General features: G+C 40.0%; 4 protein-coding genes across 5 annotated transcripts; 1 reads left to right on the plus strand and 3 right to left on the minus strand.

The window, feature by feature from the left end:
• Positions 1 to 8,063: 8,063 nt before the first annotated feature.
• On the minus strand, positions 8,064 to 31,457 carry DYNC1LI2 (dynein cytoplasmic 1 light intermediate chain 2). Its single transcript, XM_081274809.1, has 13 exons — positions 31,138 to 31,457; positions 30,928 to 31,001; positions 28,832 to 28,948; positions 23,832 to 24,062; positions 19,207 to 19,376; positions 18,316 to 18,409; positions 17,261 to 17,396; positions 15,516 to 15,627; positions 14,875 to 14,934; positions 14,206 to 14,247; positions 13,784 to 13,901; positions 12,869 to 12,985; positions 8,064 to 11,018 (listed from the first exon to the last, which is right to left on the minus strand). The coding sequence occupies exons 1-13, from the start codon at positions 31,242 to 31,244 to the stop codon at positions 10,918 to 10,920; spliced, it is 1,479 nt and encodes a 492-aa protein (XP_081130935.1). The 5' UTR covers positions 31,245 to 31,457; the 3' UTR covers positions 8,064 to 10,917.
• A 2,624-nt stretch (positions 31,458 to 34,081) lies between these two features.
• On the minus strand, positions 34,082 to 78,285 carry TERB1 (telomere repeat binding bouquet formation protein 1; the record flags this gene model as incomplete). The annotated part of the gene is made up of 17 exons (XM_081274643.1): positions 34,082 to 34,269; positions 38,557 to 38,622; positions 38,918 to 39,067; positions 44,698 to 44,793; positions 45,080 to 45,144; positions 47,534 to 47,880; positions 52,911 to 53,071; positions 54,281 to 54,406; positions 56,090 to 56,221; positions 58,104 to 58,256; positions 68,873 to 68,995; positions 69,084 to 69,199; positions 69,287 to 69,347; positions 70,720 to 70,851; positions 71,931 to 72,059; positions 72,246 to 72,356; positions 78,255 to 78,285. 17 exons carry the CDS (start codon positions 78,283 to 78,285, stop codon positions 34,082 to 34,084), a joined length of 2,187 nt encoding a protein of 728 aa, XP_081130769.1.
• A 5,073-nt stretch (positions 78,286 to 83,358) lies between these two features.
• Positions 83,359 to 105,706, minus strand: NAE1 (NEDD8 activating enzyme E1 subunit 1). 2 transcript variants are annotated; one of them, XR_014019597.1, is made up of 21 exons: positions 105,484 to 105,706; positions 102,761 to 102,864; positions 102,598 to 102,658; positions 100,588 to 100,618; positions 99,744 to 99,815; positions 99,471 to 99,550; positions 98,618 to 98,727; positions 96,484 to 96,593; positions 95,328 to 95,390; positions 94,870 to 94,933; positions 94,455 to 94,546; positions 91,893 to 91,952; positions 91,673 to 91,806; positions 89,924 to 89,999; positions 89,614 to 89,653; positions 88,653 to 88,739; positions 88,107 to 88,199; positions 84,917 to 85,031; positions 84,782 to 84,831; positions 84,048 to 84,188; positions 83,476 to 83,607 (listed from the first exon to the last, which is right to left on the minus strand). XR_014019597.1 is itself a non-coding variant. In XM_081273785.1 (20 exons), exons 1-20 carry the CDS (start codon positions 105,534 to 105,536, stop codon positions 83,498 to 83,500), a joined length of 1,605 nt encoding a protein of 534 aa, XP_081129911.1. In that variant the 5' UTR covers positions 105,537 to 105,705; the 3' UTR covers positions 83,359 to 83,497. The 2 variants fall into 2 exon arrangements, 1 of the variants encoding a protein (XP_081129911.1); XM_081273785.1 differs by lacking the exon at positions 84,048 to 84,188 and having other exon boundaries at positions 83,359 to 83,607; positions 105,484 to 105,705.
• Positions 105,707 to 112,989: 7,283 nt separating this feature from the next.
• Positions 112,990 to 120,964, plus strand: CA7 (carbonic anhydrase 7). The gene is made up of 7 exons (XM_081275655.1): positions 112,990 to 113,181; positions 115,700 to 115,897; positions 118,098 to 118,216; positions 118,990 to 119,085; positions 119,189 to 119,251; positions 119,785 to 119,940; positions 120,321 to 120,964. The coding sequence occupies exons 1-7, from the start codon at positions 113,142 to 113,144 to the stop codon at positions 120,441 to 120,443; spliced, it is 795 nt and encodes a 264-aa protein (XP_081131781.1). The 5' UTR covers positions 112,990 to 113,141; the 3' UTR covers positions 120,444 to 120,964.
• The last annotated feature ends 15,194 nt before the right edge of the window (positions 120,965 to 136,158 follow it).

Raw genomic sequence — 136,158 nt, forward strand, 5'->3', positions numbered from 1 at the left:
CTATCCCTCCTCCTTTCCCCTTATTCTCCTCTGCCCAATCCAAAATTGCCCCATTCTTCCCTAGCTGCCCCCCCAAAAAAATTATGGATCAGCATCCACATATCAGAGAAAACATTTGGCCTTTGTTTTCAGGAGGTTGGCTAATTTCACTTAGCATGATATTCTCTAGTTCCATCCATTTACCAGCAAATGTCATAATTTCATTCTTTATAACTGAGTAATATTTCATTGTATGTATGTGTGTATGTGTGTATGTATGTATGTGTGTATGTATGTATGTGTGTGTGTATATATATATATATATATATATCACATTTTCTTCATCCATTAATCTGTTGAAAGGCACCTAAGTTGGTTCCATAGTTTGCTATTGTGAATTGAGCTCTATAAACATTGATGTGGCTGCGTCACTATAGTATGCTGATTTTAAGTCCTTTGGGTATATGTAGAGGAGTGGGATAACTGGGTCAAATGATAGTTCCATTACAAGTTTTCTGAGGCTGAACTAAACCTTGAGAGAAGGATGGGCCTTGGGCAAGTAGTCAAAACAGGCAAAGAACACATGGTGGTAGGACATAGCAAGTCTCTACTAAGAGACTGGGGAGGAGTTGAAGAATATATGTATTAAAGAAGCAGTGGGGCTGGGGGAGATTTCAGGGGCCATTGTGAAAGGCCTGTCATGCCAGTTTTGTTCTTAGCCCACATACATGGGCAGACCTGAGTGTTGGTTATTTTAACTTATTTGTTTGGAAACAATCTCAAAATTACAAAAGAAAAAAGTAAGTAAAATACAAAGACCACCATTTTTGCCCTGAATTATGTTAGAGTAAGTTAAAAACTAATACCCCATCAAATACTTTAGTGTAGTGTTTATTTTTACAACCAAGAATACACAAAAAAGGAGGAAATTATTACTGATACATTATTATCATTATTATCTAAACCCTCAGATCCAATTTGAGTTTTGCCAAATGTCTTTTATGTTTTTTGTAGCAAAATTATGCCATCAGGAATCATAGGTTGCCCCTCACTGTATCTATAGTCTCTTTTAGACTAGAACAGTTCCTCAGATCCTCCTTGACTTTTATGGTCTTAGCATTTTAGAAAATGACAATTATTTTCTTTTTTTTAATAACTTATTTTATTTATTTGTATGTGGTGCTGAACCCAGGACCTCTCACGTGCTAGGCAAGCGCTTTACTGCTGAGCCTCAACCCCAGCCCAACAATTATTTTCTATAAACATTTTTTGGCAGAAATAACTTCAAAGTGATATATTCTTTTAAGTGCATCCTATTCAAGAGGCTTATGATTGTCATTTGTCCCATAACTAATGATGTTTGCTTTGATCAGTTGATTAGACTTGTGTCTACCAGACTTTTCCACCATAATATACTTTGTAATAAATACACTCGGGATAATTTGAACATCAAAATAAATATGTATTGTAATGAATTTCAATGAATCTTATAACTTTGATGTTTTCTTTATTTTTATTTTTGAAGACAGGGTCTCATTAAGGTGCCCAGGCTGGCCTTGAACTCTTGATCCTCCTGCATCAGCCTCCCAAGTAGCTCAGATTATGGATTACCACCAATGTGCCCAGCTCAACTTTGAAGTTTTGTTAAGGGCTAGAATGCTGTTTCACATGGAACTTGTTCTTTTACAGTGCTGGGGATCTAACCCAGAGCCTCACACATACTAGGCAAACACTACCATTGAGCTACATCCCCAGCCCCTGGAACTTTCAATTTTCTTATTTATATCAATATAGACACATTACTTTCTACTTCATTTGCTGGTTGATAATCCATTACCTACTTTCTTTTTCCTTTTGGTACTGAGGATCAAATCCAGGGGTGCTTTACCACTGAGCTCCATGCCCAGGCCTTTTTATTTTGAGACAAGATCTTGCTAAGTTGCCAAGCTGGGCCTTGAACTTGTGATCCTCCTGCCTCAGCCTCCCAAGTTGATGGAATTACTGGTGTGCATCACTGTGCATGGCTTGCTTGCTTATTTGTTTATTTATTTATTTAAGTGCTCAGATTGTCCCTGGTTTGGCCAGTAGTTTGTTTTTGATATGTCTTGGTCTCCATATTTCTTTATGCCCTTATTTTTCTGGCATAAATGTTCCAAACTCATCTTGTGCTTTTCCTATTCTAGCTCTGGCATCTGTCATTTCTCCAATGAGCCCCAAATTCTTTTTGAGGTACTGAAGATTGAACCCAGAGCCCTCATGCATACTAAGCACATGCTCAATCACTGAGTTACACCCCAGCCCCTCAGTTTATTCTACTGGAGAATGATATTTAGAAACCAAGATCTTGGCACAAGATGTGCTCATTGCTATTGGGCTGCTGCTGTTCCCAGGTTCTCTCAGTGAAAAAAGCTAAGGGATACATGTATGCACATGAACACATGCATATGTGTGCACATATTTACATCTAATTGTTTTTATGTCCTGTGTGTATAAAACCATGATGTTACACTTACACCTCCAATTCCAATCCAAATCATAGGGTTCATTCTAGTTTTCCCTCCCTTGTCTGCCAGTGAGAAACCCCCTATTATCCTTTATTCATTAACTTACTGGACCAATGTCCATGTATTTAACTGATCTCACCCCACTGCCATACCCATCCCTGCACAGATGTCCTGCCCACACATGATGGGGCCACCCAACTAGGGTTCTCACACCCATGCTTGGCTGCTCTACTCCATATGGATATTCTCACCCAACCTGGGCTTTAACAGTCTGCACCTGTCCCACTCTGCAGGAAGTATCTTCACCCTGCTTTGACTAACACTACATGACAGGCCATTCTCCCAAACCCACTCATAGGGACACGCTTCATCCTGCTTAGGTTCCAGAAATCTGCTCTGGGTCTTCACAGATCCCCACTCCCCTCTGAAGCACATACACCATGCTATGCCCACCTAAAGGCTTTAGGGCCAATTTGTTCAGGGAGAAGAACCCTACAAAGATTTTGGCTTTTTAGTAGGGAAAAGCTGACTGTGGTGTCAGAGATCACTTGGGTAGTCACTTGTTCCCAGGAGACTACCAGCTCTTATAAGGGAAGGGCCTCCCCATTTCCTGCACATAGTGTGTCACCAACCCATCCCCACAACTCCTTTCAAGTAGAGGTAAGGAAGAAGCCCCAGGAGGCCACATACTTCAACCACATACCCGGATGCTCATGCATTCAGATGGCAGAGAGCTGCCTTGCTCAAGAAAGCAGGCAGTTGCCCAGGTGATGGAATTTATGGTTTTGAGAGCTTGTCTGCCTTAAAATAGCTCTCTTGCTCAATCTAAAGTACCAATTTATTCCTTCAGCTTTAAGACTGGGGTTTGCACTGCCTGGCCTGGGGAAGTGGGCAGAGTGGGAGAGGAAGGCAACATGGTAACACCAGCATTCTCTAAACCTGCTTTCTGTGGATCTTGGCAATAATCGTCCCCGCCTCCCCCCCCCCCCCCCCCCCCCCCCGCTTGGACCTATTTTCCCATCTCTAAGATCACAATTTTTAAGACCTTTCTAAGAACTTTTAAGGTCTCTCCATCCACAATTAGTTCAGGGCTGGTTCTGCTTCAGGACCCTTTCTGCAGAGGTACTGCACTAAGCACTCATCTCAACTAGTTTATCCTGTCTCCCTGGGAAGTAGGTGAGAGTCTCCTTGCCACTCAGAGGACAATGAGATCTGAAGAGGCAAAGGGACTTCTCCCCAGTCACACAACTGTTAAAAATCCTAGGGCCAGAATTCAAACCAGTCTGACTTTGGGTTCCCAGCTGAAACTGCCCAGGTGTCAGAGCTGTGACTGTGGGCTAATTTTCCTTTTGTCAGAACAGTTCTGGTCCACTTGAGTGCCAAAAATACTGATGTTCCCAAGTATGGGGAGAACCACCTGGCAGGCAGAGTGGCTAGACTGAGGCTGTGTTTGGTGATGCTTCCCACATGGACCCAGCACCAGCTGCAGGGAGATGCTGGCTTAACCTCCCTTTGTGCCTAGGACAGTAGTGCCCATGGGTACGACATGAGAAACCAGCTCTTGGGGGCAAAAACTGCCAGGGATGTCCTAGTCATAGCAAACCCACCAATTCTACAAATGCTGGTTTCCTTTAAGGTAACAGAAGGAGGGGCAGGAGAGAGGGTACTGAGAAGCTGCACGATACCATCCATTTGGCTGTAGAGTTCAAATTTCAAAGATCATAGAAACACGGACCTTTGCAGAGTCTCAGAACCTTCCATGTGAATGTTCTCAAGAACATTCTGTGGGGCTGGGGAGATAGCTCAGTTGGTACAGTGCTTGCCTTGCAGGCACAAGGCCCTGGGTTCAATCCTCAGCACCACAAAATAAAGGAAAAAAAAAAAAAGAACATTCTGTGGAACCTGAAGGTTCTCCACAGTCAAAGCTAGGTGGAAAACCCCAAACACATGCCTTTCTGAAGAGTCACACCAGTCACCAATAAAATAAATTAAAAAATCTGTTTAGTTTTGAGTATTCCAAAGCTGCTCAACCACGTTAGAAGACGTCCTCAGAATACCTTTTGGAACACCTAGACTTCAGCTTTTACAAATGGGAATAGGACTGTCAAGAAGGAGGCAGCCAGTGAGGGGCAGAGCCTGTGCCAGAACTGTGTGCGCTCCAGTACTGTGGTCTGTTCGCCTCCTCTGCGCCTGTCGTGAGAGAGAATTCATCCTCTCAAGGTGCAAAACCATCTGACGTGAACTAGAACCTCTGAAATGCCATCTCAACATGCTACATTTTCTGTATGCAAAAGTTAAATGATTTTTTTAGTTTCCTATATACACCCAAGCTTAATTCCAGGCCAACGTTTGTTAGATGAGTCTGTATAGGTCAGAAATGGATTCATAGTTAAATGATGCCAAATATTTTAAATATCAAGGACAGATGTAACATGACACAGGCTGCTGACAGATGTACCAAGGCACCCTTACTCTTTCAAATAAACGACTGCCTTAAAAAGGAACATAGTTTTAAAATTGTTGAGTTCTTCCCAAAACAAAAATGCTTCACATTGTGTTTCTAGTAAGACTTTAGTTCTTTGCAGATGCTGATGGGATGAGCAAGTTGTAGGGAGGGGGAAGGTCAGTGGGGAGGATGGAGGAGGCTGATGATCACTTTGGAATGCTGATTCAGTTTTCTATGCAAAAAAAAAAAAAAAATAGGTTCCATTAAATAAATGTCAACAGAAAAATATTGCACATGAAAATACCTCACTGTTTTCATTTATTTTTACTTACTTGATAAAAACAAGATGGGACACAAAATATTATTAACAGTACTGGAAAAATCTGTAATTCTACCCCACAAAGGGATTTCTTAACAGGGTTAGAAATACTTGGAAGGGCTGGGTATGGTGGTACATGCCTGTAATCCCAGTGACTCAGGAGGCTGAGGCAGGAGGATAGCAAGTTCAAGGCCAGACTCAGCATTTGGCTGCAACTTAGCAAGACACTGTCTCAAAATAAAAATTAAAAATGGACAGGGCTGTAGCTCAATGGTAGATGTAGCTCAATCCCCAATACCAAAAAACACTGCCCAAGAGTGGAGAAGAGACTTCCTGACCCACACACAGACATGATCCCTGCTGTTCCAGAACCCTATCAACAACGCTTGGCTGTAAACACAAGCTTCTGTCCTTTCAGGCCATGAGATGCTATGGCCTGGCTTATTGTTTGGCAGCAGGACACACTGCCTTATCTTTAGTGGGAGTTTTCACTTCTTCCTTCCTCTTGCTCTCTGGACCACTGCTGCTGGCCTGTCATCTTGGTCTCCCATTAGAAAACACCATCTGTGCCTCACAGCAGTCAGAGAGCATCAAGACAGCAGTTGGCATCCTGTTGGCTATCTGCAGGCCTTGCAGGGTAAAGAAAGCAATACCAAATACCACTGTCCTTACTTCCAGAATTCAGTGCTCAGGTGTGGCATCTTGTAGGAACTGCACCAGGAATTTTGAACAAGGTATCAATTCCTCTACCTCCATTTTCCTAAGAGATGAGATTAAACTACAGACTGATTCCACAAACAAAATGGGTGGGTCAAAGGATGGAGTTGCTAGAACAATGTTAATTAGGGATTACTTTCAATCAGCAACCACACTGAAAACCTACCATATACCAAGCATATGTGCATCTTCTGTGTTCATGACTGGAAAGAAATTTCATGCCCATTTTACAAAGTCAGGGAAAGAAGGCTCAGTGGGGAGAAATTTCCAATTTTGTTTGTGTTACTTTGTTTTTTTTTTTTTTTTATCAATTTACTACTCTTGTCTAAACTGTATTTGTTTGGTTCAATGAGAGAATGCACAGGATTGGAATCCACTTGAGCTCAACCCTTCCAACTTCATATGCCTCCTTTCATGTGCTGCTCCTAATCTAGAGAAGGCAGGCTAGGGAATCCAGAGTGGGTTACCAGTGTGTGTGTGAGGCCCCCTAAGACACGTAAGTAGGAAGACCAGCTCCCTGGCCTAGCATGCACCCCCAGGGACATTCACACAGGTAAAACTCAGGGCCTTTTGAGGGCATTTACCAATGGTAAGCCCTGAAGTTCTTGCCTTAAGAGGGAAGTCCTTTCTAGATAAGAGGGTGGCAGGCAACTCACTCTGACTTTCCCAGTAAGATAATGTGACTGCACCCCGTTTTCCCTTTGCACAAATGCACTGGATACTTGCTCTTTGGATACATTCTGTCATTTTTGTCCACCTAATAAGAGTAACTCTTGCATCCATGACAGCAAGGGAAACAAGTGGAATAGCAGCACACAGCTGCAGAGGACCTCAGATGAGAACACTTTCTTTTTCTTTGGCAGTATTGGGGATCAAACCTAGAACCTCACACATGCTAAGTAAGCAAGCACGCTCCCACAGAGCTCCATCTACCATCCTTTCATTTCATTTTAAGTCAGGTCTCACTATGTTGTGAAGGCTGGCCTCACATATGATCTTCCAGCGTCAATCTCCGAAGTAGCTAGGATTACAGGTGTGCACTACCACACCCAGAGAACACTTTCAATTGCTGTATTTCACCATCTGCTTTGAGGGAGCAACACAAGTGCCAGCAGAGCATACTGTCAGGGTTGAATTCTGGCCCTAACTTCAGCAGCTGCTTAGCCCATCCCTGGCCTTAGGGTCCTCATCTGGAAACTAAGATGGTAAGAGTTATATTTGCCTCACAAGAGATGTGAAGATTAAATCAACTTGTACAAAACATCTAAAGTGTGACTGGTATATAGCAACCTCCAATATAAGTATTTGCTATTACAGTGTTACTGGTAGTATCATAAAATGAAATAATCCCTCATACCACCCTACAGATTGCTTGAGACCCCTGAGGTACATCACCTTAACCAAGAATCAAACCAGCATCACCAATACAGGGACAACTCAATGTGAAAGTAGAACATGTACAACCTCATCTATTCAGTAGCATTCTTACAAAAATGTCAAGCCAGAATCAAATCATGAGGGAAACACTAAGATGGAACTTTCTATAAGACCACTGGCCTGACCTCATCTGATATATTTAGGGGTAAAATATCCCGATGTTAAAAACTGATGAATCTATAAAAAATAATAGGGGTGTTCAATACATTCTTTTTCAACTTTACTGTAGGTTTGCAATTTTTAAGTTGAGGAGATAATTTGTATGAGTGCAACAGTAAGATACGCAATTCATGTATTTGAACATAAAAGCTACAAATTTTCTTGAGCAAATTTTACAGTGCAAGTGGAAAGCATTACAATGTAGTTACTCTGAAATTCCTCTATGAATCCTCAATGCTTTTAAATTGGCTAAGTGCAAATCACTCAAAATGAAATATTTATATAAGAGGCCAGAAAAACAAGACAGTCTCTCACAAATCCTCCTGCATTCTACACACAGCTTTGAACTCCACAACTTTCAAACTATGACTTTAAATGTTTTTATCAGAATTCCTGAATTTTTAAGTGAGTGGTATTTTTAGCTACATGATCAGATACGCAAACAATGGTTCTCCAGTGGGATGATTTATTTATCAAAAAAAAAAAAAAAAAGTCACCAAAATCGTAAGCAGTCTGGATTCGTGTTTATTGAAGCCAGTAATTAGAGACATCTTTTTTTTTTCCAGCACTAGAGAGTAAGGTTCCACAAGACTGCATACTGCACCCGGATAGAGCCACACCCCTGGACTAAGGCTGGTGGGGGATAATCTGCAGTCCTATTTTAAGTTAAAAACACCAATGAACTTAGCATATAGACGACAGTGAACTTTCACTTACAGCATCAACATTGTTAAGGTCATGATGTACAGAGCAGTCACTTTCAAATTCATTAAATTAATAAAACATGACAATGTTTTCAGTTTAAATACTGATTTTAAAATGCCAATTTTAAAAAAGTGCAAACAAAAATAAAGTAATCTAGCAGCATACCTGTTGCATTTTTAGGAAAGACCAATACATGGCCTTTATTTGGGCCACATCTTCTAGGTTGGGCTTATTTTTCTTTGATTTTTCCATTTTAAAAACAAACAGCAGATGTAACCACTATAATAATGTGTATAAATAAGTCATAAAATTGTCTTTAACTGTCTACCTACATGTGTAGTCTGCAAATAAAATGAATTTTATTTTAAAAAGTAAAGGCTGCTTATTATTTGGCCTTTGGTTCCAATGCTTGAAAACCCCCAAATAACAGAAATCTTCTCCCCTCCCACCCTCTAAAAAGAACCCTGAAGCTCCCCCAAAGTTGGTAGACTTTGGCAACCACTGAGCACATGACACTACGCATCAGTTTCTTCTGATACTAGGAACATCCATTTGTCATGAGAATAAAAGTGGTCTCCAAGAAACCTTCCTTCACAAGACCGGCACCTTAGTATTTTCATAGGCTTTACTACATCTTACACTGACACAAAAAGTGCTTATCAGTTCAAATGATAAAAAAAAAATTAAATTTTGCATTACTATTTATAATCACACTGTATCCCTCTTAGGCATGTGCCTTTCCAAGAATTTTTTTCTTGTTTCTGAGGTTATTCATTTTGCCCCCAGCTACTACAGAGGGATTAAGTGACCCCCACCTTTAGTGTGGCCATGAACTGTTTGGCATCTACTGGTTGCTACACCACAACTACCACTCCACAGTCAGTTTACTGCCATCACCTAGACAACCTGGTAATTGGAAGCCACGATACATGTTTAAAAAAAAAAAAACTGAATTAAAAAAAGGAAAAAATAATATATTTCAACAACAAAACTGGCACAAGAAACATTTTTTCATTTGTCAGAAAGGCAAGTGAATACGCAGCTTTCTTCTTAACAGTGTTCAGACCTTTACAAAAGCAATTCAAGACAATTTTAAGAGTTTTGTTATATAACATAAGGATATTAAGTTATGCCCAGTATTATGTTAGTGGTCAATCAAATCTGGTATGTAAAAGTAATGACATTAGGGAAGTTATGCTGAGACACAGTACAACAAACATTTATATAAAAAAGTAAACGCCATGTAAGTGAACTGTGGTATTTCCCTTGGTTCGACAACAAATGTTTTATACATTAAATTCATGGTAGTGTTTGCATTTAAATGCTGTGTCATTTATAAAATTAAAAGTGCCATCTCAAATCCACAGAATTCATTCCCAGAATGGTGATGTGACATGACAATGTGCATGAATCTGCCCTAAATGGGAAGACACCTAAAACACTCACTTCCGTAAGAAAAAAAAAAAAGCTACATTTTATGAAAAACACAAAAGAAATTATATCATTTTTGTTTTCACTATAAAACATTCACACTTATTTGTCCATCTGATAGCAATGATCAGACCAGGGAGCTAGGACAAGACCTTTTGCATTAGTAGAACTCCATGAAAGTTTCCACAGACTGTAAGGCAGGGATTGGTGCAAGACAATTAACCAGAGTACAATTACATTAAAAACCTCCCCCAAACTTTCTGTAGCACATTGCATTATGGTAGAATGAGAGGTTGATTACCCATTTTCTACTAGTAGGCCAGCCTGTGGTCGTTTAAAAAAATAAAATAAAATAAAATAAACAATAACAAAGCAGGAGCTATTTAGAAAACACAACTCAAAGTAAACTAATTTTGAGCACAGCCCACAGTGACTGCCTGCCCCACGATGCACATGCATGGAGCCCAACATCTCCCCAAGGACAAGGCTTGAGCCAGGCATGTGGGTCCTGGGCAACTGACATCTTCCCAATCCTGTGTCAGCTCCACCTGACTCAGGCCCCCCACACTTAATGTATCCTCCATAAGCTAAATGCATTCAGAACAAGTCTAAATCCCATTTTTCTTAGTGTTTAGTTTGGAAATGCTTCTAATTTTAATTCTTAAACAATGATTATTTGACTTCTACTGAACACACAGTATTTACTAACACTGCTCATCTCTCTTTCTTCCTCCACCTCCCTCAACGTCCGGCTTCCCCTCCATCACGTCTCTCGTTTCTCATTTCTCCTTTCAATCTTTCTCTTTTCTGGACTTTCTGCTACTTAATCTGCTTCCCAAGAACAAGTGAATTTGCTAACACGCAACTGGTCAGACTAACCACCAACTGATAATGATTTCCTGGTCTCATTTGCTCCACCCCAACAGAAAAGTGGGCCCCCTTTCTCCGCACTACAAGAAACCCAGTTACGCTCGCTTCCCACGAGAGCCACATGCCCGAGAGTCCAAGGGTTATCCTTAACAAGGGGTCTGCCACGTAATCTTCCTAAATGTGCATTTCACACTCGGACAAGCCAATAAAGTTTTTTTTTTTTTTTTAAAGAGTTCATCTCCCCTTCCCCAAAAAACTGATAGCATGTGCCATATCAGAAAAATCCTGGTCTTAGCAGATCAATATACATAGTTATTTGGTCATTTGACATGTGGACTTTTTCAGGAGGATCAGGCTTCATTTTCTGTTGAAGAGTTTGTTACCATGGAGTCTGGTTTTCGAGTCATTCTATCCAGTTCTTCCTGAACATTTGACAACACAGTCTTTTGTCCTTAAAAAAGGCAAAAGAAAAAAAAAGCAGCAATGTGAGAACAGGAAAAGATTTTTAAAAAGAAACATTTAAAATTATACAGACTTCTATAATCACTTGTGGTGAACAAAAATGGGAAAGCCATTTATTCAAGAATCATGAAACAGACCCTAATTCAGTCTTTTTAATTCTAAATGTTACAAGTCTGTGCTCCCCCAACTATGTGGCTGCCTCTAGCAGGGGTATCTCTGTGCCAAATGCAAGGGCCTTTCTGAAAACCATCTCACTCTCCAAACCCAACCCCTGAGCACTCTCACTAACACCTTCCTAGAAATGGTCATCTGAGTTTCAGGTATATGGCAAACTGCTTTCTTTGCCCCGGGCAGATAAGTATTCAGGTTTTTTCTAATCACAGCACTATGGACTGACTCACATGCACAGCCTGAAAACACCATGTGTCAATATGAGATAAGACCAAGACCAGGCAGTTCAATCCTGCACAAAGTTGGTGCTCACATTTTTCTGTTTCAAACACTAACAGGGCCTAGAAAATGACCCCAAATTCTGATAAGTGAAAAATGGTCATGGCCATGGCCAAGGCCACCAGACTCTAAAAACTTTGGAGCTGCCAAAGGTCCAGGCTGTCCAGGAAATGGAGTGATAAGGGTTTCATGGGCTCTGGAAACATTAATTAGGGAAAACACTGTATTAATATACCTTATAGTCAGTGGAAAATTAAATGCAGTGGAAAATTAAATGCAAAGAACCCCCCCCCTTTTTTCCTTTTACTTTTGGGTACTGGGGATTGAACCTAGGGATACTATCACTGAGCTACATCTCCAGTCCATTTTATTTTTTGAAACAGGGTCTTACTAAGTTGCCCAGGCTGGCACTGAACTTGTGATCCTCTAGCCTCAGCCTCCTGAGTCTCTGAGATTACAGGCATGTGCTACAGCACCTGTTGTAAAGCAAAGACCCTTTTAAAATATTATTTTAGCATGTGCAAGACCCTAAGTTTAATCTCTAGTACCACAAATAAAATGAAATGTCCTTCAGCTTTCTGAGAAAATGTGTGATTCTCAAGGAACCTGGTTCTTTTGTTTCAGAGATCTCCAAGAAAAACTTGGCCCACTAGCCCATATGGAAGGATAGGTGGGTGGGCCACCATAGAGTTCAGAGAGGAAGAGATGACTCTCTAGGTAGACCGAGGGTTCACAGGCTCTAGCCCATGGCAAGACTAAGAGCAGTGGAGTGCATAAAATCCTTCAAAGTATCACAGAAAAATAAACAGAATAAATAAAATGTCAATAGTTTACACGAGGCCACAATTTCCAGTGATGAGAGCTTCTATAATAGGGTCACATGTACAATTCAGGCTGTGCCTTGACTCACCTAAGAGCCTAAATACATATACATCTCACTTTATTTATTTATTTATTTAGTTCATTTAGTTTTTGGTACCAGGAATTGAACCCAGGGGTGCTTAATCACTGAGCCACATCCCCAGCCTTTTTTGTGTTTTAGAGATAGGGCTCACTAAGTTGCTCAAGGCCTTGCTAAATTGCTGAGGCTGGCTTTGAACTCGTGATCCTCCTGCCTCAGCTTCCCAAGCTGCTGGGATTAGAGGTGTGTGCCACGGCGCCTGGCTACATCCCACTTTAAATGTGCCCGGGAAACCTATTGGTAATAAGGCAACACCACAGAAAGCACCCTGCTCACTATGAAACGTAGATCTACTTCCACGTGTGGTTGTTCAGAACACCATGAGTCTGCAGGCCAGGTGAAGGTACACAATCCTGTATGTATTCCCATCCTTCTAGTACAGCTTGGCCATAAGGGCCATGAGTCAGTCTCCAAGGACCCCTTTATACCTGACTTCTTGGTTGTGCTCTGCACTCCACCAGCACCAGGACTTCCAGGAGAGCCTGTTTTTTTACTCAGAAGACTATTGAAGAAGCTGGCCAACACCCCTTCACTGGCTGCATTATCTGAGGAAACAGTAAGCAAAGAAAGCATCACACGAACTGGATGACTTAAAACAAAAAAAGTAGTTCTCAACTTGCAATTAGCCATTCGTGGCCATCACCATCCTACAATCAAATTCATTTACTCCGAGTCCTTACAACACTAACGCTGAGGCTAATTATGTGTTGGCATGGTTACTAGGTGGAAACACATTATAATTCCTACCTAAGCATAAGGATAACACATGCTCCACACCATCTCTCTGTCCTCAAAGCAGTGTTTTTCAAAGTTTTATAAGCCCTTAACACTCCCAGCCTGCCATAAAAAGCTCATATCCTAAGTAGAAAATACCCATCAAACATTTGAGAATTAAAAAGGTTTTTGTTTTGATGGTTTTACTCAATAACTTTGGGTATCAATAAGCTGCTGGAAATAACAGCTACTTAAACTAATAAGTAATTTAGCTTGACAAGAGCAGTGAAGGAGAAAAAAAATCTCAATTTATAAATAGTAATAATATAAACATGAGACATAAAAAACTCAAAATACACATTTTAAAGAAACTTTCTATTTTGCATTCCTTTCTGAAAGCATCTGCAGGACCTGAAGTCTTACAAAACAAAGAAAAAAAAATAGAAAAAAAGGTTCATGGGTCACCAATTCCAACAAAGGAACAGATCTTGGATGCTGCCATCCAAAAATCCCTCCCTCTAGGAAGTGGAAAGAAGCTCTTCTTCCGGGAGAGCATAGCCCCAAGCTTTCCTAGATCTTCACTCCTACAGACCTAGAACTAAACAATTCTCCATAAACAGAATACTTACTTTTGATGTTTGGGTCGGGCTTCTTTACTGACGTTCCTGGGGAGGCACTTGGTACACTGGCTGGCCCTCCCCGGCCCTGGGTCCTTGGAGAGCCAGAAGGTCCTCTCGCAGGGGATTCCTAAGTCCAAAACCAGTCCAGGTGACACACATAAATAACACAAAAATAACAGAAAAATACAAATCTCAAAAATGAAGATTTGATTCTGCCAGAAATTTTCCAGAGTCTAGGTGAAGAACTGGGAGTTTGCTCCTAGTTCAGCCCCTTCCTAGGCCTCAGTTTCTCCTAAGAGGTCCTTTAGAAAGACCAAATTCCCACTGAACATAAAAGCCCACCTAAATATAAGCTCTCATAAATAATGGTATAAATTCTGAAGATACCCGTGACACAGGCCATGACCCTTTGTGTTGTATAAAGTACTCACGGAGGCTCTCGTGGGCGTGGCTGGCTGCTTGGCAAGGAGTGACTGCAAAGAGAGGGACAAACTGGCCATTAACCAAGGCCTGCAGAGTGCACTTGGGCTGGGAGAAAAACTTACTCTTACTATTCCACTAGAGGGCGCCATTAACAACCACCAAATTGTATTTTACTCTACTGGCAAAAAAACCTATTTGGTATATAGTGAAAAAGATCCAAGTAACCAGGCTTTAAATTTTTATTTATTTATTTTTGGTGGTCCTGAAGATTGAACTTTAAGACAGGGGTGCTCTAGCCACACCCTAGCCCTTTTTTAATTTTTGAGACAGGGTGTCACCAAGTTGCCAAGGTTGGCAATGACATTGTGATCCTCCAGCCTCAGCCTCCTGAGTGGCTGGGATTACAGGCACACACCACCACGCATGCTTCCAACCAACCAGTTTTGAAGCTAAGGAAGCAAGCAGGGCATAGAAAAGAGGAAGAGTTGGAAAAATAATTATCAAAACCCTGGACCTGCCCATACCCTCAGAAAAGGGGGTGAAAAGGAGACCTGGTCCACAGTTCTATAATGCTGCAAGTTCTCTGGGATTCTCTCGTACGCAGCCCCAGCCTCATCCTAAGGAATTGGCATTCCAAGCATGAGAGGGCCTCTGTTTTAATCTCCCAGTCTTCTTACCTGTTGCTTCATTAGGAACACCTGCTCATCCTCTGCTGCCAACTCTTTGTCATGGACCAGCTGTGAAGAGACATACACATTTGTGGCCATGGGTCGAGAACACTCTCAAACAACTGAAAATTCATGCTATAAGGGGAGTCTTGGGCTCAGGCCTCCACATGGATCTGGAAGATCATTCCTGAGATGGTACATTTTTCTTGCCTGGTACAGACAGTGTCCCAAAATTAGCCATAGCATTGGGCCAACTGACATTTTTAAAGTCTGGCAGATCAGGGTCTTCAGATCCCAACAGAGAGGAGATCTAGCAACAATAATCCAGAGGTGGCAGCAGCACTATCAGGACTCACTGGGACATGCCAGCTAGCTCTATGTAGGTGCACCATTACTCATGCTCCACCATAATGAGCCACCCACATAACCACTAGACCTCACCTGAAGACTAACAAAAAGGTCCCTGGATTACTTATTTCTTCAGAGCAGTACAATTAAGATCCTTTTCTTCTTCTTCCCTTGTAGGGCTAGGGATGGAACCAAGGATCCTACGCATGCTAGGCAAGCATTCTACCACTGAACTACACCTCAATCCAAAACCTGAATCTTTTTAGGTTTCTTTCCCCATTAAAAGTGTTTGCTGTGGGTACCTTTCTCACAGGAGGTTTCACAATGAAGTCCTCATATGCATCTTCTGGCTTCACGGTTGTAAAATTTTCATGTAAAATAGCTATTTTCTTTTCATTGTCCCAACCTGCAGGTCTAAAGGCAAAGAGGGATTGGATTGCTTTTCCTGGGACTGCCTTACAAAATACAGAGCACATAGGTTAGAAAGCATTCCTGGATGAGATCCTATCCCAAAAGATCTGGTCTGCAGCTGCTGGGATGGTTTGCAGCTTCCGCAGCATGTATACCTCATCAGATCAGCGTGGCAGGTCCTGCTCCACACAGAGCTCACCAGCCCCAGGCCTAAGAGGTCAGTCTGAGATCTGACTGACCACATATGGCCCCCACTGGAAGCATTCAGAACTCTCCCCCAACTGCCCTTATAGGAGCAAGGACACAATGGGACCCTGTCTTGACAAAGAAGAATGTAGAGAGTAAAAGAGAGGACAAACCTTGGGTGGGGACTATTTCTCTTAAGCTTTGGCATGGAGTCTTCCCTCCTATGGGTTCTCTGAGGACTGTCTTTTCTTTATTTCTTTTTTTTGGTGCTGAGGATATCGAACCCAGGCACTTTACCACTGGGTTACATCCCCACCCCTTTTATTTTGAGACAGTTCCTTGCTAAGTTGATAAGATTGGCTTTGAACTTGAGATCTTCTTGCCTCAGCTTCCTAAGCTGCTGGGATTTTTTAAGACCTTGTCTCAAAATAAAGAATAAAAAATAGTTCAGTGATAAACCTTCCCTGGGTTAATTCCCCAGTACCAAAAAAAAAAAAAAGAAAAAAAAAAAGCCAAAAGATGTTTTTCTATTCCAGACCAGTCCCAAGTCCAACCAGGCTCCCACTTTCTCTAGCCTCTCATGGCTGCCCCTGGCCCTCATGTCTACTGAGGAAACACTGTTCATCTTCCAGCATCACTCCCTCTGCCCTTCTCTGTTGCTCTTCCTCTCTTTGGCTGTTCCTATATCTTTTTCAGTCCCACAGAAGGGAGCACATTTCATACATTTCTGTGACCCCAACAGAGAACCTGGGCATCAAGGAGATGCTGAGTAAGAACCGCTGAATGAAAAAATACAACTGCTAAGTCAAAAGGCCACCTGAGCCTGAACATCTACCTGCTAGCCCAAGTCCTCTCAGAGAGAACACAGCTTCATCATTATTTATGTGTTCAGAAACACAGTTCTCCAGTGAAAGACACAAACTCAGGAAAACAGGTATACAAGTTGCTGGCATGACAATTAATCCCAGTAGCTCCCAAAATGTGAAATGCTGGAAATTAAATAAGTACTGAGTGTGGCCAAAATCCACACTGGCAGGGATGTGGGAGGATCACCCTTATCAGATAGCAGAGGAACCAGATGCCATAACAGAAGACATTCAGGATCCTTAAATGAAATCACCTATACTTCAACTACCTCCCCCAGTCAGTACTTCACCAGTTGATAAGTGCCATATATGGCTCGATTATGTTTGGGCAACTTGGTCTCATTGAAGAAAGGCAGCACCCCTGGCCTCACCACTCACTTCCCTCAGGCAGACTGTCTCATAGTCCAGAAAGAGAAGAGGGAAAGATGGGTGTATCTACCACCTCTGAGGTCCAGCCCCATGGCAGCCCGAGAGCTGCCTGCACAAGACACGGACAAAAGGCACTTTATATGAAAGGGTAAAATGCATAGCAAATGTACTATGAAAAGAGAAGGGGTTAAAAGCATCACCTTTAAAGAACTCACATAAATACTGCATCCTTTTCCACTACTAAGGCAGGCGTGGTAAAGTGGAAACCGTATGTTTTATGAACAATGTACTTATACAACAAATCGAGATTTTTCTCCTCCTTCACTGATGTATAAATCAAGGCAGCTCCATCTAATCAATTTGCTTAAGGAAAACCAATTCACTGCAAGCAGAGACAAAATCACATACAAGCACAATCCTTACAGTACTACTCACAAGTCTTATCAGTTTTGATTAATATATGAACATCAAAAATATATTACAATTTTAAAAACTAAAAAGGGAATTGTAACAGATGAACCAAGTCAAAAGCATGAAATATGCTGACGCTAGCAGGCTATACAGTTGCTTTTTTAACACCTTACTGTTGTCCTGCTCTCTCAGGTTGTTTCCCAGAAAGCAAAGTATTAATGGCACTGGGGCTGGCTTAAGAGAACACCCTCAACCAGTTAAGGTGTGTGGATTCTGTCCTAGCCAGAAGCTCTCAAGTGAGCAAGTCTGTCATTAAGCATACCTTTCCAGGAAAGGGTATTAACAAGCTAATGGGCTCAAAGGAGATGGTTAGAACCCATCTGTCCTCATATTCCAGGATGTGACAGTAGGGCACCAACAACTATTGGCTCTTCACAAAAACAAGACTTCAGAGACTGGTGACACAGCATCTCTCTCATAGGTAGCACAAAAAAACACAAACACATGAGAAATACTTGTAGCACCTAAAACACCAGATTATTAACTGTCCCTTCCTGAACAAAAGCAAAGTCTAAGAAAATTTCTAAGCATGGTACAATTATTTTAATAACAAAATCATCACTCCTTAATATGAATATCATCTCCTTAATATGAAAGCCTATGAAATGTACAGCCTTAAAAACAAAGAGTAACCAAAGATAGGCACAAGTTAATAAGCCTCAAATCCCAATACAGTAAAATATAAAACTAGTAAAAAGATATACATAAGTTCTCCCAGGAGAAGACTACTCTGAGTTCAGGAGGGATTTCTAAGATGCCCCATTTAGTGGGAATCCATGTCCCTGGGCCCCAAGGATACACTGGAGGCAGAACCTCCGCAGGTGCGACTGGATGAAGTCCAAGTGCTCGTCCCTGTAATCATGTTCCTTCTCCAGGATGCTCACTGCATCACACTGCAGGGGAGAAAAAAGAAAAAGAGTCATCTCTCTGCTTCTCTGTCCCCATTGGAGAATAGGAAAAGCACCTTTTGCAGAAATAAAGTATCATAGCTCCAAAGAAGAAAGCCATTATAAAGGGTCCCAGTATTAATCAGAGTATAGTAAAAAGGAACAGGAGATTTCTCTCTTTCATCCTCTCAGCTTCTTCATCTATAAAGTGCATATACAATATGCCTGATCACCTCACAGTTGTTCTAAACATTAAACAAGGTCACATGAGGTCCATTGTACATCACTGGGTACCACCTCCACAGGGCTCCACTCTCAACAGGATAAGACTGGCACACCCTGCTGATCGCAACCAGGGTGGCTCTGATGGGAATATCGTACTTTTGATACCTCAAACATTTTTAAAACTACTTTTTTATTCTTGTGTAAACGACACTTTATTTCTCTATAATTGAACTCAATTTCCATCCTAACCTCATCATTCTATTTTTTCACCATCAATTTGGACCAGATGAACTGGTTAACACAGCCTTAAGAAAACTGCTTTTAGTTGAGTTTCCCATACAGTCTACAGTGTTTCGTGGAAATTAACTGAATAAAAGTGAACCAAGTGATGTCACATTTCCAGCTACAACGTTAAATGACAATTTGTTCTATCCTGAAACATTCAATAAACCTTAATGGTTCCCAAATAAGCTCAACTCTCCCTAGGAAAGAAACTTCTTCAAAGCCTCTCAATCTTTCTTTGAGACAGTGACTGTTCACTGGCCAAACCCAGCCAAGCTTACAATTCCTGGACGCACCTTTGTGCACACCACCAACACTGGGATCCCCAAGTTATGAGTCAGCACGTTGTCACCTAGAGGCAGGGCAACATTTTCTTCATCTGAGCCTGAGATCAGAGGCCCTCTTCTCTGTGGGGAACCCTGACAACCTTCTTCAGGCTCAATATAGTCTTGAAAATCTTTCACAACTATAGAGGAAAAAGGGGAAAAAAATATATATATATTAACTGTAGAAAACTGAAAAATGTAGTAATAGACAGAAAACAAGCAGCTGTGTGCACCAACCTTCCCAGTTACATCTGACTGCAGAAATCAGAGATTTGGGAATGGTGATGCAAAATGACAATTCTGACATTCAGTCTGAGCTTCATAACTTCTGAGCAGCAAAGACATTTCTCTGGTGTCTTCAATTGCACCAACTCCTAAACAGTTCTTTTCTTTTTCTGTTTTTTTTTTCTTTTTTATTTTAGGCTTTTCTAGTTCCAACTATGAAAAGAATCACTTTTCTTAATCCTACTTTTCAAAATACCAAATTAGTTGAACTGCTACTTCAACATAGGTGACCACTGGGAATCATTATAACCAATAAAACCCAGAATCCTTATTAGAAATGCTTACTAAATTACTGAATTCCATAAGAGCATGCTGTTTCCACATGGCTGAAGGGTGTCAGCACTAAGTAACAAGACTGAGTCTGCTTACCACCAGCCCAATTTCCTCCTTGCTCTCACTCATGTGAACTCGGTCTCATTTTAGAGATCTTGAGTCACACATGTCATGTGTATGGCCTCTCCCTGACTACCACAACAAAGGGTCAAAGGCACATCTGCTTCTTGGCGTACACACTGACTACCCTAGCTAAGGAGGGCCTTTAAGCCAAGTGCTTGATGGCTAGTCAAACCAAGCGACCACAGACCTACAGACCTGCACGTAGATGTGGGGCACTTCAAAGCTCACATGTCAGGCAGATAACAAAGACATGATGGTTAAAGCTATTTTGAGCCAGAGGAGACAACAGGCAGCTCTACCCTTTTAACAAGCCCAACAGGACTTAGGAACCACAAGGTATTTTACTATTATTAACAACATATTTGCCAAGTAAATGCAAATAACAGCATTACACAGGGCCCTAGAGAAAGGTGCAGTCTTCTCTTTCCCCACAGAAATGTTTAAAACAGTAAGTTTTTATTTACAGAGATTTTTGGTTATCCTTGCATGAGCTTCTGAAATTATCTGCAAGCTCATCATATTTCAAATAATACTAGGCAAACTGAAAGCTAATTGCTTAAGCTCTCAAGTGTAGATGTGATAATATTTCATATCCACAACTTTCACTTTAATTAAGTTCATGCATATAATTCATTTTCAACATAAATAACCTAGTTGAGTGATCTTCACTCCATTTTATACAACAAAGAAAAATCTGAGGTGATTATTGAAGGACATCAGAAGAAATCACAGATTCTCATATTTTCTCTTTAAAGAAATTTAAACAAACCTTTAAATAAACGAAAAATACAGGGACTTAACAATCTAGGTATCACTGAAGGCCCTTGGCCAGTGAGCAGAGCAGAGCCTGGAGTCGGGGAACAGGTGAACTAGGCTACAGCGGGAACTGAGGCGAGGCAGAGCTCAGGTGCCTCCATTACCCAGAGTGCTGCCCAAATTCTGCTGTATTATACGATATGCCACGAGGTGAGAACAGCCTGGAATCTCTTGGTAAGACCTAGACATACTATAAAGGAAAGACTTAAATTGTGGTTTTTCAACAAGAGTAGGAAATTGACATCTTTTAAAATAACTCAGCATTTTAGAAAGCATACTGGAAGGCAGAACAAATGTGTACAACATATAGGTAGACGAAAAGGGAAGATTAAAATAGTGAGGACTGTGTAACTCCAAACATAATATGTGCATATTCCTTAGGGGATATACATAGTGCAGCGTTAACAATTCTCTCTGCCTGGTGGGATGGCCAGTAATTTTATAGCGGGGGCCATCCAACTAGAATGCATTAGCATGAAGACAGAGTAGGTTCAAGAAGACAGTCACAAAGTACTCTACCTTCCCTACTCCTATATTTCCCCTAATACCCCCACTGATCACCCCACTAGATCCACAGACCTGAGAGTCCACAGGCCTACGTAAGCAACAGAGTAAACTGCGAATGAGCACCACCTTCTGGCAGCTCTGAGAGTTGCTTCCCATCTAGTTCTGGTTCTTGCAGCCAGTTATCACAGACTCTGAATCACTGGAGACCCTAACCCTGAAAGAGAGTGGCTGGCCACAGAGGAACTCTCCAAAATCAGAAGACTGAACGTCGGTTGGATTAGAAACTGAGTTCAACACAATCTTTCACTAGTTCAATACAATTCAGAGTCCAAATAATCTGGAAATCAAGAGTCCTCTGCACAAGAGTATGTCCAGCTACTTTATTAAAATGATTATCTAAACTCAGCACTTACAAAGGCACCCCTTCAGCATGCAGCACAAAGGCATGGCTACCATTCCCAACATCTCAGGCATGGGTGGTAAAAGCAGAAGCCTTCAGAAGGTGAACCAGAGTCAAGAGACACGGACTTGGTTCCAGCAATTGCTAGTTGCTCTCAAGTGTCTTTCTCCTCTTCCTCCTTATGACCAAACAAAACCCTGATTTTCAGAACACAGAGCCATACAGAATAAAGACATTTCCCTTTCCTTAAAAGACAGCAGAGCTGGGCACCACGGTGCATGCCTGTAATCCCAGCAACTCAGAAGGCTGAGACAGGAAGGTAGCCAGTTGAAGGCCAGCAAGGCCCTAAGCACTATTGAGGCCCTGTCTCAAAAACAAACACACAAACAAACAAACAGCTGGGGATGTAGCTCAGTGATAAACACCCCTGGGTTCAATCCCCAGTACCAAAAGGAAAAAAAAAAAAAAAAAGAGAGAGAGAGAGAGAAAAAGAGAAAGAGAATAGGCATATGCCCATCAGCCCTTCCTCTTTCTCTATCCTGATGTCTGGAATACAGATGTGGAGGCTAGAGCTCTAGTTGTCAGAAGGAAATGAACCACACCCTAGAAATGACAAAGCAAAAAGCACAATGGAGCCAGGATCCTTGAGCCATCTTCCGAGTTCAGTGCTGTTCCCTAGTCCTAAACTGCCTACTTCTAGACTTCATTTCCAGGAGAGAAAAATAAACCTCAGTCTTGCTTACGCCATCACCATTCCAGGTTGTGTGTCACAAGCAGCTGAATCTAACACTGACAAAAACATCAATGACTAAGCCTACAAAACAAATTCAGTGTTTCATGCAATAAGCTTCCCAAGAATAGGTATCTTGACTGCTATGTCCCCAGCACCTAGAATTGTACCGAATATTGAATAGGTACTTTCCCTATCCGGGAAAGAGCAGTGTCCTTGGCCAGTCTCTCTTTTCCTCTGTTTTAAAAAATCTTTACAAGGTTATCACTAATAACACAGGTTCAGAGAACTGGTACAAAGCTACTGGACAGCGGACTGAAAACAGTTCTTCAGCCTCAGAACTATTCTAAGAAGCTGTCTTCAGGGTTTCTATTTCAGAGGAAAAAGAGACATTATCTACAAAGGTCAGTGGCTGATGACAGACAAGCTGAGCTGCATAATAATCACTACAGCACACATGTGGATGACCCAGGAAATACAGGCATCAAATAAAAAAAGCTAAACTCTTTGTTTTAGCTAATGTGGAACAGGGCAAGATGAAGTGTGGGACAGGAAGACACACACCAGGAATTTAATTTGAATAGCACATCAAAATTTCTGAACCCTTCTGCCAGTAAGTGTGATGATCCCACGTGCCATGCTCCAGAGCTCTCATCTATTCACTAAAGGAGTGATGTCATCCTGTGGAATCAAGCCAGACTAGGCCAAGCCTGTCCTGACCAAGACAGTTGCTACTGCCACAATTCCAGTCCCTGCCCCTCCCATTTCCCTGGCAAGAGGACAGAAGCTGATGTAACTGCACAGAGGCAAAGGAAAGGAAAAACAAGCTTCTGAACCACATTAAGGAAAAAAAAAAAAAACTTCCTTTAATTTGAAAGTTCTTTTTTCTCAAAAGAACTCTGACATCCTAAGCCTTAAAATAGACTTTCATTTAGTTGCCCCCCCCAGATAACCTTTTTATTCCTAACTAAAGCCACATTTGCTGGGCTCCAAAACGAAGTAAGGTAGGAGCTGAAAGATCTGTCTTTTTCAGGACTCCCACTAAAGTTGCCAACAAGAGGGTACACAGGGCCTTCATGGAATTCCAGGGCTGTTGACTCAAGCTGCAGAGACCACAGCGAACCCCACATCCTGATGCTAATGCAACAGACAAAAGTGACATAAAAGCCTGGAGGCCTACAACACTGATGAAGTTTTAGGAGATAAGAGAAGAAGTCTTACACTAAAACAGAATCAACGAAGATAATAATACTCATTCCTCCTATTCAACAACTGACACTTAAAGACTGCTTTGAATGCTTTTTTCAAAGTATTCTTGATATTGATATTTACAAAAGCAACTCTGGAATCAATGGTGCAAAATAAAACATAAATATGCAAGGGAAACCTCTCAACTGTAAAGGTGGTTCCAACCATCCCAAAAGACTAGTGAATTTTCCAAGAAAATTTTAATTTACTTACACTTCCGCTCCAGCTCCCTCATTTCTTCTGGTGGAATTTTCATTTTATCAATGTGTTCACGCAAAACACTAGCCCACTTCTGTAAAGATTCCATCACAGTCCAAGGTCTAGACATGTCTGCAACAAAAATGACCAGGGTCTCCGGCAAAGATTCAGCAGAAACTGCAAACTTCAACAGGCCTTTGTGGTACAGATCTCCATCCAGAATCCATACATTGCAACGCGTGTGATCTAAGAAAAGAAATGAAGCCAACAACAGTCAGGAGCAAGTTATCTGAAGAGCAGATATAGGAAGATCACAAATTCCACACAGAATGCAAACCTAACTGAAAAGGTGCAAATGTTCAGTGGACAGCAATCCTAGGTCCTTGTGGTTAATGAACTTTAAAAAAATTTAAGACTATCATATATCAAAGTATCCACAACTAAAAAGCCTTCAGCAATATCTAAGGTGCAGAGTAAAGGTAAATAGTTTTCAGTAAGAACCAAAAAATCTAATGTTCACTGGTCAACTATGACATGGTCTAAATAATCTTTTGTCCTAAGATATCAGCAATCTTGTGAGGTGGCGAGTAATGCTGAGAGCTTGTGGTTAAACAAGGCCTTGTTGTGTCAGTCACATTAAGTGGTGCATTCACATACCATGAAGGGTACCAAGAGACAGGTCCTTTGTATTTAAATGTCAAGATAAAATCACTTCTGATATAAATTGAGACATGAATTGCTGGATGCTTGATGAGATTAAGGAATTACAGATATTCCTGTGGTAATAACATGGTTACATTTTCTAAAAATCCTTATCTTTTAGATACACTCTTAGAAGTATTCATAGATGAAATGATACAATGTCTAAAATCTGCTTCAAAATAATCCATTATGAAGTGAAGGGAGAAAAGGGTTATACTTGAAATAAAACTGACCAAGAATGGTAATTATTGAAGACAAGTGATATTTACATTGTGGTTCATGATACTGGTCTCTCTACTTCATATATATTTTTCGTTTTCTATAGTAAATTTTAAAACCTATATGCATAATTGCATGAGTACAGACATTTAAAAGAATATAGTTCCAAAAATCATATTTAGATGATCAAACTGTATACAACAATTCTCCAAACTGATAATATATTTTTAAAAAATTGTATACATTTTTCTTGGTAACTTTTTTTTTTTTTTTTTTTTACTGAGGACTGAACCCAGGGGTGCTTAACCACTGAGCTACACCCTTAGCCACGCCCCCCCCCCCCTTTTTGAGACAGGGCCCTAGTAAGTTGCTTAGGACTTCACTAAACTGTGGAGGCTGGCCTTGAATTCATGATCTTCCTAACTCAGCCTCCTGAGCTGCTGGAATTATAGGCATGTGCTACCACGTTCATGGTAACTTTTTTTTTTTTATAAAAGTAACTTGAAAGACACTTCTACTATCAAAAATAACTTAATTTTGCATCAATTCCAACATAAACTTACAATCTATCTTCCACTAATTATCTTTTTGGTATAATTAATACATTCATATGCTATAAAAATATACATTTATGACTTTATTTCAACAGTATAAGGTATCTAAATCTAGCTCTACTTTTAAACTCTAATACACATATTATATAGATTATATATTAGATGTTATTATACAAATAATGTATAATATACATAATATGTAATACATATAATATCATATAAGTAATATAACACACACACACACACACACACACACACACACACACACATATAGTAGGAAGAGGGTACCAGGTATTGGACTTGGGGGTACTCAACCACTGACCCACATCCCCAGACCTATTTTGTATTTTATTTAGAGACAGGATCTCACTGAGTTGCCTAGCACCTCGATTTTTGCTGAGGCTGGCCTTTGAACTCACAATCTTCCCGCTTCAGCTTCATGAGCCATGGGGATTACAGGCGTGCACCACCACACCCAGCTTCTAATATATATTTATTTATGCTGGGGATTGAACCCATGATCTTGAGCTTGCTATGCAAGTGTTCTACCACTTTAGCTAGTGGTTTTAGTTTAGATTCTGTGAATGCCTTAAAAAAATAGGTTTGAATGCCTACCTACCAGCTAGTACAATTCTTTTTTTCAGCCTCTCTTGGTACTGTTCACTATACATAACTCACCCATGTGCATGAAGATCACACCCCACATAGCATTAGATGGATCTCCCAATCCGGATGCAGAGACCCTTTGACATGTCATGTCTCACCACAAACCAGGTACAAGTCAGAGACTATTTTCGTTATCTGGGTGACTGCCTGCAAAATGTATATTTATAACCCAGTCACACCGCATAATAAAAAAGACCAGGGCTGAAAGATATATAATTAACCACGGGTAAGGGCAACTGTTTCATCAAATAGGAACTCACAGATAGTCAACAAAAAAGGTTTTAAAGTAATCAAAATCCATTAGTCCCCAGTTTTTAATTCTACAAATATTTCAGTGAAATTAATACATAGGAACATTAAAACAGGTTTTATTTTCAAAAGCTCTAATCATTTACCTATTACTTTTCTCAGAAAATAAAACAAAAACAGACCTCTTAAAACATATTACTTCAAAGTTACCCTAAGTAGTATATTTGTTGCTCAATTTACATTTTAATAAGTGTTCTTTATCTGGGATAATGGGACAAAATGGGTAAAAGGGATCTGAAACAGAAGTTACCATGTACTTAATGTCAAGTAAATATGGTTATGTGATGCTTTGACCTGAAATGTGCTTGTGCCATCTTGAAAAAGAGGCTATGAAGATGCACAGAATATCTACACCATATTTTGTCCTTTCATTCTGTCAACCTGTAAAATAGGCACTATAACCCTATTCTATACATGAGGAAATTGAAATGTAGTGTGGTTAAGTCAGTTGCCCAAGGTTACTCTACTGCTGGTTATAGGAGAGGCCTTAGGAACCAGTTCTGACTCCAAAACACAAGATCTCTCTACAATAACCATGGTGCCTACAAAAACAGGAAGCAAAACAGGTAACACAGACGTGAGAGGTCCTCTAAGCCTGGCTCAGTGGGCCCCAAAGTCCCAGCACTACAGCTACCAACTCCACTGGGCCTAGATGGATACCTGATGCCTGTTCATCTGACAACAAAGACCTTGGCACCAGATCAATCGCCTGCTTTCAAGACGTTCAGGGAATATTCAGCAAGAAAAAGGAAGTCAGGAAACGGGAGCAGGAATAAAAATCCCTGGGGTTCTAAAGTTAGTTTATACAACGTAAGGTTTTGTTACCGTTTGGATCTGAAATGCCCCCCAAAAGGCCAGATACTAAAGGCTTGGTTGCCAGCCTGTGGCACTATTAGTAGTTGGTGTAACCTTTAAGAGGTGGGGCTTTAGTTCAAGGAAGTAGGTCACTGAGGGAATGTCCTTGAAAGGTATATTTTGTCACCCACCACTGCTTATTCTGTGTGCTTCCTAGCCTCTTTGAGCTCTACAGCTTGGCTCTGCCACACACTCCCTGCCATGACGTGCTGTCTCACCACAGGCTTCAGGAGCAACCTAAAAGCAATTGCGTCAAGTGACCATGGACTGAAAACTCTAGACACTATGAACCCAAATAAATCTTTCTTCCTTTATGTTGATTTTCTTATGTATTTTGTCACAGTAACAGAAAGCTGACTAACACAATTTCCAAGTTGAGATGGCAGAATTATAGTGCAGGCAAGAACCTTGGTTCAGACTTCAATTTAGCAATAAGGAAGTGGGGGACCAGAGGTGGTAGGATTAGTTCTCCCTTATAAAATTAATCACCTTTACATCATGACCCTTCCTGCTTAAATGGTAAAGTCTATAAAGAACTTATTTGGTACTGGGGACTGAACCTAAGGGCACTCTACCACTAGCTATTTTCCCAGCCTTCATTTTATTGAGACAAGATCTCACTAAGTGGCCAATACTGGCCTCAAACTTTCAATCTTCCTCCCTCAGACTCCTGAATATATGGGATTACAGATGAGTGCCATAGAACCTAGGAAAGAATGTATCATCTTTAGGCTACAAAGGTAACTTTCCGACATACACAAAAAAAGACCCAGGGATCCATATTACTTATTTTACGGTTATTAAAAAAAAAAACAATCAAAAAACAAACTAACACTGCCAAGTACAATGGTGCAGCACACCAGTTATCTCAGCAGCTCAGGAGGCTGAGGCAGGTGGATCAAAAGTTTGAGGCCAGTATCAACAATTTAGTGAGACACTGTCTTAAAATAAAAAATAAAAAGGGCTGGGGATATAGCTCAGTGATAAAGCATCTCTGGGTTTAATCCCTGGAACAATCCCCACCCCCCAAACCCTAAAATAAAATCTAAATGATTATAAAGGAAGCATTACTAACTAGTTGTAACCAAAATCATTAGTCCACCCATCTCACAATTAAAAGAATTTTAAAATGATATCTAATCCTTGTAAGAGTGTTTACCACATGCTTTTAAATACCCTGTGTAGGTAAAAACCATTATGCTCTGCATTTTAGAGATTGTGAATTAAAGAACATTATCACCCCTGCGCCTTTATTCCCTCCCACCAAAGAAATACAAATTAGCATTTCTTAATAGTCACATAGAGATTCAGGAAATCCTCCTTGAGTGAATATACATTAAATTATACACTCTGAACAACACCAATTACAGACTCTCTGTTAGAACCAGGCAGAGAAACAATACTGCCAGATTAGTATGCCAAGCATACTCCAAAGCTTTAAAAAAATCTTTCTTACTACTTTTATATGCATGTGAAACTTTATCTTCAGTATCTCCTGTTAAATAGAGGCTAAATAGAAGAGCAATGAATGGCCCCATTCTTCATTTTGCTAACATGCTCTATACAAAATCCTGTGAATGACACATATTTCACTTATTCCCTTATTATTAATTCTCTTAAGAACCAAAAAGAAAAGTTGATAACCCCTGACATGTCATAGGAGTCAGAGTCCTGCATGTATCCCTTACCATGGATCAACGCTTCACTCACCATCTCGGTCCTCATCATGGACACTGAGGTAGAGATACTCTAGGCCTCTTCCTTTTTTGCCATGCTCTGCTCCTTGTAGTTTAGTCATAAGAGTTGTTTTACCAGAACCATCTTCACCTACAAATGATGTTTGCAAGAAAGACAAAAATGTACTGTTTATTTTGGACAAGGATGGCATGTTATATCAAAGTCATGACATTCACACAACAGGGAACAACTAAGAATGGCACCGACCACTGCTGAGGTCTCATTTGCTTTCATAAACAAAGGAGATTTTGCTCTAAGAATGACTGGTGGTGGGGGCAGGTAAAAGCAGAAAATTCCAAGATCACATTGACCTTCTATTGCAGTTTTCCTTACTCCACAAGGGAAGGCATAAGGCAAGTCCATCAGCCTTAGCTAGATTTTCTAAGACATGCATTTGGAGAAATTAAAGGAAAAGGTGGGACTAGTTTCTCACAAAATAAATTTCTACCACAAGAATGCAAGAAATCTTCAAAACACAACTAACCTCAAAGTCTAGGAACTCTGAATGTTTTTTTTTTTTTTTTAGTCTGATCCTGCCTCACCATCATGAAGAATGGATGTTATTTTTCTCACTTGATTTTAGTACATATCCTTCAAAAGCATTCTGAAGGCTGAGAAACTAAAGAAAATAACTACAGACCTAAGCAATGGGTACAGTCTGAGTAATTAACATTTTTTCATCTCCAACAATCTGATATCTCCTCCCCACACCAAAAAGAAAAAGAAAAAACAAAATAAAACAAAAAAACAACCACCTCTCTAAACAGCAGGTAGAACCACTAGTAATAATCATCACTAGGCATTCCTGGGACTTAATAATATAGAATTATAGAGGGAGCGAAAGGCATTCCACAGATGAGACTCCCTGTCGATTTACAATGCTATTATTACCTTTTTGTCCTCTACATCCCAGCTGGACCATTGTAAAAGTTAGCTTAACTTCAGTACCCACTCATCCTTAGTTACTTTCCACTCTACAGCCAAAGTTCTCTTTCTAAAACACAGATCTAGTGCTCTTAACCCTTGGTTTTTGAAGATCTCTAAGAGTCTGCTAACCTACCACAATGAACATCATCTGAAACCCATTTAGTCCCCTCAGAAACTATGGGGAAACCATGAAGACAATGATGCCCAAAAGTATAGATGGAGGTAAGATAAAAGAATTATAAAAATCAGAAGCCTTCAAGAAGCATTAACTCTTCCAGCTTTTCACAATCTGCCCCCAACTTCCTCTAGTGGCATTTACCACAAGATTTTAAACAGTTTCCAAACCCCAAACCCTTCTGTCATTTTTGTGTCCTGCATCCTGACACTTCAGAACAGGCCCAAATTTCTTTCAACAGAACAAGCAGCCTGATGCTCCCACAAGAATCTGCCCATGACAGGCATGGTGTAGTGCAATCACCAACATATCTGTTTCTGCTAGACTGAGGTTCTTGTGTGGAGCATCAGAGCTGTCTCTGCTGTCCCAGCCTGCAGGTCCCACTACACAAATGTGTGTGTTGTCCGAAGGACAACCACCTTTACTTGTATGCGGAAACTGAGTTCACATAAGTTAAGGGGCCTAACTCAAGTAACCCAGCATTGAGGGCAATAATGGCAGAAAAGTCCAGGGTACTGACTGCAAAGCCTGCTGTCCTTGCAGACTCTCTAAATCATCCGACTGTGCACTGCTCATAATAACCGAGGAAGGCTCCTGCGGCAGCTCCTAGCCCAGGTCATCTTGTTCTCCCGCCTACTCCATCTAGTCTTCTCAACTACTCTCTCCCTTCTCTCCACCCTCAACTTGAACAGAGAAGACTAGGGGCGCAGGAAGTCAAGCTGACTTAGCGGCCAAGTGACTAAAGGAAATGTGCGGACCACCCCACACAGCCCCTCTGGACTCCCAAAGGGCCAGCATCCCACCGTCAGGCGTGGTGGGCTTGGCGATTCTCCAGCTGCCATGCCAGCGCCGAGAGAGCCCTCCCGGACTGCAGACTGGCAGCAGGGAAGGAGGGGAACGCTGGGACCTGTGGGAGAGGCGCCGCCTCGCCCACCCGGGCGGCCGCGGGCAGCGCCCCGCCGCTCACCGAAAACCAGGATGTTCTTGCCCGACGGTAGCTTGGACCTGGCGCGGGTGGACACTTCACTCAGGATGGAAGACCTGCAGCGACAAGGGGAAGAGCGGTCAGCTCCGGGGCCGCCCAAGACCGGCCGTGACGGCCGTCTGTGTCTGCCCAGGGTCCGGCCGGCACCTCTCCATCCTGCCGCGCCCTCCCCGACCCAGCCTGCTGCCTCACCACAGGCTCTGGCCCTCCTCCTCCTCACTGGTGAGGTCGCCGGCAGCAGCCACCGCGGGCCCGTTGGGGCCCAGCAGCAGCTTTTTCTCCACCCCCACCGGCGCCATCTTGCCAACTGCAGCCACAAAGAGGGCCCTCCCCCGGGTCCGCCGAGGACCCGCAAGGACCCGTGAGGACCCTGGCGGGGCCGCCCGTCGTCCCCGCGCCGCCCACCACCAGGGCCGTACAGCTCAACGCGCCCCGCCTGGCAGGCGATGTCTGCGGGCTCCTACGGGTCGCGCGGCCGCTGCGGTAGCGGTAGTCAGGCAATTGCTAGGGCAGCCTTGCAGGAGGAGGTAGGAGGGAGGCGGGCGCCGCCCGGACTCAGAACGCGGTGGCGGCCTCTGCTGGCTGAGGGGTGCGACGCTGCGCCCGACCCAGGACCCAGCCCGGCTCGCAGTTACCTGGGTCTATCTAGTGCTAGGGAGCCCCGGGGACTGACGCAGCAACCCACTCTTTGGAGTAAGACTGATGCTCGATCGCACCACGTAGCTAGCCCTCACAGTGTGCCAATCTTACTACAGGCACGGCGGCCCACCCCTGTAGTCCTCGGGACTCGGGGGGTCTGAGGCAGGATTGCAAATTTCAGGCCCCAAAGACAGCGAGAACCTGTCTCAAAAAATAAAAGGGGCTGGGGATTTTGCTCAGCGGCAAAGCACTCTCTGGAGTCAGTCCTCAGTACTACCCGCGCAACCCCCCCCAAATAAAAACTTACCTAACCCTTGACCGATGAGGAACCTGAAGTTCAGAATTTGGATGCTAGAAGGTGGCGTCTTGGTACTTATTGTACTCACTAATCTGAAACTACTATATCGTGAATTTAACCTAATCTTCATCAATCCCTGCAGTGAAAGATCGATCGGCCTTAATCAAGATCCTCAAATCCTCATAAATATCCTGCTTTTCACCTCCACCTTCGTAAATCTTATTAAGACTGTTCACCCCAGTGAACCATATGTTTGGGTTTGCTTTACTAAGAGTTAAAAAAAAATATTTTCAGCGGGCTGGACATGGGCTCAGTATTAAAGCGCTTGGTACTTGGCTAACATGTCCAAGGTCCTCCTGGGTTCAGTCATCAGCACCTGAGAGGAAAAAATTTTTTTTCAGGCATCCAGCTTTTGACACCAAAATTAAACTTTCATTTCCTGTGTGTGGGGGGGCGCATAAGAAAAGGGGTAGGGGATGTGAAAGAGGAAGGTGCAGGGAGAAGGAAGAGGAGGAAAGAAAACTGCACAAGAGTAAAGTTAGGTGTGGCCTGAGTGTTCTCAATGTTTTGATGGAAGCAGACTACCGTTTACAAGGCACTACTAAATATCACAAGTAAATGGGATGACAGAAGAGCAACCATTTAACTGGGTTTCACATGATAGTGATCCTGGCTCTGCCAAAAAACTGGGCATAGTAAATTATAGCACCCAACAAATGAGCATATCATCTGCAAACCTGAATATATTTTAAGCAAAAGATCAGGAATAAAAAAAACATTAAATATATTACATCTCTGGAAGCCTGGGAAGATCAAGCAAAGTGTTAGAAATTATAGAAGGGTAAGCAGTGTCTATATTTTCACAGGCAGAGGATGGGAGTTGAAAACTGTTAAGCCAGTTGAGCTTAAATAGCACTAGGTGATACTCTAATAATATTAGAGTAGTTGGAAAACAGCATTAAATTTACACAATATCTTTTCTTTTCTTGGAGGAATACCACCTGGTAGGAGGATTCTGCAAACATAACAAATGCAGATTTCAAAGGAGCATTTGACCATTCTCAACATAAACAAAGTAGATGATATCATTAAGGACTGTCAAAGAACAGGCCAGAAAGGACTGATGATGATGATGCCTGCCCCAGCCAATTCATGGTGCTATCATCACTATAAGCTTATGCCTTAGCAAATAAAGATAATCATTATTTGAAAATAAAATTATAATATTAAGAATTGAAACTGCATTAACTATAATCTGAGAGTTGATCATGTAGAACGCCAAGAAGTGTCCAGTTCATAAACCTCACAGGGTCATAGTCAAGCCACATTTCTTAGGGTTTGCACTTCTCTTTGGACACATTTTACAAACAGATGGCCTGTGGTCAGTAACTAAGGTACATAGCACTGTTATGATGCAGCATGTTATCCCATTAGCACAAAGCCTAAAAGATGTACAGGGTCAGAAGGGGAAAGTAATAGATACTTTAAAAAAGCTAAAGCAAAAATACATACACCAAAAGTAAATCCAACTACTCAAAGCAATATATGATTAGTTTTTAGAAGAAACATTTTGGCTACTTGCATGCCTATAATCCCCTCCTGAGGCAGGAGGATTGAAAGTTCAAGGCCTGCTTCAGCAACTTAACAAAGCTCTGTCTCAAAAAAATAAAAAGGGCTAGGGATATGGTTCAGTGATAGAAACCCCTGGGTTCAATCCCTAGTGTCCCCCCTCCCAATTTTTTAAATTAACAAAATGTAAAACATTGATTTAGTGGGTGGGAACCTCAGTTGAACAGCTTGAGAAAACATTCTGAGTTCTAGGGAGGGACACTTTGGCACTGAGCAAAAATACTAAAATCCACATAATGTTCATTGCAGTATAATGTGAAATAATGTTTAAAAGCCAATAACTTCTTTCCTCTGAGCCACGTTCTCTGAGCTTAAGAATTAAGTCATATTCCTACACATATGTTTGACCTTATGGAAGAATTTTATATGACTATGCACAGTGAAAATGTATTTGCTTTAAAAATTATTGTAATAATTTGAAGAGTTCCAGCATCACAAAAACTGTTTAATTAAACTTATACTTGTTTCTACATTCCCTGCCTCATGGGGATTTAGAATAATATTTAACATTTTATCTTTCAAGGCACCATACCTATAGTCTAAACTAAAAATTGACAAAGTCTCTTCCAATCAAGGAGTTGTACACATGGGGCGTTTGATCAGGTTGTGGTATTTTTGAGCAAGGTCTACAGCTGTCCGTCCTTGCTGAAAGGGGAAAGACCACAAAATTGAATTCCAATGATTTCCCATTTTCTTAACTCCATAGAAAAGGTAATTTACTTCTTCTTTAGTAAAGTTTTTACGAATTCTTCTTTTTTCTGTAATTAATGAGAATTGTAGAACATATTAGTACTTGGTGAAAAAAAGGAGTCTTCTTGAAACCCAAATGAATGTGTAATTTACTTATGGATATAAACTAGACTTGAGTATTTCATGCCTGGGATATTCATCATATGAAAATCCACTTCAATTTTCAAAAATCTGAGGGCCTACTATTTTAAGTGCTACTATTGGTACTTCTTCAATTACTATAACAATTTTTTATAATGACACATGTAACATCTTTCCATCAAGAAACAAAAGGTTATAAAACATTTGGTTAATTCAACATTCCTGTAAGGATAGTTAACAGTTTACCTATCTTATAGATGCAGTTTTCCCAAAGGACTCCATAAGTTTATAGAATAGAATATCAATACTTGTTAAATACTAGGTTTGATTGATATTTTTTGAAGAAAAAAATTAAATCCGTTTATTCACAGATGACTTGATTTTTTATAAAACTTATTTCTTTGTTCTAATCAGTTATATACGACAGCAGAACACTCTTCAATTCATTATATACAAATGGAGCAAATTTTTTTTTACTTCTCTGATTGTACCCAAAGTAGGATCACACCATTTGTGCAATCATACACGTACCTAGGGTAATGATGTCCGTCTCATTCCACCATCTTTCCTACTATCTCCATGACCCCTCCTCGCCTCCCCTTTGCCCCATTCAAAATTCCTCCACTCATCCCATGCCCCACTATTATGGATTAGCATCCATTTATCAGAGAAGGTTTGATTAACATTTTTAATTAACATTTTTGGCTCCTCTGCGGTGATGCTCATTGGGCTGTTTCCCTGCCCTTTCAGACAAGGGAGCTGCTCATTGGGGGACTTCTTTGGCTCCACCCACACGACCCAGCCAATCTGCCTCAAGAGCAGGAGGATTGTGGGAGTGGGAGAGGCTTGTGTTTTTGTGAGAGAGGCTTGTGGGAAGCTGGTGGTGGCATTTGGGCTCTGAGGGTTTTTCCTGAGGAGCTGTTTTGTTTGGTGTGTGTGGTTCTAAAAATAAAGTTCTTCTGAAATTTATTTTACAAAACATGTTCACTACCAATATGGGTGCTCAGCTTGATCAAAACTCAAAAAGATAGAAACTTCCTTCACCATTATGTGGCCTGACTATCTGGATTAGGGATACTTTCTAAAACAAAGAATCCATAGTTGGTAAACAAATATCTTCTGGTGATGATTACTAGGAAGCAGTATTCTTCAAACCTAATTCATTAGTAACTCATATAATCATAAGTCATGGAATTATTGTAGGTAGATGCTGGAAAGTAGTTTTTTGTTTTATTTTGCAGTACTGGGGATCAAATCCATAGCCGTGCACACGCTAGGCAATGCTCTATTACTGAGCTACACCCCCAATCCAAGGAGGAGGTTTTATATTTCACCTTGAGGCTGCTATCTGGGAGGCACTGGTATCAAAGTGCTGGGTCATCCTTAGAAATTCTTACCCTTGCAGGACAAGACTGTTGGCCATATATCCACCTTTCTAAGAGCCACTGTTTATACTTTTTAAGACAGAAAAAAGCTGGGTGTGGTGGCACATGCCTGTAATCCCAGCTACTCAGGAAACAGGTAGGATATCACAAGTTCAAGGCCCATCTGGACAATTTAGTGAGACCCTTCTTAAAATAAAAATGGCTAGAGAGGGCTTGGGTTGTAGCTCAGTGGTACAGCACTTGCCTAGCATGTGTGAGGCACTGGATTTAATCCTCAGCACCACATAAAAATAAAAAGTAAAATAAAGGGAATCTAGCTCAGTAGTAGAGCACCCCTGGGTTCAACCCCCATTACTACAAAAAGAAAAAAAAAGAAAATAAAATTTTACCACAGGCTGAGAAATCAATGTAAGTAACAATACTTAATATTATAAATTAAAATGCAAGCTCTATGAAGGCAGAGATTTTTGTTTAGTTTATTCACCACTGCATCCCCAGTGTCTAGAACAGTATCTCAAACATAGTCAGTGATCACTAAATATTTGTTGAGAGTAAAGCTATTTATTTATTTATTTATTTAGAGGCACTAGGGACTGAACTCAGGGGCATTCAACCACTGAGCCACATTCCCAGCACTCTTTTATATTTCTTTTAGAGACAGGGTCTCACTGAGTTGCTTAGCATCTTGCTTTTGCTGAGGCTTGCTTTGAATTTGCAACCCGCCTGCCTCAGGCTCCTGAGCTGCTGGGATTACAGGCGTATACCACAGCACCCAGCTCCCTGTCATTTTTGAAACAGGGTCTCACTAAGTTGCTCAGGCTACTCCTGAACTTGCAATCCTCATGCCTCAGCCCCCCAAGTGCCTGAGATTACAGGCATGTGCCACTACCCACAGTTTAGTGCTCTTATTAGAAATCTAAAACAGCAGACCAACTTATCAACTGGTTTCAGCTAAAGTAAGTCTGACCTACAACACAGATACACAGTATTTATAGTGGAATGTTACAGTATTTAGGATAACTCTGATTAATCAATGTATAATTATATCTCTGCCCATTTCATGAGGGTTTACAGATGATTCTTATTTTGTAAAATTTTTAGTTGTTACATATTTGAAGACATGATTGTTGAAAAACTTACTATTAATTCGCTGATAAGAGATGGGGTTGTGACTCAGTTGTAGAATGCTTGCCTAGCACATGTGAGGCACTGTGGTTGATCCTCAGTACCATGTAAATAAAGTTATTATGTCCATCTACAATTTAAATGTTTATAAATAAGAATAATAATAATAATTTGCTGTTGAGACCTTATCAAGAATAAGATTTTAAAGTGTAAAAAATGTCTTGGGGCTGGGGTTGCTCAGTGGTAGAGTACTATCTAGCACATGTGAGGCACTAAGTTCAATCCTCAGCACCACATAAAAATGAAATAAAGATATTATGTGTCCACCTACAACTAAAAAAATAATTATTAAAAAATGTCTTTATGAATAAAAATACACATATTCTAAGTGTCTACAGAAAATGATTTTAAAAAATGGGCTCTTCTATAGTGCTACTATACTTTGGGGGAGGGGCTCTTAACAACTGAGCCACATCTCTAGCCCTTTTTCTTATTTGAGACAGGGTCTCACTAAGTTGCTAAGGCTGGCCTTGAGTTGTAATTCTCCTACCTTAGCCTCCTAAATTGCTGGGATTACAGTTACGTGCTACCAGGCCCACCTTACTATACTAAATTTTATTTAAATGTATAACTTTTAACTTAATAAAAGGCCCAGATCTATAAGGTAAATTTGAAATTTCTTTTGAGGTTTTGGCATTGAAAATAGCCAAATAAGTGTTATGTGAGGCAAAATGTTACCTAGATGTAAAGTCCAAATGTCTCTGTAATAAATAAGAGTGGTTCTATTGATATTATTAATCTCCACATTACTTTGACTAGTAATGTACTCAACTACTTATTCTTACTCTGCAGGTACTAGCTTCATATGAAAAGAAGAAAATGGCAATGTTTTTAAATCTCTTTGATATATGTTGAATGGTGATAAACCTGAAACATTAACACTAGTTAAAATTTCCATCAATTAACTGTTTAAAGAAGCATTTTGATTTTTAAGTAGGGTAGTAAAGGCTTATGCTATTTGTCTCTCCAGTTTTTTTGGTGGGGAGAGTTCCGAGGATTGAACTCAGGGTCACTCAATCACTGAGCCACATTCCTAGCCCTATTTTGTATTTTGTTTGTAGACAGGGTCTCGCTGAGTTGCTGAGCACCTCACCATTGCTGAGGGTGGCTTTGAACTTGCGATCTTCCTGCCTCAGCCTTCTGAGCTGCTGGATTACAAGCGTGCACCACAGCGCTGGGCTGTCTCTTCAATTCTGATCATTTGAAGTGCTATAATTATGAACAAAAACTTTCTGCAAAGTCTCTAAAGCACCTGTACATAGAGCAATTTTGTTCCTAAAAAAGAAATGTGACCTAAAGGATAGAACAAGGTTTCTGGAGGAAAGGCTTACATTTGAGTCTAAGTTCTGTTATTTACTAACTTATACTATAAGAATTAAAGGAAATAATCTCTATAAAATACCAAATACAGAACAGGTGCTTAATACATGTACATTTCCCCCTTCTCCTTTCCCAGCTGGCAGGCAGTAGGTTAGCAAACACCATTAAAAAGGGAAAAAAGATGTTTTTTTCTTCAGAGATATATAACCCTCATTAGAGCCCATTTAAGAGCCCAACAATGATGAGACTGAGAATAATGACTCAGCTGCTCTCATCTTAGAAATATACAAAATTTAAGTTTATTTAAAAATTAAATATATTCACTTATTTGTCCAGGAGTAGTAGATTCATTATTGAGTTTCTGTCTTCTGCGTGGGGTCAGCAGAATTTCTGAAAAATATAAAAAACATTTAGCATATGTAGAGTTTCAATCTGAGAAATAGCATATTAATCTATTAGTATATTTCCATTTTCTCCCTTCTAGTAGAAATACTTAGGTGGGCCAAGGAAGAAGTTTTAAACCACAAGAGACTATGTCTACTCCCTGGGTACATCTTAAATTACTAGTTGCTTAGACAGATTTTCAACATTATTTTACCATCTAGCTTTTAATATACATACTGCTTTAGATGACACTTTGAAGGTATAGTCATAATTACAGTTTTAAAGCTGCTGGATTAATTACTTTTGTTACAGATAAGTGATTTCCTTAGTTCACTTTTATATCTGTCTTCAGCTTCCACAATGACTTTGTGACGATCACATTGGTATGGGCAAGAGTGCAAGAGCTTGCTAAAATTTCGGCTATTCAGGGGTTTTCCTACTGCTATGCAACCTAAAAGAAAACAAATCAAAGTGATGTACAGATGTTACAAAATATGCACTAACACATCTATGAAAATAAATATCTATATGATTATAACTAAAGTTAAATCAGGAACTATACATATTTCAAGAAACTCCAATTCATGCAAAATAGTAAAGACCACAAATACACTACAATGAAATAAATATTGAGATAGAGGTGTTAACAAACAGTTATACTGATATAGAAAAAGAGCATCTAGTTTGCCAGCTCTGAAGGAAGACATCCAGGAGATGTGATCATTAAGAACAGTTGTCTGTTTTAAACATTTTCTTTCTTACAGAAAATTTTAAACACGAGATTAAAGGGCAGAGTATAATGAACCCTCATGTATTTATCACCCAACTTCAGTAACTATTAAGCCATGGCTAATCACATTTTATCTACACCTCCATCTATTCTACTCTGTCCCCAAGTGCACACTGGAATTTGGATTAAAGTATCATTCCATCTGCAAATACTTCGTTTGCATCCCTCATGAATAAGAGCTCTTTTAAACACACACACAATATCATACTCTAATCAGTATTTAAATCTCATCATTTTTTCTTCCTTGCTTCCCAATCATTTCAAAACTTTTTTAAAAACAACTGGGTTGTTGTGGGCTGGGGATGTGGCTCAAGCAGTAACGCGCTCGTCTGGCATATGCGGGGCACTGGGTTCGATCCTCAGCACCACATAAAAATAAAAAAATAATGATGTTGTGTCCACTGAAAACTGAAAAATAAATATTTAAAAATTCTCTTTCTTCTAAAAACAAAACAAACAAACAAAAAAACCCATAACAACTGGTTGTCTGAATCATAATCTTAAGTCCACCATAACATTTGGTTTGTTTTTTAAGATGCTTTTATTTATGTATTTATTTGTGGTGCTGGGGGTAAAATCTGGAACCTCACTCCTGCTGAACATGTGCTCTACCAATGAGTTGCTTTAATTTACCAGTTCTCTCTTCCTTCTGTGTCATTAGTATCAGTTTCCCAAATGCTAGGATATGCCAGTGCATCCTAGTTGTATCCTTTAAAATGTTCTCATGTACTCTATAAACCAGTAATTAGATATAGATGATTGATCAGATTCAAACATTTGGGTATTTTTGCTAGAATTCCTAACAGGTAGTATTGTGTCCCTCTCTGTAACATACTAAAAGGAACATCTTTTTTTTTATGTTAAGATGGAAATTAGAGTCAAGTCATGTCAGCCACGTCCATCTACTATGAAGTTATCCATTAGCCTGTCACCTAATTGTATTTGTGGCCTATTCCTAAAGGATGAGAAGTTGGAAATGCAGATTTTTGACTGGGGTAGGGGCATTTTGGATATAATAAACATGAACAAAAGCACAAAAGTGTGAAAAAGCATTGTGTGTTCAGAGATTCATAGGTACTCTGATATAGTATAAGAAAAGTGTTGAAGAGAAGATAAAGCTGGGGAAGTTTGCAAAGAAAGACCAAGAAGGGTTTTGAAAGCCCTGCTAAAAATTTTTAACTGTCTTTAAGGTAATGGGGAGGAACTGAAAGATATTTATGAGTAAGGAAGAAGACATGATTTCTTTGTCTTTGGAGAAAGGTCATCTGACCCTCAAAGGATCACTTGAGAAGTTACTTTAATAGTCTAGAAAATAAATTAGGGGATTTTGAAACAAGACAGTTTCAGGAAGAATCAAGACATTTCTAATCTAAATTGGCAGAATTTGATGAATAATGAACTGCTGGGCCAGGCACAGTGGCACATGCCTGTAATCCCTGCAATTCTGGAGGCTGAGGCAAGAGGATCTCAAGTTTAGGGTCAGGGAAGCAACTTGGTGAGACCCTCAGTAACTTAGCAAGATCCCATTTCAAAAAATGAAAATAACTCAGGATGTAGCTCAGTGGTAAGGCACCCCTAGGTTCAATCCCCAGAACTAACTAACTAAATAAATAGTTTATGGGAGTAAAGGAAAATTTTAGAGTAATTCTCAAGTAATTCCGTAATTGAATGGTAAAGTTTGGAATGAGCATAGCATATTTCTGGCACTGAAAGCAAGCAAATATTCAGTACAATTTAGCAAGTGGAAGCAGGACAAAAATCTACACAATTTTGAAAGCCAGGTGGGGGAGCTGATTGTCAGTGAGTTGCAGAGAACTGCTGAGGGTTCTTTAGCATGGTGATAAGATAAAAAACATATATTAAGAAATTAACAGCAATATGGATACTATAGTTGGTGTTTAGAGATATTTGAGAACAAAAGACTGCTAGAAAGTTGCTGAAATAATTTAAGCGTGAAGCCAAAAGTCCCATGTAGGAAAGAATATAGAACCAAATTTGATAGACTTAGAAATTGGCTGGACTGGTGATGAGCTCAGTGGTAGAATGCTTACCTAGCATGTGTGAGGCCCTGTGTTCAAGCCCCAGTACTAGGGGAAAAAAAATCCAGAAATTGGGAAATGAGAAAGAATAGTCATAGATGATTCAAGGGTTATAGTCTGGGAGACCTGAAGAATAGTAACAATATTGACAGAAACTGAGTTGCTGGGGGTAACTTTAAGAGGAAGAAAGATGTTTAGGATACATTAAGCTTGAAGTGGTATGTCCCAGATACAACTCAAAGTGGAAGAATATGCTATAAACCAAGGTAGAAGTTAAAACTTTATTTATTCATTCTTTGTACTGGGGATTGAACTCAGGAGGTGTGTTTAATCACTGAGCCACATCCCCTGCCTTTTTTTTTTTTTTTTTTGAGACAGTGTCTCACTAAGTTGCTTAGGGCCTCACTAATTCACTGTTTGGCCTCAAACTTGTGATCCTGTCTCAGCTACCCAAGTCACAGGAATTACAGGTGTGCACTACTGTATCTGGCTAGAAGTCAAATATCTTTCTTTTCTTTCTTTCTTTTTTTTTTTTTTTTCAGTGCTGGGGATTGAACTCAGAGCCTTGTGCATACAAGGCAAGCATCCTATCAACTGAGCTATATCCCCAGCCCTTAGAAGCCAAATATCTTGACTCAAATTTGAAAATAATCATTAAAGGGCTGGGGACACTAACCACTGGTCATGCATGCCTAATGTGTGCAAGGCCCTGGGGTTACAACATAATATCACACACAAAAATAAAATTAATTAAATATAATTTCTTAAAAAGAAAAATCAGTAAAATGAGACATGATAGAACAAAAGTCATAGAGTTAAGCAAGTATTACAGATCATGCCTTAGGAGAACACCTACAGAATTTTGGCAGTAAGAAAAAAAGCAATAAGAACCAACTTCTGTACATCTTTTATCCTAGTATCTGCCACATAATGTTTGTTGATATGAATAATGGTCACTAGGGAGGAAAACAACCAGGAAAAAATCACTCAAACTAAGGGATGAAGGAAATGGGGTTAATAGTTACAGAGCATTCGCTCCACCAAGTAGATACTTCTGATCAGAGGTTCTTGGTTCATGGTACTCCCAGGCCAAAAGAAATGTTTAACCATTCTGTTAGGTCCCAAACAGCTTCCTAATTACTTGTGTTCTAATGACTTAGCAGCCATTTGAAAAAAATAATACAACTAAATTGAAAGAAAACTATAATTTGTATTTTATTCTTATGAATTACACTTATTATAGACAGCATAACTTCTCAAACACTGGATGGAGTAAATTAATGATTCAATAACTTTCATTCCTTTTTTTTTTTTTAGAGAGGGGGAGGACTTTTTTTTTAACATTTATTTTTCAGTTTTCGGTGGACCCAACATCTTTATTTTATTTTGTGTGGTTCTGAGGATCAAACCCAGTGCCCCCGCATGCCAGGTGAACGTGTTACCACTTGAGCCACATACCCAGCCCTCCACATTGATTTTCATGTGGTGTTTGCTTTTCATGACAACAACCTCTAAAAACCTAGCTTCATATGGTATTATTATACCAGGCATATAAGCATATGCCTATAGTCCAAAAATACGGAGAAAGCTGAAGCAGAAGGATCACTGGAGCCTAGGAGTTTAAGCTCAGCCTGGGCAATATAAAAGATCCTATGGCACACATCTATAATCCTAGCAACTTGATAGGCTAAGGCAAGAGGATCCCAAGTTGGAGGCCATCATGAGCAACTTGGTGACACCCTGTCTCAAAATAAGAAATAAAATTAGGGCTGGGGATGTGGCTCAAGCGGTAGCGCGCTCGCCTGGCATGTGTGCGGCCCGGGTTCGATCCTCAGCACCACATACCAACAAAGATGTTGTGTCCGCTGAGAACTAAAAAATAAATATTAAAAAAATTCTCTCTCTCTCTCCTCTCTCTCTCTTTAAAAAAAAAAGAAATAAAAATTAAAAGGGCTGGGGGTATAACTCAGTGACAGAGTGCTCTTGGATTCAATTCCCAGTTGTGGGGTAGGGCCAGGGAGAGACTTGGCATCCTCTAGAGGAATGTGACACAATCTAATGTTGAAACTATGAACTACCTTGAGTTAGGAGTTCATGAGTTGTCCATCAAATGTTGATTATTGTTATATTTCCCTTATTAAGTCAAAAATATTGTGTAGTACTCTTGTGAGTTCATTACAGAGCTCCAGGGAGCCTGGGTGGAAAATTTTGGAAAAATGTAGCTTTAGACTCCTGAGAAGAAGAAATTTAAAGGAATAGTAGTTAACAATGCGGAGATACTAAAGTAGATAAGAATTTATTTTTTAAAATCACAGGTTTTAGGGGGAAAAAGGTTTCAGATAAGCTTTAACATTTAAAGTTCAGGAGAAAGTAGGAAAAAAGATCCAGGTTTCAGAGAGTTAAGAGGGGAATAAATACTTGAAAGCAGCAAGAGAAGAATCTTGCAATAAATAGTGGAAAGAAAAGTGAGTGGATGAATGCTTTTTAGGGTATAGGGAATCACATGAAGTATTTGGACTTTTTAAGATAAGGGAAAATAAGCATAGTTTAAATGGCCCAAATAAAGTTATTGGATAGAAAGGAAATGACAAGAAAGATTTTATAATTATTAGAGTGGGAAGAAAAGATGATACAGGATTTAGAGTATGGCTAGCCATCAGCATTAGCATAACAGAGGTAAATATCTTCATCTGAAATAGAAGAACAGTGATGTTCTGAGCTGAACCCCAATTTTCTTCATAGAGCAGATGGGCGCAGTAAATGTGAATAAAGAGAAAATACTGGAGTGTGAAGGAAAGAAGGAATGGATAAGTACTGTGGAGCATTTTCAGAAAAATAATAATGGGGCATGGGACAGTAGAAACATTAATGTATTTATTATAAATAAAAATAGGCATTAATTCTTAATATCTATAATGTTTACAACATAATCCAGAATACATACATATTTGCTCTCTGAAGGCAAAACTGTGTTTTGCTCAATCAAGTTAAATTTAAAGATGATATTGTGACAAGACAGTAAAAAAATTATAAAGAGGTATTAACTGCATTGTTTTGTGTAAACAAATGTTGGGAGCTCAGCATGATATAGGTAATAAGAGTATTAATTTAAATGTTTGATGCTCCAGATTGTCATTTATCCAAAGGAAATGAAGTTTAAGTCACAAAGGTAGAACTATTATAAATTCTAGTTATTATTTAATATCATATAATGCTTCAGTTATAAAATAATTACAATTAAAAAATACTTACCTGAACACCTATACTTCAATATTTTGGAACAATTTTCAGTTGCTTGAAAACTGACAACTTCCTTATTTATTATGTCTGAACATAATACAAACGGATCTGTAAAAAATTATAAAATGCATGATTTTTTGATACATGAAAATTTATAAGATTTATTAAATCTCAAGATTTTCATAACTTTATCTCAGTACTATAGAACCAGTCATCTTGGTTGGATTAACAAAAAGATTATGGATGTCAGTAAAAGATTTCTCAGGCATTTACATCAGAAAGGTAAAGGTGTGGCCTATAATTCATAGGGCAGACATACCAATGTAAATTTTTAGCTATATCCATCACCTAAATATCTGTTTTCTTGAAAAACAAGAAACATTTAAAAACATACCTGTTACTGGTATCTGCTGCTTTCTATTTTTTACAGTATGAGTAGGATGTTTAAAAAAACTGTCACTAAAAGAAAATAGATAAGAGATCATTAAAAATAAAGGTAACTGTTTGGTGGACAAATATTTCTGTAAGCAGTGACGTGATTCTGGGTGTTGGGCAAGCAGGAGTATGGAGCCAGGATCTACCAAAATATACTATGCTATGCTCTGGATACTGAATGTCCCCAAAAGTGTATGTGTTAAAAGCTTAGTCTCCAGATTGGCATTATTAGGAGGTGCTATGGATCTTTGAGTAAGGGACTTGTAGAACGTCCTTAGGTCAATTGGTGTGTACCTTTGAAGGAGACTATAGGACCCAAGCCCATCCTCTTTATTTTGTGGCTCATGCGGTGTGGTCTATTCTACCAGGTGATCCCACCATAATATGCTGCCCTTGCCAAAGGACCCAAAGCAATAGGTACTTCATTCCCCTACCATTTTAGATTTTGTAACCTCTAGAACCATGAGCCAAAATAAATCTTTTCTAAGTTAATTGCCTTAGTTATTTTGTAGTAGCAATAAAAAGCTAATACTTCTGCCAAAGTAGGGTCTGCAACAGTCATAGCCTTGTTTTTAGAAATGAAGTTAAACAAGACTTCCTTCAGAGGGCCAACAGTATTGATGTCAGCAGAAACAAAGAAGAATAAGATTATGAAAAGAAGGAAGAAAGGAAGGAGGGTACAAAAGGAGAAAACAAAATTAGCGAGAGTAAAAAAAGGAATAGCAAAGTATATTAAAAATAATCATTTAAGGACCTGCATTTAAAAATTCTGGGGCGGGGATGTTGGGGTTGTGGCTCAGCGGTAGAGCGCTCACTGAGCATGTGGGAGGCCCTGGGTTCGATCCTCAGCACCACATAAAAATAAATAAAAGTATTGATAACTATAACTAAAAAATAAACATTTAAACAAAATTATTCCTGACTGCCAAAACATTTGTGTCAGTGACGAATAAATCCTTAATGAATAAATATAAGTTTTGACTATACTGTCACAATAACAATACCAAAAAGGTCAAGAGTAGATAGAAGACAGATGAAGCAAGAGTACCACTATAATATCTATCACATGTATTTGTAGAAAGTACTACACAGGAGGGGAAGTGTAAACATTAATAACTCAGCTGACATTAATATTATAGCATTAATAACACAGAAACACAGTCAACCCTAAAGGAAGAAGAAGGGTATGGGTAGAAGGTTTGGGCCAGAGGGCAAGAATTGGCCTCAAAACATATCTCACTGCTTTGAAATTCCACATCCTAAAAAATCAAATTAAAACTAACATTGGCTGTGGCTCAGTATGAAACACCTTTTGGTTCAATCCCTGATACCAAAAACAAAAAAACAAAAATAAAACTAACATCAAGAGTAGTTTTTTTGTTAGTTTGCTTTCGTTTTTTGGTACTGAGGCTTGAACCAAGGGGCACTTTACCAGGGAGCTACTTCGCTAACCCCTATTTATTTATTCATTTATTTTTGTTTTTGGTACCACGTACTGAACCCAGGGGACTTAACCAATGAGCCACATTCCCAGCCCCTTTTTATTTTTTATTCAGAGACAGGGTCTCATTAAGTTGCTTAGGGCCTCAATAAATTGCTGAGGCTGGCTTTGAACTTGGAATTATCCTGCCTTAGCCTCCCAAGTTGCTGGGATTAAGGTATGTGCCACTGCACCTGGCTCTTTTTAATTTTTATTGAGACAGGAGCTCAGTAAATTGCTGAGGCTGGCCTCAAACTTGTGACTCTCCTGCCTCAGCCTCCAGAGTCACTGAGATTATAGGCATGTGCCACCATGCCCAAAGGGAGTGGTTATGGTGTAATTCATCTTCCTGATACTTGTTTTATCCTGCAACCTGCCCAGACCACAACTTCTTCATCTTCTTAAGCACAGAAACCATCAGAATTGGACCATACAAAAGGGTTTAAGAAGAAAAGCTACAATTCTAGGCTAAACTTTGAGGGAGAAAGGGTATGTATTGGAAATGAAGTATGGGAAACAAAAGGGCAATGCCAAACTAGATTTTCACCACAGCCTATTCCCTTTATCATACTGTTACAAACTGGTTTTTTTTTTGCCACATTGCCAGCAGATATGCTTGCACTAATACTTTGAGTAAATTGCCTCATTTAGGTTTTCTTTTATTAGTATACTTTCTAAAATTTCAATCTGATTATGTCACTCAATTGCTCCTAATACCTTATCAGTTAAAATCAAAAATCTTGAGTATGACATGCAAGGTGCTACATGAATTGGCCCACCTCCTCATCCAATCTCTTTTGCCAAAATTTCCTGTTTTAGGATCCTCCCAAGACCATGTTTTCTCATTTGTATATCCCCAATATTTAACAGTGTGGCATAGAGTAGCACATAATAAATGTCGGCTGAATAAATGTTACAATTATTAAACTATACCTTGATTGAGAAATAGAATTCTTTTTGTCAAAAGTCATTTCTTCACATATGTTTTGATTGCAGCTTGAATTAGCTTTACATAAAGTCTTATTTTGCCAACTTTCCCTATAGCAAGCATTAACTGGATTAGTATTCTTTAAGAGTGTCTTCATTTGGTCATCATTTGCACAAGGTTTAGACATCACTCCACAGGATTTATAACTCTGGAGCTGTCTAGACTGGCTTTTATTCATATCTTCTGCTTTGGTGCCTCCAATCTTATCTGCATGGAGATGTTTCAATGTATTCTGAATATTTATGTTCATAGATGAAATATTACTCTTATACTTTCCTCCTGGTATTTTTTCCTATAATGTAAAAATGACAAGAGTTTTTAAATAATCAATTTTTATAATCCACTTTACATTTCCTTTAAATAATATAGAGAAAGTTCAGAATTGTCAATAGAACATATATGATAAAAGGAACAATTAATATTAGGAGAAAAAAGGAATTTTTTTTCAATAAATGATGTTAAGACAACTGGGGAGACATCTGGGAAAAATATAGATATCTGACAGTCTACATAAAAATAAGGTAAAAATGAACTTTTAAATTTAAAAAATAAAATCATGTATGTTCTAAAAGAAACTATGATATTTCAATATTATTAAGGGGTGAAGATCTTTCCCAGCACCATACAAAATCAATAAATCATAACACAAGAAAACTAATATGCTTATCACATAATTTATTTTATCAATACTGAAGATTGAACACTCAGGGCCTCACAACTGGTAGGTAAGTGTTCTGCCTCTTAGCTACATCCCCAAACCTTTTTAAAATTTGAGACAGAGTCTTATTAAGTTGCTGAGGCTGGTCTGGAACTTGAGATCCTCTTGTCTCAGTCTCCCAAGTAACTGAGATCACAGGCATGTGCCACCACACCTGGCATCATTAAAGAAAATTTTTTTGAAAGCTCTCTCAGAACCATGAACAATGAGGAGTGAGGGAGTCACAAAGGAAAAAAGGCCAGAAGTAAAACCATGGCAATCAAATTTTTTCTTGATACTGGAGCCTCAGCCTTGGAGCCATTAGGATAAATAGGTGTGTGCTAGTATGTCCCACCCAATGGCAATCAAAAACCAGGAAATAATATTGGTCAAACTATTATAATGAAATATTAAAAATCAATGGTAGTATAGAAAAGTAGGTAAATGGTATATAGGGAAGCAGCAAAGATGAGACTTGAATATAAACTATGACAAGATCATGGAGAATCCTAAGAGGAGAATCTGCAAAGATGGTTTAGCATCACTGAAATTAAATGAAACTGGACTGGGGTTGTAGCTCAGCGGTAGAGGGCTAACCTAGCATGTGCGAGGCCTTGGGTTCGATTCGCAGCACCACATAAAAATAAATAAAATAAAGCTGTTATATCCAACTATAACTAAAAAATAAATATTTTATAAAAAGAAACTGGATTTGAATCCTGCCCCAGAATAAAACACAATAAAATGAAATAGCAAAGTAGGGAAAAGAAATGAACAGATAGTTCATAGGATAGGAAACATGTATCTCCTAAACACATGAAAAAATTCTCCATCCCACTTGTAATGATAAATTAATATTAAAGCTACATTCAGGTATCTTCCTCATCTAGTAAAGATTAAAAGAGTATGGAGAGGGCTGGGGATGTGGCTCAAGCGGTAGCGCGCTTGCCTGACATGCGTGCGGCCCGGGTTCAATCCTCAGCACCACATACAAACAAAGATTCTGTGTCTGCCGATAACTAAAAAATAAATATTAAAATTCTCTCTCTCTGTCTCTCTCTTTAAAAAAAAGAGTATGGAGAAACATACTCATGAACACTACTGGTAAGAGTATTAACTGTTATAACTTCTATGAAGAAATAATCTGACAAAAATTTTCGTAATAAAAATTGCCTATTTGTACAAAAAATTCTATAGATTACTTTTACACATGTATGTTATGTTATTAACTACAACAATATTTGTAATAGCTAAAAGTTGGAAAGAACCTTAATATGTCAGAAGAACTGCCAGTAAATCTATTCAACAGAATATAAAATAACAGATTTCTAAAGAAAGATGAATTGAACACCTATATTTGATTGTGAACCTCTTAAAAAACCATTAAAACAACAATTTTTATAAAGGCATAAACCCACAAGAGCAAGGAGCAATGGAAGAAGAAATAAAGGCAACAAAAATATCAAGACTAGCTGGGCATTATATGCCAGTAATACCAGTAGCTTGGGAGGCTAAGGCAGGAGGATCTGGAATCCAAAGCCAGCCTCAGCAAAAGTGATGTGCTAAGCAACTCAGTGAGACCTTGTCTCTAAATAAAATACAAAATAGGACTGGGGATGTGGCCCAGTGGTCGAGTGCCTCTGAGTTCAATCCCTGGTCATCCCATCCAAAAAAAATTCAAAACTAGAAAGCAAATACTTAAGTGACAATCTACTCAGCAAATCTGGTAAAGCTGAATCCACAGTTGATAAAGGGAAAATCCAAGAAACTAAGATAAACCACCAAACCCTCAAAAGACTTATGAATTATAACTACCAAGAAACTCTACAAGGTGGGATGTGAAGGCAGGTTAAAACAAGAGTGGAGCTGGGTGTGGTTCTGCCTGTGATTTCAGTGAGTTGGGGGTGAGGACTAAGGCAAATGGATAATCTGAGGTCAGCCTCAGCAATTTAGGGAGATTCTCAGAAACTTACCAAAACCCTGAGTCAAAGTAAAAAGTAAAAAGGACTAGGGATGCAGAACAATGGTAACGCCTCCCTGGGTTCAATGCCCAGTATCCACCCATACACACATACATACATATGCACATACATAATTATAAAAATAAAATAAGATTGGATGAAAGTCTTTAAAAAGCAGCTGGGCCAGGCATGGTGGTAAATGCCTGTAATCCTAGTGATAGTGACTTGAGAGGATGAGACAGAAGGACCACAAGTTGGAGGCCAGCATCAGCAACTTAAGCCCTAAGCAACTTAGCAAAACCCTACCTCAAAAAAAAAATTAATAAAAAGAGCTGTAGGTATAGTTCAGTGGTAAAGCACCCCTGGGTTCAATCAAGCAGGTAAAGAGCAGTTTTTTGGGGAACTATTGATCCTAACTCCTAACAGGGGGTCATCCTTCTTCTGCTTCTTTCCCAAGGCTGGCAGTCTAGTCAGGGGGCTAAAACTTAATCTCTGCACTGAAGGGCACTAAGCAAAGCTGAAGGCAAAATGCTAGTCAAGAATTAAGACTCAGTAAATATTACATACTGTATAATAGGACACCCACACTCTCTTCTTCCATTTTGACTCCAAAATACTTACTGTCAATCTCTAGGCAGGAGATTGGGCACTGGAGGTTCTCCAAAAACAAATAACAATGAAATAGACTCACTGAATGAATCCTCAATCAACATACTTTTAAGAAGACTTTTAGTATCTTACTCTTAAATATAAGCCACAACCTAAAACCACCAGAAATACAAATAAAAATGCCAATTGAAGGAGAAAAAGAAATCTTTAAAAATGAAAACTATCCTTAATATAGCTAAGAAAAATCTGGCAATTTAAACGAAGACTTAAATCCATGATTCTTTAAAGGAAATAAAAAAGAAACTTTGGTAATTAAAAATATAACAGAAGTAAAAACTCTAATAGGTTAATTTAGAAAATAAGTGTGAGAACTTTTCCCAGATACACAACAAAAAGATAAAGTGAGGGAAAATAAGAGAAATGACAAGGAAAACCAATTTGCAAGTCCAACTGCTTCAAAAAAGAAGTTTAAAGAAAATGGAAGGAAGTACATAGCATCACAGACCAATGTAAAATTTTCCCTCATATTAAAGAACATAATTCTCCATATTAAAAGATCCCACTAAGTATATAGCATAACAGATGAGATTGATAACCATTTTTAAAATATTTTTAGTTGTAGTTGGACATAACAATTTTATTTATTTACTTATTTATTTTACTGAGGATCGAACCCAGTGCCTCACACAAGCAGTCTACCACTGAGCCACTTTTGCACAACATATCACTCATGCTTATGGTGATGCCAGTGTAAATAAATCTCTGTACTACTAGTTATATAAAAACAAAAGTACATAATATTTGATAACAATGTTGCTGGTTTATATATTTATTTATCATACTTTTTAATCATTATTTTAGAATGTTATTCCTTCTACTTAAAAAAAAAAAAGGTCAGACATGGTGGCTCACACCTGTAATCCCAGGTACTTGGGAGGCTGAGGCATTAAAAATGGTAAAAGAGAGGCCAGCCTGGACAATATAGTGTGACCCCGTCTCAAAAATTACAAAAAAACCCCACACAAATCTTGTATTTTTTTTTTTAATAATACTGGAGATTGAACTCAGGGGCTCTCTACCACTGAGAGACATTCCCATCCCTTTTTATTTTTTATTCTGATACACAATAAAAAATTCTATGTTACCCAGGCTATTCTCCATCTTGTAATCCTCCTGCCTCAGCCTCCTGAGTTGCCAGGATTACAGACATGGTATCACCACACCTAGTAAAAACAAGTTTACTATAAAACAATGTGCTCTTTTAGGCTGGCAGCAACCCCACACAAACTCAAGCTTATTGCATCTCTTGACTGCATCAAGAAATCATGTTGAGTGAATGACCTACACCATCTCAGTTTCTGTAATTATACTCTATGATGTTCACACAATGCTGACACTGCCTAACTACACATTTTTCAAAACATATCCCTGTGAAGGTACATTGTGTGTGTATGTGAATGGGGGTAAATATTTGACTGATTTTTTTTTCTTTCTCAAACTCCTATAATTCAGATGTTAGATTTGTTGCCTTTCTTCAATATCTCTTAACTTTTAGTCATCATTTCTGCTTTTTTTTTTTTTTTTTTTTTTGGTATCAAGGACTGAATCCAGGGGACTTGACTTTACTAAGCTACATCCCTAGTCCTTATTTTATCTTGAGACAGGTTCTAAGTTGCCAACAGTGGCCTCAAACTTGTGATCCTTCTTTCTCAGCCTCACAAGTTGTTGGGATTACAGGCATATGCTAAGGCACCTTGTATCATTTCTACTTTTTAAAAATATCTTTTGTTCTGTATCCAAGGATGATTCCTCAATTATTACTATTAATTTTTTTTTTGGTGGTGCTGCAAATTGAACCCAGGGCTTTGTGCATATAAGGCAGGCACTCTACCAAATGAGCTATATCCCAAATCCCCTACTATTAAATTTTACATTTAAAGTTATTAAAATATTTTTTAGACTTGGGAAGAAAAAAAATTTTTACTTTCCAACTCTGTTAAAAAATATTTGGAAAAACTTCTATATTCTTGGAAACAAAAAAAAAAAAAATCCAACCTCATTTCCTTCTCTTTCAAGCTGTTCTATTCTGTATAGAATTTCCTTTGCTCTCTTCCAGTGCTCTTCAAGATTCTTCTCTTTCACATTTATGTCCTTTAATTGTTCTGCTTCATCTCCATCAAAAGAATACTCTCCTAGACTTAGAGATAATTTCTCAGCTTCATAATAATGGGGGGAAAATGATGAATTTATCCATTACCAGTAACTGCAACACTTAAAGGATAGATAACCACCTGCCCCATCCCACCCCTTCTGTAAATTTTGTCCATTCAGACTACTGTAGGTACTCAACCGGTACTGAAAATAAATATAAGAGTGTCTGGCAGAGGCCCAGAACTCAAACGGTCATAAATTAAACATAATTCTTCAGAATTACAGGAAAAAGAAGAACATGAAAATGTTATTCCAGGTACAATAAATACCTACTGGTTTTAAAGTAGTTTTTTTTAGTACTGGAGATCGAACCCAGGGTCCCATATAGGCTAAGCACATTACTAAGTAAGCTACCTCTCCAATCCCCAACTAGTTACTTTTAAAACAGTGTTCACGATGTTGTTCCTTCATATAAACTTTCATATAAATCCTTTCTTCACATCTTATACACAGTTTTTCTTCTACAAGGACAATAATCCTTATCATGGCTATTGGCTTCTATGCTCCAGCCACATGGTCATCAATTCCTTCAACATACTAGCTTCCCTCCTACCACAGGGCCTGTGTGCCTGTTGCTTGGGATGAGAGACTTGCCCATAACAAATTCCCTTCTTTTTTTACCTAATTAACTCTAGATAATCAGATCTCAGATGAAGAATCACCTTCTCCAAAGCCTTTCTGCTTCAAGTCCTGGTCAGATTTCTTTCTTAAAGGCTATCAAATATCTGCTGTCCACCCCTTCATAACCCTATGTCACTTTATAGTAATATATAATCCCATTGGATAGATTATTCAATTACTGTCTATTCCTCTAATTAAGTTCTATGAGTACAAGGTTATATATTTTCTTATACTGTATCCCTAATATCTATCACATAATAGAAACTCAAAAATATTTTTTAAAATAAATGAATGTAATTTTTATTAGGACTTAAGTGATAATCACACTAGTTTCTTAAATTTAAGTCCCACAAACTAAATTTGTTATGTTATATAAAGTAAGTGAATTATGTCTATTACTGCTCTCTCTCTGTTCTCTTACATATAGGTTTGTATATGCTGAAAATGCCTTGGTTATCACAACCAAATTATATACTCTGCTTTGCAAGTACAAGAGGAACCTGGAAGCTAATAGGGCTTGGCTTATTAAAGCATGTACAACTCCCCCTTTATAAACTTTGGTTGGTACCCTCTTATAGCAATAGTAAACTTACTAATTTTTTTGCAGTTGTGAAGTACAAAAGTGGCAGCTTTGTTTAGTTCCTCATTCTGAGATTCTGTTAAGGCTTGTATCATGAGTGGAAGCCCATTGTTTTTAAAAAGGTCATACTGATTTTCCTCTGGAAAATATATTAAAAATTAAAACAAGACAATTATTTTATCAAAAAACTAAATGCACAGGTCATAATCCTCCTTTTTTCCTTCTTTTGGTATCAGGGATTGAACCCAGGGTTGCTTAACCACTGAGCCACATTCCTAGCCGCCACCCCACCTTTATTACATTTGGAGGTAGGGTATCATTAAGTTTCTCAGGGGCTCACTAAATTGTTGAGGCTGGCTTTGAACTTGTGACCCTTCTGCCTTAACCTCCCAAGCTGCTGTGATTACAGGTGTGTGCCAAAATAGTTACAATTTTTAAAAGTAGATTAAAATCCAATTTTAAAAGTATTTTCAATTTAGGAAATAATTCGCTTATACAAAAAGCCTGACTCATGAGTGATGATTTCTGAAATGCGGCCACAGAGTAGTATCATACCTCAGAAAAGTAAACTGTCTTCACTTTGGATTAAAGAAAAGTAGAGTTGATACTAATTACATATAGGCTAAGAGAAAGAATAGAGAAATGGATAGAGTAGAAGAATGAGTAGAAAAAGCAAGAGGAGAAAAAGAGAGAAGAGTAGAAAAGTGGAAAGGGGTAAGAGGAGGAAGATTTGAAGACAGTGAAAGAAATAGAAGTGGATAGGGTTGGAAAGAAAGAATAGATTGGAGAGAGGATATTAATAATAGGATGAAAGTGCATAAAGGGAGGAAAATGGAAGGGGAAGAAGAAAGGGAATAGACAGGATAGAGTAACAGGTAGCAGAAGAAGAACCTGCAAAGGTTTTCAACAAGTAATATAGGATCAAATTTGTGCAGCAATGTGAAAAGGGGACTGAAAATAGAGTTAGGGAAACTAGGTGTGGTATGCAGGCCTATAATCCCAGCTAACCCAGAGACTAAGGCAATAGGATCAAGTTCAAGGTGAGCCTGGGAAATTTAGCAAGACCCTATCTCAAAATAAAAAAATTAAAAGGGCTGGGGATATAGCTCAGTGGTACAGCGACTGGCATCAATCTCCAGTACTTAAAAAAAAAAAAGAAGAAGAAGAAAAGGAGCATAGGGAGGTAGCTACTGTGTGAAAGATGTTGAAGAGGTGCAGTCCTAAATTAGGAGGGTAGCACTACTGGCGATATACAGAAAGAGATAAGAAGGGGAAAGAAAAGTAGAACCACAGGTCTCGGTGAATGACTGAATATAATGTCTGAAGGAAGATGAAGAACTAAAATGATTAGAGATCTTAATGACTGGGAGAAAGGCAATAATTTGTTTATTTGCCATATTCATATTTGTGGATTGAACCCAGGACTTTGTGCATGCTAGGCAAGCATTCTATCACCAAGGTAGATCCCAGTCCCTTTTATTTTTAGTTTGAGACAGGGCCTCATTAAGTTGCTCAGATGCCTCAACCTCCTGGAATTATAAGCCTATACCACCACCACACTCAGCAAAAGGTAATATTTTAAGCTTTTCCTATGACTGGGGGGGGGGAAACACCAGTGTATTTCCACTATTTTAATAGCACACTAGGCTAGGGATGTGGCTCAAGCGGTAGCGCGCTCGCCTGGCATGCGTGCGGCCCGGGTTCAATCTTCAGAACCACATACAAACAAAGATGTTGTGTCTGCTGAAAACTAAAAAATAAATATTAAAAAATTCTCTCTCTCTCTCTCAAAAAAAAAATAGCACACTAATTCAATACTTACCACAATACTCTGTGCAATGACCAAGAGCAAGTATAATGCTAAATTTTTCTCCTGAATCCAGACTTTCATTAGACAGTAATGTCAAAAGTTTGGAAACGATGTGGTATTTGGATAGTACTACTCCAAAAGCAGCTATTAGTATAAAATAGAGAAAAAAAAGTAAGTACAAACTTAAAACTTAGAAATATGCATATGATACTTCTTTTTACATATGCTATGTTTTGAAGAGCTTATCCAGGAAGAAATATTGTATCTATACAATATCTAAAATATATATAAACATCTAATATATGTATAAATTTAGTTATACATATACATATATCATATGTATATGTATAACTGAATTCACTGTAATAAGATGATGATTTGCTGTAATAGTCTTCATTAATTCTTCTAAAGCAAATTTTTTGAAGAATGGTTTCTTCTTAATTATTCTGCATAATGTTGCATGTACATTCTGCTTTCCTAAAAGCTGAATATGCCCACTGTCACCTGACATATCGCTTCTTGTGTTCATTGGACAATAAAGACAATCTCATCTAATCCTATCCTAACATTGAAATATTCTCTTAACTGACCAAAGTTCTAGTGATGTTAATAATGTAATAAAGCATATGTGAACCTGTACTGAAGAAATGACAAAATTCAAAAGTCTACTTAAGTTATACTTCTCTCATGGGAATTTTAATAAGGTTCACCCAGAGTCTAACAACACTGGTATAGACAAAAATGCTGGGAATTCCTTAAGGGACTATATTTTAATCCTTTTATCTCTTTGGAGCTCAACATATACAGGCATTCAATAACTTCTTTTTAAAAGACCATCTACATTTTTTTGGTTCTCATTGAATGACAATAGAGTTTCTTACTACAAAGCTATACAGAAATCATTCCTCAGTGGGTTTTGTGTGTGTGTTTGGTACTGGGAATTGAATTGTGGGGTGGTCTATCACTGAGTTATACCCTTATCCTTTTTTATTTTGAGACAGTGTCTTACTAAGTTGCTGAGGCTGGCTTCAAAATTGCAATTCTCTTGCCTCAGCCTTATGAGTAGCTGGGATTACAGGCTTGTGCTACCACACCTAGCAATGCCTTGCTGTCTGTACAAATGAGAAGCAGTCATGTGTACAAGTCTGGCTCTTCTACTAGCTATGGAGTGTTGGGTAAGTCAGGCCAAATATTCATTAGAAAAAGGCATTCTTAATTCTTTATACAATTCTTAAAAATCTATAAATTGGGGGGCTGGGGTTGTGGCTCAGTGTAGAGCGCCTGCCTAACATGTGTGAGGCACTGGTTCAATTCTCAGCACCACATATAAATAAATAAAGGTCCATCAACAGGACTGGGGATGTGGCTCAAGCGGTAGCACGCTCGCCTGGCATGCGTGTGGCCCGGGTTCGATCCTCAGCACCACATACGAACAAAGATGTCGTATCTGCCGAAAAACTAAAAAATAAATATTAAAAAATTCTCTCTCTCTCTCTCTCTCTTAAAAAAAAAAAGGTCCATCAACAATAAAATATTTTTTAAAAAACTATAAATTGGGTTTTCCATTCCTTATGTCACAAAAATGGCCCTTGATTTCTCATCTAAAATATTTAATGCTAATTTTTTTCAGTGAAATAAAGGTTTAGGAATGATAGGATCTTCTCTTTTTTTGTTAATATTAGTTGTTGGACATTTATTTATTTATTTATATGAGGCACTGAGAATCTAACCGAGTGCCTCAAATATGCCAGGCAACCACTGTACCACTGAGCCACAATCCTAGCCCAGGATCTTCTTTTGATTCTATCATTAGGCTTGAAGTCAGAGACCTATATGAATTCTTAGTGAAATCGTAATTTGCATGGGAAAATAAAGTATTAGATTAGATAATTTCTAAGATTCCTTTCCACTTGTGAGAAGCTGGAAGCCTAATCCATGTTAGTGTTTAATCTCCCATTTCAACCCTCACCATGCTAAATTCTAACAAAATTTAATTGTAGAAAACTTACTAAGCATTTTTACTTACGATTATCAGCAATACATGCATCCACTGTCTTTGTCACCACCACTGCAAGTTTAGCACTGGAAAGAGCCTTGTGAGAATCAGATTCCAGTTGTACAAGAACTTGGGACAATACATCCAGTCCACCCACAGATATAAAGTATTTCTGAACATATGCTTAAGGAATAAAGTAGCAGAACTATTAATATCTCAAACAAAACATGTAGTTTCATTCAATTAATTTGTACAACATTAACTTGACTTTTCAAATACTTACTAAAAATTTCTAAGAATTAAACATCTAGTCTTTACTTATGATAAATTACTTATTTATGCGAGCACTTCACTTTGACATAGTATAAACACATGTATTGTACAATATTGCTTTCTTCTATGTAAGAAGTTTTTCATTTCATTTAGTAATAATGTAAGAAAGACATTATTAAACTATCCTTCAACGGTATTAAACAAGCCTTTCAATAGAGCTCTAAGGCATAGACTTAATAATTTAGCTTAGAATAAAAAATAGCAAGAGACCATTTTCTGAAATTCCAACATAACACAATTTCTTTGCAGATTGCTCAAATCTACAAAGGGCAAAGTATTTAACTGTTCCAAAACCATATCTCATCCATCTTATAAACAAAACTTTTTAACTTCTTGGAGCATAAAACTATATTACTGGACTGCGGCGAAGGAGATAACTTCATTGAAACCTGCGGCTACAGGTGTGTAATTCCCTAGCCTTCCCTCTCCACACATCGGGTAAATCTTAAGGGCCCCTCCCAGCTCTCCCATGAGCGCGATAGCCAGACCGAGGGAATCAGAAGTGGAGCGGGACCCGCGGCACGGAACTCCCAGCTACCGCTCCCACCAGTGCTGACAACTGAGGTCTCTTGCACCAGCTACCACGGGCGTGGCTACCGGAGGGCAAGTAAAATTCACTGAGGATTCTCAGCCCCAAGCTCTACAAACTTAGGGTCTGAGGGAATGGCAAACAAGGAGAGTGTGCCCAGTCATTCATGAAAACAGGGCTCCCGGGAGCAGCAGACCTGGCGTGTAGCCAGTATTGTGGTGAGCGGCACCCATGAGAGGGGCCTGGCTAGAGGAAAAGTGGGGAAGTGACTAGACACAAGAGGAGGCCCTAGGCACTCAGGATTGGAGACTCGCCCAGTCTGGGAGGAGGAGCTGCTGCACAGTGATTGGTCCCCGCGTATTGACAGGAGAAACTTGGCCTGGTGGGCACAGCGCCACCTACTGGAAGAGAAGTTAATCAAACTCTAAGACTGCATTTATTAGTTTTTTATTCTCTTTTTTTTTTTTTTTTGATTTGGGTTTTTTTCTATCATTTTCATTTTTCTTTCTTGTTTTTTAAATTTTTTTCAATTCTTTTTAAATTTTTTTCTTCTAATTTTAATTTTTATTATTATTATTTAAATTTTTTTTTCTTTTTTTATTTCCTATTTTTTTCTTCTTTTGTCTTTTCATTTCTTTTCAATTTTCTTATTCCACCTTCCTTGAATTCTACCTGCTTACTCTCATTCTCTTTAGTGACTTCTTCCCTTCCCTTCTAATACCTTTCCTCCCAAGCATCAAATAAATTTATAGGAGTAAACAGTAACTCAGCAGTCAAACAGAACAAGAAGTAACATGAGCAGCTTGAAAAAGCAAGGAAGAAAAGGAGTACAAACAATGAAGGACACCCTAAATATTCAGAAGGACCTAAAGTCATCAGAAAAATGGTCATATAAAGAACTCAAGGAACACTTTAGACAGATGGAATGGAACCTAAAAGAGGATACAAGACAGCAAATTCAAGCAGCGAAAGAACACATTGAGAATGAATTACATAAACAGATAAAAGAAGAAATTAAGCATCTCTATCAGGAGATAGAGATTATAAAAATAATCAAACAATAATTCTAGAAATGAAGGAAACGATAAACCAAATTAAAAACTCAATTGAGAGTATCACTAACAGAGTGGAGCAAGTAGAAGCCAGAACGTCAGATAATGAAGACAAAATATATCATCTTGAAAAGAGTCTAGCCAACTCAGAAAGGCTGGTAAAAAATTACGAGAAAAACATCCAAGAGTTATGGGATAACAAAAAAAACAAACTTACGAGTCATCGGGATAGAAGAAGGTACAGAGATTCAAACCAAGGGAACAAGTAACCTGCTGAATGAAATAATTACAGAAAACTTTCCAGAAATAAAAAAGGAAACAGATATACAAATTGAAGATGCATACAGGACACCGAGCACACAAAATCACAGTAGACCAACGCCAAGACACATTGTTATGAAGATATCCAATATACAGAACAAAGAGAAAATATTAAAAGCTACAAGAGAAAGGAGACAGATTACATTCAGGGGTAAACCAATAAGGTTAACAACGAATTTTTCATCACAGACACTGAAAGCAAGAAGGTCATGGAACAATGTATTTCAAACACTGAAAGACAATGGATGCCAACCAAGAATTCTGTACCCAGCAAAATTAAGCTTCAGGTATGACAACGAAATAAAAATCTTTCATGATAAACAAAAGTTAAAAGAATTTGCAGCCAGAAAACCAGCATTGCAAAGCATTTTGAGCAAAACACTACACGAGGAAGAAATGAAAAACAATAACCAAAACCATCAGTGGGAAGTGCCTCGGTAAAGACAGAGGGCGAGGGGAAAGATAATCGTGGAGAAACAAACTAAATTTTTTAAAAAAAGGATAAATAATCAAACATGGCTGGAAGTACAAACCATATATCAATAGTAACTCTGAATGTTAATGGCTTAAACTCTCCAAAAAAGCGATATAGGCTGGTATCATGTATCAAAAAAACAAATCCAACAATATGCTGCCTCCAGGAGACACATCTGATTGGAAAAGACATACATAGGCTGAAGGTGAAAGGATGGGGAAAAATATACCACGCACACAGTCCTCGTAAGCAAGCAGGGGTGGCCATCCTCAGATCGAATAAAATCGACTTCAAGACTATGTTAATCAAAAGGGATAAGGAAGGACATTATGTACTGTTAAAAGGAACCATTCACCAACAGGACATAACAATTATCAATATTTACGCACCAAATAATGGTGCTGCGACATTCATAAAACAAATTCTCCTCAAGTTCAAGAATCAAATAGACCACAACACAATAATTATGGGTGACTTCAACACACCTCTCTCACCATTGGACAGATCCTCCAAACAAAAGTTGAATAAAGAAACTATAGAACTCAATACCACAATCAATAACCTAGACTTAACTGACATATATAGAATATATCAACCATCATCAAATGGATACACTTTTTTCTCAGCAGCACATGGATCCTTCTCAAAAATAGAAAATATATTATGCCATAGGGCAACCCTCAGTAAATATAAAGGGGTAGAGATAATACCATGCATTTTATCTGATCATAATGGAATGAAACTGGAAATCAATGATAAAAGAAGGAAGGAAAAATCCTACATCACATGGAAAATGAACAATATGTTACTGAATGATCAATGGGTTACAGAAGACATAAAGGAGGAAATAAAAAAATTCTTAGAGAGAAATGAAAATACAGACACAACATATCGGAATCTATGGGACACAATGAAAGCAGTTTTAAGAGGGAAATTCATTGCCTGGAGATCATTCCTCAAAAAAAGAAAAAACCAAGAAATAAATGAGCTCACACTTCATCTCAAAGCCCTAGAAAAGGAAGAGCAAAACAACAGCAAATGTAGCAGAAGGCAAGAAATAATTAAAATCAGAGTGGAAATCAATGAAATTGAAACAAAAGAAACTACTGAAAAAATTAACAAAACTAAAAGTTGGTTCTTCGAAAAACTAAATAAGATCGACAGACCTTTAGCCATGCTAACGAAGAGAAGAAGAGAGAGAACTCAAATTACTAACATACGGGATGAAAAAGGCAATATCGCAACAGATGCTATAGAAATACAGAAGACAATTAGAAATTATTTTGAAAACCTATATTCCAATAAAATAGAAGATAGTGAAGACATCGATAAATTTCTTAAGTCATATGATTTGCCCAGACTGAGTCAGGAGGATACACACAATTTGAACAGATCAATATCAATAGATGAAATTGAAGAAGCAATCAAAAGACTACCAACCAAGAAAAGCCCAGGACCGGATGGGTATACAGCAGAGTTTTACAAAACCTTTAAAGAAGAATTAATACCAATACTTTTCAAGTTATTTCAGGAAATAGAAAAAGAGGGAGCTCTGCCAAATTCATTCTATGAGGCCAACATCACCCTGATACCGAAACCAGACAAAGACACCTCAAAGAAAGAAAACTACAGACTAATATCTCTAATGAACCTAGATGCAAAAATCCTCAATAAAATTCTGGCGAATCGAATACAAAAACACATCAAAAAAATTGTGCACCATGATCAAGTAGGATTCATTCCTGGGATGCAAGGATGGTTCAATATACGGAAATCAATAAATGTTATTCACCACATCAATAGACTTAAAGATAAGAACCATATAATCATCTTGATAGATACAGAGAAAGCATTCGACAAAGTACAACATCCCTTTATGTTCAAAACATTAGAAAAACTAGGGATAACAGGAACTTACCTTGACATTATAAAAGCTATCTATGCTAAGCCTCAGGCTAGCATCATTCTGAATGGAGAAAAGTTGAAGGCATTCCCTCTAAAATCTGGAACAAGACAGGGATGCCCTCTCTTACCACTTCTATTTAATTTAGTCCTTGAAATACTAGCCAGAGCAAATAGACAAAAGAAATTAAAGGCATAAAAATAGGAAAAGAAGAACTTAAATTATCACTATTTGCGGACGACATGATTCTATACCTAGAAGACCCAAAAGGGTCTACAAAGAAACTACTAGAACTAATAAATGAATTCAGCAAAGTGGCAGGATATAAAATCAACACGCATAAATCAAAGGCACTTCTGTATATCAGTGACAAAACTTCTGAAACGGAAATGAGTAAAAACACTCCATTCACAATATCCTCAAAAAAAGTAAAATACTTGGGAATCAACCTAACAAAAGAGGTGAAAGATTTATACAATGAAAACTACGGAACCCTAAAGAGAGAAGTAGAAGAAGATCTTAGAAGATGGAAAAATATACCCTGTTCATGGATAGGCAGAACTAACATTATCAAAATGGCAATATTACCAAAAGTTCTCTATAGGTTTAATGCAATGCCAATCAAAATCCCAACGGCATTTCTTGTAGAAATAGATAAAGCAATCATGAAATTCATATGGAAAAATAAAAGACCCAGAATAGCAAAAGCAATTCTAAGCAGGAAGTGTGACTCAGGCGGTATAGCGATACCAGATTTCAAACTATATTACAGAGCAATAGTGACAAAAACAGCATGGTACTGGTACCAAAACAGGCGGGTGGACCAATGGTATAGAATAGAGGACACAGAGACTAATCCACAAAGTTACAACTATCTTATATTTGATAAAGGGGCTAAAAGCATGCAATGGAGGAAGGATAGCATCTTCAACAAATGGTGTTGGGAAAACTGGAAATCCATATGCAACAAAATGAAACTGAATCCCTTTCTCTCGCCATGCACAAAAGTTAACTCAAAATGGATCAAGGAGCTTGATATCAAATCAGAGACTCTGCGTGTAATAGAAGAAAAAGTTGGCTCCGATCTACAGATTGTGGGGTCGGGCTCCAAATTCCTTAATAGGACACCCATAGCACAAGAGTTAATAACAAGAATCAACAAATGGGACTTACTTAAACTAAAAAGTTTTTTCTCAGCAAGAGAAACAATAAGAGAGGTAAATAGGGAGCCTACATCCTGGGAACAAATTTTTACTCCTCACACTTCAGATAGAGCCCTAATATCCAGAGTATACAAAGAACTCAAAAAATTAGACAATAAGATAACAAATAACCCAATCAACAAATGGGCCAAGGACCTGAACAGACACTTCTCAGAGGAGGATATACAATCAATCAACAAGTACACGAAAAAATGCTCACCATCTCTAGCAGTCAGAGAAATGCAAATCAAAACCACCCTAAGATACCATCTCACTCCAGTAAGATTGGCAGCCACTATGAAGTCAAACAACAACAAGTGCTGGCGAGGATGTGGAGAAAAGGGTACACTTGTACATTGCTGGTGGGACTGCAAATTGGTGAGGCCAATTTGGAAAGCAGTATGGAGATTCCTGGGAAAGCTGGGAATGGAACCACCATTTGACCCAGCTATTGCCCTTCTCGGACTATTCCCTGAAGACCTTAAAAGAGCATGCTACAGGGATACTGCCACATCAATGTTCATAGCAGTACAATTCACAATAGCTAGACTGTGGAACCAACCCAGATGCCCTTCAATAGATGAATGGATAAAAAAATGTGGCATTTATACACCATGGAATATTACGCAGCACTAAAAAATGACAAAATCATGGAATTTGCAGGGAAATGGATGGCACTAGAGCAGATTATGCTTAGTGAAGCTAGCCAATCCCTAAAAAACAAATACCAAATGTCTTCTTTGATATAATGAGAGCAACTATGAACAGAGTAGGGAGGAAGAGCAGGAAGAAAAGATTAACTTTAAACAGAGACATGAGATGGGAGGGAAAGGGAGAGAAAGGGGAAATTGCATGGAAATGAAGGGAGACCCTCATTGCTATACAAAATTACATATAAGAGGTTGTGAGGGGAATGGGAAAATAAACAAGGAGAGAAATGAATTACAGTAGATGGGGTAGAGAGAGAAGATGTGAGGGAAGGGGAGGGGGGATAGTAGGGGATAGGAAAGGTAGAATACAACAATTACTAATAGGGCATTATGTAAAATTGTGGATGTGTAACCGACGTGATTCTGCAATCTGCATTTGGGGTAAAATTGGGAGTTCATAACCCACTTCAATCTAATGTATGAAATATGATATGTCAAGAGCTTTGTAATGTTATGAACAACCAATAAAAAGAAAAAACACAAATTTGAAAAAAAAAGAGTTGGTGAACTAAATCCACCCTATCGTTTGTTTAAAAAAAAAACTATATTACTGAGCTATAACAACAATTCTAGACAAAAGTTCAATGACACGTACATATTTTTAAGTTTATAGTCCATTCTTTCCCTGTACAAATGATTCTGAAGGGGAAATGTCCCCGGGGGGTTTATGGATTCAATAGTCTCCACAGCCTCTATCCCCAAAACAGACTTAAAACAAATGGATATTGGTAGGAGCCACAAGCAAATAATATGATGCATGGCACCTTTGGTTGTAAAGTGATGCCAGCTAGCCACTGAGATGATATGATTATGTTAAGATTTACATTCATATGGAAATTGGACTCCTGCTGTTCACCTTGGCCTGCTACGGGACTCATGTTACGGGACTCCTGGAGAGTTCCCATTGGTTGGGGAAGGATAGTAGGAGGGAATTCCGGGGGAGGTCCGGGGGAGCCCCCCCCCCTCCCCCCGCGGGTTCCAGGGCGCGCGGTTCCGGTAGACGCGCCGTGGGTGGACCGATTCTGCCTTGCCGTGGCGCGCCTACGGAGTATTGGCGGCTTTTTCAAAAATAAAGTTTTGTTCCTGCTTGAGTGGTTCGTGATTCTGTGCCCAGCCAAGACTGCGGCAGGATATAATTCTGTCACAAATCTTTTTTCCAGTTTAGCCTAGTTCCATAAAATAAAGCCAAGATGATTTAAAGCAAAAATGAATTTTTGTACTGTTTAATGTAATAGAATATTAATTTAAAAATATTACATCCAGAATTTTCTACATCCGAGAAAGAAACTGCAAGGAAATATTATTTAAGGACAAGCAAGCATTTTCAATATCATGGAGACTCCAAAACAGCTTAAAGAGTTTTTTTTTTTTTTTTTGTACATGCATGTGCATGGCTTAAAGAGTATTTTTAACTTAAAAACTTTTTCAAAGAGTAAATTCTAGCTGGGTGCGGTGGTACATGCCTGAAATCCCAGTAATTCAGAGGCTAAGTTAGGAGGATGACAAGTTTGAGGTCAGTGTCAGCAAATTAGTGAAGTTCTAAGCAACTTAAAAAATAAAAAGGGCTGAGGATGTAGCTCAGTAGTAAAATATCCCTGGGTACAATTCGAAAGAAAGGAGAGGAGAGGAGGGGAGGGGAGGGTAGGGGAGAAAAATTAAAAATAAAGAGCTGGGAATGAATGGAAGGAAGGAAGGAGGAAGGGAAGAAAGGAGTTTCCCATCTCCCCACATCACGGCCCCTCCTCTTGATAGGGATTAAACCCAGGGCCTAACGTATGATAGGCAAGGGTTATACTACTGAGTTAAAACTTTGAACTCTCCAAAAGGATGTATTAAGTATAGACACAACCATGTGTGTATGTATGTACACATGTATGTGTGTATGTTCGTTTACGTGCATAGCCAGGGGCACTTTACCACCAGGGTGTAGCTGGGGGAGCTATACCCCCAGCCCTTTTTAATCTTTGAGACAGGGTCTCACTAAGTTGCCCAGGCTGGCCTAGAACTTGAGATCCTCCTGCCTCAACTTCTAAATAGCTGAGATTACAGACAATGCTGCTGTACTCAGAAAAAAATGAAGTATTTTTAAATGCTTAGATGAAAACTGGCTCTCTATTGCCACAAAGATGCTTATTTATAGCCTAAGTAACAAAAATTCAAGCTTATATGCAGAGGAACATTCTGCTTTATACTTGTATGCTGAATATTTCAAATTTCCTCTAATTTATATCTGTTTTTGTTTTTACAAGCTACTGGGGATTGAACCCAGGGCTTCGCACGTGCTAGGCAAGTATTTCACCTCTGAGTACATCATTAGCCCTAATTTATATTTCATACTAATTTTTTGAGAGTAATGAAGTCCTATATTTATCAATCTTTTAAGCTGGCATTGAGAGAAAAAAGAAATGACAAGGTACCAAAGAAATAGGTTCCAATATTCAGAATTCTAGAAATACAGTCCTCTGAGTATTAAAACACTTGAATATAGACTGCATCAGCAATGTATAAAAGTTCTAATTGTTCCACATTCTCACCAATATTTAACATTGCCAGTTTTTTTTTTTTTTTTACTTTTAGTCATGCTAGTGCATAGATAGTGGTAGTGCACATGGGTTATAGATTTCTCTAAAGATTAATGATCAAGTATCTTTTCAAGTGCTTATTTAACATACAATTTTTTTTAAGAAGCTACCTGTTCAAATCTTTTGCCCCCCCCTTTTTTTTGTTACCTTTTATTTTGTGGTGCTGGAAATTGAATCCAGGGCCTTGCACAAGCTAAGCAAGGTTTCTACCACCTGCAACCTTTCTAAAATCACTATTAGTTCTAGTAGCTTTTTTGGATGTTCTATAGATAGTCATGTCATTTGTAAAATAATAATAATAATAATAATAATAATAATAATAATAATAATAATAAATCTTATTCCTTTTCCAGCTCTAGTCCTTTTCTTCATTTTCTTCTCTTGTTGTACTAGACAAGACATGGTAAAAAGTGAAATGAAGCGAGAGTGACAGTCCTTATCTTTTCTTTTTCCCCAGTCTCACAGAGTAAGTATTAAAGTCTTTTACCATTATACATGTTAGCTGTAGTATTGTGGAGATGCCCCTTATCACAACAAGGAAATTCCCTTCTATTCCTAGTTTACCAAGAGGTTTTGTCATGAATTTATGTTGAATTATGGCAAATCTTTTCTATTGAGATTGTTCTATAGTTCTTTTTTTTTTTTTTCCTGTGAATGCAGTAAATTTTCTGTTAAACCAGTCTTGCACTCCTGGGACATGTGTCATTTGGTCATAATATATTATCCTTTCTCTTTATTCCTACATTTGATTCATTAACATCTTGTTAAGAATTTTCACACCTCTGTTCATAAGGCAGTCTGGCCTATAGTTTCCTTATAATGCTTTTTGGCAGTTTTGGTATGGGTATAATGTTGGCCTTACAGAATATTTTGGGAAGTGTTCCTTCCATTTCTATTTCTGGGAATAATTTATATACAATGTTTTGTTTTCTTGAAATGCTTGGTAGGCTTCACCAGTAAAATCATCAGGGTATGGATTTCCCTCTGTGTTAAGGTTTTAAACTACAAATTCTATTTCTTTCATAGACATAAGAATATTCAAGTTATCTATTTCTTTTGAGTGAACTTTGGTAGGTTGTATCTTTCAAAGAATTTGTCCAATTCATTTAAGTCATCAATTTTTTTGACATAAAGTTGTTCTACTATTCCTTTATTATTCTTTTAATATCTGTTATGGTTATGTGACCTCTCATACCACCACTGACAATTGGGGCCTTTAATTACCAGATATTTGGGGCTTTTCTAGATGTTTATTTTTATTCATTACTAATTTAATTCCATGTGGCCAAAAATACACATTTTCTGTTTTTAGAGTTACCACCTAGTTGCTCTGTTTTATGAGGCTATGTGGTGAGATTAAAAAAAAAAAAACAAAAAAAAAAAGCTGTTTTTGTCACCATCTTCTAAATATCCTCCCCAAAATAACTACTTTTCTAAAAAATATATTTTAATTGTTGATGTACCTTTATTTTTTATTTATTTATATGTAGTGCTGAGGATCGAACTCAGTGCTTCACTGAGCCCCAGCCCCAAAATATCTACTTTTAAGACAGTTTTATCTTCAAAATTCTGAATGCTTCCAAAATGACCCATATTACTAGAATAAAATCAACTCAATTCTATTAACAATATTTTTGTTATGCTTTGAAACATGTTTCTTCAAGAATGACCTAGAGAATAATAAACACTTACTGTTATTTGCAAGAGTAAGTCCAATAAATGAGCAAATAGGGCGAATTATCTCAGGTTTCATGCAATTTGTTAGCCATTCATTAGCATGTGAAAAAAGTGAACAGCAAAACATTTGATTCTCATCTGAAAGAAGACAATCAGTTTTTATTTGACATTTGAAAAATACCAGTTTTCATTACTGTCTTTATATTTAAATATTTGAGATAATTACCATTTTGAGGATTGTTGACACAGACACACAGAGTACTACATACTGAAGACCATAACTGATAACTCTGGAAAACATTTTTATCTGACAAATTCAACTCATATTTTGAAAGAACTGTCCTGTTAGGTTAAAAAGAAAAGTAAATTAATATAAATAGGTTAAGGTCTTAAGCAATGAATAACGATAAAAAAATTATATTTGTTTACCTGAATAATTGTGACAGAACTGTAATACAACCTGTTTCTCTCACAAGTGTTTGTCCACTCTCTTAAAAAAAAAAAAGTCATGTATTACATAAATATGACTTTTTTGGGGGGAGGGATACTGGAGAGTGAATTCAGGGGCAATTAACCACTAAGCCACATCCCAGGTGCTGGGGATTGAACCCAGGACCTTATGCATGCAAGGCAAGCACTCTACCAACTGAGCTACATCCCCAGTCCCCCAGTCCCTTTTTAATTTTTTATTTTGAGACAAGGTATTTCTAACTTGCTTAGGGCCTTGCTAAGTTGCTGGGGTTGGCTTTGAACTTGCATCCTCCTGCCTCAGCCTCCTGAGTTGCTGGGATTACAGGCATGCATCACCATGTCTGCTGAATATATCATTACAAAATATAACAGAATTATAGGAGATAAAAATTTATAACTAACATCATTATGGCAAAGACACTATTTATACTTAGAGATTGACAACATTCAAATTTCCTCTAAAAATCATAAAACACTGATTTTGCATCATGGTTCTCTATTATAGTACCAAAATATGCTCTAAAGTGGAAAAAAATAAATTCAGTCTTTTATAAGTTTTACAAAAAAACAAAGATAAAATCTAGAAGTACTTTAAATGACCATAAAATGCTTGACAAATTGAAGAACTAAATAAAGCAATGTTAAAAAAAAAAAAAAAAAAACACTGAGGGGCTGGGGTTGTGGCTCAGTGGTAGAGGGCTCAAGTGCCTGGCAAGTGTGAGGCCCTGGATTCAATCCTCAGCACCACATAAAAATGAATAAATAAAATAAAGGTATTGTGTCCATCTACAATTAAAAAAAAAGTAATAATAATAATAACACTGAACAATAGATGTATTAGAACATTCTACATTCTATTTGCAACTTTTCTATAAATCTAATATTATCCTAAAATAAAAACCATGGCTGGCTGATACAGTAAACTCTGTAACTAATTCGTCAATTCAGTTAAAAAAATCAATTAAATTCATTAAAGGCTATGCTTTTTCTTGTAAAAGTTATTATATCCTGGGCTGGGGTTGGGGTTGGAGTTGTGACTCAGTGGTTGAGCGCTTGCCTTAGCATGTGCAAGGCCCTGGGTTAGATCCACATAAAAATAAATAAAATAAAGGTATTGTGTCCAACTACAACTAAAAAATAAATATATTTTTAAAAAGTTATTATATCTCAAATGTTCAATAAATAGTACAAATCACTTTCTATTTATTAAAATTAACATCAAATGATTAAATGTATCCTATTAATTCCTTTTTCTTTAAGCTAGTATTTCTCAGAAGTTAATGAGATTTTAAAAGGACACTGATATAAGAACTAGAATAAAAAGATTAACAATGATTATTCCAATTTATTATTTAAAAGGTTTTTAAACATTCATAAAAGAATATACTTACTATTGTTTGAAACCAGACCCAAAATAACATATACAGACATTCTTTTCAAATTTGTGTTTGAATCATCATTAGATAAGAATAAAGTTAGGTCTTCAAATAATTCTGAAGTACACAAAGTTTGCTGACAGTAAACTGAAATATAAAATATAATTTTAATTTCAATTAATTAGTGAGAACTAGTTTTAAAGAATGCTGAACAAAATACAAAGCTGCCAAACTGTGAGAGGTTATTCACCTGAACTCATTTGATACTTATTAGAAATACAACAAAATTTCCTGACAAACTGATATATCATACTTAAGTATCACACTTTAGAACAGTAGTATCTTAACCAAAAGTGGGCTCTAGGCTCCAAACATGTATTAATATCCTTTACAGTTTTCAGTAAAAACCGAAATAAAAAATTGAATAAAATCAGACAAAAACTTAAGAGGATAAATAACTAAACAAACCAAGAAAAACAATTTAAGAAAATTCAGAAACTTGCTCTGGGGCTGGGGTTGTAGCTCAATGGTAGAGCACTTGCCTAGCACCTGTGAGGCACTGGGTTCAATCATCAGCACTACATAAAGATAAATAAATAAAATACAGCTATTGTATCTATCTACAACTAAAAATATTAACAAAGAAGTAATGAAAAAAAATCCTGCTCTGGAAAACAAAGGGACAAATTATATTTGTGCATTTTTGGAGACTTTTCTAGAAATCAAAGTCTTTCAAAAATAAAATAAAATAACTGACAGTGGTTATTTACTTTTTTAATGGACACTCATGCAATAAGTAGAATTTCACAAAAAAAATAATACACAGTAATATAGTAGGCATTTTATTTAGTGCCCTACACCAACTACTATCCCCTCTCTCAGGGGCAAAGATTAGTTATCCCTGTATCCTCAATGCCTAGCACAAAACTTGGTCCTTAATATTTGTTGGTGACATATTTAGTTACTAGAAATATAAAAGTATAAATTTGGTTTGGTAAACTGATGGTTCACATTCAACCTTTTTTCAGGAACACAGCAGAAAAGTGTTCTTGCCAACATGAAGAATTATATCTAAAGCATACAAGATGGTTGTGAACTATCTACATCTTTTGATTTAAATACCTGGATAAAGCTAATCAAACATGTAAAACAGAAATTTAATTCTACAATTACTTTTTGGTAAAATATAACACTTTAAAGATAATAAATAAAATTTTACATATTACCATTTTTTTCTGCAACTGCTCCTAATGTATATAAAGCTGCTTCTTTTACCATGCTATGCTCACTTGACTTTGCAAGATTTTTTACAAACATCAAACCACCAATTTCCCGAAAATAAACACCTGCATTATCTGTTGGGTATAAACAAAACAAAATAGAAATGATATTTATTTCCATTATTCTGTTGAGAATTTAAAAATCATTTGAAGAAAGTAATATAACATACAGAGTAAAAGAGTAGAAGAGAAAAAACATGCATATTTGATATTACAGTACTATGTAACTAGAATCAGATAAAATTCATTATAATATCTTACTGTTTTGTTGACAAATTGAATGAATAGTGACCAAAGCTTCTTTTTGTGAAAATGGATTGTCCATTTGATACTTTAGACATTCCAATAATAAGTTCAGGTCAGTCTTCATTTCTAAAAAAGAAAAATTTGATTAATTTGAACTAAAAGTTTTCTTTCAAAGACTAATGATTCAATTGCATTTTCCCATTACATATCTTTGGAATGTTTAACTTTTGACGTGTGTGTGTGTGTGTGTGTGTGTATGGTGCTAGGGACTAAACCCAGGCTCCACTCAAGCTTGGCAAGAGCTCTATCAACTGAAGCGAAATCCTCAGCCCTAGAATGTAAGCTAACAAACAAAAAAATGTATAAAAAGAAAGACATTCTTTAAGTAAAAGCACTTAAAATGAACTTCTTCTAGTTCTTTGGTTTTACCCTAACACGGCATACAGAAATAGAATGTACAAATATTGTTCTCTTCAAGTGAAGCTACAGTGGTTTAAAAATCTGCCATTTAGAAATGAACAGAATGAAAATGAAAACATATAAACATTTGTAGGATGCTACTGAAGCAGTATTTATTTATTTATTTATTTATTTTGAGAGAGACAGAGAGAGAGAGAGAGAGAGAGTGAGTTTTCGGCAGACACAAGATCTTTGTTTTTTTGTTTTTTTTTTTTAAAGAGAGAGTGAGAGAAGAGAGAGAGGAGAGAGAGAATTTTTAATATTTATTTTTTAGTTCTCAGCGGACACAACATCTTTGTTGGTATGTGGTGCTGAGGATCGAACCCAGGCCGCACGCATGCGAGGCGAGCGCGCTACCGCTTGAGCCACATCCCCAGCCCCAACATCTTTGTTTTGTATGTGGTGCTGAGGATTGAACCCGGGCCGCCCGTATGCCAGGCGAGCACGCTACCACTTGAGCCACATCTCCAGCCCCTGAAGCAGTATTTATAAGGAAATTTATAGCATCTATAGATTTACCTATATATTTATATTATCTATAAATTAGTAATTTATAAATACCTATGTTATAAAAGAAGGGACTTAAATCAGAAACCTCAGCTTTCACCTTAAAAAACTAGAAAAACCCAAAGTAATCAAGAAAAGGAAATTATAAAATGAAAGCAGAAATGAGTAAGATAGAAAACCAATAGAGAGGGTCCTTTGAGAAGAACAATAAGATAAACTTCTAGCCAGACTAATTAGGAAAAAGAGTACAGACTCAAATTACCACTATCAAGAATGAAAGAACCAGGGCTAGGATTGTGGCTCACTGGTAGAGTGCTTGCCTAGCATATGCAAGGCCCTGGGTTCAATCCTCAGCACCACATGAAAATATATAAATAAAATAAAGGCATTGTGTCCAACCACAACTAAAAGATATTAAAAAAAAGAATGAAAGACCTAAGGTAGGTGCCCTTCTACAGATGAATAGCTAAAGAAAATGTAATATAGATACACAATGGAATATTACTCAGACATAAAGAAGAATGAAATTATGGCATTTGCCAGTACTGGGTAAACTGGAAACATGCTGAGTGAAATAAGCCAGTCCCAAAAAAACACATGCCAAATGTTCTCTTTGATATGTGGATGCTAACACACAATAAAGTAGGTGGAGGAAAGAATAGAAGTTCATTGAATTAGACAAAGAAGAGTGAAGGGAAGGGCAGGAGGATGGGAAGAGGAAAAACAATAGAATGAATTGGACATAATTTTCTTATGTTTATATATGAATACATGATAGTGAAACTCCACATCACCTACAACCACTAGAATGAGATCCTAATTAGAATAAGTTATACTCCATGTATGTATGTCAAAATATACTCTACTGTCATGTAAAAAAAAGAACAAATTCAAAAAATAAATCTTGTTGAACCAAAAAAAAAAAAAAACAATGAAAGAGATGGCTTTACCATAGATTCTATAGATATTCCAAAGATAATAAGGGAGTAGAGAGTATTATGTTTAATTTCATATCTATACAGTCCATGACTTAGGTGAAATACACAAATTGCTTAAAAAGTGAAATACACAAATTGCTTAAAAGATATAAAATCACCAAAACTCACTCAAGAGAAAACAGATAACCCGAATAGGCCTACATCTATGAAAGCTGAAATCATAGTTTAAAACCTTTTCATAAAGAAAACACCAGGTTCAGATGGTTTCATTTGTAAATTCCACCAAACATTTAAGGAAGAAATAATACCAATTCTATACAAGCTTTTTCAAAAGTTTGAGAGAAGGAATACTTCTCAATTTATTCTTTGAAACTGGCATTACCCTTATACCAAAACCACTAGAAAGAGAACTACAGCCCAATATCCCTCATGAGCATATATGCAAAAAGTCTAAACAATTTTAGCAAACTAAATCCAGCATGACCAAGTGGGCTTATCCCAGATGGAGTGTTGATTTAAGATTTGAAAAAAAAAAATCAAACAATATAATAAAAACCTTTTGGTCATCTCAATAGATGTATAATAACATTTGATAAAATCCAACATTCATTTTTGATTAAAAAAAACTGTCAGCAATCTTGGAATAGAAGGGAACTTCCTATGAATTCAAAATGAAACAAAATCCTAGCATCATACTTAACAGGGAATACTATCTAAGACCAAGAACAAGACAGATTTGTCTAGTTTTAGCATCATACTAGAGTCTAGCTAGTGCCATCAGTTAAAAAAAAAAAAGAAATAAAAGGTATATCTCCCAAAAAAGGAGATATAGCCAGGCATGGTGGCATACAATCCCAGTGACTATGGAGTCTGAGACAGGAAGATTACAAAGTTGGAGGCCAACCTCAGCAACTTAGCAAGGCCCTAATAAACTGAGTGACAACCTCTTACAAAATAAAAAAATAAAAATGGCTGGGGATGTAGCTCAGTGTTAAAGTATGCCTGGGTTCAATTACAAGTACCAATAAATAAATAATTAAACAAACAAACAAACATACATACATACTTTAAAAAAGGAGATATATGTCCATACAAATCTCATGGCACCATTATATGTAATAGCCAAAAAAAAAAAAAAAAAAACAGATCAACTAGAATATCTATCAGCAGATGAATGGATAAACAAGTCATGGTATAACCACACAATGGAATTAACTACTGTTAATATGAAATAAGGATGAACCTCAAAATAATTATGCTGAGAGAAAAAACACATTATATGATTCCATGTATTGAAAAAGTACAAACTCATATAAAGTAACAGAAAACAGACTGGTAGTTGCTTGGGAAAAGAGAGCCTGAGAAGGGACATAGGGAGGGATTACTAAAGCTCATTGGAGGATACATTCACCATCTTGAATATGATGATGTTTGCATGGTTATACATGTGTCAAAACTAATCAATGTGTACACTTTATTATAACTAAACAGCAAATAATACTATAGTCCTTAAACAATTTCTTCTCTTTAAGGATTTAAATAGAATTATATATAGGCTCTGGCATAATTCCTGAATTAACAAAGTTCTGAAAGACATAGAATGAAGGGAGAACATAAAAATACAGAGAAACACACTAAAAATTAACTAATTCCTATTATCAATCAATATTTAGTCTTCCTCTTGAAAGAAATCCAGCTGGCAATTTGTTTCAATGGAATAATTTGTCACTAGTTTGTTAGTGAAAAAACCATAGCACAAGCTGGGTGGGCTGGCACATGCCTATAATCCAGTAATTTAGGAGGTTGTGACAATAGGACTGAAAGCTTAGAGCATCCTGGGCAACTTGTCTCAAAATAAAATATAAAAAGGGCTGTGAGTGTAGCTCAGTGGAAAAGTCCCTAGTGCCATCAAAGAAAAACACAATACGAAGTCTATCACCAAGTTTTCTTGTGGGAACGGAAAGTATTTAATGATCATTTTATATATTAACAAAAACTACACGATGGTAAGTTTTTATGGATATCAATAAGTTACATCAACAACGTGTTGATGGGACTCGTGAATTTCAAGTCTAGACACAAGGTGGGGTGCGAGAAACAACTTTCTTATGTACTCCTCCACTCTCTTTCATACTTCCATCTCATTTTAAAATCTCCTATCATATGCCTTCCCTTCCCAGTAAAAGCAACTAATATGACATCTATATCTATCATGTTTAATTTTGGATTTATCTTCTCTAGGCTGAGCAACCAAGTTTCTTCAATAATTCCTGAAGAAAACAAGCAAACAAAAACTGAAGCGCATATAATACCAAAAGCACAAGTAATAAAAGAAAATTTGATAAAAAATGGAAAACTTTTGAGCTTCAAAAGATACCATCCAGAATGTGAACAGATAATCCAGTCTGGAAGAAGAGACCTCCCAATCAGATACCCAATAAAAGGCGTATGTTCAAAATATATAGAGAACTCTTAAAAATTCAATAACAAAAAGGCAATTTAAAAGTGTGTGAAGGATTTGAAAATACATTTCTCCAAATATAAGTTAATAATAAGTAAGAAGAAAGACACCCAACATTGTTAACTATTAGGGAAATGCAAACCAAAATCACAATTAGATACAATTCACAATGTTAATAAATGAATGACCAATGGGAACTGATGGATAAATACCTTCACCCTTTGGCTGGGATGAGTTAGGCACACAACTCGTAGAATTTCCTAGTGGAGTTTTGCTCTAGAACCCATGATAATGTACTCTTCTGTCTGCCTTCCCTTTTCTATCTCATTTTGCAGCCAGTGTTTCCTGAGATTCTTTTTTCAAAAAAAGTACTTACACTCAAATCCTTATCTAAAAGGTCTACTTCTGGGGGCAACCAAGTTAAGTCATAAAATGAAAGAGTGAGATATGGAACTGAGATTGAAGTGTTGACAAATGAAGTTTGATAGGTAGTCTGAGAAAGGCATTGCCAACAATTAACTCCTATCTCTCCAGATTTCTTTTTCTCTGGAATCTCCATTCTCTCTTCAATAATTCTTCGTCTCTACGACCTGGTAAGACTTCCTTGATAAGCTTGGCACTGTGGTACAAGTATATAATCCCACTTCCTTGGGAGGGTGAGTCAGGAGGATCCCTTGAGTCCAGAAGTTTGAGGCCTGTCTTGGCAATACAGCATCTCTCTCTCTCTCTCACACACTCTCTCTCTCTCTCTCACACACACACACACACACACACAAAGGAGTTTGGGGAGTACAGCTCAGCGGTATAGCATTTACCTAGCAAACACAAGGTCCTGGTTTCTATCCCTCCCAACACTAACAAAAAAAAAAAAAAAAAAAAGAGAGACTCCCTTGACATTTTAACCTCCAACTACTACTATATATCTTAAGTTTTTAAAAAGAATAAGCTATTCAATACTGTCTTAACATCTTCATTTCCCACACAGACCTAAATATACTCCACTCTAATATATATATTCTAAACATACTGAACTTTGTCAAATGTATTGTTAATAAAACTAACAACATCCTAAATTCAAAATCCAGGGGATAATTCAGTTCTCATCTGTGACATCTGACACTAATGCTCTTAAGCAATCTTTTTCATGAAGCATTCTCCTAAGACTGACTTTCAAGACATCAAATTCTTGACTCTTTCTTTCCCCCTTTCTGAAATGTCTCTGTCTTTTCTGAGGGTCCTTTTCTTCAGCTAAAACCATGGGATGGCATGCATTAGGGAATGTTATTCCCCATACTTTATTATTATTATTTCCTCTGTGGTTGACCTCCTCCATGTCTAGGGATTCTGTTTCTATCTTTCCAAGAATAATACTGACATCTATACCTCCAGGCATACTTTAACAGTGGTCCTCTCAGGTTCCCACTGTTAAAGTATATACTTTTATATACTATCATTAAATCAACTATCATTCAGCATTCAGAACATTATTCTCCATTGTCAGTTTCCTGAAGGCAGGAATAATGTGAGAACCAGAGAAGGTGCTCAATATTTCTGTAAATTGCTAAATGACTCATTTCCTGGATCCAGTCAGATAATCTGAAGTATATCCCACAAATATATTATAGAACTGACTGCAGATATGATTCATGAATTTCTCACCTTGTATTTTCTTTGTATCCTCACTTTCCATGTTTGTCTGTATTCTTTTTCCTTATATTACATCTGTAAGGTAGAGGAATTTTCTCAATTTAAATCCATTTTAAAGAATGCTGGAAATATAAATGGAAAGGAAGTAGGCAAAAACAGTTTTTGTGAAGCCAGAAAACCAGGGATTTAATCTTCAATTTAATAGATGTATGATACTGGGCACATTGCTTAAATTCTCTGAGATTCAGTTTGGAGTTGTTACTAGAATTAAATTTGAAAACATACATAAATACATCTAGTGTTCTGAAGCACCATAGGCACCCACCAAATTTTATTAAACAAATGACTGACTGATTAAACCTAACTAGTCCTCCTTGGGTCCTATTTCCTTATTTTCTTTCCTGTAAATCTCCATCCCAGTTTCAGTTGAAAATCCTTCCAGGAATCAGAGGTTTAAAACACAGATCCAGGATACTCTCTTTAGATCTCCATTTTTCTTCACAAGCTAAGTTTAATAATATAAAACATTTTTTCATGGCTGGGGTTGTGGCTCAGGAGTGGAGTCCTTGCCTCGCACATGTGAGGCACTGGGTTCGAACCTCAGCACCACATAAAAATAAACAAAATAAAGGTATTGTGACCATCTACAACTAAATATATATATATATTTTTTTAAAAAACATTTTTTCACTGGAAATGATGGCACACGCCTGTAATCCCAGGGACTCAGGAGGCTGAGAAAGGAGGATCACAAGTTCAAGGACAGCCTCAGCAATTTATCGAGGTCCTAAGCAAACTTAGCAAGATACTGACTCAAAATAAAAAAAATAAAAAAAAAAGAGGGGCAATACCGGGGATGTGGCTCAGTGGTTAAGTACTCCTGGGTTCAGTCCCTGGAAATAAGAAAAGAAAAAATACTAAACATTTTTTCCAACAACACATGTATTTTCAGCATGGTATTCTACCACTATGCTTAAATTTTGTATATATCATTTGTTAGAAGAATTTTTTATTTAATTAATTTATTTATTTTGGAACCAGGGATCAAACCTAGGGATATTTTACCATGAGCTACATCCCAGGTCTGAGGGTCTATCTATCTATCTATCTATCTGTCTATCTATCTATCTATTTAGACAGGGTCTCGATAAATTGCTGAGGCTGGCCTCAAGCTTTCAATCCTCCAGCCTCAGGCTCTGAAGTCACTGGGATTACAGGTGTGTACCCAGGAAGAAGTTTTAAAATAATTAGCAACTCTGATATGGCATTTTACATGTTCTACTTTAGAATGCTAAATTAATTATTTCAAAAACAGAGTTCAATTAATTTAAAACAACAAATCAGGACTTATGGAATTCAAATTCTTGTTTACTCCAATATGTTGTCAAAGAAAGATACCCAATTATCCTTTTAATTTTTCATTCTTACTCTCAAAATGAAAATAAAATTCCTAAGCAAAAAAAAAAAAAGTTTAAGTGAGAATCTTTTATAAACTAATGTAAAATTTATACTAGTTTTGCTATTTCTAACTTCTTATCACATTAAAAAAGAAATGGTGTGTGTTCAGCAGTAGAGTGCTTGCCCAGCATGTGAGAGGCACTGATTTGATCCTCAACAATACATCTAAATAAATAAACAAACAAATGTGTCCATCTACAACTAAAAAAAAAAAATGATTATTACACTAGTACATCTTCAGGATGAGACATTGACATTTACTAGAAAATTCTAATAGCTAGGAAAAACACTTATGTTACAAAGTTAACAAGAACAAAAAACACTTAAAAATTATGGTATAAAAGGCAAAATAAGATTGAATAAACAGACAGAAATATATTAACAGTTGTCTTAGGGTGGTTCTATTTTATTTTATTCTACTATTTCCTATTTTTCTTCTTATTTATAATATAATGGCTTATAATATTCAGTACATATCTACTGTAGGCCAGGCTCTAGGTTCTTTACACTACATTAATTATATTATTAGTCTTTGCAAAAATTTTTATGAAGGTGCCATATTGATGAAGATAGATGACAAAAGGTTAAATGATTTGCCCAAGTTCAAACAGCTAGGGGTTGGAATGGGAATCAAGAAGATCTGAAGCCAGTAGATTTTATCCTCTATTAGACTGACTCTCATATAGATTTTTTACCATTGAGCAAACTGGCTAACATTTGGAAAAAAGATTTTAAAAACTGTTATAAATGGACAACTGTATCATATAATGATGTTTTTATTTTGTGGGGGAGCTTAAGAACTATTTCCTCATTTTAATTAGTCTAACCTAGGGCCCCCTCTCACACTCTCCCCCGCCCACAACGTTATTGAATCCAGGGTGATCTACCATGGAGTTACACCCATGTCCAGCCCCTTTCACCTAACTTAAAAAATGTTAGATCAAAAACTTTTTTGGAACTTACGTATTATCCCAAATTATCAGAAAAGAAAAATGACATTTTTCCGCGCATAAGGCTGGCAGAGAGGGCTGAAAATCCTGCCACTAATTGCCATCATTAACAGTGGCTACTTAGCTTTGACTCACACCTGGCGGAAAATGACCTCTTAATGGAGAGGCTAGGAGGAAGGGCAAACATGCAACATGAAATAGGAATTTTCTGTTAGAACAGTTCAAATGGTTTGTGAAATAACAATCGTTCAGGTCCCAGGAAGCGCGCTTAGGGATCAATTGGCTCCACATTATTAACGGTAGATGGTTGCACGACCCCTCGCCGCTTCACCCAGCTAACACCGGGAATCTTTTCAGAAGGGGATCCTAACCACCCTGCTTCTTCAAATGCCATTCAATGATACCGCGGCCTGGCTCACCTGAGGAGCCGAGGGCTCCTTCTGAAGACCACAGGCGGTCCCCAGGGTTCTTCTCCACCAGGTTCCTGGTAGAGAGCAAGCGCAGTCAGAGGGCGGCCTAGCCGAGCACCCTGCCCACCTACCGTCGGCGCCGCTACGGCCTCGGGCACGCGGCCTCGCCCTGGGTCTGAGCCGCTATCTCACCAGCCACTACCACCTGGGAGGCACCTGGCGCTGCTGTGCACAGACGCCTAAGGGAAACTAGGCAAGGATCTCTCCCACCAGGAGCTGCGGGGGCTGCAGAAGGGTCTGAGTGCCTGCTCTAGAAGGCGCCGCCTCAGCTCAACGCCTCGAGGAGGGCCGGTAAGTAAAGACCCTCGGGGGAGTGTAGCATCCCAGGCACACTGAGGGCAGAACTGGGCAGCCAGTCTTCCACAGGAGGTAATGGACGGGACCCCAGGCTGGAATAAAACGACCCCAACGCGTGGGAGCGCAGTCCGCGGGCTTTACCCTCAGTTTGAAGAGCATAGGATGCCTTGAGCTCTTCTAAGCGCTGCCTTGACTGAGTTTCCCGCTCAAGGGCCAGATTCACTTCCGCTGGCGGGACTTCCGGCAGGAACACCTATCCTCTCGCGGAGCCTTGCCTCCCCTAGTCCCCGACGTTCTTAAGAACAGGAGGAACCAATGTGTGGTCATCAAGATTTTGGATGGAGGAAAATCACAATTAGGGAGGATGCCCTGTCCCTTAATCTCACCGCCTCCAGGTTTTATGGTTTCCTTTATCCGGAAGGGCGTTTGCCCCACAAAAGAGTGGGCTTGGATTGATGAGGCCTGGGCCATGCCTGGGCCATCCCTGGGCACGCAGGCAAGTATTGCGCATGCACAGGCCTCAACCCAGATCTTCCCAGCCTGCCCCACAGCCAGTGTTCTGCGTTTATTTCCCTAGTACTGGGGTTTTTTTTTGTTGTTGTTGTTGTTTGTTTTGTTTTGTTTTTTCGTGGAGGGACAGTCCTGCCACACAGCCGCCCAGTCGGGCCTCAGCCTCAGTTCAGGCCTGGTGTACTTCCCTCCGTCTAGACCAAAAGATCAGGACTCTTGGGTCTCCAATTAGAGTTAAGGCCTCTACTTATCTAATGGTCCTGCTCCATGCCTCTACAATAAAATCCACATCACAGGAGCGTCGGGGAGGGAAGTGAGTTACTGTGAAGGGTCAGTGCCTGCCTGCTGTGGGAAAGGCAACCCATAAGATGAAGAACAGCCAAGCAAGGGCATGCATGATCCATTAGGATCCAAGAAAAACGAACCCCACCCCCACCCCCCGCACCTCATCTAACACAAGTTCTTGTTTAGGGACACTGGCCTCAGAAACTAATTTGCAGGCAGTTTGGGGGCCTTGAGATATTGAATCATAACACACCCTTCAGTTGTAAGTCGGAAACTCGGCCTTGCTCTCCCTTCTGGATTTTCAGTTCACCGTTAGGTCCATCTAAACGACTCCCATTCTCACTGTAGTATTCTTCAAAATGAAATTTAAGATTTTTACACATTGCATTTTAGTCACAGAATATTGTTTGAAGAACACCTTTTTTTTTTTTTTAACAAAAGTTTGCTTTGTAGTCTTATATGTGGTTACCTTTTATAATTATTCCATGGTTCCTTAAAGTGTTGAATTCAGGATTCCATGTGTATCATTTAGATCAAGCTTATTAATTGTGTTGTTCAAATAATCTATATTCTGACATGTGTCATCTGCTAGGATTATCATTTACTGAAAGAGATGTGATACTTTTTAAATATGATTGTGAATTTTGTTGATTTCTTTCTGGAAAAGTGTTCCTTATGTCTGTTGGAAATGAGGTCAAGCTGCATATTATGGAAAAACCAACTAGCATGGCTTATTTTAAGAGAATTTCATTTCTCAAGAATAAAGAAATCTAGTAAATGATAAAAAAAAAAGATTTTATGTGGTGTGGATGGACCAACTCTAAAATTTCAAGGAGGTATAGGTGGCAAAACCTAAATTAGTTATGATGACTCATATACTTATAGGGGGAAGGTTTTGTTTTCTGCTAAAACTACACATCCTGAAACATTTCTAAATTTTATTCACTTAAACAAATAACAGTGGTCCTAAAATGTCCATAGCTAAAATCTGTTCAATATTAAGAAAAAATATTTTATTTCTAAAAAACTTAGGGTTACTTATCATAGGTATCCCTGAAACAGCAAGCCAGTATTAATGAACTCAATTAGAAATAGCTTTTATTCTCTGAGGAAATGATTGCTTCCTCTTCCCACCTCAAAGAATAAGACTACTGTTATTACAAATGAGAAAAAAAGTTTATTGAGGAAACAATTTAACAGCTCTCCTTTAGCAGAATTTTACAGACTAGAGCACAACCTGAAGGCAATTACATTTTGAGTTAACACTCTTCACAGAATGCTTTTTCTACAACTGGAAAGTTGCTGAGGTTTGTGACATGCCACTATAAATGTAAGTATTATTAAAAATTACAAATTGCTTGGTAATTATTTTGATAACCTCTTGAGCAGCAGCTCCTGTAAGGAAAAAAAGAGAAAAGCAAATATTTGAAAAGAGTAAATTTTAAGAATTTAAGATTTCAATTCTTTATTACTATATTATTAAAGGAAATAAAACTTTTTGTAGACTTTTACACAATAGGATATTAAATCACAAATTAAAAGAATTGAGTATTTTAAATTATGGTGGTTTAGGAAGATTGGCAAGATATATTGAGGGAACAAAATTTAAATAGTAGTTTGACAAGGAAACTTTTTTAAAGGATACAGATGCATAAAATATCCTCAAAGAACACCCTTCTTTTGTATTTGATTTTTACTTGTGTGTGTCTTATACCAACGAAGGATATATAAAGATATGTTTGTTCAAAGTGCATTTGTTATTTAGAAAGGATCTATATTAAATGTTGCCAGTCTGATATAACTACTCAAAACAAAACACAAAAGAAAAAAACTACCATGGAAAAATGGTGAGGTCACAGCAAGAAGACGGCCATCTATGAACCAGGAGGTGGGCTTTCACCAGACACTGACCACACTGGCTCCCTGATCTCAGATTTCCAGAATTGTTGTTTATAAGGTGCCTAGTCTGTGATATTCTGTAGCCCAAACCAAGAGAAGGAAGAAGTACAGTGAGGGAGGGAGACAAGTGAAAGGAGTTTTTATGAAGGAGGTGGCATTTTTTATTTGGGTCTTGAAGAACAGATAGGCCTTAAAAATATATTTCCTACATGTATAGAACCTAAGAGGAGAAAAGATCTAGGAGCAATAAAAGTGAATGTCTAGGGTAAAAGCAAGTGATTTAGTAAAACTAACCAGAAAAGCTGAGGGAACGAAAGTACAGGGTCTTTAATGTCAACCTATTGTCCCTGGACTTGTTTATGGGAACAGCTGGAGAAAGGGAAAGAAGGAAGTAGAGAATGTATATGTGTGTGTAATGGTGGTACAGAAAGTTAAGTGAAGGACATGATCAAAACTATGCCTCAGAAGGACTAGTGACTCTTTAGAAATTTAACATGGACAACAGTGAGAGAGACAGAAGGAAGAAAGCAACAGTATGGGGCAGGGGGTACTAAATAACATCCTGCTACACTGACCTCCATAATTAAAATAGCTGAGAAAACAAAGTTCATATTAAAATAGCAACTGTATTATGTATCAACAGATAAGTCATCTCATCTATGGAACTCACCCCCCAAGAATGCAGCAATGGTGTGTGGCTCAGCAGCTCCATATCGGCAGCTATAGGAAAGGATGGAGATATAAACTTAGATTAGCCTTATGACAGGTGGGGTATTCTCTTTTATGTGCCCTAAAGAATACTCACAATTCATGGACATAATCGTCTTTCACCATTACAGATAACCCATATTCCTGAAGGAAGCCAGTGAGACAGGACTTCAACTTTCCTATATCTTCTTCAACTTGATAGTTAGATACACCTAAAAAAAAAAAAATATTTTATATATATATAAATGTATGTGTATACACACACACATATAAAAATTAATTTTCATTAAAATAAATGTGATTCAAAATGACTACCTCTTTTACTTAATCAGTTTCAGATGTTCTAGTCAAAATAGTAAGATTTGAAACTGAAGAACAAAAACAAGAATGAAACCAATTATTTGCAAATATTGGAAACTTATAATTGAAGAAACCAACTAAAATCTATTAAAAATTCAAGTTCACTAAGTCCTTATCAACTGCTCCCTACCCGGCATCTAGAAGAGTACCTGGACATTGGGGCAATAATTATTGCCTGGCATGCATGGGGTGCTGGGTTTGATCCTCAGCACCACATAAAAATAAAGATGTTGTGTCTGCCGAAAACTGAAAAATAAATATTAAAAAAAATTCTCTCTTTAAAAAAAAAAAAAAGAACTAAATGAGAAAACATTCTATTTATATCATTTATAAAAAATACAGTCTTCCTTATTCATTTCTAAGAAACTAAATGACACCGAGGACATAAAGTTTAATAATAGGTAACATTTATTTAATACCAATAGATGCTGGACACTATACTAAGTACTTCAGTTATATTAATTGATTTAATCCTCACAACAACCCTATGAAGTAGGTACTATACAGATGAGAAAACTGAGACATGGACAGATGAAGTTAGCATTTATCCTCATTTTTGCAGAAAAGAAAACTGAGGCTCAGATTATACTACTTAGCTCATAAATAGCAAACTTAAGATATGAACCCAGAAAGTTCTTCATGATTAAACTATAATATCTCCAAAGGTAAGTTATGGTTGTTACTACTGGAGGAGAAATACAATTATTATTAAAAACTTATCACTATTCTTCTTCATAATAGTGATAGCTACCCTTTACTGAGCACTTGCAAAGGTGCTAGCAATGTGTTAAGTGATTTTTGTATTTCACATATTTAACCATTACAATCTAGTAAGAGGAGATCACTGCATCTGCCATTCATTGAGAATGGAGACATAAACAGTGGCTTACTCAAGGTCACAGAGATAGTGACAAATCTTGGACTAGAACCCATATTTAACTCCAAAGCCTATGCTATATGTAGTATCTAGTCTCACATGACAGCTCCCAAAACACCCACTGTAAGCTCTCATGTAGTCCTTTCCCATCCTTAATCTTAGCTGGCCCTATGAAACCAATACGACAACATAAACGATGCAGTGTGGCTTCTAAGAGGTCATAAATAGCTCTGTACCTTCCATATGTGGAATTTTATAGGAAGTCAGACATCATAAAAGTCTACCTTTGGACTTCCATGCTAAAAGGAAGTTCAAGTTTATAATCCCAGCTACTCAGGAGGCTGAGGCAGGAGGACTGCAAATTTGAGGCCAACCTATGGCAACTTAGTGAGAGCCTGTCTAAAAAAAAAAAATTTTTTTTTAATGCTGGGGATGTAGCTCAGAATTAGAGCACCCCTAGGTTCAATCCCCAGTATCACAAAAAACAACAACCACAAAAAACCCTCAAATTAGCCACATGGAAATAGATGCCTAGCCACTCCCCAGTTGTTCCTGCCATCCTGACTGAGGTGTCAGGAAATGTCTTGTTGGATGTCTAACTCAGACAAGGCTTCAGAATGATTCCAGCCCAGGCATCATACAACTATATGAGAACCCCTCTCCTAGCTGGGCATGGTGCATACCTGTAATCCCAGTTATTCAGAAGACTTAAGGCAGACAGATTATTAAATTCAAGGTCTGGGCAATTCAATGAAACCCTGTCTCAAAATAAAATAAAAAGGACTATGGATGTAGTTCAGTGTCTTGGATTTAATCCCAGAACCCCCCCCCCCCACACACACACACACACACACACACACAAAAAAAAAAAAAAATAGGGCTCGGGTTGTAGTTCAGTGGTAAAGCACTTGCCTAGCATTTGTAAGGCACTGGGTTTGATTCTCAGCACCACATATAAACAAAATAAAGGTTCATCAACAACTAAAAATGTTGTGGCTCAGTACCTGGCATGTGTGAGGAACTGAGTTCAGTTCTCAGCAACGCATATAAGTAAAAAAAATAAAGGTCTACCAACAACTAAAAAAAAAAAAAAATTTTAAATAAATAAAAAATAGAATAAAATAAACTTTCCTCAAAAAACAATTGCCTAAGCCCAGTTAATCCATAAAATCATGAGATTGTAATTTGTTTTAAACCACTGTTTTGGGGTGTTTTGTTATACAATAAATTAACCAAAATATATTATAATTAAATAATATGTATAAAGCAATACATATTTGGCATTTATTCCCCTTTCCTCCCCCCTCTGGTAAATTTGCTCATTGTGACTGTAATCTGGATGTTTAACTAGATTAGATGGGGCAACTGGCTGATGACAGATCTAGAATATATTGCTATGCAATAATCCTGCACAATTAAAATTATCAAAAATAAAAATATTCTTAATAACTGTAGATCTCTGAGACTATGCCAATTCTGTAATTACTACATTTGCAGACAAATAATGCTAAACAAAGAAATTCCAACATCTTCAGTGTTCTGAATTCAGAAATCACTGAAATACTCTTGTGGCTTTCCTGTTCTACTGGATTAAAACCAGTGTAAGTCTTAGAACAAAATTATGAAAATTAACAGAAAAAGTTTTTTCTTTTTTTTTTTTTGATGCTAGGCTAAAAAAATCCCCAGCCCTCTTTCTTTTGAGACACTATCTCACTAAATTGCAGAGGGCCTACATTGCTGAGGCTGGCCTAACTTGCAATCCTCCTGCCTTAGCCTCTAAAAATTACTGGGATTATAGATGTTGGCCACCACACCTGGCAAAAAAATTTTTCTTTTATTCACATCCAATCAACATTCCTCTATAACAGTTTAGAATCAAACACTACTTGCAAAATTATATCCTCTCTGAGATGAGCTAGGTCTAATCTGTTTATAACATGAAATTCAAATACTACTGTTATAAGTATCCAGAGAACCTTTTAAGATTAAATTTGACTTAAATGTTTATTCAACATTTTATTACATTTGGTAATTTCATTGCTATTCTTACCTGGATATCTACCATGTTGTTTATGAAATCTATCAACAGCCCGTAACATTAAGTATAATACTATCTCATTATCTGGATTGTCCATGCTGGAAACTGAAAGAGAAAAAAAATGAATATAATTTGGGTAATTTGCAACATATAAACAACAAAGAGCCAAATTTACTATATACTCAAGTTTCAGGATACAATATTACCACAAATTAAGTATTTTGTTACAATAAAATGAAAATGGTAAATAAAATAATAAAGGGAAATGCATTAAGATGTTACTCAGTGATCTTACAACTAACAACTGGAATCATACAGTATCTACTGAAGTAGTAACATGACTTTAGCTCTTCTACATAGCATACCATGGACTCAGTGACCTCTATTATTTTTTGTATATATTAAGTTTTTATATAATATGCATACATTATAATTACTGGGATAGGTTTATAGAATAAAATTAGTGTAAATATTTATATTATTTTTATATTATTACCATATACTTGACACAAAATACTTATATCTTTTAACCTAGCATCAAGAGGTTATTATACTCACTAATTTCATCCTTGTTAACTGTATCCAAACCATATTCTTCAGCTAATGATCGACATCTTACCACTCGAAGAAATGCAGAATTGCTGCCTGAACATAGGAAAGACTTTATGGAAATAATGGTTGTGACAGATGATTACTACAAATCTCAGGTCACCTTAAGAATAGGAAATTTTTCTATGTACACTTCACAGACATGGGAATAAGACAACATGCATTCTATATGGCTTTAATGGTTAGCAGAGAAGGCAGTAAAACACAAGTTATCTTAAATGCATAATACTGGCACAACAATTAGTTTAGCACTGAGTAAGAAGGTGGCACCTCTTTGAGCCTCAGTTTTTAATTTGTAAAATGGGGATAATATATGTACTTTTGAGAGTTTTTCTGTAGATGAAATGTGGCATATATATAAGTGCATACCTAGCATAATGCTTGATATGGCTCAATAAATAGTAATCCTCATTTTTATGGATAAGTAGTCCTAAAGGAGAGTGGTGGTACGAAGGATTGAACTCAGAGGTGCTCTACCACTCAGTTACATCCCAGCCTTTTTTGTATGTGGGTGAGATGGGATCTTACTAAACTGCCCAGGCTGACCTTGACCTTAGGATCTTCCTGCCTCAGTCTCCCAAATCACAGGGATTACAGGTATGTGCCACTATACCCAGCTATATTAAGGCATTAAAAAAAAAAAAAAAAAAACTTTGTATTATGGAAATTTTCAAACATACCCTAAAGAAAACAGAACAGAGTAAACTTTCAAATACCCGACATTCAGCTTTTAATCTGGTATCATATACTCTAATAGAACAAACACCAATATTGATACAAGGTGCAAAATATACATTTATATCATTGAGACTGTAAGACTTAGAATTTTAGCCATTTAAAATTTCTGGGAACATTCCCTGTGGCTCATTTTTATCAAATAAAATAAGGAAATTAGTTCAAGGGGACTTACAGAGCAATTTTAATTCTTTCTCTGAAATGGACTCTGGTGCCTGTAAAGAGATAAAAGGAGGTCTGCTCCAGTACAATGAGAAGATTAACAGAGGGTATAGCACAAAGCCAGTGGCTGTGAGAAGTGGCTTGGAGACTGGCTATCTCCAAGACTGGGAGAGGACTTTAGGAACACCTTGTTTCCTTACATCTGGTGTCCTTAGGCAGGAAAGTAAGCATTCCCTCTCTCTCTAACCCCTTTCTGGGTGGAGTTACATAGTTAGGTGTGTAGGGAAATGTACCATCAAAGGCACAGTGTACCAACAGCATACCTGGCCAATGGACTGCAGCAGTTTGGCAACATGATTGCCCACAGCAGCAGCATCTTTCTTTGCTTTTTCACGGTAACTACAAAACAACAACAACAACAAAAAAACAAAAAACCTACAATTAACAAACTTTAAAGTTAGCAAAATTTAAATTATTATTGTGAAGCAAACAAAAAACTTTTTTCTTTTTCATGAAAAAATACTGGCCTAGCAACATGAAATACAAAAATGCTAAAGAAATACTAACAGCAACACCTGTTAGTGGTTGAGGATCTTTCCAGTGTTGATGATAGACTCTTGAAGCCCACTAAAACTGAGGCTCCCACTATAATTAAGAGCATCCAACTTCTGCCCTCTTGGAACCCAGGGTTCTCTGACAGAGGACCTGATAAAATATATCACTAAAGAACATGACTTGCCTCCTTGAAGTCAAGTCAAGAAAAGTTAGACTTCAAAACTGTCCATCTACAAATTCATACAAAATTTTTCTTTAGGTCTATTTACTTTTCACCCTCTAAAAATGATCAGTGGTCAAGCTGACTACTTGCCATGTGAGGTCACACTTCTCAATTGACATTTCTCAGGTTTTGAATACTCTGAACTCTTAGACTATGACAACAAACTAAGATTTGTTAAACAATGAATGACATCTCTTGTGTGACATAATTTGACCCTTGAGGAAACCAAGTCAGTAGTCTGGATTCACTGGCATCTCTCGCCAATTACATAAAGGTAATATCCATGTAGACCCATTTATCTAGGTCAGGCTAGTAATACTGGATAGCAGATATCTATCTATAATTATGGACTCCTTAAATTATGAAAGAGTAATTACAAAAAAAAAAAATCAAAATTAAGGACTTCACAGTTCAAAATTATAGACAGAAGGCCATGATTAAGAGTTAAGGCTCCGAGGGGCTGGGGATGTGGCTCAAGCGGTAGTGCGCTTGCCTGGCATGCATGTGGCCCGGGTTCGATCCTCAGTATCACATACAAACAAAGATGTTGTGTCTGCCAAAAACTAAAAAATATTAAAAAAAAAATTCTCTCTCTCTCTCTTAAAAAAAAAAAAAAAAAAAAAAAAAAAAGAGTTAAGGCTCCGAAATTGGGTTTCATGGTGTTCGAATCTATGGTTCTGTCATTTACCAGCTGTCTGACTCTCAATAAGTTACCTTTCCTAGGCTTTAGTTTCCTCATCTGTATAAAGTTGTTGTGAATCATTATTTTAAATGAATCAATGCATAGAATAGTTCACAGTACAGAGTAAGTAATCAAATGGTAGGTTTAATATTGAAATTTGAAAGAAAAAAAATCTGTCCCCACAGTAAGGAACTCTGTACTTCCCATTTACTTTTGTTTTGAACCAAAAATTGCTCTAAAAATAAAATTTATCAAGAAACCAACCAAGCAACAAACAAAAAAAATTGCTCCCGGGCTGGGGATATGGCTCAAGCGGTAGCATGCTCGCCTGGCATGCGTGCGGCCCGGGTTCGATCCTCAGCACCACATACAAAGATGTTGTGTCCACCGAGAACTAAAAAATAAATATTAAAAATTCTCTCTCTCTCTCTCTCTCTCTCACTCTCTCTTAAAAAAAAAAAAAATTCTCTCTAAAAAAAAAAAAATTGCTCCCTAAGTTCTTTATTTTTAAAATAGCAAGGTTATAATAGACTTACATTTGATTTCTGATAAAATGTTTATCTCTAATATAAAGAGGTTAAACTGTTACATAGTTTGGAAACAGTGACTTACACATTTTGTAGTTTTACATATTTGCCTGAATCTGCAATCATATCAGGAATTGTGCCTCGAACAGGTAAATTTCCTTGACCCTCTTTGGCCACAAATTCCTTTAAGGCACGGGCTAAAATCCAAAATGGTGGAGTCTAACAGAATAAGAAAAAAATTAACATTAAGTAGTGTTTTATTTTGACCTAGAGGTTAAGATAGCATTATTTTTACTTGTTGTTACCTGTTTGGTGATATTTATGCAGCGATCATCATTAAATATATCTTCAATACTGCTTGGAATCTAACAAAAGAACATGAAACATTTATTTATACTAAGAACTTGCCCACCTTATTTTCAATGTTATTTATTCAAGTACTCTGAATTCTCAGAGTGTAGAAAATACCAACTTCTGATTTGTTTAGTTAATAAACAAATCAGAACCTGCTGGAGGTCAGATGGAGAAGAAAGAATGAAACCAAGTCCTCTCCTGCCCACTGCTAGCATTCAAGGCTGGTCTATTCTCCTACATCCGAAATGGAGTAAAGGAGCCCATTTTTGTAGTTAACATCTCCAGATGACAAAGATAATGTAGACATCTGTACTAAATCAGATTTATAGTTCTTCATGGTTTTTCTGCTTGTCAAAAAAATTTGAAATCCTTGCACCTTAACTAGAGACTACTAAAAGAGACAACCACTCTGAAAAAAACTAAGATGTTTTATTTTATTTGCAAGTAAGATCATCAAATATTAATAAAACTATACAAATTACAGGCTTTGATTCTACTATTATATGGAAAAAAGAAATTTCTTGGTGGAAACCCTCTACTGATCTTTCTGCTTCTTGCCTCAGTCCCTTCCATTCTAGTCTGCTCACAAGAATCAAAATGAACTTTAAGAAATACAAAGCAGATCATTCCACTTCCCTACTCAAAATCCTTCAGTGGCCTACAAGGCCCTATTGTGATCCAGTTCTTTCTGCCTCTCAAAACTCAATCCTTCCCACCACTTTCCCCCTCTTCACTTCAATTACACTGGCTTTCCTAATGACCCTTGAACAATGCCACGCTTCTCTCTACTTCTGGGCCTTTGCATATGTGTTTCCTCTGCCTGAAAAGTTTCCACCAGAACTCTGCATATCACTTCACTCATATTTCTGCTTAAATGCATATCTTCAAAAGTTTTCCTGACCCCCATCTAAAATTTGCCTCCTGAACCCAGACCACCTCTGGCCTATCATGCTTTTGCCCTTTGTTCTGTTTTTATTTTTGTTAATAGCAACCAGTACATTTATATCTGTTTATTAAATTTACTGTATTCCCAACCACTAGAACTTTTTCTTTTAATTGCAGTTCATTTTCTATTCAGTGAAATGCACAGATCATGTATAATCTGATGTATCTTAATAACTATACATATGTATTTTCAATATCACTCCAATTAAGAAATAGAAAATTTTGCCAGGCATGGTGGTGCATACATATAATCCCAGGGGTGGGGGTGGGGGGCTGGCGCTGAGACAAGAGGATTGCTATTTCAAAGCCAGCCTCAGCAAAAGCAAGACACTAAGCCACTCAGTGAGACCCTGTCTCTAAATAAAATACAAAATAGGGCTGGGGATGTGACTCAGTGGTTGAGTGCCCCTGAGTTCAATCCTCTGTATCCACCTGCCACCAAAAAAGGAAATAGAAAATTTCCTTTACTCAAGAATATTGATTCACAAAGCATAAACTTTAATCACTCAGCAACACTGTTTCATTGTCTTCAAAAAGTCTGCAATGATAGTTTAAGGACCTTCCTAATGCTGAAAAGCAGCAATTTTGCTGTTTTAAACTATAAGAAAATTCTAACTTAATTTAGCAGGTTTGTCATTCCAAAGATTCCCAAAAACTTCACAAGCCAGACTTCAACAATAAAACAGCAAAACAAAAAGCCCCTAAGTTATCCTCCAAATAATTTTTAAAGTCTATAATGTTATTTTAGAACATATTCCATTATATCCAACTAATTACTGTCAGAAGAAAATGCAGAGTAGGGGCTGGGGTTATGGCTCAGCGGTAGAGCTCTTGCCTAACACGTGCAAGGCCCTGGGTTCAATCCTCAGCACCACATAAAAATAACTAAATAAAAAATAAAGTTAAAAAAAAAAAAAAAGAAAGAAAATGCAGGGTAACAAAATTTAACTCTTCAGGCAACACTATTTTGGACCAGCAAAATACCACCTTAGTCATATAATTCCTACCCCAAAACGATTGATATTCACAAATTATATACTTCACATAATTTATATAAGTTATTGTATGGATTGTTTTTATCACTATTAAATGATAAAGTATGCACATAACATTTTAACAAGTACAATACAAAATCTTTTTTTTCCTCTTTATCCCTGTGATGCTGGAGATTGAACCCAGGGCCTCCCACATGCTAGGCAAGTGTTCTACCACTGAGTTATACCACCAACCCACAAAATTTTTATTAAAACAAGCCTCAAGTTGTGTTATAGATATTTAACTATACATTTAGGAAATATTAATTAAATAAAATGTTTATAATCAACTTTTACATCTGAGGACTTTGGGAAACAGTTTTTTCTATCATTTTTTTCTTCTTTTACAGTAACAGGGATAAAGTTCAGTAGTACTCTACCATTGAGCTACATCCCCAGATGGTTCTTTTTTTTTTTCCCCCAGATAGGGTTTGAGTTGCCTGGCTGGCCTCAAACTTGCAATCCTCCTGTCTCAGCCTTCTGAGTAGGGAAAACATCTTTCATATATGAATTACTCTGCGATTCTTTTAATACCTGAGTTGTATTTAGTGCTGTATTCACATTTTTAATAGCTTCTTCAAAATTCTCTTCATCTTCTGGAGCTCCATTCTCATTCTTTAAAATTCCTATTAAAATAGGAAATGGTTAACAAACAATAGCCCTTTTCTTCTCACTCCTGTCCACCCTCCACCAATACCACAGAAATAATCCTGTCAGAGTCTGAAGGGAGAATTAGCATATCGAACCTTAAGTAAAAATATGACTTATCATTTGTCCTCCCTTAAACTATACAAAGAATGGGCTCCTTCACCTCCCCAGAGGAAAAGTAAAATAAAAGTTCTGATGATATCATCTGATAAAAGTATTAGAAGAAATCCACTAAACATCTATTTCAAGTAATTTGCTTCCCAAACTTTATACAATACTTAACCACATCCCATAATATTACCTTGTCTAATCAAATCTCTGAAGTCCTCTTTTTCTTTATAGGTTTTAGGTATTCGTCCATTTGTCTAAATTGGTTAAAAATTTTAAAAATCTAGTTATAAAAACTCAAAATATGGAAATTGAGAGTTTAAAGTTCCCCCATTTGCCATGAGATTTCATTGACAAATATATACCTCAGTGAAATCAGAGGCTCACTTGATAGAAAACAGAAACTGCAGGCCATTCCTCTATTATATGCATTCCCCCTGCCAGTTTCAAAATGACATCTATTCAAATTTTGATTTGTTAATAAAAATAGCAATATTAAAAGAGGAACTGTTAGATTTAAATTTAAAAGCTCCCACTTGCCCTAATACCCCATGAGGAAAAAAATTAATCTCCCATTCCCTCCAAGGAAACCCATTATAATAAATAGAAATTAGTCACATATGGAATTTTTTTTTTTTAAAAAGGACATACTTCACTATACCACTGTGCTAGATATTTAGCTACGATCACAATCCAAGGAGTATGGCTATGGTCCTAAAAATAAGAGACAAATCAAAGAAAATATCAGTATTAGTTAATATCAAGTCTTTATTCTACCATCTTGTTTTCAACAATATTTATTGATTGATTGATTGATTTGATTGATTGATGGTACCCTGTTTACTTTGAGACCGGGTCTCACTAAGTTGCTTAGGGCCTCAATTAATTGCTGAGACTGGACTCAAACTTGTGATCCTCCTGCCTCAACTTCCTGAGAAACGTAAAACGTGTACTTGGATGCCTGGCTACTTTAGAAATTTTTTTTAGAGGCCGTGTCCAATGTAACCCCTTGTAATGTCAGGTAGGTATTATGTTCCTGTTTTTCTAGCAAGAAAAAAGCTTCAGAGGCTGCCGCTCAACAACAGTTCAAATCTCAAATTTCAGATCCCAATCCTAGACTAAGAAAATGGAATATTCTCTGTATTTTTTGATGAACCAAATAGACACCTACATTTTAATTAATATGTAGGTGTTCTTTAAATTATATGTTCTTTAAATTATATACTCTGTTATAAATATTATATAGTTTCCTTGGTAATTTTCAAACACCAAAAATGTCTCAAGAGGCTCAATTTCAACAAACATAACTCCAAATTCAAACTACTTTTAAAAAATATTTATTTAGGAAAGGGTTATGACGAGGCCTTCTGGGATTTTTTTTTTTTTAACTTTTTAATTGTAGATAAGACACAATACCTTTGTTTATTTTTATGTGGTGCTAAGGATCAAACCCAGTTCCACAGCCATGCTAGGCAAGTTCTCTACCACTGAGCTACTACCCCAACCCAGAGGACTTCTGGGATGTTAATGTCCCATTTCTTGACTTAGGTGGTAATTACAAAGATGTTCAGTTTATGCACTTTTCTTCAATAAAGAAGTTTTTTGTTTTTTTTAATTTTGTGGAAAATAAATTTATTGGTAACAAGTAAGATAAAATGTTATTGTGTGATCTGGATGACAGGAATATGGAGGTTTATAGTATTGTCTCACATTGGTATAATTCAAAAACCTTAGATTAAAAAAAAAAGTCTTAAGTTTACCTATAAATGTAAGGTTATACATACTAACCTTAAAAATACTAACCAACCTTTTTTTCCATGTGATCCAAATCATAAGACTGAAAATGTTCTCTCAGTTCAGGAAATGGCTTATCCAGTCGTAGATCTTCTAATGCATTATCTGGATGAGATTCTATTACTGTGAAACAAATAATCCAAAAAGAAAAACTTCATTCTTTATAAGAACTTAAGAAATCTATAATTTTCAAATGGTCATAGAACCTACAGATTTTTTTTCACCATGTTATGGAGGTCACCATTTTTTTTAAATATTAATTTTTTAGTTTTAGGTGGACACAATTTCTTTATTTCATTTTTATGTGGTGGTGAGGTTTGAACCCAGTGCCTCACGTGTGCTAGGTGAACACTCTACTACTAAGCCACAAACCCAGCCCTGGAGATCACAATTTATAAATAGTAAAATGCACAAATTTTAAGTGGAATATAAATTTTAATAAAGTAAAACCAAGATTTCTTTAGAACAGAATTTGTTATGATAACTAAAAAAAACTCAAAACTGACAATGTATATGTACAAATACCTGACAACCTACTCTTGCCCCTCTTGTAGTCTTAAAAATCAGATAACATTACTATCTACCTACGTCTCTTCCCTAGAAACCCAATGGTCATCTTGAGTTTTTGTTTCCTTGGCTCCAACATCAGTTGCTACCCACTTCCTAACCTCACTTTGTACACTGCTCTCTATGTGGGGAAGTACAAGAGTGTTCAATTTCAGTGCATGTTTAGAACAAGGTACAATTTTGTCACTTGACAGCTTAGCTATGTGAACTTAGGCAAATAACAATCTGTGTCTCAACTATAAAAAACACAGACTCTATCTCATAAAGGTTTTAGAAAGAGTAAATGATATAATCCATATGAAGGCAGGCACACAACTAGCAATGTTAACCTTCATTATTATTTACCTCCTATTTCCCTCTTCTCTACCCTATAACATCTTCCCTAAGTTCAGGGGTTCTCATTCTTTCTCTCTTCCTTTCCTAGACCACTGGAAATTCACTGACAGCAATGCCTATAATTTCAATGACTTGGGAGGGTGAGGCAGAAGGATCACAAATTGAGGCTATCCTCAGCAATTTAGAACCTGAATAAAAAAATTTTTTAAAAGGTGGGGATATAGCACAGTGTTTGAGCATCCTGGGTTCAATCTCCAATACCATCTATAAATACACACACACACACACACACACACACACATTTATAAACATCAATCCCTGTCTCCAATCTTTGCCCCCTTTAAGCCCATTCATTCCCCATAACTTCAGAGTGATTCATTTAAAATAAAAAAATTTTACCCTGTCACTCTCCCACTTGTAACTTTTAAATAGCCCCCCATCAACAAACCACTCCCTAACTGCCCATAGATGGGCACACAATTGGCACAGGATTAAAACATTTTCTTGAGTAAATATGGAACATTGCATGAGCACTGAAAGAAAATTTTAGAAAATCTAAGGTTACAATTTTTATAAGTAAAGGGCTAAGATCAGCCCTAAACCAATGTAAACCTACCTATGAATTACTTTGGTCTCATATAATATTGTTTCCTTGGAAACAATAGTCAGGTAAATGCCTTTCTTGTCATATGGAATTGCTCATAAACTGGGAAAACTGCAGGAGAATGGAATAAAAGGTTGGTGCTGGGCTGCAGATGTAGCCCAGTGGCAGAGTACTTGCCTAGCAAGTGCAAAATCCTAGGATCAATTTCTAGTACTAAAAAAAAAAAAAAAAAAAAAAAAAGACAACGACTGGTAGAAGAAAAGGTGGTGTGTCTTCTTTGTGTCAGGGTGATTCACATATCTCTTGTGGCAGCCACACACGCCCTATGTGGGTTAGGGGGCAAAAAAAAATTTAGGTACTTGTATAATTGCTGGACCTCCTAACAAGCAGCAGATATACAATTGTATCTCTGCTTTGTATCATTCTGTAACGCTATGTAAAGCAATAGTAGATTAGAGCATACTGGGGAAAAAACAAGCATATTGAGTCAGACTGCCACTTTGAACCTATAAATAATATAAATATAATTTGTGCTGCTACAAATTTACTTCATATTTAAAATAGACTCTCTAAATTATCAAGTTTCTAAAACCATAACTAAAGCAACCAATAGCAAGCCCCATATGCTCAACAATTTTACCTGGATGTTCTTTTATAATGATCCTCATATAACCAACCAGTCCATATGTCCTACAGATCAAAAGAGGAATTTCAGAATTCCAGAGGACATCTGCTAAACGTAGCAATGTACTATAAAGGAAAACAAAATAGAACATAAGCAAATGAATATATGCCAAATATAAAACATGCGAAACATGAAAATACATTAAAATAATGCAAATTTCTTAAGAAATAATAAATGCAAAGACACATTGTATTTGCATAAGCGAGTCAAGAATACACTAAAAAGCAAGCAATTTCACAAGGATGCAGAGTCAAAGTATACCTTGAACTAGAGGGATATGAAACCCTAGTCTTTTGTATTAAGAAGAATATTATTGAAAAACACTTCCTAAATATTTCTATGACAGAAAAAAAATTATAAAACCTGGCAATTTAGAGACACCCTGTCTCAAAATAAAAAGGGTTAGGGATGTAGTAGAGTACCCCTACATTCAATCCCCAGTATAAAAAAAAAAAAGGAAACACACACCTCTGGTAATTTCTATAATCAGCTCTAACTAGTTTTTAATCACTAAAAAGTAACCAATGTTCATTTTAAGTGCTCTAAATACATCTACAAAAAGTTTCATATCTGAGCATTTTCTCTTTTCCATCTTTTCTACACAAAAATATACATAAGAGCTTCAAACTGAAGATTTCCATCAAATTTAAGAATTTCAGAAACCACATCTTGGACTGTATAGAGAAAATAAAACTATACAAATCTAGTAAGATTGAAATTAAAATATATATATGTAATATATATATATATATATATATATATATATATATATATATTTTTTTTTTTTTTTTTTAACATCAAAATTTACCTTTCATGAAGCTGAGTTGCAACCACAACAGTAAACCTACAGAAAAATGAAGGATCATTGTCTAGGAGATTTTCTGGACTCTAAATGAGACAGGGGAAAAAAATCCAATAATTTCACAATCATATTAAACATAGCAGAAACACAAGCTCTTGTACAATAAATATGCAGCAAATTCCAACTAACATAAATGATACAAAGATTCAAAATTCTAAGTTTCTATGGCTTTGAACTATTAAAAATTATTTTCCAGCACAGAAATAGTAATGTGCATACCTCTTCCACAAAACTTCCAGAGACATCATTATTTAGTTCTTGTAAGAATTCCATGGCAGCTTCAGCTCGGTTCTTTTTAAAAACAAAGCATTTGGCTTCAATTAGAAAATACTTATTTACAATGTAAACCCCTTATTTACAGATCAGGCAAAACAGACTGTGAAACTATCAAAATTTCATGCATAGTATGACAACTCTGCTCCTCACAGTGTTTAAAACTACAGTTCAAGTTGAATACTACTTAAAGAGAGCTAAACTGTCCTTATCCAGAGTTCTTAAATAAAAACATTACTTGCCCTTGACTTTTCTGATTAGGCAAATAACCAAAAACCCTAGGTAGCAGGGAGGGATATCCCGGATCAAGTTCAGACTCACTCTATCCACCCACATCTGCAATCCTATACAAGTGGTCAATCCTTCAAAGAAATGTCACTTCCATTCAGAATATTAAACTAAGTTCATGAACAAAATTTTGGGGAGGGAAGGATGGGGGAGGGAAATGGGGGCAGGAGAGATGGTGGAATGAGACGGACATCATTACCCTAGGTACATGTATGACTATACACACAGTGCAATGCTATACTGTGTGCAACCAGAGAAATGAAAAGCTGTGCTGTAATTGTGTACAATAAATCAAAATGCATTCTGCTGTCATATATACCTAATATAATACTTCTAAATTCTTAAACTACCAAATATATAAAAAGACTTATCAGATTAGAAAAATAAGCTAACTTTTTTCTCAGAAAATAAGCTCTTTTAAAGTCAAAACTTTCCAGGTAATCAAGACATAGTGGCATTATTAGATGCTAATACACAACTGTATTCTGTAACAAATATTTACCTTGCCAATACTGCTTCTTTGAAGGAAAAAACTAAAGTGGACAGAATAAAAAAAAATTAAAGGCTTATATGGCTATAAAGGAAAAGTTAGTTATAATAACATGTGTATTGCATTTATAATATAAAACAAACACTATTTTTTAAATATTTATTCTTAAGTTTTTTAGGTGGACACAATATCTTTATTTTACATATATGTGATGCTGAGGATCTAACCCAGTGACTTGTGCATGCTAGGCAAGCGCTCTACCACTGAGCCACAACCCCAGCCCAAACAAACACTATTTTGACAACACATTGTTAACAGTCTTCTTGGAGGAAGAAAATCAGATGAAACTTAAAAACAAAATTGATCATGAGGCACTGGGTTCGATCCTCGGCACCACATAAAGTAAAATAAAGACACTGTGTCCACCAAAAAATTAAAAAATAATTAAAAGAAAAAAAACTGAGCTAATAAATCAGTGTTTCCCAAAGTGTGTACCACAGAATACAAATTTCACAAAATGCTCTGAGAGAAAAGAGTTCCCAGGTTAAAAGAAAAAGAAAATGGTGTGGGGGGGATACTATATGCTGTATTTCCTTCTTAGAAATTCATAAAATACATTATACACATAATATTAAAATTTTATAGTAAAGAAATTTTAACTTCATTGGACCCACTTCCCAAACTTCTTTGACCATAGAAGCCACTGGCCCATTTAACAGTTATTAACATTTCCTAGACCAATGTTCCTGAGACCACCCTGGGAAAATGCTATATTGAACCATTTGCTTCTGCAAGAAACTAAAACAGATTTATTCTGGCTTCTTCCCACACATACTCCCATCATGTCCCAAAGCCTGATGTGAGGCTGCTTGTTATGGTTTAGATAGGAGGTGTCCCCCAAAAGCACACATGTGAGTCAATGCAAGAAATGATACAAGAGGAGAAGAAATGATTAGATTATGAGAGTTGCAATCTAATCAGTGGAGAGGGATTAGATGGATGGTAACTGTAGGCAGGTAGGGTGTGGCTAGAAGAAGTAGGTCACTGGAGGGTGTGACTTTGGAATTTATATTTTGTCTCTGAGGAGCAGCACTCTCTCTCTCTCTGTGCTACCAGGTTGCCATGTCCTGACTTTTCCACTGCCACACTGTTCCACTATGATGTTCTACCTAATCTCAGGCCCAGAGCTATGAAGTTGGCTAATCATGGACTTAACTATCAAAACTGTGAGCCAGAATAAACTTTTCCTCCTCCACACTGTTCTTGTCAGGTCTTTTGGTCACAGCAACAAAAAGCTAACTAAAACATCACTGATCAACCAAATAAGAAAGAAAACAGGCCTTTTTTTTTTTTTTAACCTATACCAATAAAGAGTTATGCTATGGATAGCCAGAAACTTGAAACTACTACCCAAAGAAATGATACTAAAGCTAAATATGAACTAAATTCTGGTTTTCATTGTATTGTCTCATTGTTATTGTCTACCAACAAATACAATATGAGATCCCAGACTCCCTGAAAGAGTGAGCTCAAAATATAATTTGGGAAGGTTCTGAAAGTCTAACTATGATAATCTGCAAAGAATGATATATAGACCATATTTAAAACTATTTTTATAGAGGTAGTGTATTATGGTGAAAGATTTACCTGGATTAAACTCAGAAGACATCCCCCCAAAAAGGTATTATTTTTCATTATTCTCATAATCCCCAAATACAGTGGTTATGAATTATATACTAATACCTAAGAATCAACGTGAAGATTTAGAAAGTGCACAGATTTCGCAAATAAGGGAATAATGACTATTCCTTTGAATTAATAACAACAAAAGTGGTGATGATGGGTATCTTTTGTTAATGGTCTACTTTCCAGACACTGTGCTAACTAGCACTTGAACTGTATTAACTCATTTCCTCCTCCCCATAATCCTAAACACATAGAAGACTTCCACCATATAGTCAAATCACTGATCAAGTCACTCCTTTCCCTAACATACATATGTTTGAAAAGAAAAGAACATACTTATTTCCAGCATCTTCTCCGCTGACCTGATTTCCATCAACAATTGTAAATGATCCAATACCTGGTAGATAAAATCAAGTTAATCAAGAATATATATTTCTAGACCAGAACTTAAAAGAAGATTGTGTTCTCAATTTAGAACACAACTACCCAATTACATTACCTGGAAGTACTAAGTTTTTAAGAATTTCAGTTCCTGTAGCTGTTGCATGTATTAGGCAAACATGAGCAGATTCCAAAGCTTCTTGCCCATGATCACCCCACAACCTAAAACAAGACACAATTCAACATTTTAAAAATTTTCACAAAAATAAACCTTTCTCACTTGAACAGTGATTTAAAATGTTTTTTACACAGAATAACTGATATGATAACCACAGCACTATGTCAGGCAGGAATGGATTGCAGGATTATATGGCAGAGTAACTGAAGATTCAGACAGGTTATATTTTGCATAATTCAAGGAGAAGCATCAAATCAGAACTAGAAACTTGGGTCTCCTTGCTCCTTGTCCATCAAGTTTTTCAAGTGAGATAACTTATAGTACAGAAAGTCTATAGTTATACTCATCAACATTAAAGAAATGTATTGTAACCAAATGCAATGATGAGTACCTGTAATCTCTGCTACTCAGGAGACTGGCAGGAGGATCCCTGAGTCAAGCTCAGGAATAGTCTGGATAACACAGCAAGATGCCATTTCTTAAAAAAGTAAAATACATCTTGCACCTAAAGCCTAATCTGTTCCCTAGACATTTCTCCCAGTGGAGAAAGTGGATCCAAGTACATTTAAGATCTTAATATAGGACTTATCACCGGACATCTGCAAAAATAAGCAAAAGTTTTACCAAGAAAGCTAATCTACTATCTGAAAAGCCTCACACCAATTTCTACAAAGTGCTTTAAAATACAATACCTGACAAACACTTTAATGGTTAGTAGATGCATTAACAAACAAATAAGTAATAAAAATTAGAAATGTATGTTATGAAATGATGTACACCAGCATATCATTAACAGGGCAAGGTACATGATCACACATGTGTCATGGCTTCCAGGCCAACCTGGTTACTTCCACCAAAAAAATAAAAAACTCTTATTAATTAATTTATCCTTTTTTTGTCAGCATGGGGGAGGTCAAACCATGAGAAATGCCATAAGTCAAACAAGTAAGTACTAGCAGCCCAGAGGACTGAGAAAGACTGATGTGCCTTCCATGTCACCTGATATAAAGCAAATTCCTCTTACTGTGTAGAGCAAATCATAACCAATGCCCCATTCTTTTTTTTTTATTATTTGCTTAGCATCCATCTCTCCATCCTAAACTCTATAAGAGCCCAGACCACCCCTCTATGTTCACTACTGGTAATCCAGCGCCTACCACAGATCACAGAACATCTGTCAAATGAATGGAGGAATAGCCTTGACGAACCAAACAGACTGGAAAACATCTGTTTTTTCCAGGAAAGTAGGGCACAAAGACATATTTAATTGATAGAACCTTAGTAATTGGAGAATGGGTCTAAGAATAATGGTGTATCTCTAGGTTCTATGTTTGAAGAAAGGAACCAAACAAAAAGACACTCTTTATCTCAGTTGGCCTGAGAGCCAGGACCTTGATGACTAATACATAACTTTGCTTCTAATTGCTTCCCTCTGAGACTTGTAAACCAATAAGCAGTTCTCACTATAAAAAATAAAGTTTGGTCCTTTCAAGGAATGGACTTGATTAAAAACCCTCTTTTGGTGCTTGATTATATATGATGACATCTGCATTCAAAACACAGGTATTCCAAGAATTTGAAAGAAAACACCTGGTTACAAGGGTTCTGCCACTTTGTTTCTTCCCCCAGAAGCTTGGGAGTAGTGATAAAACTGAGTACAAGCTCTGAAAAAGTCAGAGGGCCTGAGTTTAAAAATATGGAGAACTCTGGGCAAGTTATTTAATGTCTCCAATACTCAGTTTCCCCTCTGTAAAAACACAAGAATGTCTACCTTCAAGAACACTCTCAGAACTGCCCAAAGCCCCTAACTAATACTAGATTGTAGGTCCAAATGGAAGTTTCAGTCCTAACTTCTCTTTGACTTGGGGGCTCCAGGAAGGGGAGGACACATATTTTTATTACCTCCAATGACTCAACACATATTAAGATACTTAATAAGAAGTGGGAACGCAATAAGGAAAACAGAGGATGAAGAAGGAGCCCGATGGTTTAATTCTGCCCTATCCATTAAGGCAGTTACTGGCTATACATGACTACTTGGCACCTGATGTGAGACTAGCATGAATTAAGGTGTGCTCTAACAGCAAAATACTTGATTTATAGTATTTTGATTTGATTTCTAAGATAATAAGAAAAAGTAAAATAGTTCAATAATTTTTATGTTGATTACGTGTTGAAAGGGCAATATTATGGACATACTAAGTTAAATAAACTACATTATAATAATTTATTTCTCTCTCTTTTTTTTTTTACTTTAAGGTGACTACTAAAAAATTATAAGTGGCCCTCGTGAGAGACTATTATTATACTGGTACTGGACAGAGCTAGTTTAGGACAATGCCCGACAGTCGGTGCTGCTCTCGGCGAATCGAAACGGGGTACAATTGATCCCACCCCATTCTGACCTGGAGACCGCGCACTTGGAACCGCAGACCACGTGGCAAGTGGGCGCACCCCTCAGAGCAGGGGAGTCCTGGCCCTGCAGTAACACTCCGACCCCGGTCGGGGGCCCAGGGCGTCAGCTCCCCGCGCCCCGCACGGCCGGGCCGGGCCTGGCCAGAGGCCCGAGGGAGGCCCGCCCCCATGGTCCGCGCGCTCACGCCCGGCCCGGACGCGGGGGAGCCCACCGGCCCTCCCGCTCGGCTCAGTGAGTCCCGTCTCACCTCAGCTGCCGGTCGTACTTCTGCTCCTTGAGCAGCTTCCCCGGCTGCGCCATGGCCGCGCCCGCCGCGCCACCAGCCCAGCCGCTGCCAAGCGCAGCCGCCGGCTCAACTCGCGCGCAGGCGCACCGAGCGCCCTTCGCCACCACCGCCTCCTGCGCGTCGCCCGCAGGGGGCGCCGCCGTTGCACTGCGCACGCGTCACCGGAACGCCCGTGCGACCGCAGCCACTGCAGGGAACCGAGCTGAACCTGGTGGTCGGTTTTGCCTGGATGCCCCAGTGCCGCTAATACGCCAGCCCAACCCTCTGTCGGTGCAGTAATTGTGGGGAACTCGGGCTTTGGAATCAGGCGGACTTGGATTTTAATCACTTCCTGCTGTGAGCATTGCTCTTTGCGGTCCTTAGTTTGCTCACCTGTGCAATGAGAATGAATGGGTCTTGGAGAGAGGGGTCTTTCAGCCTTAAATGAAAATTTTTTAATACACAGGGCCAGACTCACAAAGAATCTTGTATGAAAAATAATTTTCATTATAATGTACGTCATGGTTTACCCATTTCTTTCAACCTGTCATTCAACAAGCCCACACCTGAGGACAGGTTTTTGAACCACAAACCAGCTGCTCCTGGCTGCAAAGCAACGAAAATAATAAATCCGGGTCCTGTTCTTGGAGAGTGCACAATCCTGTGAGCAGGGAGGGACAGAAAACAAGCGCTCACCAGAAAATGTGGTCCTCCCATTGAAGCAAGATGGGGGTGCACAGAAGAGTCCCACCCCACCCCTCCTCTCCAGGAATTCTTCCTGTGGTGTGGTGATGGAAGTGTGTTTTTAAGCAGAAGGAACAGCAGGTGTCATCTGTACGAGACAAAGTAGGCAAGGTAGGCTTTAGGTACAAGTGAAATGTAGTCAAGTGAAGGACTACGGAAAGAGAAGCTCTACTTCCTGAAAAACTTCTTTTTCAGGAAGAGTTTGGCTGTGGGACATGAGGAACTGGTAGAGGGAGGGGGCTAGAGGCTCCATGACCAGCAGGGAGGGAGATAAGGATCCTTCCCTCTCTGTATCCCAGACCCTATAGGCAACTTCAGGTTAATAATTGCCTGAAATAAGACGAAAATGAGCACAGATCCCCACTGAGGACAGGGGAAGGGCACAGTTTTGACAGTAATCTTTCAAGATGATGAATGTCCTTCCCTGGGGCACACCCTCCCATGACTTCCCTTGTCCCTACCCAACCCTCATGGAGCACAACTGATGAGAGACAGAGACATGAAGCTTTCCCAGATCATCATATGCTTATGTAATCACATTTCCTTCTCCATTTGGACAGGTAAAATATAAAGGATAATAAAATACACTCAGGGAATGAAGGAAGGTCAAAAAGGTGACAGGTGGAAGTCCACCGCTTAGCCTCCTAGGCTCAGTTCGGTCAGGGAAAGCATGAGAAGAAACATTCCCAAATTTGGTGAGTGAGGGAGGAGGGGACAGGGGGAGTCATACTGCCTATGAAGGAATGCATGACTTTGAAAAGGGTTGTGTTGGTGGTGTCTGTAAAAAGATACCTCGGGGAATTTGTTTCCTAGGACTGCCATAGCAAAGTACCACAAACTGGGTGGCTTAAAACAAGAGAAATGTATTTTTCATAGTTCTGGGGGCTGGAAATCTGAAATCAAGATGTGGGCAGGACTATGCTCCTGAAACCTATAGAGGAACAGCCCTTGCCCCTTCCTGGTTCTGGGGGTTTGCCAGCAATCCTTGGCTTGCTGCTGTAGCGCTCTAATCTCTGCATCCCTCGTCACATGGTATTTTTCCCTTGTGTCTTGTTCTGTGCCTCTTCTTATAAGAACACCAGTCATATTGGATCAGGATTCATCTAATGATGTCATCTTAACTTGATTACATCTGTGAAGACCTTAGTTCCAAAAGTTCACATTCACAGGCACTGGGACATTAGGACTTATTTAAATAAGTTTTGTGGGATGTACAATTCAATCCACTGGAGCATTTAAAGATTTCTTCACTGGAGCTGTGGAGGCTGATTAGATACAACCACTTCCATCTGGGAATTCAGGGCCTACTTGTGTGTTTCTCCTGCTGTGGAGTGCAGCAAACCAGAGGTATCAGGCCAGGAAGCCATGGCCTAATTCATTTAGGTCATTGGTTTACAAAGTGTCATCCTGGACCTACAGCATCAACATATCACTTGGAGACTTGTTAGGAATGCAAATTCTTTGCCCTATCCCAAACCTGTTAAATTAGAAACTCTGGGTTAAGGCCCAGGAATATGTAGTTCATTCTCTCTTCCTCTCCCCGCTCCTCCTCCTCTCCCCCTCCCTTTCTCTCTCCCCCCACATAGATAGATATAGATATAGGTACATAGATATATCAAACAGGCCTTTGGCCTTTGACCTGCATCAACTCTTGTGCTCACCCAATGCAATAGATACTGCTGCTAACCCTGCTTTACAGATACAACAGAGACATGAAGTAGAGGAGGGCAATATTAAAAATTAAGGGATGAGAAACAAATACTCCAACAGATCTGGCCAGACCCCTACTCAGGTCTGATATTGTATCCATCCTTATGGTCTCATCCAAGGAAACCTGGATCTATGGGATCCCAAAAGTTTGCATAGGCTATGGGAGGCAAGTCAGGAAAAATGAGTCATGACCCAGAACACTTTGAGGGCCTTGACCAATAGCCCTCCCTGCCGGTCCTTGACCATCCTAGCCTTTGTCACTCTTGTACTCATTGACTGATTCTCACCTCTTTCCCCTGTCCCGTAAACTCCCTGAGGCAGCAGTGAGTCTATAGTCTTCAGAGTTGTATTACCTATGCCTGGCCCAGCACTTGACATCTAATAAATTTTTATAAATGCTCACTGAATGAAAGAATAAATTTCTGAAATTAATTCCACCATATATCCTACACTTTAAAATGTTACTTGGCACCAGACATGGTGGTGCATGCCTGTAATCCCAGCAACTTGAGAGGCAGAGGCAGGAGGAGCACCAAGTTCAAGGCCAGCCTGGGCAACTTAGCAAGACCTGTCGCAAAATAATTAAAAATAAATAAATAAATAAGGGCTGAGTATGTAGCTCAATGATAAAATGTCCCTGGGTTCAATCCCTAGTACTGCAAAATAAAATAAAATAAGTTACTTGACAATTTGTATACAATCTAATTTGATAATCCCACTTCTAGCATTTATCCCAAGGATAAGGAAATCATCAGACAACAAAGATGTATAAATAAGGATGTTTACTGCAGTATTATCTACAATAGTGAAAACTGGAAATAATGCATGTACCAGAGCAATGTGAGAAAATTGTGTCAAGTTTTCCAAGTCTAATCAAGCAAGGGGGGAAAAAAAAACTGGTCACAAAGCTATATATATAGTACTGATTGTTCTGTACATAGCAGGAAAAACCTGGCAGAATGGTTACTAAAGTGGTAACAGTGATGATTCTTGGTTAGTGACATAACTAGTGATTTAAATTGTATGTTTAAGTTGTTTCCTACATTTTTTCCCCTACAACAAATAGCCATCATTACTATAGTCAGGAATGTTTGGACTTTTTTTTTTTTTTTTTTGAGACTGGGTCTTGCTGAATTGCCCATGTTAGCCTCTAACTTGTGATTCTCCTGCCTCAGCTTCCTGAGTAGTTGGGATTACAGGCATGTGCCACCATGTCTATTTGTTTAAAGTTGTACATGTGGCCAAGAAGTGAAGGGGAAGGGGAAAGAGTAGAGGTCCTAGGATCAGAGGATTGCATCCTTGGTCCCGGGAGTCTCATAGATTATCACCTCATCTGACCATCCTACGGGTCTGTTAGTTTCAGTGCCTCACGTGTGCTAGGCAAGTATTCTACCCCTGAACTACAACCCCAGCCCTATCCCATAGATTTTGACAAAATCATAGAATTTGCAGGGAAATGGATGGCACTAGAGCAGATTATGCTTAGTGAAGCTAGCCAATCCCTAAAAAATAAATACCAAATGTCTTCTTTGATATAATGAGAGCAACTATGAACAGAGCAGGGAGGAAGAGCAGGAAGAAAAGATTAACATTAAACAGAGACATGAGATGGGAGGGAAAGGGAGAGAAAAGGGAAATTGCATGGAAATGAAGGGAGACCCTCATTGCTATACAAAATTACATATAAGAGGTTGTGAGGGGAATGGGAAAATAAACAAGGAGAGAAATGAATTACAATAGATGGGGTAGAGAGAGAAGATGGGAGGGGAGGGGAGGGGGATAGTAGGGGATAGGAAAGGTAGCAGAATACAACAATTACTAATAGGGCATTATGTAAAATTGTGGATGTGTAACCGACGTGATTCTGCAATCTGCATTTGGGGTAAAATTGGGGGTTCATAACCCACTTCAATCTAATGTATGAAATATGATATGTCAAGAGCTTTGTAATGTTGTGAACAACCAATAAAAAAAATATATAAAAAAAAAAGATCCCAAAATTCAGAGAAGTGAAGCAGACTTGCCCAGGTCACACAACCAGTGGTGCTAGCTAGGAGTCAATCACAGGTCTCTCTGAATCCACAGTTCAGTCTCCTTGCATCCCTGCATGTACACATACACATATATACTTGGAGTGGAACATGTGCGCGCTTGTGCGTGCACATGTGTGCACATATAATAATGGGTATTAAATTCAATATATACAATTTTAAGTACAGGGAACAAGACTTCTAGCCCGACCCACTGGCCCTACTCATAACAGCAAGGAGGAGGCATGATTCTGCCCATTGTTTCTGCATTGGACACCTGTCATTTCAATGGATGTGCAAAGGGATCCCCATGAAGTGAGCAGGCAGGGACAACCCCCTGATCACCTTGTTTTGTAGAGCAAAACCACTGTCCTCTGAAAGGAATTGAAATCTGGCCAAGATTATTTGATAAGTGAGCCCATTGCTTTTCAAGCTACTCATCATAGTTTCCTCATTCCCTTTCCTCCCCCATAAATAATGAAAACCAAGAGCCACTGATGTCAGTGAGACCAAAGAGTAAACTCTCAAGCAGATAAATCACTTCAGCCTGAAAGACAGCATGTAATTGAGAGTGGAGGCGTCTGTATGGGGGTATAGTTCCCCCCAAATTGACCTGAGTGGGCTGCTGGGGCAACTGGAGCTTTGCCTGATAAGGGCAGATGTCACTGGCTCCTTTCACTTGTCTGAGTTCCCAGCACCCAGGGAAAATTGCTAAAGACAGGCTGCAGAAAGGGAAGAACTGAATCAATTTTTAATGGTTGTTGAGGAGGCAATACACTGTATATACTTTAATTCTTTCAAAAAATATACATTCTGATTGCTTCTAGACCTTTTGGCTAAGAAGAAGTGTAGAGAGTACACATTTGGTACCCTCCCCTGCCCTTTCTAGTCTCTGATCGCCTCTCTGGAAGCACAACATTCTCCCTTGTTTCTCTAATTCCTTTTTGAGAGAACTTGAATATACATGCAAATAAGAAACACATTTGAAATTCACGTCCTCCCCTGTCTGTGATTTTAGACAATGTTGAGTGAACCGTAGGTTTTTATCCTTGCTCTGTCATTTACTGTGAATCCTAGAGCCCATCATTCAACCTCACTGAGCCTTGCTTTTGTCTTCTGTAAAATGGGGCCCAAATGTCCCTAGGGTTGCTGTGTGGATGAAGCTGGATGCAAAACTATATTAAGAATTCAAATTTTATTTTATTTTATTTTATTTTTTCAAATTTTATTTTTAAGCACTATTTAAAAAAAAAAATAAGGAAAAGGCCTGGGTTGCTGTGAGGAAGATGTGGGTCAATGGAGTTTGGGCCATTCCTAGATACCTAGGTGCTGCATCTCCCCTGCAAGAACAGTGGCTGGATCCTCCAGGAGAGAGGCTCCAGGCCTTCCCTGAGGCATGCCTTTGTTTTTTTGATCTGGAGGTGGTGTTTCTGGCTTGGAGACCTGGGGCTTTGGCAATGATATATTCTCTTTCACTTGCTGGTTGTGAACACCCCCTACATCTCTATCATGAGTCCTCTGACCCTACTCTAAGGTCAGATTTATACTGAGAGGGCCTTTCTGCTCTTGAGTCAGTGAAGGATGTCTCTGCAGGACTGGAAAGTCACTGGTGTTGGCCAAGCTAACTAGCTGTCAATTAATCTCCACTATTCTATCTGGGGAACTGGGAGAGGGAAATAGACAGACCCAGAGATACAGGAGAGCTAGGTAGAAGGAATGAGTTTCCTTCCCAAGGTCAATCAAGAACAGGACCTTAAATAGTGTCCCCTGGTCAGGTCTGATCAGCAGACATTCCACAAATGGCTCTTCAGCTCCTGTTGGGTAGAGGGCCCTGGGTGGGATCATTTGTCTTGTCCTTCCATCCATCCATCTGTTTATCTTCCCAAAACTGCCTGCTGAGGCCTAGCCAGAGACAAGCCCTATCCTTGGCACAAGGCCACATGCTAAGATGAATCAGATTGGGCCGGCTGGAGCTGGTGGGTGGAAGACAGAGGACATACCAGGAGGAGGGCACAGCAAAGCAAGGTCCAGGGCTCGTGGGTGGGGAAATGTTTGGGCAAACCAGACACTGAAATTGAGTGCAGGGTAGAAGGCAGGTGTGCTGAGGGGCATGGGGAGGCAAGGAGAGGAGACACAAACAGCAGGCTGTGGAGGGACAGGCAAAGGGTCCCTGAAGGAAGAAGGAAGCAGCAGAGAGAATGAAAAGGAGGGTGGGAGGCAGGGCCTCAGACTTGATTAGTGGGGGAAGCTAGTTAAGGTGAGTCTGTCTGACCCCATGCCCATTGCTGATGCCATTCTGCCCCACTCCCAATTTAGTGCTCTGGTTTCACCTGGGTGTGAATTGACCATCCTGTACCCCCATCTACCCCAGAGCTCCTGGACCCTCACTGGCCCCCAGTGCCAAGGGGGAAGTGGTAAAGCCCACCACATCCAAAGTGAGACAAACTGGGAATAAATCCTTCATTCCCTGATCAGACGACCTTGGGCAAATTACTTAACCTCTCTTGACCTCAGTCTCCTGCTCTGTCATATAGAGTCACTGTAAGCCCTCCACCATTATAGCGTTACTGGAAGGGTTATATCACAGGAAGGACCCAAAGCTTGGCTTAGCAACTGCCAGGGCATCTGACCAACAGGGAAAGTTCCAGATCTGGACCCTTGGTGGTCAGCGCAGTTTGCATTTCGAAGAGGGACTTTTCACCCCCAGAAGACTCAAAGCCCAGAGTCCAGTTCTTCATTGGTGGCATTTACAGCTCAGGGAAAAGCCTGGGTTGGGGATGCAAAGTAGAGAAGTCCCTCTGCGTGGGTGGTTTCTCCTGTCCCAGAGTCCATACACGTGCTGGGGGAAAAGAAGGAGACTTGTCAGGTCTGGGAGTGAAGATAGGAGGATAGGTTTACCCCCATCCCCCCAACCCCCTATACACCTCCCATCTCGATTGGGGACTTAAAGGCCTGCGGGCGGGCGGGGGCAGAGCAGGGCCGGCCTCTCTCGCCCGGCTGGGGGGTGGGGGGCGGGTCCCCGGGGAACTGCTCCTCCCGCCCGCCGCCGCTTTAAGAGGCTGCTCCGCGGCAGCGATCGGGGCTGGAGCCGCAGCCCGACCAAGCAAGCGGACCAAGCCGAGCCGGCAGGTGCACGGCTGCGGGGACAGCAGCGGCATGACCGGCCACCACGGCTGGGGCTACGGCCAGGACGACGGTAGGCGCAGACCCCTGCTAGCCCTGACCCAGCTGGACTCGCCCCAGACCTGCGCGCCCAGCTGGGTTTCCCGAGCGCGCAACTCCCATGCTCCTAAATCGACCTGGACCCCTCTCCTGTCCAGCCCCCAGAACCTGGCCCCCTTACCGGGCCCCAGCCCTGGTTCCCCTGCAGGCAGTGCAAAGTCCGCGCTGAGCCGGGAGGTCCCCCGCCACCAGCCAGGGATCCAGTGGTGGCACGCGTCCTGCCGCCACCTCCGCGCCGCCCCTGACTGCCGCGCGCTCCTGGGACTCGGCTGGGCACTCATCGACTCGCCCCAGGCGTGCGCCGCGCGTGGAGATGGCCCAGGGCAGCGGCTGGGGGCGGTCGCGGCGGAGCGCTGTGCGCGGGTGTCTGTACGGGGTGCGCGCACGGCGTGTGTGCGGGGACCTCCGGGAAACTGGGCTCCACGAAGGCAAGGGCGCCGTGTCCCCGGGAAAGAGTTTCCCGGTGGAAGCGTCCAAGCTGCTGTGGCCACTGGTAAGTGATGGAAAGGGGCACTTAGGGTGCTCATGCATGTGTAGAGTGTCCACACTGAGCAGGGTGTCTGAGCACGTCCGGTGTGAGGTGGGAGCTGGCCGACACCAGCTTCCTGGTCTATTGGGAAAATAGATGTACCCTGCCACAGTTGCTATAGGATGCAGAAAAGGAGAAAGACGCAGAAGATGAGCCAGACGGCTTTTGTGTGGGTCTGGGACACGACAATTCCCTTTTAGGCTACTTCTTAGCAAGCAGGGAGGGAGGTGTGGAGTAAGGGCTTCCTCATTTCCCTAAGATGAGCGATGTACCCCCAAGATCCAGGCTGTCGGTAGGGGAACCCAAGTAGGGCAGATGGAGGTTGGAAGGGGCACCCAACTCTCCAGCTCCATTATGAGGGTGGGTAGGGGTCCCTGGCCACAGTCTTTGGGGCCATGAAGTTACAGTGGATCAGAGGGAATCAGGGAGGTGCTTCAGAGTCTCTGGTCCCCTCAAACCCCCAAGGACAAAGGAGCATATTTTGGAAGTGGAACCCTAGATCTGGACATGCAGGAATTGGACAGAGACATTAAAAAACAAACAAACAAACAAACAAAAAGCAACTGAGACTAGCAAATATGGAGGAAAAGGCAGAAAAGGGGCAGATTGACAGCACACATTGGAGACTGTCTTCCTCCAGCAGTTAGCTCTTGGGTGCTTCTACCAGAGTCTGAGTCCCCTGACATTAGCCTTTCCTGTTAATCCTGCCCACCAGCTCTGAGCATCCAGGGTCCTGAATGGCCTGTCCCATGGCCCTGCTACCCACAGGCAGCTGCCCTTCACCCAACTAGACATGGGTTGTTCTGTCTAGGGGCAATGAAGAAGCAAAGGACAGAGGACAGTGGTGCGGGCATGCGGCAGCACTCTCAAGGGCTTCAAAAATAACCCAGTGGGGCCGGGCCATGATTTGGAGTTCTGAGTCATCCATTGGGGACACAGCTCTGTCGGCACCTGCTGCTGTTTTCTCAGGAAAACTTAAGAAGCCAAAAAGGGGGAGAAGCACCAGCCGGCAGTGGCTCTAAAAATAGGCTGCATCTCAGGATGTTCCCCAGGGAGATGCTGAGCCTCTCGGCTGCAGATGGAGCCTCTGGGAGGCAGGTGGTGGGCGCCTGTGGGTGTGCATGCAGGTGTATGTATGAGTGCATGTGTGTGCATGGGCATGTGTTTTGCTGTGGTCCTCTTGTGCGAACTTGGCTTTCCAACAGGAGGTGTTTGTGTGTGAGGGTGCATAGATGTGTGTCAAATGTAGTCAGTAGGGCTGTGTGTGTGTTTGAGCACATGCGTTGTTCTGAGCTTGTCCTGGTGACCCAGGTACACATGTGTGCACACATGAAGATCTCAGTGGACCTCTGGGCATGTGCCTGGAGAGGGAAACCAGAGATGGTACAGGTACATACCTTGTGTTTATAGTGTGTGTGTGTGTGTGTGTGTGTGTGAACATGCATGCATGGCCCTTGTTCCTCTCGTCTGTGACATGGGCATCATGCTAGTTTCTACTTCACAAGATGGTTGTGAGGAGCAAATACATGTCACAGAGCCAAAGTCAGGTTGATGTGAGTTTTTGTTATCAGTATCACAAACATCAAGTTTGCACTAAGTTACTCAGGATGCAGGAAGACGTTAAATACTTGTTAAGATTAGAGACTTCAGATGCTTGGGGCCTCCTTGAGTGTGTGTTGGGGACTGGAGGTTATGAGATGCACTACCTGGAACCACCTCTGAGTCTGTAGCTGCACGATGTTCCCTTTCATTCACTTCCTCTCTGGGCCTCCTAGCATGCTGGGAGGGGAGTTTTAGTGAAGCCATTTCCCAGACAAGGAAATGAAGGCTGAAGGGGAATTGGCAGAGTGGGAAAGCAGAGGCTCACTGAATGGATGCCTGGGAATCGACCCCCAGGACTTACTTCAGCCTGCAGCTCAGAGATCCTGGCTATCCTGAGTCCTTGCCACATCCCTGCCTGCAGGCCCCTTGAATTGGCACAAGCTGTATCCCATTGCCCAGGGAGACCGACAGTCACCCATCAACATCATATCCAGCCAGGCTGTGTACTCACCCAGCCTGCAGCCACTGGAGCTTTCCTATGAGGTCTGCACATCCCTCAGCATCACCAACAATGGCCATTCTGTCCAGGTAGACTTCAATGACAGCGATGATCGAACAGGTAAGTGGCCCCTGCCAAAACTTAGAACCTGTCCCTGCTAGGACTTAACCCTATTGGGCTAGCTCATTTGTTCCTCTCAAGAGTCCACTTTTCAGATGGGCGAACAGAAGCTCAATGAGCTGGGGAGCGCCAGAACAAGCTGGTTCTGCTCCCCAAAGTCTTTCTCTCCAACTCACTAAAGGTCTCAACTCCCTTGGGCCACAGATAGGCCCATAGGAACTCACAGAAGCTCCTTCTTAGATCTCTTTGCCCTGGGATTAGAGTCCAGGTCCTTTCGTGATAAATTCCTAGGCAGAGGCTTTAGGAGTACTCTTCAGTGAAGAGATTTTGTCCTTATGACTAGGTTTGTGGGATAGGAAGTTGGGTGAGGAGAATTTCTTAGAATTTCTTAGGAAGTGTCCAGTTCTTTGAACCCTCACCCCCCACTTCTTACCCTTCCACACACATATTGAAATAGAAAAACAAAAGAGTCACGCTGGGAGGCTGAGACAGAAGGATCACAAGTTCAAGACCAGCCTGGACAACTTAGAGAGACCCTGTCTCAAAATAAAAAATGAAATAAGAAAAGGACTAGGGATGTCGCTCAGTGGTAGAGTGCCTGTGGTTTCAATCCCCACAAAAGAAAAAGAAAAGAAATTCAAAAGGCACAAAAGAAGAGAAAAGCCAGAATTTTCATGAGACGATTGATCTAAATTGCTTAATCCTGAGTTCCTGGTAGGCTAGGGAAAAGGGAAAGAGAGTGGGTATAGTTCTTGTTGTGTAAGGGAGGAAGTCAAGCAATCCTCAGGAGAGAGAGAGGAAAAGCATTTCCTTGCACTGAGCTCCAAGAAAGGAAAAAACTCTTGAAAAACTTTAGGAAGAGGACACGCGGGGCTAGATGACAGAATACCCAGACCTGAAGAGGCAGTGAGCCAGGGGGGTTTTGCCACTCACCTAGCACAGTTCACTCTGGAGGTCAAATGGGTTGGTGCCAACAGAATACTGAGGAGGGAGGAAGGAGGGTGGGCAGGGAGAGAGGTTAGAGAAGGAGGGTTAGAGATACTTAGGGGTCCCAGGTGAAGCAAACTCAAAGAGGTGGACGCTCACAGACCTATCTGGAAGCTCGGCCTGCAAGCCCTGTTCCTTCCACCTCTGGGAATAGGGTGGCCTTCCTGCCTCCCATCCCCAGACTCCCTTTCTCAACTTTCATCTTCGCCCTGGACAGGCCGTGTTTCTCAAGTAAGGCAGGTTGGGCAGCAAGAAGGGGCCTCTGGACTGTCCTGTACTCCTTGAGGGGCCCCCATGTGGACAAGGACCTGCCCTGATCACTCAATGTGGAAGGGCCTTAGGGGAACTCTGAGCCTGGGGCCGTCACCTGATCTAGGGGCTCACATTCAGGCCTGGCTGGGGCCCCCTCCGCTGCCAGATCCCTTTCAGCTAGAAATTCTATCAGTCCCCAGGAGGCCTTGTGCATGGCCCCAGCTCACCGACCATCAAGGTGAGAAAGTCACAAGCTCAGAACAAGTGGGACCCTCCAGAGAGGTCATTTGTGCTGCAGATGACACTGAGGGCATTAGAGCCTGTCAAATAGAAGGGTAAGGACTCTCGGGAGCTGGCTTCCTGCTCTGGGGCAATACCAAGTTCTGGGGGGCTCAAGGTGGCAGGGAGGCAGTATGGCCTGGTGATCAGGGGATTGGGTCAGAATTCAAGAAATACGGGTTTATACCATATACCTCAGTGCCTTGCTATGTAACCATGGGCAAATGCCTTGCCCTCTCTGTGCCTCAGTTTCCTCCTTTATAAAATAGGAATAATAATATGTTCTGGCCCTTGTGGGTTACTATGAGGACTAAACAAACGAATCCTTCCAAGCCAGCCTAGGTCAGGAGCCAGACCGGGGAGGTCTACTGTTAGTGCCAAGGCGGGCCTGGAGGCAGGGGCCCAGCTTCCACAGGAAGTCAGAAGGAGTGAAGAGAATGGCCCCAAGGAGGGGGCAGTACTCTGTCAGTCCCAAACTGCAGGCTGTCAGGATTTCTGCCCTGACCCAGATTATGGGCTGTGATGGTCGGTGGAGACTCACCCCAGCCTGGCCAGTCCAGTGGACTCTCCACATGAAACACATATCCCCTTCCTGGGCTGCTGCTCTGGACCTGGCACCGCCACCATGGGGCAGTGTGGGTCCCACCATGCCCACTGCCACAAACCCCACTTCTACCCACAGTGGTGACTGGGGGCCCCCTGGAAGGGCCCTACCGCCTCAGGCAGTTCCACTTCCACTGGGGAAAGAAGCATGATGCGGGCTCAGAGCACACTGTGGACGGCAAGTCGTTCCCCAGCGAGGTGAGGGCCCTCTGTATCCCTCTGCTGCCTGGGGAAGGGATAGGGACGCCATAGTCAGCAGCTTGAGCATTTCTGGGTAGAGCTCTGGAGAGGGTGAGGGGAACACCAGGGGACTTTAAGGTGAGATGCCTTCTACCGGCCCCCAGCACAGTGTCTCCCTCTGAGCTCTGCCCACTGCTGTCCTGGTCTGCACATTGGTTTTCTGAAGGTCCTGCCCAGTCCCACCACACCCTGCTGAAAACCCTTCAGAAGCTGAACCTGTCATTCATGGCCCTGCACGGACTCACCAGGCTTGGCTTCATCTTCCCCTGCCCTCTTCCCCCATTAGGCTGCATGTGATGAATGCATACACCTGTCCACACCTGGTTCCCTATTGCTCCTCATACTCCTGGTCCCTTTGCCTGGAATGCTTTTCCCAAGGCTCTCATCTGATAACCCTCTACTTCTTTGAACTCGCTTCAGGGGCCACCTCCAAATGTCACTAGGGATGGCCATCATTCATTTCATAGCTAGTTCACTGGAAGGCAGAACCCGAGTCAGATTCCTTTTGGGTCTCCCGGGGCTTGGGGAAGGGTTGGGCCCAAACATGGGTAGATGCTTACTGGGAACTTCTGGGGCTCCCCTGCACTTCAGGACCCCAAGCCTAGAAAGTTTGATAGCCTTCCCCGTAGAGGGGCAGAAGTCAGGTAGGAGTGAAGGAAGCCTGGCTCAGAGTTCCGTTGTCCCCAAGGTGCTAAGCCCTGGCCTGGCCTGGCCTGTTCTTGCTCCTCCAGCTACATCTAGTTCACTGGAATGCCAAGAAGTATAGTACCTTTGGGGAGGCAGCCTCAGCACCCGATGGCCTGGCTGTGGTCAGTGTCTTCCTGGAGGTGAGTGGTGGGTCCCTGGGACCAGGAAGAGTAAGGGAGGCCTGGCATGCCTCTATCTCTGGAATGCAGGGGTGTTGGGCTCACACCACTTTCTCCCTAACAGACGGGGGATGAGCACCCTAGCATGAATCGTCTGACGGATGCCCTCTACATGGTTCGGTTTAAGGTGAGACCAGGGCTCCCTGTCCCTGATCCTGAGCAGCTTAGTAAGAAGAGAAGAAGCAGCTGGCTCATGAGTGGGCCCATTCAGCCCTCTATTCTGGCAGCAAACTCTGGCTGAGACCAAGGGCAAAGGACAGTACCTTCAAGGCCCTCTCCTGATTCCTCTTCACTAGGGTCCACTGCCCCATTGGTGCCTGCCAGGCAACCCAGGAGTGAGTAGGATTTGTGAGTTGCTGGTCACAATAAATGGTAGTCTGACAAACAGTGCCACCGAGGAAAGCTGAAGGCAAGGGAGTAAACACGGTGACCAGGAGCCCAGGAACCACAACCTTTACATACAAGCAAACGGGTGCTGAGGGCCCAGCCCTGCCGGGGAGGTGGCCTCTGGGGTCATAGACATTTGCCCATAATTTGCATCAGTGAGCCAAGAAGAAGCCTGAATCCCGATGATAGAAGTGGGTGGGGAAGCTGCTGGGTTGATCTTGGTGGGAAGTCTGTGCTGACTTCCAGGTCTGTCCCCCATACCCTGCTCACCAGGGCACCAAGGCCCAGTTTAGCTGCTTCAACCCCAAGTGCCTCCTACCTACCAGCCGGCACTACTGGACCTACCCAGGCTCCCTGACCACACCCCCCCTCAGTGAGAGTGTCATCTGGATTGTACTCCGAGAGCCCATCAGCATCTCTGAGAGGCAGGTGAGTCCTCCCAGAGCCCCAGGTTAAGGGGGCACTCAGGGCCCAGCCAAAGCAGGGTGCCCCCCACCATATTGCTAGTAAAGTTTGGATTCTTGGTTGGGGGTTAGCTTGATTGTTAGTCTTTAGGACCTAGACATGTACTGGGGGAGGGGGAGACACCTGGATCCTGGGACCACCTCTACTGTGTTGGAATTGGACTGCTGCATTTGTTGATACACCTTAGCTGGACAGGATTGGGACTTGAACTAAGTGGAGTTCAAAGGCCCTTTAGGAGTAAGTATCTGGGTCTGGGTCTCAAAGAGGAGATGGACCAGTTGAAGAGGATATGCCAGCTGCTGGGTCTGGGACCATCCCCATTTTAACCCTTCTGCCTCTTCAAGATGGAGAAGTTCCGGAGCCTACTTTTCACCTCAGAGGATGATGAGAGGATCCACATGGTGAACAACTTCCGGCCACCACAACCACTGAAGGGCCGCGTGGTCAAAGCCTCCTTCCGGGCCTGAGCTGCCCACCTGCCCAGCTGACCACAAGGGCACCATCTTCCCAAGGGCTTCCATGTCAGCAGACACCAAACCATCTGAGGCTCCCTGCCTGGGGGTGCTGTGGACCCCCTTTCAGCCGGCTTGCTCCTTGACCACTCTGGAGGGTTTTTGATGGGACCCTGGAGTTGAGGGCACCCTGCAGCTGCCCTGGGGACTAGAAGAACAGGCGCTGAGCAGGGTCCAAGTCTGGGGCCGCCTCTGCTCTCCAAGACCCAAAGGCCCCTGGGAACCTCCTCTTGTCTTCCCCACTGGCAGTGGCAGCAGCCCCACTCTGAGCTTACACTGTGATGGACAAGACCGAGCTCCCTGGGGCAGGCAGCTGGCACTGCCAGAAAGACTCAAGCAATAATTAGAGGTGGGCAGAGCTGCCCTCTCGGCATTACCTCGACTGCAGGCCTCCACCAGGAACACACCTCACTGCCAGGCCATTTAATCAGCACCCAGCCTGCTGGAGGTGATATGGCCTTCTCCCTCCAGCCATCTGCTGCCACGGGCAGGCCCTGGCTATAGCTTATACACTATCTATCTCCCCTTGTCCCCACCCAGCCATCAAAGCCCCCTACATGATAACCCATGGATGTATTAATTAATAAACTCATTTATCCATGCAGGAACACAACTGAGTGCCTATGCTATGTCAAGTACTGTTCTAGGCTTTAGGGAGTCGGTGGTGGTTAGTGGGGCACATTTGGGAGGGACTTGTAATGGGCAGAGGGAGATTATAACAAGGGCAGGACAGAGGTGATGGGAACAGAAGAAAAGGATAGTCTACCTTGTTTTGTGAGAAAATGAAATTCCAGCCAGTACTCCAAGACAGAGGGAAGAGAATGCCATGCTGAGGTAGAGGGAAGAGGTGAGAACCAAGAATGGCTGGGGGACTGAAAAGGGTCAGTGGGACTAGAGCCCTGGGGAAGGGCCTGGGCCTTTCTTTCTCCCTAAGCTAGTGGGGAGCCACGGGGTTGGCAGTAGAGGAGGGGCAGGGCCACGTGTGCATATGGGGAAGATCCCTGTGGAACATGGCAGCAGGGAGGAAGTGGGGCCCGGTGGGTGGTCAGGAGTAAAAGGACAGGGTAACGGAGGAGGGGAAGAGGGAACTAGGTGAGATTTAAAGGTGCATCTCAAAGGCAGCATTTGGCTGTGTGTGAGGGAGAATTGTCCAGAGGAAGTGGGAGGACCCCCCTCACGGACTGGGAACCCTGGGAGGAGCTGATCAGTTGGACATATAGTATTGATGGGGCCCTGGAAGAAAACCATTGAGGCACAAACTCTAGGCCCCAACCTTTCATTTGCACAAATCTTTAGTGAGTGCTGTCTTAAATTTCCACCCTAAGTACCTTGCTGGCCTCCACCTAGCCCCATCCTAAGTCCAGAGAGCTCAGGGAGGCAAGCTCACAACTGGGTTTAGAGACCCAGTGAGCACTTGACCCAGATGAGACGGGGGGGGGGGGGGGGCAGGAGGCAGACAGTGAGGGGGCTGAGACAGGGAATGAGAAGCCAGGAGAGCACATGTGCAAGTTTAGTTGTGAAGGGAAAGAAAGGGACAGCTGAGCAGCTGTGAGGAGACGGGCAGGGGCACGACCAAACCCCTTGGGAAGAAGTGCTAGCTTCATGACTGAGAGGGGCTGGTGAGGCATGCTGACTGTCGATGCCTATAGCTTTTGTCATTGTCACTAAACCAGAAGTCCACTCCCAGGCCACAGGGTACTTCTGGATCTTCTAGTTTTGAATTCAGGGAGGCAGGGAAGGGCAAGTCTTGCTCTGCTGGTCCCCCCTCCCATTCCCATGCTCAGGACAAACCTGTCCCCAGAATACGTGAAGGTGGGGGGACAGGAGAGACAGGATATCTCAGCAAAATCTGCCCTAGTGCAGGACCAGACAACTTTGCCTCTGCACGCCCACTGGCTTGACTTAGGGGCTATCTTCTCCTCTGAGTTTCAGGAGGGGTGAGAAGGTGGGGGAGCTGTCTAGAGGATAGTGTTTGCTCAGCTTGGGGGCAGATGGCTTTGGTAGCAGGGAAGTGTACTAGCAATGTGAACTGTTAGGGCCCTGTGAAGGGCCTGCGTAAGATATCCAGCTCTCTCCCTAAGACCCAGGAACTGTCATTAATCCCATTTTACAGATGGGATAATTAGGTTCCGGGAGGTTAAGTAGGTAAGTGGCAGAGCTAGAGTTGAATGGGATCTGTCTGGGAACTTTCTTGCTATATGCCAGAGCAGCTGGGCCCAAGGAAAGGAGGGATAGCATAATGTGGCCGCTCAGAGGTGGCATAATAGCTTCAATGCTGCTGGATGTACCAGGGACATTGTCCAGCCCCTCCCAGGGATGGTAGCACCACAGGTCTGGCACTGAGGAGCACTTGGAAAATGGGAGCTGGTTTTATAATAATTATCCCAAGTCTGCCAAGAATTTTCACTCCCCCAAATCCTTTCCCTTAATACATTTTTAAAATTTAAAACTATTTTAAAACCCAAAGTGGCCTCCTTATGTTATAATCACAACCCAGGGTTTGACTCTATTATATCCAAATGGAATGTCCCAGCTGGATGTCAAATGCCTCCAGCAAACCTGGCCTCAAGGGACCCAAGCCTGTGTTCTGAATCCTCATTCAGGACAAGGTCTTCTGGAAGTGATGCTGGATACATCTGAGGCATCCAAGGCAAGATGGGCTCTTCTTGCTCCCAAGACCCCAAAGAGGCCCCAGCCTGGACAGCCAAGAGGGCTTTTAGAGAGACCCAGGCTAGCAACCACAGCATGCTGAGTCTTCCCAGGTTAGGGGCACAGGCTCTCCTCCAAAGCACCTCTTGGGGGAACCAGGCTCTCCTTTCTATGGGGTGGGGCTCAGGAGATGGGTGACTATGAAGACCCAATCCCCCTGGAGCTCCTGCAGAGGATTTGCTCCCAATCTCATGATTACCATGATAGCTGCTGCTGCTGCTGCTGCTGCAGAGGCCCAGAATTCTCTGCAGCCCGAGAGCTGGCTGTGGACATTCACCTCTAGGATGCTATCTGGGGAGGAAACCCTAAGGTAACTTGACAAAATTACCTGGGAGGCAGGTCACAGCTGATGTCCAAGCTGATAGGGGTTAGAGTTGGACAGAGGCCTCTTGGCTGCAGCTGGAGCAGCCAGGAGGTGGGAGTGAGGACAGATGAGAATATCTGTCCCGTCTGGGAATCTTGGGGTGCCTCCCACAAACATGGGTCCCTGCACCAACTGAGGCCACCTTAAAAGGCAGAATGTACGACTGGTTGGTCAAGATTCAGGGAGAAGGAGAAGAATGTGACTCTGAGCATGAAACATTCTGGCATTTGTCCTACAGCCAGAGGCAGGGCCTGGGGAAGGCATTTCTTTTGGAGCCTTACCTGTCACCAACTCTAGGGCAGACATTGCAGCTCATGTCACTCAAGACTCAAAAGCTTGTTTCTTCCTCTGTAAAAAGAAAATGGCATAGTATAAGTCAAGTCCATAGTTTAAAAATTTCTAATGACTGTATCAAAAATGTAAAAGGAGGGGCTGGGGTTGTAGCACAGTGGTGGAGCATTTGCCTCACATGTGTGAGGCCCTGGGTTCCATTGTTAGCACCACATAAAAATAAATAAACAAAATAAAAGATATTGTGTATGTCTACAACTAAAATATTTTTAAAAAACTGAGGTTAGCCGGTACAGCATCACACCTCAGGAGAACGAGTTAGAGGATGAGTTGAAAGCCAGCCTCAGCAATGGCAAGGCACTAAGAAACTCAGTGAGACTCTGTCTCTAAATAAAATACAAAATGGGATTGGGGATGTGACTTAGTGGTCGAGTGCCCCTGAGTTCAATCCCTGGTACAAAAAAAAAAAAAAAAAAAAACCAACCAAACAAAAAAACCCTGAGGTTAAAAATTGTAAAAGAAAATATCTTTTGTTTCAGGATGAGGGATTGAACCCAGAGCCTCGGGCAATCAGTAAATCAAATAATACATTTTATTTAAACCAATTATATCTAAAATATATCCATTTTGATGTCACCAATATAAAAATAGCATTAAAAAGTTAACACGTTCTTTTTTTGGTACTGAGTCTTTGAAATCCAGGAGTGTTTTACACTTACAGTACATCTCCATGCAGACCAGCTACATTACAATGCCCAGGATCCCTATGTGGCCAGTGGGAATTGGACAGTGCAGCCCTAAACAGATGTCACTCTTTTGCAGGGCCATCTGTTGACAAGGTGTCTGAGAAGGCTCTCTGGTTGAGCCTGCAGCCAGGCAAAGTGGTGGCAGGAAGGAGTCAGATCTGCTCTGAGCCTCTGTCCCCTCCAAAAGATCTGTCTCCGACACTCGTGCCAAGTTGGCTTCCTCCACCAGGCCTTCTTCCTCCAGGAAATGTCCCTAAATCTGTTTCACTCCAGCCTGACTGCCCTGCCCTGGTCAACCTGCAGTTAGAAAGGCCAAGGCTCTCAGCAAGGAATCGACCACAGGAGGCTGTCAAGAGTCAGGGGAGGTAGTAGGGCCCTGGCTGGGTTAAGGGGACTTGATTAGTCTGGGAGGGTTTTCTAGAGGAAGAGCCCTGAGCAAAGTAGCTGACATCCCAGGAGAGGTACAGGAGCCTCAGCCGAAGGGAACCAGAGAGACAGAAGAAAAGACTGGCAGGCTCTTGCTCAGCATGTATTGACTAAATGGGAATATGTGGCTGGAGACACAGGGAATCCTAGTTCTAGAGACTTCCAATGCCAGGCAGAGGTCTACCCTTGCATCCAAGGATCATAGGGGTTCTAAGAGGTCTAAAGCAGGTGCTGAGGGCTCGTAGGTTGAAGGAATGAAACTTCTCCTGAGGCTCAGGGAACACCAGGCATCACTTAGCCCACATCTACCTTCGAACACAGGGCTCCTGTACAAATTCTGGCAGATGCCATCCACCAGCTCTTCTTGCTGCCTCTTCTTGGCCCAATAATATGGACTCATGCCTGGGCCCTTGCAGTTTCCAGTTTGGCAGATTGTGAATCTAGCTTAAATCCCTCCAGAAGCTGGCATGGTGGTGCACACCTTGTAATCCCAGAGGATGAGGCAGCAACTTAAGCAAGACCCTGTCTCAAAGTAAAAAATGAAAGGTGCTGGGGCTATAGCTAAGTGGTAAAGCATCCCTGGGATCAATCTCCAGTACTCCAAAATAAATAAACTAATAAATAAATCGCACCAGTAGCTAGATAAGTGATGCATTACTGTAATACAAGCAACTGGAGAGACTGAGGTAGGATTGCAAGTTTTCAGGAGATGGGTGACTATGTAGATCCAATCCCCCTGGAGCTCCTGCAGAGGATTTGCTCCCAATCTCATGATTACCATGATAGCTGCTGCTGCAGAGGCCCAGAATTCTCTGTAGCCCGAGGGCTGGCTGTGGACATTCACTTCTAGGATGCTATCTGGGGAGGCCAGCATTGGCAGTTTTGTGAAATCTTATCTCAAAAACAGCTGGGGAGGGAGCTCAGTGGTAGAATGCCCCTGGGTTCAATCCCCAGTATCACAAAAACAAACAAACAAACAAATCCCTCTAGTGGCACCCTAAGTATTTTTTTTTTCTTCAGGCCATAGGAAATTGAGAAGATATCTCCTTTATTCCCACTGAGCTGCCCTCTGGGGACAGGCTCATGAGAAAGGCTCATGTGCCCCCCAGGTCATCTGGGCTCCCAGGAGTCCTGCAGAGTTTCAGGAAGGAGAACATAGGACTCTTTCTCCTTCTCCTGTCTCAGTTCTTGTTCTGAGTGCTAAGTCCTATGTTGCTCTGGGCATAGGTGTCTCCAAAGGGTACCCTACCCTGTCTTTTTAGTCACCAAGGCCCTGGGGGGGGGGGACTGCGAAATGGAGCCTTGCTTTTGCTACTCCAGGATGGGAGGAGGGCTTGGGGAGTTTAACTTTTTCATCCAGATGGAAAAGACTCAACAAGCCCCTTAGGGGATTCCAGGGCATCTAAGCTGATCCCACTATACCAATGAACAACTGAGGCCAAAGAGGAACAGAGCTGTTTGCACCCAGCTTGGCTGCAATTCTGCCTGTGCCTCTGGAAAATCTTAGTGAGCAATGGCCAGGCTGACTGACATAGCCTGGAACTTGCTGAGGTCAGAGGTCATGATGGAGGGGTCTGGAGATGTGCTCATAAGCAAGACTAAGCAGAGGGGTTCTGGGACAAAGGTGAAAAACAGGCATCTGTTAACAGATAAGAGCATGGCCAAACCCACTGAGCCCTTGTATAAGGGAAACGCCTTATACATTGAATTGTCTGGTGTTCTTCACTCCTTCTCCATTCCATCAGGAGTCTTATGTTTCAAGAAATACCCCTGCCTGCCTGTCAAAGTGCCTGAAATGCTACCGTATGAGCTTCATTGTTCTCAGTGAAGTCATGGTCCTCTAATGAATACCCTTGGGAGGAGCACATAGTAAAACCTTCTCAGGGGATGATTCTGCACTTCTTTTTCAGATTACTTTGTGATTTCTTCTCTAGGGCTCAGTTTCCCCATTTGCAAATATGTCAGTGGGAGGCCTGAACAGTAGGGATTGGAGAGAAAGCAGATTTTCCAGAGGCACAGGCAGACTTGCAGCCAAGCTGGGTGCAAACAGCTCGAAATCTCAGCTGTGAATCACCCCTATGTGCCCCTCTCACTGGCCCATGGTGCTGGGCCAAACCAGGTGGGGGCTGATAACGGGAAGAGTTGCCAAGACCTCCAGCCCTTTGCCCATCACTGTGAGGGTAGACTGCCTGAGCTTAGTTTCCCACCAGCCTTTTATAATGGGGGCTCAGAGCTCCAGTTAATTGATTCATGGAAAATAAAGATGTTGGTTGTTTTTCACATATCCAAGTTCATGAATCGTGACCTGTGCAACAATAAGACCTGTGCCTTGGGAGAAGTCAATGCTTGGAAATGATTTCTTTCCTGGAGAGCAAAGCTCTAATGGTATTATTTCAGTCAGGGGCAGGTGAACTAAAAAGATACTTTGAGGACAGCCAATCCTTTGAAGACCTGGCCTCAGTACTAAATCAAGAAGCCTGTGGTTTCTGAGGGGCAATGGAAAGGACCAGGAGGGGAGCTCCTCACCCCTATGCAGCTCTGGTCTAAGGAGTGCAGAGATATTGGCATGAGCCCTTTGGCCCCAGGTTGAGGGTAAAGATTCAGTATCAACCTGGTTGCTTTTAGTTGGCTCCAGTGGCAGTTCCAGCAACTCCAGGGAGAGTCCAGAAGGTTCAGGTCAGGGCACTGCATCCTACTTTGTAGTCTTTGGGGCACCTGACACAAGACTGGAACTTGCTGAGGTCAGAGGTCATGCTGGAGGGGTATGGAGATGTACTGGTAAGCAAGACTAAGCAGAGGGGTTCTGAGGCAAAGGTGAAAAACAGGTGTCAACAGATGAGAGCATGGCCAAGTTTAGTGAGCCCTTGTATAAAGGAAACGCCTAGAGATGGGCCCCCAGAACTTGTAGCACGCAGACCCTCCCACGTAGGGGAATGTCTGGCTTAGGTTCCTTCTTTTTCCTCTCTTATTCACACTGATGCTCAGGAAAACTGGGGTTGCAACTGTGGAAACAGAAAAGAAAGGCCAGCATTTAGGATTCTGCTATCAGACCCAGACCACCTCACCCAGATTTTTTAAGAGGCATTTTTTATTTTAACATAATTAGAGAAAAGTTAAAAGAGTAACATAATAACAAGAGTAACATAGACAAGTCACCCAGATTCCCCATTTTATCACATTTGTTTTACCCTATTCTCTCTCTCTCTCTCACATACACACACACACACACACACACACACACACACATGCATGCACACACACAACCTGGGGGGCAGGGGATTGGTTGACAACAGGCCAACTGTGGGCTAAAAGCAAACCTTTCGCTTTTATTTATTTATTTATTTATTAGTTGTAGTTGGACACAATACCTTTATTTTATTTATTTATTTTTATGTGGTGTTGAGGATTGGACCCAGGGTCTTGCACGTGCTAGGTGAGTGCTCTACTGCTGAGCCACAACCCCAGCCCCAACTCTTTCTCTTTATAAATTGATTATCGCTGGCATTTGTTATAGTGACTGAATGCTGACTAAACAATATACATTAAAAAACTGAAGCTGGTTGTGGTGGCATGCAAGTATAATCTCAGAGACTCAGGATCCTCCCTAGCAGGAGAATAGAAAGATAGAGGCCAGCCTCAGCAACTTAGTAAGACCCTGTTTCAAATTTAAAAAATAAAAGTGGTTGGGGGTATGGCTCAATGGTTAAGCACCCCTGGGTTCAATTCCTGGTACCCATTAATAAATAAATAAATAATGGAGAATAAGTCACAGCTACGATACTTTTTTATACCTACATACTTCAATGTTTCTTCTTAAAACCAAGGATATTCTCCTACATCCCTGCAATACAAGAGTCAAAAATCAGGAAATTAACATTGTCGCTGTATTATCCGATTCACATAATTTATTCATATTTTGTTCATTGCCCCAATAATGTCTTTTTAAACAACAGAATCCCTGATCACCCAGGGCATTCAGCTGTCAAGGGTCTTTTGTGGCCCTTTCTCTGGAACACTTCCCCAGTCTCCTTGAAGAGTGCCACTTGGATAGTAAGATGGCCCTCAAATTGGGTTTGTTTGGTACTTTCTCATGAAAAGAGTCTGGTTACTTACTTTTCATAGGAACATGAGAAAAATGATCCTGTGTTGTTTTGTGTGATCAATAGGTACATAGTGTTGATCTTTTCCTTTACTGGTGATGTTAACTTCACGTTTACTTTTTTAAAATTGAAGCTTAATTTAGGTACAGAAAAATAGGTACCCTTGGTGAACATTTACAATCTGAACACACCTTACAGCTAAACACACCCAGATCAACAAAAGCACATTTCCTGCACCTCAAAACCCCAAAACCCTTGCTAAATGACTGCCTTCTCAAAGTAACCACCATCTTGACTTCTAACATCATCAATTACATTTGCCTAAGTTTGAATTGCCAGTAAACAAAATCATTCATTAATTCATTCATCTCCTTAATTTCTGGCCTTTTTTGCTCATATTGTGCTTGTGAGAGTCTCAGAAATTACTTTTATACTAATAAATGCAATGCCTTTCAGTAGGACCCTGAAGTGAAATTCAAAGGAAATATGACTTATTTATGTACACAATTTTTATTTATTTTATTTTTTTAAACTATTTGTTAAATGAATTTTATTACTTCAGTGTCAAAATAACTTCATCTAATGTTCTTTTCTTTTCTTTTAAAGAGAGAGTGAGAGAGGGAGAGAGAGAGGAGAGAGAGAGAATTTTAATATTTATTTATTTTTTAATTTTATCGGCGGACACAACATCTCTGTTTGTATGTGGTGCTGAGGATCGAACCCGGGCCGCACGCACGCCAGGCGAGCGCGCTACCGCTTGAGCCACATCCCCAGCCCCAATGTACACAATTTTTAAAGGTCAATTTAATGCTTTATTTGTGATAGCAAAGACAGTAATTTAGTATGCATAATAAGATGTATTTATTTATATAGACATAATTAAAATCATATTTATATATCCAAACAATGTAATTTTTGTGGGCATGTGTGTGCACATGTGTGCTTGCGCTGAGGATTGGACCAGGCTGCTTAAATATTGAACTATATATCCAGCCCTTTTTTATTTTATTTTATTATTTATTTACTTATTTTAATATTTATTTTTTAGTTTTCAGCAGACATAACATCTTTGTATGTGGTGCTGAGGATCGAACCTGGGCCGCACGCATGCCAGGCTAGCGCGCTACTGCTTGAGCCACATCCACAGCCCCAGCCCTTTTTTAAAAAAATTTTGAGACAAGATCCTTCTAAGTTGCTGAGGATCCCACTAAGTTGCTAAGGTTGGCTTTGAACTTGCAATCCTCCTGCCTCAGCTTCCTGAATTGTTGGGATTACAGGCATGTACCACCATGCCTGGCACAAACAATTTATTTTTTAGTAGTTGATGTACCTTTATTTTTTATTTATATGTGATGCTGAGGATCGAACCCAGTGCCTCACACATACTAGGCAAGTGCTCTGCCACTGAGCTCTAACCCCAACCCCTTAATTTTTAATAAAGATACTACATGTGTCAGTATAAAAATGCTGAGACATAAGGACACTAAAGATGTGATGAAATCTTTTGATGCTTGTACCCATATTCAGTAGCTCCCAGGCAAAGGGACATAAGTATGCTTGCCCCCATGGTATGATTTTCCTAGATAGTGAATAATTCCTAATAAAATTCAAAACATTATCTTAGTCTGTTTTTTCTGCTGCTTTAACAAAATTAATGAGATTGAGTAATTTATAAAGAAAAGAGGTTTATTTTGGCTGATAGTTCGAAAGCCTGGAAAAGTGAAGATCCAAAGCCAGTTTTTGCTCCATTGCTGGCAAGAGCCTCTGAGGGCATCATGCCGCTTCAACTCACGATGTAAAGTGGAAGGAGAAGGAGGCAAGTGTGGAAGGAAGTATGTGTATCAGAGTGAGAGGTGGTGTCAGGCTTGCCTTGTAACAGTCTGCTGTCTGGATGACTAACCCTGTCTCCCAGAAACTACAGTAATCTATCTATCTATTTCTTTCTCTCTCTCTCTTTTTTTTTTTTTTTTTTTTGGTACTGGGGATTAACCTAGGGGAACTCCACCACTGAACTACATCCCCAGCCTCCTACTTTTTTTGAGGCCAGCCTTAGCAATTTAGTGAGGCTGAGCAACTCACTGAGTTGCTGAGGATGGCTTCAAACTTGCAATCCTCCTGCCTCAGTCTTCCAAGTTGCTGGAATCATAGGCGTGTGCCACTGTGCCCGGCTTTTTAATAATTTTTTTCATGAGGATAGAGCCCCATGATATTATTACCCCTCAACACCCTCACATTGAGGAATTAAGCCTCTACATGAGTTTTGGTATAGACAAGCCATATTCAAACCAGAACAAACAAAAAGGGCAATCTTCCCTCAATGTATAAGATAACTATATTCTTGGAAAACTCATGATATATTCAAACCAAAAAAATATTTTCTGTTTCCAAATAAAATGGAGCAAGATCATAGGCTTACATGATGACAAATAGATAGTTCACCTGTCTGAACATCCTGGTAGGACATTTTAATATCAGGAAGGACTCAGACAATTCTTTGCTGTTTAAATTTGCCCTGGAAGTCTCCTAGTACCCCTGACTACACACAGTTCCAGGTATTCCCAGCCAGTGACAACTTCCACCCCAGATTCCCCAAATACTCTCTAGGATGGTACCACAGGTCTAGGGGATGAGAGGCATGGATGGGGAAAGATCATCAGAGGAGGGAGCAGGGTAGAATACTCATGATGAGGCCTCCTTACAGCCAGCTCTCCAGGGAGCAGGCTGGTCTCTGGGGGTGGAGAGTTAGGAAAACCCTACATGAGCCTTGCTGCCTATTGATCAGTGCATCCTTCAGAGGAACCTCCAGGACCTATACTTCTCTAAGTCCTACATAGACATTTCCTGTTCATTGTTCTAGGATCCCCCCCCCAGGAAATATGCCCCCAAAAGACAGTGGGGTCCTCATCATCTGCAGTCCCCTGCAGGGACCTCCAGTGGCTGTAAATCTACCTAAATCCACACACCAAATGTGTAATTAAATGTAAAAATAGTACAAAATGATACTCAACTGACAGGTAACTATAAGGAAGGTAAACACAGTTCTGATGTCTCTCCTGCTGCTTTTATTTTAGTAAAATGTAAAATAAATTACTTTAAAGTATCTTTCTTTGGTGCCTCTAATAACATGCTTCATGTGTCTGTGGGGTGACCCATCAGCAAATACGATTTACAAATCCACTCATTTAATAGGACTCACACCCTTCTTAGGTAGGTACTGTTCTTATTCCCATTTTGCAGATGAGGTATTGTTGAATGGGGCACCTATGCCTATAATTGTTGTGGGGGTATCAAATTAGTTAAGACACTTGCTCTAGGCCACGTATCAAGAAGTTACTGGGGCCAAGATTGGTTTACTTCAGAGCCAAGCCTTAGCTTGGACCATTCTCTAGTCTCCTAAAAAAGGAGTTAAGCCTCCCTATCACTGGCTATGTGGTGCTAGGACAGTGCGAAACCAGGCTGTGTAAGTAACCCACCCAGCCCTGTCCCAACCCACCTGCTCTAGGAAGCAAGAGGGGCTCAGGTGCTTCCTACGGTGTGTTTACGCCCTCTGGTGGCCATGTGCAAAGTTGTGGTTTGGTTCATCCTAGTCAGGGGTCTGAGTGGAAAGTAACCAGCAGGTTACTAGTTGTCAAATTAGTTAACATATTTTTGCTGCTGTTTGTGTTCTTGCTTCTCTGGAGCACTAAACTCTTGCTTTTTCTGCTGGCCAGGGCTTCAGGACTGAAGTACCACTAGTGCCACTGGGCTGCTGGGGAAAGGGTGTGCATGGATGACTGGGACAGTGAGACCTCACTGTTTCTCAAAGGCCTGGAGGATAGAGGAGAACATTCTAGATAGAGGGACAGCAAAGCCAAAGGACTGGGGATAGTTCTATGTAACTGAAGGACAGTGTAAGAAAAAGCTGGATTAAATTTGACCCAGTCTCCAGCATAGCCTGGGGATGGGGGTGCCCTGATTATAGTCACAGGTCCTAGTTCTTTAGACAGAAATAGCTCTGGAGCCAAAGAAAGGAGGCCAGCTCCACCCCAACACCCCGCATATTTTCCCCTGCCCTCATTCTGCTGTCCCCAGATAGCTGGTGTGGGGGGGTCTACCCCCACAACATTTATGGGCATAGCTGCCCCATTCAACAGATGGAGAAATGGGGCTCTACATTCAGATGAGGTCCATTGTCCAAGTCACACATCTGGCAATGGCAGTGCTAGGGTTCTCATGTTTGTCTGATTCAAGGCCCAGCCTCATAAAGCACCAGATTACACTGGGTACCTGTGCCAGAGGAGGCTCTTGTCTCTTGGAAAATCAGATATAAAGAATGGCTGGGACTTGATACTTCATACATAAACCTCAAGGGTATAGCACCACCCTAGTCCTCAGCAGAGAAGAAAAAAATCATCCAGTCTGAATTTTCAGTCTCCTTCAGAGAAGTGGGTTGTTCAGGTAAAGATTGCAGGCTCGCTCTTCCTTCCTTCCTTCCTTCCTTCCTTCCTTCCTTCCTTCCTTCCTTCCTTCCTTCCTTCCTTCCTTTCTTTCTCCCTCCAGCACTGGGAATTGAACCCAGGACTGCTCTACTACTGAGCTGCTGCACCCCAACCCTTTTTTATTTTTTCATTTAGAAAAAACAGGGTCTGACTAAATTGCCAAGGCTGTCCTCCAACTTGTGATCTTCCAGCCTCAGTGAGTCACTGGAATCCAGGCGTGCACCACTGAGCCTAGGGGTTTGCAGGCTTTGATCCTTGCTATTGGTTTTCCAGGAGTGTGTTTGAAACACATTTGTCTTGCATTTCCCAATGAAGACCAGGCTCAGAAAACACCCACACACTGTTAGCACCGAGTAGGTGAAGGCCCTATTTAACTTATAGTCTTTATCTAAGATGACCAAACAAAAACACAGCACTGAAGTGGGGCTAGTTGTTTTCCCACCATGCAGCTTTCCATCTGACCTCAGAGGTGCCCAAATCAGCCCCCAGACTTCTAAATGTAGATAAAGGAGTTTCCAGGATAAGGGCTTGCCTGGGAGGCCAGAGGGCAGGGTCCAGACCCATCTTAGCCACAAACTTAAAGTTAGGACCCTGAGGAAATTGGGGCAGTCAGTTCAGGCCTCTGGACTTTATATTTCAAAAAATGTATGTGTGAGTCTCTCACAAAGCATATGAATTCTGCAACATGTGACCAGCTTTTCCAGCAAAGAAGTGAGTCATCGTGAAACATTTGGAATGGCTGCACTAAAGGTGGAAGAATTCCTTTTTCTTCAGGATTTTTCAGAGCTTGAATTGTGCTATTGGGCATTGTGATTTGCTTCCAGGGGTGGGTAATGGGCTGTGGCCCTTTCATCTGAGAACACTTTGTGAGATGGTATTCCAGGAAACATACTCAGGAAAGCAGGGAGGAGATATGCTCTCAAGTCCTGGTCAGCCTGGTCCAATGGGTGGAGACTGGGCAGGCAGCCCTGGCCATAAATTCCAAGTCCTTCGTTTTGCCCACAAGTCAAGGACCTTTGCCCCTGCTGTTTTATCCCCTTGGAATGTTCTCTCATTCCTTAACTTCCTTCAGATCTCTATGAAAGTCTATCTTATCAGAGGAGCCTTCCCTGATTTCCTGACCTAAAACAGCAGTACCTCCAGTGCCCAGCCCCAGGCCCAAGGGTGAGCTTTGTCCTCTTTCCTGCTGCCTCTGAGCCCCCAGAGACAGTGCCCTGTGCTGGGCCTTCTTCTCTCCCACTCTTCTGTGTGTAAGAAGAGATATTGGGAGAGGGTTCCTTGACTATTAAAAGCATGCTTCTCTGTTTAAGAAGTAAAGAAATAGGGGCTGGGGTGTAGCTCAATGACAGAGCGCTTGCCTAAGGTGTGAGGCTCTGGGTTTGATCCTTAGCACCACATAAAAATGAAACAAATACAATAAAATCATGCTGTCCATCTATAACTACAATTTTTTTTTAAGTAAAGAAATAAATGGAAAGGTAAAGAATGTGAAAGTTCTTACAGAGTCCTATGACCCAGAGATGAACATTGTTAACTATTGGCTCTTGTGTCCTAGTAAACACTTCTCTTCAGGCAAAACAGGCATGCACAATTGTGGTGGTGGTTGTTGGGGGCGAGGCGCTGGAGAAACAAATATGTCACTGTTGTTATCAAAACCCCATGTCGTGGTCCTACCCTGGATATTCGGTCCTGGCTACTTTCAACCCGATGCTTCTGCGTCCTGATAAGTGTGGGGAGGCCCCTCCTCAGGCCAAGGGGGGGATGGGGGTGGGGGGTGGGGTCAGTCACTGCCAGGGGAAGGACTCTGACACCCTGCACCACATCCCTGTGCACACCCAGGCTGCGAGCTGGTCCCTCGGTTCTCATGGAGTTGCCTGCACACTTGCTCGGTTAAGGCCTCCCCGGGAGGTCCAGGGGGGGACTGCTGGGCACTCGCGGTTTCCTGCAGAGCTTCTGTTTCATTAGGCTGCACATTCTGGGATCCAGGGCCATTATTTGTCGACCCAGCCGACACTGCGGTCTTCCTTAGCCACAGCCCCTGGGGAGATTGGGGAGGGCGGTGCCCAGCGCTTCCTACTGGCAACCTTCCTGCAGCCAGTCGGTTCCTGCAAGGCTAGGAGGCACCTCTCCCAGGTCCCTCCCTCTCGCCTCTTCATACACCAGTTTACTAGGGCCTTCTTCTACTCCTCTCTAAACGACTTTTATGAAAATATATGAGTCATTCTTAACATATGGTGTAAATGACAATCACAAAGCCCCCAAACACACTCTGCCCTTCCAAGTAGTTACGTAGGATCTCAGAGAAAGTGACTAATCCAGAGTCACACAGCAAGAAGGTAGCAGAAGTGGTAGGCCTCAGGCTTGGGATCCTCAGGGTGATGGGGAATTCTGGGCCCTTCAGAAAATATGGCCTGAATGTAAGGATGGATGTGAGATGGTAGTAGCAAGGGGAGTGATTATTTTGCTCCCAGGACACTTGGAAGGTGCAGCCTTGGGTGCATCTTCTCTGTATGGTTGGCGAAAGAGATTGCCCCATGTTTTGAAAAGCCTTAAAGA

This window comes from Spermophilus citellus, assembly GCF_964194105.1.
Source record: "Spermophilus citellus genome assembly, chromosome: 18".
Classification (NCBI taxonomy): Eukaryota; Metazoa; Chordata; class Mammalia; order Rodentia; family Sciuridae; genus Spermophilus; species Spermophilus citellus.

What these genes read in the sequence shown, in the direction of transcription:
- DYNC1LI2 (XM_081274809.1), bottom strand. Translation starts at nt 31,244, where the DNA reads ATGGCGCCGGTGGGGGTGGAGAAAAAGCTGCTGCTGGGCCCCAACGGG. An exon ending in TGTTGGTGGTGTGCACAAAG is followed by an intron (nt 18,410 to 19,206) that starts GTGCGTCCAGGA and finishes TCTCCCCTGCAG; the next exon opens with TGTGATGCAGTGAGCATCCT. An exon ending in CCACGCCCACGAGAGCCTCC is followed by an intron (nt 13,902 to 14,205) that starts GTGAGTACTTTA and finishes TTTTGGACTTAG; the next exon opens with GAATCCCCTGCGAGAGGACC.
- CA7 (XM_081275655.1), top strand. Translation starts at nt 113,142, where the DNA reads ATGACCGGCCACCACGGCTGGGGCTACGGCCAGGACGACG. An exon ending in TGACAGCGATGATCGAACAG is followed by an intron (nt 115,898 to 118,097) that starts GTAAGTGGCCCC and finishes TTCTACCCACAG; the next exon opens with TGGTGACTGGGGGCCCCCTG. An exon ending in TGGTCAGTGTCTTCCTGGAG is followed by an intron (nt 119,086 to 119,188) that starts GTGAGTGGTGGG and finishes TCTCCCTAACAG; the next exon opens with ACGGGGGATGAGCACCCTAG.
- NAE1 (XM_081273785.1), bottom strand. Translation starts at nt 105,536, where the DNA reads ATGGCGCAGCCGGGGAAGCTGCTCAAGGAGCAGAAGTACGACCGGCAG. An exon ending in TAGCACAGTGGTATAGTGAA is followed by an intron (nt 94,934 to 95,327) that starts GTATGTCCTTTT and finishes TAACCAATTTAG; the next exon opens with ACAAATGGACGAATACCTAA. An exon ending in TATGTAAAACTACAAAATGT is followed by an intron (nt 90,000 to 91,672) that starts GTAAGTCACTGT and finishes GTTGTTTTGTAG; the next exon opens with TTACCGTGAAAAAGCAAAGA.